The 144179-nt window shown below is 41.7% G+C and overlaps 7 protein-coding genes across 19 annotated transcripts in view; 6 read left to right on the top strand and 1 right to left on the bottom strand.

Annotated features, from left to right (window-relative positions):
• The window catches only part of vars2 (valyl-tRNA synthetase 2, mitochondrial), a 19928-nt gene extending 12639 nt beyond the window's left edge, over positions 1-7289 (top strand). For all 3 annotated transcript variants that reach the window (XM_017481442.3, XM_017481439.2, XM_017481440.3), the window contains 9 exons: positions 207-275; positions 356-434; positions 685-815; positions 2276-2428; positions 3172-3396; positions 3712-3823; positions 4516-4721; positions 6717-6866; positions 7034-7289. In XM_017481442.3, the coding sequence (XP_017336931.1) occupies positions 207-275; positions 356-434; positions 685-815; positions 2276-2428; positions 3172-3396; positions 3712-3823; positions 4516-4721; positions 6717-6866; positions 7034-7114 (1206 nt within the window). In that variant the 3' untranslated portion in view covers positions 7115-7289. The remainder of the gene's footprint in view (positions 1-206; positions 276-355; positions 435-684; positions 816-2275; positions 2429-3171; positions 3397-3711; positions 3824-4515; positions 4722-6716; positions 6867-7033) is intronic.
• Positions 7290-9144: 1855 nt separating this feature from the next.
• mgat1b (alpha-1,3-mannosyl-glycoprotein 2-beta-N-acetylglucosaminyltransferase b) lies at positions 9145-22018 on the top strand. Of its 5 annotated transcripts, none has more exons than XM_017481445.3 (3): positions 9145-9659; positions 16506-17401; positions 20055-22018. In XM_017481445.3, exons 1-3 carry the CDS (start codon positions 9650-9652, stop codon positions 20754-20756), a joined length of 1608 nt encoding a protein of 535 aa, XP_017336934.1. In that variant the 5' UTR covers positions 9145-9649; the 3' UTR covers positions 20757-22018. The 5 variants fall into 5 exon arrangements, with proteins under 5 accessions (XP_017336934.1, XP_017336935.1, XP_017336938.1 ...); XM_017481446.3 differs by lacking the exon at positions 9145-9659 and adding an exon at positions 10324-10447; XM_017481449.3 differs by lacking the exon at positions 9145-9659 and adding an exon at positions 10498-10747.
• A 7413-nt stretch (positions 22019-29431) lies between these two features.
• ddx39b (DEAD (Asp-Glu-Ala-Asp) box polypeptide 39B) lies at positions 29432-44829 on the bottom strand. 3 transcript variants are annotated; one of them, XR_006983305.2, is made up of 11 exons: positions 44715-44829; positions 43863-44098; positions 43606-43733; positions 43199-43291; positions 42490-42673; positions 42012-42130; positions 34406-34537; positions 33220-33329; positions 32982-33130; positions 32500-32647; positions 29432-29679 (listed from the first exon to the last, which is right to left on the bottom strand). XR_006983305.2 is itself a non-coding variant. In XM_017481686.3 (11 exons), the coding sequence occupies exons 1-11, from the start codon at positions 44792-44794 to the stop codon at positions 29663-29665; spliced, it is 1392 nt and encodes a 463-aa protein (XP_017337175.1). In that variant the 5' UTR covers positions 44795-44829; the 3' UTR covers positions 29432-29662. The 3 variants fall into 3 exon arrangements, 1 of the variants encoding a protein (XP_017337175.1); XM_017481686.3 differs by having other exon boundaries at positions 32986-33130; XR_006983306.2 differs by lacking the exon at positions 32982-33130.
• On the top strand, positions 44802-48000 carry polr1h (RNA polymerase I subunit H). 2 transcript variants are annotated; one of them, XM_053683892.1, is made up of 5 exons: positions 44802-44941; positions 45135-45256; positions 46801-46901; positions 47080-47189; positions 47777-48000. In XM_053683892.1, the coding sequence occupies exons 2-5, from the start codon at positions 45139-45141 to the stop codon at positions 47799-47801; spliced, it is 354 nt and encodes a 117-aa protein (XP_053539867.1). In that variant the 5' UTR covers positions 44802-44941; positions 45135-45138; the 3' UTR covers positions 47802-48000.
• Positions 48001-48982: 982 nt separating this feature from the next.
• Positions 48983-61741, top strand: gtf2h4 (general transcription factor IIH, polypeptide 4). Of its 2 annotated transcripts, XM_017481685.3 has the most exons (15): positions 49010-49140; positions 49804-49852; positions 49950-50079; positions 50274-50378; positions 50463-50594; positions 50777-50962; positions 51054-51162; positions 51258-51326; positions 51490-51573; positions 52604-52775; positions 52980-53110; positions 57384-57431; positions 57573-57651; positions 59649-59710; positions 61058-61741. In XM_017481685.3, the coding sequence occupies exons 3-15, from the start codon at positions 49964-49966 to the stop codon at positions 61166-61168; spliced, it is 1404 nt and encodes a 467-aa protein (XP_017337174.1). In that variant the 5' UTR covers positions 49010-49140; positions 49804-49852; positions 49950-49963; the 3' UTR covers positions 61169-61741. The 2 variants fall into 2 exon arrangements, with proteins under 2 accessions (XP_017337173.1, XP_017337174.1); XM_017481684.3 differs by lacking the exon at positions 49804-49852 and having other exon boundaries at positions 48983-49140.
• Positions 61742-67410: 5669 nt separating this feature from the next.
• On the top strand, positions 67411-77082 carry sh3bp5lb (SH3-binding domain protein 5-like, b). Of its 2 annotated transcripts, XM_047158805.2 has the most exons (7): positions 67411-67539; positions 67850-68093; positions 68339-68401; positions 70310-70438; positions 71747-71908; positions 74040-74213; positions 74892-77082. In XM_047158805.2, exons 2-7 carry the CDS (start codon positions 67857-67859, stop codon positions 75471-75473), a joined length of 1347 nt encoding a protein of 448 aa, XP_047014761.1. In that variant the 5' UTR covers positions 67411-67539; positions 67850-67856; the 3' UTR covers positions 75474-77082. The 2 variants fall into 2 exon arrangements, with proteins under 2 accessions (XP_047014761.1, XP_047014762.1); XM_047158806.2 differs by lacking the exon at positions 70310-70438.
• Positions 77083-122453: 45371 nt separating this feature from the next.
• The window catches only part of gabbr1b (gamma-aminobutyric acid (GABA) B receptor, 1b), a 99107-nt gene continuing 77381 nt past the window's right edge, over positions 122454-144179 (top strand). For both annotated transcript variants that reach the window (XM_017482470.3, XM_017482471.3), the window contains exons 1-5: positions 122454-122533; positions 127827-127891; positions 127975-128113; positions 135113-135298; positions 135407-135424. In XM_017482470.3, the coding sequence (XP_017337959.2) occupies positions 122458-122533; positions 127827-127891; positions 127975-128113; positions 135113-135298; positions 135407-135424 (484 nt within the window). In that variant the 5' untranslated portion in view covers positions 122454-122457. The remainder of the gene's footprint in view (positions 122534-127826; positions 127892-127974; positions 128114-135112; positions 135299-135406; positions 135425-144179) is intronic.

Below are 144179 nucleotides of genomic sequence, written 5' to 3' on the forward strand. Positions count from 1 at the left end.
TAACGCTTAAGCATTAACATGTAAATGTTGTTGCCATTCAGTCCCGTTAGTCTTTGTAAGCAATGAAGAAAAATTCAAGGTAACCGGACCTTCAATCTGCCTGTGCTTGATCTTTATAAAAGAGACGTGAAGTGAAATAAGGAGACGGATAATGTACGGGATAAACTGAGTTTTTATGGCATTCACGTATTCCTCTGTGTATTTAGAGACTTCAAGAAAAAGTAATGGGAGGAAACTTGGATGCGAGAGAGAGAGCAGTTGCGTTGGAAGCACAGGTCAGTAAAAGAACCACCATGTTCTCTCTCATCTCAGCCGGCTCATTATGTCCTTATGTCCTCCGTGTGTCTCTCTGCAGAGGAAAGATTTCCCAAAGGGTATCCCAGAATGTGGCACAGATGCGTTACGGTTTGCTCTCTGCTCCTACAAAGCCCAGGGTAAGTGACCTCCTGTCTCAAAGTGAAGGAGGTGTGGTGTCTGGCCAGATATTGGGGGGGGGTATCGAAATGTCTCATATGTGTGTGCTTTAAAGGCTTTGTGTTATCTGTTCTCATCAAGTGGAAATACCTTGAATATAGTCGAATATATCTAGTATTTCTTATTATAAGATTACAATGAACCAAATATAGGATAATTAGACATTTCAAGTAGATCGTCTCAACCTCTCCGTGTTTCTCTCTCTGTCAGGAGAGGACATCAGCATGTCCGTGTCTCAGGTCCTGAGCTGTAGACACTTCTGTAATAAGATGTGGCAGACGGTCCGCTTCACTCTGGGATCTCTGCCGGACACAGGAGCTCCTCCGACACCACTGGCCGAGGTCGAGCGCAAAGAGTTCTCTCCTGTGTTTGGTTTGAATGTGCAATGTCCTGTGTCTCGTATGATTGCGTCCCTAAGCGGAAACGTTTCTGTAGTCTAGCAGTCCAAATATTTTAGACCAGGCATATTCAGTTAAACGTCCAGTTACATAAAAACTTCTGCCTGGATGAAGCAACCGACATGACTGAACGGTCGTAATGCTTAACCATTAACGATGAGTTCATGGCTGTAAATAAGACGCGTACGTTCAGAGCGGGTTTGTTCGGCACTCTGCCGGCACTCTTTAGACTAGAGCCGTGGACGCTAAAGCCGAGAATAAACACGTACGCGTCTGTCCATTCTGTTTTCCGTCAACTTTTTTAATGATTTTTTTTTTTTTTTACAAGCCATAGTCATCATTTTATGCAATTCCTCCAGCATTGATCCATTTTACGATCGTAGAAACGAACGCAAAATCAAGGAACTTGCGAACGTGCATTTTTCGACGTCACCGCAGATTTTCCGCAGAGCCGGGGCGAGACGTGACACGGCCAAAGCCCTGTTCGATTCACGTGCGTCAAATATGAGTACAGCTAGAAGGGCTCATTTACCAACAAACAGCACTGTGAGCATTATCTCGTGCGATTGCAATTTCGCCAATTCAAGTTGTTTTCAACAAATAATAATAATTTAAAGAAAAAAAGCGCCAAAAACGCCACAAATTGAAACGCAGATTTTGAAAAATAAAAAAATCTGCAGCAAAATCGAGCGATTTTTGGACGCGACGTTCACACACACACACAAAAAAAAAAACTTCTACGGACTGGTCATTAATGACACCAAAGAGTACAAATGATTGTTTTTAACCAAATACTGTATGTAAAAACTCTTTTTTCCATGTAAATTAGCTTCATGTAAATAACTTGCGTAAATGCATAGGACTGCATAGGATGTGTTTAAAAATAAACCAAAAAAACGGTCCATAAATTACGGCCATTTTTTTTTTTCATTCGGTGATATAGGTTCTGCTGTTTATCGAGTGCTTTTAAATCCTTCTGGAACGCGGTCACGAGCTTGATCACGTTCAAAATCATTCACAGATAAAGCCTACAGTCTAAACACTGACGCATATTTAATACATACTTGTGCTTGGAGTAAAAATACGTGGGGTAGTGGAGTGAAGACTGAGATTTGAGAGATATGTGCAGTGTACGGCGATTAGAAAGGACACCCGTAATTCATGATGCAGTGAAATTTAAATTAGGTGGTTAACCTTGAGCAGGGGTAGCTCAGGGGTTACGGTTGTGTGGTTTTTGACCAGAAGGTTATGAGTTCAGATCCCAAGGGCGATAGACTGACGGCATCCCTGTGCTGAGATTATAAGGCACTTTGAATCGAAGCGGCTGCCAAATGAATCGACGTCGGCATGAAACTCGCCGCCTCTGTTATTGATTCTTTCTCCTTTTCTCACTCTTGTCTCAGACCTTTCCTGTGTCGAGGATAGACAGATGGATCTGTTCGAGACTTTACAGTACAGTAGTACAGTGTGATAAAGGCTTTGAGAGCTATGAGCTCCACACCGTCACCTCCGCTCTGCATTCCTTCTGGCTCCACAGCCTCTGTGACGTGTATCTGGTGAGTGCAGCACTTAAGAGCGGACTGTATTGTCATTTAGATAACGTATCTGAATTGATTACACTTCGTTTGTTTTATTTCTAAAGTTATGATGCTTTTAGTGTGTGGGGTTTTTTTTAAAAATTATAGTCAACCAGAATTATTGTCAATATTAATTAAAATGAACCCCAGAGAAATGAATAACTAGGGCAGTGGTGGGTCAACAGTTAAGGTTACAGATCAGAAGGTCGGGGGTCAAGCCCCAACACCACTAAGCTGCCAGTATCGGGACCTTGAGCGAGGCCCTTAACTCTCTCTAATCCAGTTGCGCCGTATCATGTCTGACCCTGCGCTCTGACACCAACTTTCTAACAATCTGGGATATGCGAAAAAAGAATTTCACTGTGCTGTAATGTATATGTGACAAATAAAGTCTTCTTCTTGTTCATACACTGAGTGCTGATTTGAACCTAAACATATTGGATGTATGTTTGAGGTCATTATCTTGTTGATCTGTCGTAACTTCTTGGCAGAGGCAACCTGGTTTTGAAAATTTTAAAATATCCCAGCATTTACATAAGAGCCTCTTAATTACCAACACCTTAACTTAGTCCTCTTCAATCCTGTATGTACTGTACATACGACCCCAATGCAGCCAATAACACATTTCTGTCATAGTGGAAATATGACTTTTGTAAAAAAATATATATATATCCTCCTAATCCTCCTTTTCATGATTTTTGTATCTATTCCTTTCATTCTAGGAATGCATTAAGCCAGTTTTGAAACAGGACGTGAATGAAAATGAAGAGAAGCGGATCGCCACTGCTGTGCTCTATCATTGCGTGTCCATTTCTCTCCGCCTACTTTCTCCTTTCATGCCTTTTCTCACGGAGGAGCTCTGGCAAAGATTGCAGCCCTATAGCCCAAACCCTACTCCAGCTCCATCCAGTGTGTGCGTGCAGCCATATCCAACAGCCTCTCAGCTGGTGAGCCGATGACAGCCACAGGATAAACAGATAAACGTTACAGCGTGTCTTTCCTTAAACATTGTAATTGCTGTGGTATAAGAGGAATGAAAGAATTTAGGGCATGCTGTGATTGGAAAATAAACAACTTCAGGGTGGTACCAGCCCTTAGTTTTGCATAGGGTTGCATCACAACAACCTGCCATTTATTATTTTCCCATAACTGCATGCCTCACCATGTTTTATTCCTTACATAACACAGATCAGCCTGACTGAATGTCAGAGCACTGTTTCCTGATTTTCTGCACTTATTGTTCTTGCACATGCTTTCCGCAGGGGCATTGGCACTTTCCTGAAGAGGAAACGGATTTTCCATTGGTACAGGAAGTGGTCAGGGTGGCCAGGTCACTCAGGGCCCAGTGTCACATGACGAAGGAACGACCCGACAGTGAGTTTTATGATTATGTCTGTTTTTCCCTTTTCATTGTTTGCACAATATTCATAATGTCAGCATTTTTTGACGGTGTAGTGTGGCGGTAAATGGTGGTACATCTTTCATATAAATGGAAGTAAACCAGTGGTGTAAACTGAGATAAACCATCGTTGTATATGGTGGTAAATCATTGATATATACGGTGGTAAACCATTATTATAAATAGATGTAAACCATTGTTATATATGGTGGTATATCATCGATATATACGGTGGTAAATCATTGGTAGAAATGGATTTAAACCATTCTTAGATACATTGGTAAATCTTTGGTATAAATGGATGGAAACCATCGTTAGATACGGTGGTAAATCATTGGTGTAAACAGAGATAAACCATCGGTATACATGGTGGCAACTCATTGGTATAAACTAAGGTAAACCATTGGAATAAAACAGTGTTAAACTACTTATGTAACCGGTTGTAAATTACTGGTAAAAATGGTGGTGAGCCATTGGTATAAACAGTAGAATCCCTTTGGGATAAGCGGTGGTAAAGTATTGGTTATAAATAGTGGTAAACTATAGAATTTTCTTTTAACACATGGTTCATTTTGTACGGATTAATGCACCGATGTCTTTATGTAAGGTTGCTTTAAGACAATTAAAGTGCTGTAAAAAGTAACATGTTTTCTTTTGCCTTGTCTAGTGTGGGCAGTGTGCACAGCAGACCAGGCACAAACACTCCACAGCTTCAGTCACGCTATCCGCATCCTGGGCCGGATCAGTAATCTATATCTGCACTGTCCTCAGGAGGGTACCAGCTCCCTGTCGTTCTCCCCTGCACCACCTCCACATGAAAGCAGTACCATTGGGGTGACTGACCATTCAGTCCAGTTACACCTTGATGTGCAGGTGATAGAGAGATACTCCATTGCTGCACCTTATTTCACAGTGGATATAGTGTCATATATAGGTACATCTCAAAAAATTTGAATATTGTGGAAAAGTGGAACTTTCATACATTCTAGATTCATTACACATAAAGTGAAATATTTCAAGGCTTTTTTTTTTGTTTTGTTTTGTTTTAATCTCGATGATTACGGCTTACAGCTCATGGAGATCAAAAATCCAGTACCTCGAAATAAAGAATTTATAATACAGAAATGTCGACCTCGTGAATAGTATGTTAAGTTATGCACTCAGTACTCGCCAGGGCTTTAATCCTTTTGCAGGAATTACTGCATCAGTGACTGCGTTTACACGGACAGCGGTAATCTAATTATTGAGCTTATTCTGAATAAGACAATATTGTGATTACGGTGTTTACATGAGTCGCTTTTAGAATACTCCTTTCATGTACCCGTTTTACGTTTTATAGAACATAGATGGATTAACGGCACACGTCATTATGTCACCGCGCCACGCCGTCCGACGTCCCTCCAGAATTTCACGTATCAACGTACAGTTTTGGGTGTTTTTATTTAAAAAAATTTTTACGAGCGCTTCAAGTGCGGTTAATTATTAGTCGTGCTGTACGTTCAAATAGACGACTGCTTGAAGCCGTGGGCTGCGTCCCAAACCACGTACTTACCGTCTATATAGTAGCCGAGATACATGCATTTCTCCTACTACAGGCCTATAGTAGGCAAGTATGCGGTTTGGGACGCAGCCGTGCTCTCTTGTTTGCCGTAAAACGGTTGAGCGCTGCCGTGTGTGTACGTGTCCTGTCGCAAAATGCAGTGGAAACTCCCACACGATGTTAATAGTGCGATTAAGGTGTGTACATGTCTTTACTAAACGTAGATAATGTGACTAAAACAGGAATACTCGACACGTCTTAATTCCATTTGTGTTTACTTCGAGTATGACTTTAATCGGAGTAAGGTAATTAAAAATTGCTGTTTACATGGTAGTTTCTTAATCAGAGTATCGTCTTAATCGGGTTAATAGTGGATTATTGTTGTCCATGTAAACGCACTGAATACGGCGTGGCGTGGAGGCGATCAGCCTGTGGCACTGCTGAGGTGTTCTGGAAGTCCAGGTTGCTTTGATAGCGGCCTTCAGATCGTCTGTATTGTTGGGTCTGGTGTCTCTCGTAGATTCTCTATGGGGTTCGGGTCAGGCGAGTCGCACAATCAAGCGCAGTAATACCACGGTCAGTAAACCGGTTACTAGAAGTTTTGGCACTGTGGGCAGGTGCAGAGTCCTGCTGGAAAAGGAAATCTGCATCTCCATAAAGCTCGTCAGCAGATGGAAGCATGAAATTTTCTAAAATCTCCTGGTAGACGCTGCATCGACTCTCGACATGAGAAAACACAGTGGACCAACACCAGCAGATGACCTGGCAACCCAAATCATCACTGACTGTGGAAACTTCACACTGGACTTCAAGCAGCTCGGATTCTGTTCCTCTCCACTCTTCCTCCAGACTCTGGAACCTTGATTTCCAAATGAAATGCAGCATTTACATTCATCTTCCCCGTGATTGTGATTGTGTACTGATCCAGACTGAGAGATTAAAGCCTCAGGAAACCTTTACAGGTGTTTTGAGTTAATTCGCTGATTAGAGTCGTCTCAGGTCATCAGGACATTTCTGTATTCCGAATATTTTGAGGATTTTTGATTTCCATGAGCTGTAAGCCGTAATCATGGAGATTAAAACAAAAAAAAGGCTTGAAATATTTCACTTTATGTGTAATAAATCTAGAATGTATGAAAGTTCCACTTTTTTAATTACATTACAGGAGAAAACTAACTTTTCCACGATATTCTAGTTTTTTGAGATGCACCTGTATACAGTGTATATAGTATACTGAGATGTTATATATGAATTAAATGCCTGTAATTTTACTGTCTATGTTTAAACATCTTTGCCGATATACTGTATTCTCTCTACTTCTGTCTTAGAGTTGCAGTAATAATAACAAACAGGCGATCGTACTTTCTGAGCGAAGAGAAAAGCTCCTCTTTAAACTTGAGCAATTCCTGTCTCGGACAAGAGTACCAAACTACACAGAGAAGGTTCCTGACCACGTTCGGCAGGAGACGGGGAATAAGGTGAACTTTTACTGTGTTGTATAATTTAAGCCTTGCGTAGAGAACCAAAAATGATTTAATCTAACATGTTTGTTTTCTGATTGTGTACTAAAAGCAGCACCTTTTTAAAGCAGTTCATCCGTGTTGAAATGTAACTTGGTTCTTTTCTTTTACCTTCAAATCTACAGATCGCTGCACTGGAGCAGGAACTAAAGAGCATCGAGAAACAACTCTTAGCTTTGGAGCCGGTCAAAAAAGACTCCAAGTAGTTAACAGTTTGGTACCGAATCCAAATAATGTACAATAAAATGAATTATAATTCAATGCTTAAGCAGGAAGAACTAAAACATTTTACTGGTCCAAGCTGAAATATAAGAAATGCTGTTGTACAAAGTATTTGTATGCTTCCAAAATATTGAAATAAATTATTCATCATGTACACAACACTATCTAGCATTTTTCCATTTACATTTAAATTGATAATTTCCAGTTTAATTTATTTATATTTTTAACCGTATAATTGTTTCCAGTTTAATTGAAGTGTTTCCTGTTAAATTGTTTCATTTATAATTGTTTCAAGAGAATATAACCCAGCATGCATTGCTGATGAAATTTAAGAGATTTATTTGGGATAAAAAAAAAAAATTATAATTTTTTTTTTTTTAAAGTTTCATCAACAATCTTTATTTATGTTTTGCATCATTTTAGTTCATAAATCAGGCCTGTAAAGTCAATTTTGATTGAACTGTATACAGAAACTGATATGTGACGGTTGATAACACAATATTATTCACCATGTGTGCAATATCTAGCTGAAGTGTGTTATTGGGGGGGGGGGGTTAGTTATCATCGCCATCTTAGTGCAGTCTAGTTGTGCAGATTTGGGGGGAAATTATTCAGTTGTGTTCAATAACAACCATCCATCCATCCATTTTCTGTAGTGTTTAAAGCTACACAGGACACAATCACGCACATCACCCATTCATATCATGTCTTTGAACGGGGGGAGGAAACCCCTAAAGCACAGGGAGAACATGCAAGCGCCGCACACTCAGGCAGGAGGCAGGATTCGAACCCCCAACCCCAGAGGTGCGCGGCAACCATGCTCCCTACAGTAATGTGGACGATCAGTGTAAATGGTTCTTATTTTGTCTTCTGGGAGACATGTAATAATCTTATTTAGCGTCTGAAGGGCGGTACTAAATAAATAAATAAATAAATAAATAAATAAATAAATATTTCATTAATAGGACATCTATTTTTTGAGGAAAACCATTCAATCCAGTACGGGTCATTCTGACCCCCTTCATGCCTTCGTGAAGGTTTTTTTGGTTCATGAATTGTAGGGTTAAATATCAGAAATCTAAGAGGTGTTTCTCATACCCGACACCTAGATGAACACTTTCCAGTTGGTTGTGTGACTGTAAGTCAGTCCCTTCAAATGCTATTGAAGTTAGAAATGTGTATAACAATCTCGTATGTAACTTTAGAGACGGTCCCTTAATTTCTGCATATCCGCGAATATCGAACGTCCAACATCACACCGACTTTATTCCAGTCGCGTTGCCTTCTTGAGCATCTTGTGAATCAGTGAACGTGTGCACCTTTCGTGATAGTCGTGTACGAGTCCCTCAGTCGTCCTCAGTGTGATTAGATGGATCTGAACATCATACAGTCGCTGTTGGAAAGGAGTTAAACATGCAGAAGATGCTGGAAAAGTAAAGAATGTGCAGGACCTGGAGGATTTGTCTGAAGAACAGTGGGGCGGTTTAACTGCTCAGGACAAACAAGGGACTCATGAAGAACTCTCACAAAACATAAACACAGTCTCTGATCATCCAGGTAACGACACACGGGATTAATAATCAAGCGTGTGTAAACGTTTGAACTGGCTCATTTGTGTAAATTCATTAATTATTGTGTGTAAATTCATTAATTATTCATTAATTATTTATAAATAAATAAACAAACAAACACGGGATTTGTATGATGATTCTTATTTTGTTAACAGTATTAAAGATTGAGCAGATTCTGCAAGGGGTGTGCAAACTTTTGGGCACAACTGTATTTATTTAAATCCACACATTGACTTGCTACAAATTGAAGCATTATTATTATTATTATTATTATTATTATTATTATTATTATTATTATTATTATTATTTCTACTGAAACCGAAGACATTAGAAATTGATACACGGGCAGTTGTTAAGGCAACATTGTTGCTAGGGGAAACTGAAGGAGGAGGAGGAGCCTCAGTAGGGGGCGGATCTTGCATAAAATAAGTCAACCCGGAAGTAGCCGGAAAGGCAGGCACTGCTATACACATAGCGGTATCGAATAGAAATTAACCGTCGGTGACTGTCACCTTTGGAAGAAAACAAACAAACAAAACAAACACACACACACACACACATATGAACAACCGTGAAATGGTCTTTTCAGACGCCAAAACATTACTTACTTCCCTGGGAAGGTGGAAGTAATGTGCGGAAATGTCATTTTCATCCAGCTGGACGGCGTTTGCACAGAATGCGTGAGGAGGATATAACCGGGAGGCACGGATGGAGAATGATGATGATCATCACCAGCACCATCATCACCACCATCATCACTATCACCACCACCACCACGCTGGCGTTCATCTGAATACTGACCATGTGTGGTGAAGGAGGAATGGTGAAGAGTCTGCTGTGACATTTATCTGTTTCATCTGGATACTACAGAGAGAGAGAGAGAGAGAGAGAGAGAGAGAGAGAGAGAGAGAGAGAAGCTTCCCCTACCTGCTTGTCTGCAGCCCTGAAATGAATAAAGGTGAGATAAACTGTACACACAGGTTACCTGAGAGCGAAACCTCTTATTATAATAGCAAGAAAACAATTAAGATGCTTAATTAATGAAAGGGTGTGACTTTCTTCATTCAACTCCTAATTAATGAATGAATGAATGAATGAATTAATAGATCTTTCTTCTTTCAACCCTGCAGCTTGGATTTGGTTTTAGTCTGGAAGCAATGAACAGGATTTCTGTCCTGTATAAAGGGTCTGATTTCTGTGTATACTATTTTTATTATTATTATTATTATTATTATTATTATTATTGCATCTAATATAAGAGAGAAAGCATGTAGATCTCCAGCCAGGATTTCCTTCCTTTAAGAAGAAGAATGCAAAAGAACCTTGTAATGCCTGCTATGTAAACATGCTTTAAAAAAAAAAAAAAAAAAAAGAGCCCATGTGCGAGCCATTACCCCAGACGAGCTCGTTTTGAAGGTATGTAGACGTTTCGGCACATGAATTGTCCTGTCTGAGGTGTAGTGTTTAATTGTACACGTATGAGCTTTGACCTTAGTGGTGCTGAGCAGCCTACCAGGCGAATCCACGTTTACAGGAGAGGAAAGTGAGAGGGGGGGGGAGGAAGAAAAAAAAGAGGGGGGGAGGGAGGGGGGGGGGTGGAAAGGGCTAACTTCCCTCCCCTTTCTTTCCTCCTCCCCTTCTCTCTCTCTCTCTCTCTCTCTCTCTCTGTCATGTTTCCAACTGATCTGCTTCCTCTTGAGAGCTGAGAGAGCGAACAGTGACGAGGAGCGAAGTTTGATATTACAGGTATTTTTACTTTTAACGATAGGAGCTTTTACTTTCCTTGTACCATCAGCACTTCAGACTGGTCACTCGGGTCCTTCCGTAGCAGATCTTCATCAGGACTTCTTCTGGTCACTCTGCTGCTTTTGCCGTAGCTCCACCAGCCTACAGTTTCCTGATAACCTTGCCTCTTTTGGTTATTATCTGTTTTTTTGGGGGGGGGTTTGTTCCCACTCCCCTCCCTCCGTCAAAGGCCGTGTCAGGTCTGCATGTGGTTTTAATTTCGAAAGGCTGTGTTCGGTTGTTGGCACGAGGCGAGTGTGGGTATGCGCTTGGTTTTTCTGTCTGCTCAGTGGGAAAAGAAAAGAAAAGAAGAAAAAAAAAAACCAGGAGGAAAAAACGGTGTTGTCTTAATGCTTTCACACGTGTAGGCTAGGAACTTTGCGTCCTCTTTCAGTAAGAACTGCACACACGTTAAAACCGTGACGATTAAATGATGAATCTCACTAATTAATGAAGAGTTAGCGGTCCGTTGGACAGTGTTTAGCGCGTGGAGAACACTGAGAAAAGCCTCCACAGACCTCTTGTTTAACAGGATGAAGTGGAGATTAGTTGCTCGGGTAGATCTGGGAGATTATCGGTGTTATTATTGTAACGGGTAATTAGTACTCGTGCCTCCTGTGTCCGTTCTTGTTCGCTGCATGGGAATTCATGACGTACACCTCTCAGTTTCTGTAGGTCCCTGCACGCGCGTTGTGTTTGCCCATCGTTAACGCGGTAGTGGACTTTGTGTTGCTGATATCGCAGTAGGTTATGGGGAGCGCGTGCTGACGTCGTCATCCTGAACAATATTTGAATGTTTTTATGATTGGAGTTTAGACACGCCAACAAACAAAGGTATTTTCTTCAAAACAATGTAGGGAGAAATGTGGTACGAGGTTGAGGCAAGCCTTAGTTATGAACCTTGTTCATTTATTTATCGTCTTTGCATTGTTTATGGCAGGTAGGTGTCACAGAATTGTATAATCTGTCTACATCCGTATGATCCAATCTCTGTGTCTACATGTCTACAATCCAATCTCCGTTTGTACGTCTCTATGATCCAATCTCTGTTTGTACGTCTCTACGATCCAATCTCTGTTTGTACATCTCTAAAATCCAATCTCTGTGTCTACATGTCTACGATCCAATCTCTGTTTGTACGTCTCTACGATCCAATCTCTGTTTGTACGTGTCTACGATCCAATCTCTGTTTGTACGTGTCTACGATCCAATCTCTGTTTGTACGTGTCTACGATCCAATCTCCGTGTCTACATCTCTCCAATCCAGTCTCCGTTTGTACGTCTCTACGATCCAATCTCCGTTTGTACATCTCTAAAATCCAATCTCCATGTCTACATCTCTCCAATCCAGTCTCCGTTTGTACGTCTCTACGATCCAATCTCTGCTTGTATATCTCTAAAATCCAATCTCCGTGTCTACTTCTCTATGATCCAGTCTCTGTTTGTACGTCTCTACAGTCAAATCTCTGTTTGTACGTCTCTACAGTCAAATCTCCATGTTTGTACGTCTCTACAGTCAAATCTCTGTTTGTACGTCTCTACAGTCAAATCTCTGTTTGTACGTCTCTACAGTCAAATCTCCGTGTCTACGTCTCTACGGTCCGGTCTCCGTCTCTGCGTCTCTACGATCCAATCTCCATATTTGTCTAGAGCCTTAACGAGTGTCCGTTTTCCTCCGGAATTTTCTTTTTAAATTCGCTTCTAATTTACGTCGTACGTTTAAAAGTTTTCCCCTCGCCTGATATTTTAATCTGTCTCATGCCACTGTTGAATCCTCTGTTCTGCTTGGTCAGAAGGTGTTGATTCATTTTCTATAACAGCGGCTCTGGCGAACGTTCCAGCTGCGAGGTTTACGGTAAAGCGCTTATTGTGATACGTTATCGTTTCCATAGTAACAGCTCGTTCACGTGACTTATACGACGTGCGTTTCGCATACGGATTAAAAAGCGCGTGTAACTGTTGAGTGAGCTGGTGAAAGTTTCCGTGAGGAGATGTTTGTTTATTTAGCGTTTCGGAAGGAGTCTCCAGTGTCGGCACTTTGGAACAGTCAGAAGTAAAGCTGCAAGGAAAATTCCTCAGGACTGATTTGCAGTTCTGGTTGTTTTTTTTGTTTTTGTTTTTTTGTGTGTGTGTGTGTGTGTGGGGGGGGGGGGGGGGGGGTTGGCTTCTTATCTTGAAGAGCGAAAGAAGAGGGTGGTGAGGGACAACAGGTTTATCGCTGCTATAACATGGCTACAGGAACTAATCACACGTGGACGTTTGATAACTTGAGACGTAACTCTAAACAGATAAAAAGTATTATTTCTTGAAGCATTGCTGTGGTGTAAGAGGAATAAAGCGCTGCTGGTAGCGGTAACTACGCGTAATGTGATACCAGCCTGTCCTGATTAAATTCTTCTAACCGCATACCCCCCAACACTTTCTGTCTGAACTTCCTGTGTCATGTTGCCACATTTTCCAGCTTCCTGGTAGGAAATAGCTGCTAATCTAATTCTGTTGTTTTTAAGTGAGAGATGTATATTTTTCAGGACGTTCTCTCGGGTGTAAAAAGCCGATGGGAGTTTAACCCGGTCAGCACGGCGGACTGAGCGATTAGCCGGCGCTCCTGTGAGTATTGACGTTCCTGTGCAGACTCGTGGCTGACACGGGGGATGAATGGACTTTGTCGTTCTGAAATACTTCACAGGCCGAGCGTTCGCTCTCTGGATTTTGAGTGAGCGGTGGATGTTGTGGGAAGCAAACCACTTCTGTCTGAGAATTCGGAATAATGCTCGTTTCATGAAGGTTGTGTTTTTGTAAAAAGGACCAAAAAAAAAAAAATGCTGTTGTCTTTTTATCTGCCGTTTTTTTTTTTTTAAGACGACTGAGAATTTTTACTACTAGAGTTTTTCCGTGCATTGATTAGACCACGTGACCGACACGAGTCGTGTTACCGTTTTCCGTTATTTGGACACGATGTGCATAAATTTCCCGCACGGGCTTTATGGCCGACGAAAAAGTGCCTCCTCGGAGAAGGTTTACGACCCCATAAATCCACGGGATCATGGGTAGAGACGTCATGTTTCTGTTGCAGGACGGGGGAGGGATTTCTGAGCACTTTAAAAGTCGACGTTGCCGTACTTCCCCCTGAAGTGCTGTGTAATGTAACTACAGTATAAATGTCCGGCATGCCGATCACACGGCGACCGTGACCAATCAAATCCGGAACGGAGCTTTGCTCTCCACCCAAAACTCGGAGCAATCCTTCCCTTCATGTCATACACTCCATCCTACAGAGAGTCAGGGATGGGATTCATGACTCCTCTCGAGTATTTGTACACTTCACGGTTCAATCCGAATCCTGCTGTGATTATTCACATTCCAACACTATCAGGATCATCAGCGTGGGTGCGTTTGAAACTACATTCCAGTCGATTGATGCGTCCACTTCTTTCGTTTCTCTTCTTTCTTTTTTTTTTTTTTAAACAGAACCCATACTAACCCAACAGATATTAGTATCTGAACCCTCTTGGTCAGCAGATGCAAAGAGAAACAGTTAACGCGCTCATTCCGATACGTCATCGATTCGATCGTCGGATTTCATTGAGGTTTTATTTATTTATTTTAATTGTTTCCTCTCTCTCTCTCTCTCTCTCTCTCTCTCTCTCTCTCTCTCTCTCTCAAAATTTGCTATGTAACTTGCTGGAGTTTTTTTTTTTTGCCCTTTTTTTTTTTTTTTTTTTTGCAGAAAACGACCAGAATTAGTGAAATCGCAGTCGCACGAAATTGTTTCGCGCGGCCTTTCACAGTGATGTTTGTTGGTACACGAGACCTTTTGAGCTGTACTCGTGTTCGACGCACGTCCCTGGTGCAGTTTATCCAGTCCTGTGCGTTTATGTAAGTTATTTACATGAAGCTCATAGATAAAGGAAAGAGTTTTTACATACAGTATTTAAAAAAACAACAACAACAACAACAATCATTTATACTCTTTACTCTTTGGTGTGATTAATGACCAGCCCATACAGGTTTCCGTGCAGTTTTTTTGTGATCGTTGCGTCCAAAATTGCGAGAGAAAAAAAAAAAAAAAAAATTGCTGCAGCTTTTTATATATATATATATATATATATATATATATATATATATATATATATATATATATATATATATATATATATATATATAAAAAATATATATTTTCGATGTAATTTCTGTTTTTTTTGCACTTTTTTTTTTTTTTTTTTTTGCTGAAAACTACTTGAATTGGCGAAATTGCACATAACGGTTTCCGCAGCGATGTTTGTTGGTAAACGAGACCTTGGCTGTACCCGTGTCCGGCGCACGTGAATAGAAGAGGGATTTGGCGGGATGCGTGTCGTGATGACGACGTCACGTGACGTGAGCCTGCGGAAAATCTGCTGCGATTTTTGAAAAATCCCACGCGCCTCCAAAGATTGCCGAGTGTGCTTGATTTTGCGTTCGTTTCTGCGAGCGCAAAGACGTGAAATCTTGAAATCCTGCAGGGACTGTACGATTACTTACACAGGGACATGTATGCCGGACACTTCGCATAATCTACAACGAATAATAATAATAAGAGGAAGAAAGATGGGGGAACAAAACCATATAATTGTTGATATAGTGAAGTTTCCTGTTAGGAGACGTTTATTTAACTAACCTTCATGGAAGGAGCCTCCAGTGTCAAACTGGAAAACTGTACGTTTTCCAACATGGGGAAGTTTTCACAGCGTTGCACTTTGCGCTTTCCTGGTAACAAGCTTTCTCTTTTTTTTTTTTAAAGAAAAGTGAGGGATTTACGGTTTACAGCTACGATAACGTAAGTGATTTCACGGACGATTTCCACAATATGTGATGTAACTGTAAACGGATAAAAAGTACAGTGTGTCGTTCTTTATTAAATAGAAATTCGTAATCGTTTGCACATTGCTTGTGGTATAAGAGGAATAAAACGCGCGCTGTTATCGGGAAACGAATCAGCTTCTGGGTGGTGACCGCGGTAACTCCTACGTTGTTGGGACGCATCACACCACCCTATAGTTGTTTTATTCCTTACATAAGCCACTGAGGTACACAGTTTTACATAGACATTACCTGATGCTATTCTCTGTCGGAATTGATGATCGTAGTCGATGGTCTTGGCTGTGTTATCACACCTAACGAAGCACACGACCTCGAATCGTGGTTGCTGTACAGTGAACAGGGTGTGTCGCTTCCTGATGTCATCATAGTCTCCAGCACCTCTGAGTTCATAAGAACACTGCTGACATTTTGGTTTTTATACAAGATTCATACTTCCTCTTTCAGCCTGAAAACTGTGGGTCTAAAGGAAATGTTGAGCAAGAACCAGACATATACCTGCCCTACTTACCGAGAAATAGGCTAAGATTAAACTCCACTCATAGAGATATTTATATTTGAAATGCCGTATACGATCCTCGTCTACAGTGCGGGTCAGGTGCCGATTTAAAAATGTTAGGAAAAGATATTGCGATATCTCAGAAAAGTAATATCAAGTGATGATGATGATAATAATAATAATAATAATAATAATAATAATAATAATAATAAAAGTCAGCGTCTGGTCAGAAGATTTATATCAGCTAAAGGTGGGGGGATCTTTTAGACCTGGAGATCTTTTTCACCTGTGTTTGGATATGGAGGGTTTGGGGTTTTAACTGTTGAAGATTCACTTTTACGGTTTTATTTAGTTTTTTACAGCAGAGGCAAGCAACTTCCCTATCCTTCAGTATTCGATACTAAATCCTCCATTTCTCACATTCAGCCCGAGCATCCGTTTTGTTTTGTTTTTTTTAACTTCTAGAAGAAAGTGTCAGGTGTATCTTTTGATACATGTATTCTCTAAGGGTAGACTGCTGGGAAGGCTTGCCGTAACCATTTACAAAAGACTTGACGTCACCTACCGTGAGAGGAAAACATGATATTTGAGTCACCTGTGATGTGGACTCGTGGTTTTGGACTTATTTTGTTTTTAACTGTTGACATTTTTGTCTTGCTCCAGCGTTCTCCTCCCTTCGGTCGCTCCTTTGGTGCCACTGGGCCATGGTTCGTAAGAAAGGCTCCCTTATCTTATGCGGAGCGGTTCTGTTCATCGCCTGGAATGCCTTGCTGCTTCTGTTTCTCTGGGGAAGGCCACCCATCGGTCGACTCGGAGACGGAGGCGGAGCCGAACCGGGCGCAGGAGAGGAATGGCAAGCTGGGAAAGGGAAGCGAGGTGGAGCCAGCGGGCTGGCGGGCGAAGTGATCCGATTGGCAGAAGAGGTGGAATCGGAATTGGAGACTCAAAAGAAACTCCTGAAACAGATACAGAGCCACAGGTCATTGTGGGAACAGAATAAAAACCTGAGGAAAAAAGAGGCGGAGGACTCGAGGGACAAAAAAGAAGGATTTAAAGAACCTCAGGAGTTGCCCCAGTTACCCACCTTAGTGGGAAATGAAATAATTGTCAAAAACAAGCAGGTTCCTGTTGTCACAAACCCTCCGCCAGACGCGAAGCAGGACAAGGAGACGAACAATGACAAACCGTTGGACAAAAATAACGTGGACCTTACAGATCCTAGTCCTCAAACTGTCATCCCGATCTTGGTCATCGCTTGTGACAGGGTTACAGTGAAAAGAAGTTTGGACAAGCTGATACAGTACCGGCCTTCAGTGGAGCTTTATCCAATCGTCGTGAGCCAGGACTGCGGTCACGGCGATACGGCCCGGGTCATCGGCTCCTATGGCAGTCAGGTGACCCACATCAGCCAACCAGATCTCTCCAACATTCCTGTGCGGCCCGATCACAGGAAGTTCCAGGGTTACTATAAGATCTCCAGACACTACCGTTGGGCCCTGAACCAAGTGTTTAACACGTTCGGTTACTCCACTGTGGTCATCGTAGAAGACGATTTGGAGGTAAGAACACGGGCCTGATCATAACACGTGCAGAGTGCGTATTCAAACCGGTACAAAGACTGTGATTGGCTCTGAACTTGCTCTGCCATTGGACTAATTTTATAGTCAGCAGCTGTGCATTGGACAAATCGAGCTACCTGAACAATAGCGTTATCCGGAATCGAAACGCTTTTTATCGACTTATTTATTTATTTGTTTGTTTATGTGTTTATTTAGAGTTTATGTGGAAGAAGGATGAGAGACTTGTCGGTGTTGCAGGATCTGCTTTTATCTGTTTCTCAAGTAGCTCTTTTGAAACTGTCTCAGCTCAGACTCGCTCATTATAAAGTCAAATTTGCACCTGAGAAGTAAATAAGGATCTTGTCATTGAACTTGAGTTCTCAAAAGGCCTGTACAAAGCGGCAGCAAACCTTATTGAGGGAATGAAAACATTTTTTTGATCGGATTAATTCAATTTATAATTCTGCACTGGGTAATAATGATAATAATAATAATAAGTAGAAGAAGAATGCTGTTCTTCGGGTATAATCAGTTTAAAAGTATAATCACTCCAAGTGGTTAGCTTTAGGCCAAAAATGAGTTGTAATGCTATACTTAATGAGTGTTCTTTCTCCATGTTTTGTTGTGACACTGGACAAACCGCATAAACCACCACACATAGTGTATAGTGAAGCATGACACAAAAGCAGGAAAAACTCATTTGTCTTGTGTAGGCCTTGGATATTTAACACCACTGCTGATTCGATTCATACCGAGATTGAATTCCAGTTTTTGGAGATTACGGGCCAGTGTTTGAGCTGGGTAATTTATCTCCAGCTCGCAGAATTGACCTTTTCAAAGCTACAGTTTAATGTGATAGTGCGTTTAGAAATTTGTACAAAATGCAACAAAACGTCCAAAAAGACTTGACGTGTGTGCATTTTGACTTAAGACTTAACTCTGTTCATTGTTTGCATTTACATTTATTCATTTGGCAGACGCTTTTATCCCAAGCGACTGACAAATGAGAACATACAAGTAAAATGAGAAAAAATACAAGTAACATGAGAGCTGTTTATATGAGAATAATTTAAGACTTGACTTTACGTAGGAGTGTAGTCTGTATTTATTTATGTAGGAAGGACTTAAGACGACTTTGTTTTTGTAGGAAATTGACTTGACATTATTAACCTAGGAACTTCGCTTGAGACCTGACATTATTAACCTAGGAACTTGACTTGAGACCTGACATTATTAACCTAGGAACTTGGTTTGAGACCTGACATTATTAACCTAGGAACTTGGTTTGAGACCTGACATTATTAACCTAGGAACTTGACTTGAGACCTGACATTATTAACCTAGGAATTTGGTTTGAGACCTGACATTATTAACCTAGGAATTTGGTTTGAGACCTGACATTATTAACCTAGGAACTTGGTTTGAGACCTGACATTATTTACCTAGGAATTTGGTTTGAGACCTGACATTATTTACCTAGGAATTTGACTTGAGACCTGACATTATTAACCTAGGAACTTGACTTGAGACCTGACATTATTAACCTAGGAACTTGGTTTGAGACCTGACATTATTTACCTAGGAATTTGACTTGAGACCTGACATTATTAACCTAGGAATTTGGATTGAGACCTGACATTATTTACCTAGGAATTTGACTTGAGACCTGACATTATTAACCTAGGAATTTGGTTTGAGACCTGACATTATTTACCTAGGAACTTGACTTGAGACCTGACATTATTTACCTAGGAACTTGACTTGAGACCTGACATTATTTACCTAGGAACTTGGTTTGAGACCTGACATTATTTACCTAGGAATTTGACTTAAGACCAGACCTTATTAACATAGGCATTTGGCTTGAGACCTGACATTATTAACCTAGGAATTAGACTCGAGAACTGAGATTATTAATGTAGGAATGTGACTTAACACTTGACTTTGTTTAAATCCAGGAATGTCTTAAGACTTCACCTGTATGCATCTGACTTAAGACTTAACTCTGTTCATGTATGCGTTTAAGACTTAAGACTCAAATTGAGACTCTTTGCAAATCTTTAATGTGCAAGATTTCTCAGTTGAGCCAGTCAGATCCCAGATGTCATCATTTGACTTAAATATGTGTTAACCTATCTTACTTAAATCAATAGATCCACAATAAGGCATGAGTGTTCTTTAATGCAACTGTAATGAATATAGTGGAAAAATCCAGCGTACGCACTTCACTGACCCAGCTCCTCGCACACCGCAGTGCTGCAAGGCCAGACGCAGTGAATTGAGGTTTTATACGTAATCAAATCGCAAGGTCTGCATAAGCACCTGCCTCAACGCAAGAGGCGACTTTTGACAAAGACGTGCAGAGTGGCTGAGAGTGCTATCTATCACAAAAGACTAGGTTTTAATCCATCTTTTCGAAATTCTGCTGACTGCTGGAATTCCAGTCTGTTCCCACAGATTAGCACAGTGAACCGATCGTTGAATTAAACAGCGAAGCCGGAAAAGCTCTGTACAGTCAGGTGTCCCGAAAGCGCCACCCGTTTACGTTCCAAACTCCAAGTATCATCATCTGAAATTGAACTAATTCAAATACCAAGTGAGTTTGAGAAATCTTGTCTTTCCAAATCTTAACAACACTTGTGCTGCTTTGTAGGTGGCGCCGGACTTTTTCGAGTATTTCCGCGCTCTCCACCCGATCCTGCTCTCCGACCCGACGCTGTGGTGCATCTCAGCCTGGAACGACAACGGCCGTGACGGCCTGGTGGACCCGGGCAAGCCTGACCTCCTCTATCGGACAGATTTCTTCCCGGGTCTAGGATGGATGCTGTTGAAGGAGGTGTGGGCAGAGCTGGAGCCCAAGTGGCCCAAGGCATTCTGGGACGACTGGATGCGTCACCCAGAGCAAAGGAAAGAGCGTTCCTGCATTCGCCCAGAGATCTCCAGAACTATGACTTTCGGCCGGAAAGGAGTCAGTCTGGGTCAATTTTTCGATCAGTATCTGCGCTACATTAAACTCAACGCTGAATTTGTGCCTTTCACTAAACGGGATTTGTCTTATTTGGTCAGGGGGCACTACGATGAAGACTTTAATAAAGAAGTGTACAGTGCGCCTTTGGTGAAAGTGGAGGAGCTGCAGCAGGGTGGCAGTTTGCAGGGTTCAGGACCGTTCAGGGTGCAGTACTCTAGCAGGGACAGTTTCAAGGTTTTAGCCAGGAATTTGGGCGTGATGGACGACTTAAAGTCTGGCGTTCCACGTGCCGGTTACAGGGGTGTGGTCAGCTTTCTCTCGCGCGGTCGAAGGGTTTATTTGGCACCCCCTGAGGGCTGGACAAAATATGACACAAGCTGGAGCTGAAGGATCTCGTACGGAACGTGAACTGAGTGTCAGAACCATGCAAGAGGAGATGATTGTCCTCTTAAACCAAAGAAAACATGCATGGTAGAGATGGGAATGCACGGTCAAAATGTGAGCGATTTTATGAAGGAAGGCAGCTTCGGTCTGTTCTGAAGATTCACCTGCCATTCACACTAGCAAGCGACAACACCTCGGTCACTTGTGGTGGCGTGTAGCGACTGCCACCGATATCACCTTTCGGGTGCGCACTGGCTGCGTTTTTATTATTTTTTTAACTACTGTTATAAGATGCGGTAGTCTTTCATTTTCTTCACTCTTTTAGCACCAAAGGCTATCGAAAGGGAACTGAGCACTGGTCCGAAACCTAGTGTGAGACCAGCGATTCTAGGGAAACTTCATTTGCGTTTCAGTGCACCATGGGTAATTTGGATAGAATCGAAAATTTCGAATTCAAATGTCACAGAGTGCGGCTCGACGTCACGCAGCTTTTCATAGAAAATCGATATCCGGCTGTCGCTTTCGTCACTTGCTAGTGTGGACACGTTTAGGGTTAAACACCCAGTTGTACTGGGAACAACAACAACAACAATCCCTCATGCACATACAGCAGTCGTATTCAGAAAAGACCCAAAGTGAAAAGTATTACCGTTTCCATGCCAACGAAGGCTTGACATCATCACTGCTAAATTGTATAGTTTCAGACTGACTATCATAAAAGATCTCTCACTCAATGAACCCAGTGAGAGTTGTTTTTTTTTTTTTTTATTATTATTATTATTATTTTTAAATGATTTACTGATATTGTTCGAATGAAGTAATGAATGAAGGTATAAATGTCGTTTAACCTGACTGATGCATTCAGACAAAAGCAGATTTGACCTACCTTTTAAAGGAGCACTACTTTTGGCAAAGTTCCCACATGTGAAGTACCAAAACGTCTGCTGAAGTACTTGAACGCTGCTTCGTTCTCGATAATTTGGGAGCACTTTCAATACGTTTAGTCCGAGATGTCCTAAATGTTGGGTTTGTTGCAGAACCGGTGACCACAGACAACTTGCTTTCCGTGTCGTGTCAAACGCAGTCGTTTCAGTGGATCCAAGTGGACTGGACAAGAGGACGGATCGAATCTAATTTAAAAAATATGCTGTATTCGTGGGAAGGTTTGAAATGTCCTAATGTCTGTGTGACAAAGTATAAAACCACTGCCTGATGTGTTGTTTATAAAAAATTTAATACATTGATAATAAATGACTATTTTGATATGTCGGTATGCGAGTGGAATTTATCAACCGTCGATGTGATGAGCGTCGGGGTACGATCACGTTTTGAAGTGCTACAGTTCCGAGCTGAACTTCTGAGCTGTAGTTTACACCACAGCTCTGTTTGACACTGTACATTTGTAAAACACCCACCTGAACACTGTACTTCCATATTCCTATAAAAATCTATTCACGCATACCCGCTGTACATCTGCACCAGTATGATAGATCTGGCTGGTTCTTCAAATCTGTCCCTCGAGAGCTACTGTCCTGCAGAGTTCACCTCCACCCGCAAACTCTCGGGTTTTTACAGAAGAATCCTACTGTAGAGGACTTATTTCTGTCAAAATTTCAGGTTCGTATCTGGTCCCCTACCAGAGATATTCAACCTGAAAGTGAGGAGTTTTTTTTTTTTTTTTTTTTTTAAATAATTCTTTCTCTCCCCATAAAAAGAGAAGTCTCAAACCTGAAATGTTCTGCATGCACACTATACTTACCCAGATACCCCCTGAAAAAATTAAGACTGAGACTCGAACCCTTCCCGTTAAACATTGACCCTAAATGTGGAACTGTGAGCAATCTCTTGAGCGTTACATTCAGACTTAAATTCTACGTCTAAGGAAACTGAACGTGCAAAATGTTTACATATGTACCTTGTAACGTGCTCTAGAGATCAGCTTTTGTTCCAAGGAACTCGGACCATCCTGATCCGAGATACTGAGGTTTCCGTAAACAGCCGTGTAGCCATGTATTGTGTGTCGTGACACAAAGATGGCTGTCGTAGTTAAACCAAGTCAAATTATAAAATCGTTTTTAAAAACCCTGGTGCTTTTACAATGCCGATACATACAGCTAATCACTCAGACATATTTATAAAAAAAAAAAAAAGAAAGAAAGAAAAACCACTCGAGATAGAACGACCCATTTACAAAAGAAATAAACTAAAACGAAACGGACCCTGTTTGGTTCACTTTGAGTCGATTCAGAGTCAAAACACTTTCTCAGTGCACTCGGGTGCACATTTCACTCTCGATGTGTGCTCATATTTATAACTGCTGTGAAAAGACTCAAAAAAGATAAAGCTGTTTGAAACTAGTTATTTATAGACTCACAGTGCCCTCCACTAATACTTACCAAGGGTGCCAATATTAATGAAGCGCTGTTTTTCTGCTTCATTTGAATGAGAGTTTCACATGTACATTTTCACCCCTCTACACGCCCCTCGACCAACTTTTCTCTTTTTTTTCCTGTGCTTTCCGGTTCCTTTATTCATGTGTAGTACGTGTAGAGATCAAACCAAACCAAACAGCAAATGAATCAAAAGCATCGATTTCGTTCTGATTCCGATTAAAAAGCCAATAATATATCGACTCCGGCGGTGAATCTTTTACACCCGTACTAATAGATATTCCCTTTTCTGCCATAGGTTTGGCTGCACCTCAGGAATTCTAATTCACAACAGCTGCACTTGGTTTAAGGAACATACTAGATATCAAAAGCAGCACAGAAACAACAATGCCTTTCTTGAAACAACCTAGACACACTTCGAGCTAATTAAGGACTTAAAGCCAAAAAATTTAAGCAAGTTGTGTTTATTAAAGCAATGAGAACGGTTCTCCAAGGTAGACTTACTTTTGTTTTCTATATGAGAGCCGACTTTAAGAATTTATCCCTTAATCTAAGATTAATAATTAACCAAATTACAAAAAAAGGTTACAATAAAAGACAATTTCTACCAAACAGCATAATAAAAATAAGTGACTTTGTCTTAAGTTAATATCTTAATATATCTAATCTCTTGGTATATCTTAATACTGGATATTTAAAAAAAATTAGTTCGTTTTAAATAGCGGTTTATTAGTATTTGGCGTTTTACGGTAACAGCAAAATAATTCAGTGTTCTTCACTGACGAACGTCTTTAAGAGCCTGTGATGATAATGCTGAAAAGTCAATAAACAGTTAAGGCGCTTGAAGCATTGATGATGCAACAGGGAAAAACTCTAGAAGGCGGCGCATGCGAGCACAGATTTTTATTGAATGAAGGGCGAAACTGTGAAGAACCACGAATGTAACGATGGACACGAGGCAAAAACAAGCATACGTGTTTGGACACGTGACAACGACGAAAGCGTGACCGTTAGGTGCTGAGGGACTAGAACTTCTATAGGGGTGCTTATTAGGGGTAACACGGAACAGGTGTGAGTGATCAGTGGGACATGTGACGTGCTGGCGCTGATGGGGAATGTAGTTCAGTGTGGATTTCAGCATAAGCGTGACGCATAGCTGCGTCGCTGAGACACTGAGGCGTGCGAGTGGTCTTGGTCTTAAAATAAGGGAAAGCATCTCGTTCCTCTGCTGGGATTTGATGCAAACCATTGCTGTAGCTTGTGACTGGTTAAATCTAGCTCAATGTTAGGTAGAATGTCTTATCTTAAGACAAAGTTAGATACGGTTTCTTAAAATGAGATTGCTTTTCTAATGCAAAACATGCATGAAGATTTTTTTTACACACACACACACACACACACACACACACACAAATAAGACTCATTTCCCCAGAAACAAGGCAGCTTGTGCCTAATAACTAGATTCAAATGTTTTAAAAGGCTAACTCAGACAAGGGTTTAAATTAGAGATGCACCGATAGTTTAAAAACATCCGACGATCAGGGCGGATTATATCCTGTCAATCAAAAGAGGGCGGGGAAACACGTGGATTTCGTGCTGTGTGTAAAGACGATGTCTCTTGCGTGGAATGACGACAAAACTACAGTTTGTAATCTCTGCACTCATCAAATATTACACCGGAAGTGAGCAGCAGTGAAGGGGGAGTTTCGCGCTTATCACGTTTTCATTTATTTATTCATTTTCATGTGTTGAGAAATGTACCATCTGTGCATCTGTAGTTTAAATGCAAACTTTTGTGCCATGTTTTTGTTTCTGACCCCCCCACCACCCCTCACCTCTCATCCATCATCATTTCTTCCTCCTGTGATTTCCGTTTTCACTTCTCTCTCATCCCGCTGACTTCCTGTTCTGTGCTGCTGACACTCCTGTACTTGTTTCCTGTTATATAAGCCATGAGCATTGTTTAAAAAGTAAAAAAAACAAGACAAAAAAAAGCAGGCAGGTCAGAACAGGACAAAGTACATGGACAAAGTACATGGACCTTCCTTTAGCTACTATTATCTTGAATGAAGGAGAAACAGAGTAAAAAACACACTGACTAGAGGAAAAGTACAGCTACTGTAGTAATAATTCACTCCAGTAAAAGTAAAGAGAAAGTAAAGTAAGAGTAAATAACAGTAAAAAGTGGTACTGACCATAGACCCCGATCCCATTTGATGTTCCAGGAGTGTCTGGCAAACTGAAGACGCTCGAGTTTGCTTTTGGATGAGAGTCGAGGCTTTTTTCTTGAAACCCTTCCATACTACTTGTGGTGACGTCGGTGACTTCGGATTGTAGTTCTGGAGACTTTCTGACCATAAGACGCAACTACCTTCTGAAATTCTCCAGCTGTGATCCTTGGAGATTTTCTTGGCCATTTGAAGCATCCTCTTCACACTGCTTTGAGACGATATAGACACTCGTCCAATTCCAGGTCGATTCATAACATTTCCAGTCGACTGAAATGTCTTAATTATTGCCCTGATGGTGGAAACGGGCGTTTTCAATGCTTGTGCTATTTTCTTATAGACACGTCCCATTGTCTGAAGCTCAACAACCTTTTGCCGCACATCATAGATATATTCCTCGCTCTTACCCATTGTTATGAATGACTAAGCGAATTTGACCTATGTGTTACCTCATATTTATACCCCTGTGAAACAGGAAGTCATGGCTGAACAATTTCCTGCACCTAGTCACCCAGGTGTACTGAACAAAATGTAAAATATCGATGGGAATATACTTCAAATTTATTTTTCTCATATGAATTCATAGCATTGCCGATCATTATCGTACACCTATATTTAAGAGATTTTTGTGGGGGTAAACTTCGTGTGTTTGCAATTGTTTGATATCCATGAACGCAGAGTATTTTTGTGGAAAGGTTAAACAATAACGACAAATTTTCCCACAGCCTTCGTTGACCAAGGGTGCCAATATTAGTGGTTCATGTTCATTCATACGTATTTCTACCTACCTAACAGAGATACTCTTATATTCACATTATCCTAGGTGTTACCTGTAAACTCTAGCAGCACGTAGACTCATTGAACACAGCAGGAAACTGCTACCAAACAGTAAAATAAACACAGAGCTTTTATTACTGTAAACATCAAACGATCCGGATAGTCGAGCTGCGAAACGTCGCTTTCTCCACGGGCTTCGGCTCGTGCAATTTACCGATCATTATCACGCCGTTTCCTCTGAAGCATTTCAAACTGAAGATAGCTGATAAACTGGGTCAGGGACGTTCATCCGTCTCCACTGTTTCAAACCTAGCTAGAGATTTAGCGCTAGAGTTCGATGTATTATTAATTCTTCACTCTGTAATAGTGATCAAAAATGAAATGCATTGATGCTGACTATTATATCTAGTACATATCGTCTGTTACTTCCCATCCCATTTAATGTTCTGGAACCTCTGGACGTCCTTTGGATGAAGAGACGTCCTGACAGTCAGGATTTTCAACCTTGAAAGTACTAAAATAAACATTACGCCAGGGTCGAGACGTATCTCTCCTTGAAAGATTAATTCACGCCAGCAATAAATTATGATTTAATACTGTGCCTCACTTCCTAAACTGTCGTAACAGACCCAAAATCTGAAGGGTATTTCAACACAAATACAAATATGTCGAATTCCCGATTCTGATTGGTCGGAAGGCGTCGATTCATTTTCTCCAACAGCAGCTTTGACACTAGTTACAGCTGCAAGGTAAATCACAGACTCGTATTGTAACGCGCTCGATCGAATACCTTTTTTTTTTTCCCATTCCTGAAGTAACAGCTAATAACGAGGCTCCACAATATTAACAATTCGAATGATTACAAAAAAACTGCTATTGATTAACAAGTAAGAAACCTGTGTAATTGTTGATATGGGAACGGTTTCTGTGAGGAGATGTTTGTCTGGAAGGAGTGTCCCGGGTCGGTGCTTTGTAACGGTCAGTAAGTTCTCTGCCGCAGGAAAGACTTCAGGACGGACGGGTTTGCGCATTCGGGGCTTCTGTGTAACGCGACAAGCCGCGTTATATTTGTCTTCCTGACTTGGAGAGGAAAAGGAAAAGGACAGGCTGGTGAGGGAACGACTGTTTATAGCTGCTATAACATAACTAAGTGATAAGTAACTTGTTTCGCAAACATTTCAATGGATCAAAGCTATGATGTGTTGTCCTTTAATAAATAAAAAAAATACTGTGGTGTAAGAGGAGTTAAACACTTTTTAATGTCGTTATTGGAAAATAATCAACTACCGGGTGGTAACGTTCAGTGCGCTTACACGGACAACGATAATCCGATATGAACCCGATATTAAGACGATACTCTGATTAAGAAACAGGCATGTGAACAGAGATTATTGATGACCTTAATCCGATTAAAGTCATACTCGAAGTAAACACGAATGGAATTAAGACGTGTGGAGTATTCCTGTTTATTCGCATTATGGACGTGCGTTACAGACACGTACACACCTTTAATCACGCTATTAACGTCGTGTGGGAGTTTTCACCGCATTCTGCGACAGGACACGATCACACACGGCAGCGCTCTACCGTTTGACGGCAAACAAGAGAGCACGGCTGCGTCCCAAACCGCGTACTTACCTGCTATATAACAGGTGAGATACATGTATTTCAGCTACTATATAGCAGGTTAAATACATGTATTTTATATTATATAGACGGTAAGTACGCGGTTTGGGACGCAGCCCACGGCTTCAAGCAGTCGTCTATCAGCACGTACAGCACGACAAATAATTAACCGCACTTCAAGCTTTTGTAAAATTAAAAATAAAACACCCAAAACTGTATACAATATCATAACGAAGACCAACTGTACGTCGATACGTGAAATTCCGGAGGGACGTCGGACGGCGTGGCGCGGTGACGTAATGACGTGTGCTGTTAATCACTCTATGTTCTATAACACGTAAAACAGGAGCATGAAAGGAGTATTCTAAAAGCGGCTTAATCACAATATTGTCTTATTCAGAATAAGCTCGATGATTAGATTACTGCTGCGCGTGTAAACGTAGTCATCGACTATGTTTATATGCACACCAAATTCCGTTTACGGTCTATATCCGGGTTGCAGCCGTATTGCGTACACGCGTGGGAATATTCCTGTATACGTGGTCGGTGTAAATACGCCCGAGCTGCCGTTCCTAAACACCTAGCCTACAGCTGAGCGTCTGTTATCTCCCACGATTCCTTGCGGACTGAGCGTGCGCATAGATCTCCTTTCAGTGGAGTTTCTGAATAAGTTGTTCACATGCAATAAATTTCCGATTCATGCAGACATTTATATATTCCAGCGTTGGGAATCAGAGTATCGTATTAACCTGAATCAGGCAATCGGACTGCGGCGTTAACCTGCCTCGATACTGATTCCAATACTAACACTGCCAAATTCCGATTAATATCGCACTACGTGCACGTACGCGTAATCAGTAACTCCACCACAACACCGCTGATTATTTTCCTACAACACCATAAAGTGTTTTATTCCTTACTTAAGACATTAAAGGGCAACAGAACCAGAAGAATCGTCACGGATACAACAGCAGTTTGTATTTTGTATTTAATTATGAAATTCAGAATACTGGTAAGCACTATGAGACGTACCAAAAAGTCCTAAAGGTGCATTATGTAGGAAAAACAGTGCGCTCTTTCTCTTAACTGTCAAAAAGAAAAGCTAGAATTCGGAATACTTTGCTGTACCGTAGACTTGTAACGACTAACGATCGCAACCGCAACCAGATCCGGAATATAAAAAGGAAAACTCGTACCTAATGCACCTTTTACTGTACAGCATCTCAATACTAATGTTAATCCAATACAATATTACACATCTTTTAGATTATTAAGACAAAAGTAGCTGTAAATGAACAAACATAGTGTGTGTGTGTTTTTTTTTCTTTTCTTTTCTGACAGGCATTAAACACAGAACACAGATTAGTGTATCAGGCACATCGACACTCTTTTACAACTCCATATCCGTCATGCCTTCATTAATAACTACTGGCACAGCGTACTGTTCCACTATTTTACGACTGATGCTTCATCAAAATAAACATAGCTCGATCCAACACGCGGACAAAAAAAAACTCGATTTAAAAAAAAAATAAAAATAAAAAATGTCAGTGACACAACCAGGAAATAAATGAAACCTTTGAAACGGTAAATAAAATCGTATTTTATCGTCTTGGTTCTATAGCTTAAAATAAACAAAGCTGCTTTTATTCACACACACACACACACACACATATATATATATATATATATATATATATAAAAGCATCAGAGACGTTTCAGAGGCATTTAAGAACCCGTGTAAGTGTTCTTAATTATAGATCTACAGATTTTTCTTTGTTCAGGTTTACATTCTCACTAACAGTCTGTGTGAAACGCAGGCTACTGAGTGCTGCTCCTCCCAGGCGTCCTCTCCACACGCGCCGCCTCTTCTCCACGACGTCACGCTTTACCGCGTCTGCTCGACTGTCACACAGGGGGAAAAAAATTCGTTTTGTATGTTAAGTAAATGATCACATCGATGAATACAAGGGCACAAGCAGGACTCGGTAAATCCGTTTGGATTTGCATTGAATGACAGCTGTGCTCGTAAGTTTACACACCCCTTGCAGAATCTGCGACGTGTTAATAATTTAAAAAATTTTTTTTAAAAACCCTAACCCTGAATGATCTATTTCACATAACAGATGTTTACATATATTCCACCAGACACAATAATAACTCAATTTACACAAATGAACCAGTTCAAACGTTTACACACGCTTGATTATTAATCCCGTGTGTCGTTACCTGGATGATCAGAGACTGTGTTTATGTTTTGTGAGAGTTCTTCATGAGTCCCTTGTTTGTCCTGAGCAGTTAAACCGCCCCACTGTTCTTCAGAAAAATCCTCCAGGTCCTGCACATTCTTTACTTTTCCAGCATCTTCTGCATATTTAACTCCTTTCCAACGGCGAATATATGATGTCGAGATCCGTCTTCTCACCCCGAGGACGACTGAGAGACTCGTACACGACTATCACGAAAGGTGCACACGTTCACCGACGCTCAAGAAGGGAACGCGATACAGTAAGATCCAGGGAGGGGGGTGTAAACTTTTGAACAGGATGATCGGTGTAAAATGTTATTATTTTGTCTTCTGTAGCTTCCGAAGTGCAGTACTAAATAAAAAAAAATTCAATATATAAACAGAATAATAACAATTTACACTGATCATCCTGTTCAAAAGTTTACACCCCCTTATTCAGGGTAGTTTTAAATAATAAAAACCAAAATGCAATTTTAAGGATCCTTTTTTTTTATTATTATTATTAACATTTTGCAGATTCTGCAAGGGGTATGTAAACTTCTGAGCACAACTCTATCTCTTTAGAGGATTGTTTACCGAAGAGGCGGGAAAACATCACAATCTGATGACTGCCTTTAATTATTAAAAGTATAAAAGTTTATCTAAAAGTTTTCTGTCCGGTCGTGTATTCAGTTTGAGGGCTGTACATGGTGCGCATGCTGTATTTGAGTTATTCCTTGTGTTTTGGTATGGTGCGCCTCTGTGACGGAACACACCGAGGCCAGAGGTGATAACATTCGCTGTTCTCTTATCTCTCCAGGCCTGCTTCACTCTTATCTCTCCCCCACTCCCTTCTTCTCTTTACATAAACTTCAGAAGCTGGTGAGAGCTTTCTGAAGTCCTGTTGATGAAAACACTGATCTCGAGAGACGCCGAGTGCACAAATAAACACGGAGGACCCGACGCTCCAAACCAGCCTGCTGTCTATTCTCTCGTCTTCGCTGGATCTCCAGTCCGAACCGGATTTCTGCGGAGTTTATTTGTGATTGTTGCGGTCAAAAAGGCTCGATTTTCCTGCGGCTTTTTTTTCTAAATTTGCATTTTTTTTTTTTAAAGAAAACTACTCGAATCGGTGAAATCGCACTTGTACGTAATTGTCTTCCACAGTGATGTTTGCTGGTTCCTTGCACGTGAATCGAAATACGTGTTGTGATAACATCACATGACACGCCTTGGCCCAAACCTACGGAAAATACGCGCTTATTGTGAAAAATCGCAAGCTCCCTGATTTTGCGTTGATTTCTGTGATCGCAAAATCCTGCAGGGACTGGATTTATAACCCTGAGCAAGTGAGTGTTTAAGGGCTCGACGTTCGGGCTTTATATTTCATTTACACATTTAAACAAGGGCGTCTGTTTGAACGACAAACATAAGACTGTATACAATACGACACGATTCAGTACAGTTCCATTCGAACTGAAATAAAAGTGTCGTCAATCATACGGCACAATACACCGATGAGGACTGCGTCTGTTTCACTACAACAACTCGATCAAAGCGTGACGTTTACTATTACTATTTAAACGACACTTCGACATATAAAGGCAAATAGAATGTTTTAACCACTGCGTTTGTCATTTTGGGTAAATATACACTCCTGGGCAAACAAACAAAAAAAAATCATTCAAAAAAATGGAGCAAACTATGAAGCTTTAAAGGGGTAGTCCACTCGAAAATGAAAATTCTGTCATCAGTTACTCATCCTCGTCTCGTTCCAAACCCGTAAGATTTCCGTTCATCTTCGGAACACAAGCGAAGATATTTTTAATGAAACCTCGGAGACTTCCGTCCCTCCATTAACAGTCCATGTAACCAAAACGTTCAAGCTCCAAAACGGTATCATGAACGTAACCCATGTGACCCCAGTAGTTTAATCCCGGTTTTATGAAGCGATGCGAATGCTTTCCGTGTGTTAAAAGCTTAACATTGTGCCATTTTGGGCTTGGCGCTTGTTTTTTTAAAAATTATTTTCCAGGAGTGTATTTACGGTTTCTTAGGTGAGGTAGCAAAGTACGGTATGTTAGAGATGAAAAAATTATTTTGGTTAAAACGTGGTTTTTCAGCAAGTTTTCCCGGACTGACACGTAACAGGACACCGCAGCTTCTTAAATCAATCTGTTGTGGGCGAAACGGTTCAATTAGTATCTTTAAACATAAATTAAATCAATATTTCACCCCAAATAAATTTGATTAGCATAAGACGTTGCTTGTTTAAATACACCGCCCTTGAGCTATGAGGCTAATGTTGCACACAAGTAATTAAAAATCATTATTATTATTATTATTTTTTTTAATCTTACAGTTTAGCCTAGTTTAGTCTCGAGAGTACGTCCCTTCAGTTTGAATCAATGATACTATTCGAGTCTTGTTACTAAACTTCCCTTCACAGTCACAGTCCTCACGGCTCTCCGGAAAGGAGCGGGTGGTGCAGCGCTTACTGTAAGACGAGATGTCGATCTCCTCTGGAAGTTCGCTGATGTTCACCTCGAACCTGTCCTGAACGTCGTTCAGCGTTCGGGCATCGCCTTCATCCGACACGAACGTGATGGCTAGACCTTTTGTGCCGAACCTGCCCGCCCTGGCCACCTGAGGAAATATATTAGCGTGTTCCACGTTAATAATGTCTTCGAATTATTCGATATCATGATACAAGTTCTGTTCTTAAACCTTAAATAAATTAACAGTAGAGTAAATAAGTAGCGTAAATAAATCACAATGTCTTCCATGACACTAAAGATGACATGCTGGAGTGTATCGTAGTTTGTTTGTTTTTTAAATACAGAAAACACAGGGGTGACATTGTGACATGTCTGTATCTATTACAATATAATATATCACAATACTTGGCATAAATAATTACTGGTACCTGCTTATATCGAAATTAAATGATCTTATCGCTAATTACTAAGCCAGTGCTGACCAACCCTGTGCAGGTACGTGTCTGAATCCTCGGGCATGTCGTAGTTAAAGGCGATGTTGACCCTTTCGATGTCCATTCCTCTGCCGAACAGGTTAGTGGCCACGAGGATGCGTCTCTGAAAGTCTTTAAACTGCTGATATCGAGCGAGCCTGCGGTAACGATTCGAAACGTCAAACCGCTGCAGGGGAAGCACAGAGTGTGTGCGTGCGTGTGCGTGTGCGTGTGTGTGTGTACACACCTCTCCTCCTGAGGCATTGCTCTGTGGATGGCGATGGCGGGGAAGTTCTGCTCCACCAGCAGCTGCGCCAGAGCGATGCAGCGCTGCACTGACTTCACAAAGATTACCACCTACAACAGCCAGAACACACAAGCCGGCGTTATTTATAACAACGTATAATCATTCATTCTGAGCCAATAATAAAATCCCAAAGCGACAGCAGCGCATTGTGGAGACATCGAATTATATCAACTAGAATTCCGGCAGTTTCCCAACACTGGCCCTTATTAAGCTTATTAACGAACTGAGCTTATTAAGGGTGCACTCTGTAACGTTTAAAAGTATTTACATCCGGGAATAATCATATAACTTCAGACACGTTCGAAGAAAAATCGACATTCTTTCTATAGAAAAGAAAGCTAAGAATTATGATTACATAGGGAATGTCATCGTGTTGCAGAGTAAAAGCTTTTAAAGCTGCCGTTTGTAATCTTAAAAAGTCATTCTCACTCTGTAATAATCATATAAAATTAGAGAACAAAACTTATTTAAAAAAAAAAGAAAAAAGAAAAGAATTGTAACACTGGCATAGAAATAGATTTTACTAGCTTCTTTATTTCAAGCATTGTATTTAAAAAAATTTCTGGCCCAGAAATTGTTTCTGACCCCCCCCAAAAAAAAACAGAATACAGCCAGGTTTACAGAACAATAGCTAGGTTTTTATTTATTTAAGAACTCAAACAGGTCAGATTTATTTAAATCAATACTTTTTATTTACTCGTATAATAGTACGAGTTTCTCGCACGAGGAATCGTGACTATTAACGTTGTTTGCGATTTTTATTGTAATTACTTCTACTACTCTACTTACAAAACTCTAATTATTAAAGATGTTCAGGTCGTTAATACGTTATGAAGAAATCTACACGTACGCCCACCGGGCGTGAACACGACTGTACAGCAACGCCAAAGATGACTTTGATGAACAGGGAAATTCTTGGTGGGACTGGCCAATCAGAATTGACCAAACAAACTTTGATGGATATACTATATGAAGTTTCAGCAGAGCGGGTTGGGGTTAGTTGAGGAGAGACTTCGTACTGCTGTAAAATTCATCCAGCGGCGTGGACCAAAACGTGCAGACTAAAAGGCTCAGGATTGCGAAACGCCGCTTTAAAAGACCGGCTGTTGAGTGTACACTGAGATACCTGGTTGAACTCGAGCACGTCCAGCAGATCAAACAGTTTCCTGTTCTTCTCGTTGTCCTTCAGCTTGACGTAGTACTGCTGCAGGCCGTGCAGGGTCAGCTTGGTCTCGTCGTCCACAAATATCTCCATGGGCTGAGATGACCGGTGGACCAGGTGGCGTTGAGGTACAGGACGGGATCGGGGGGAAAGGGGGAAGGAGCGGGTACAGGGTGTAAGGACGCAGGCAGGAAGTGGAATTTTACAAGGCGAGGCAGGGATGTTTGAGGGTTTCAGAAAGAAATGGGGGTGATGAGTGAGTGAAACAGGAAGAGGAGAAGCAGAAACAAAAGGGACGGGGGTTAGACACACCCTCCCCTCCCCCTCCCTGACAGAAATAAATGCAGACTACACTTATGCACAATTTACTTATGCCAGGGCCACACTAGAGGATAATCGGGCTGATTCGCCTCTTCCAATAACCTCGAACGTTGTTCTGATTTCAGACCCGCCTTCCCAGATTTATCCTGTGGAACGCTGTTTAAAATCCAATCTCAACCCGTCTGATCTACACCCAGTCCAGTCGCAGCAACCCTGGTTTAAAACTGCAAACGAACAATATTTACATTGCAGAACCCTGTAGAGTGGAGGAGACGCCAGGAACGCAATCCTGACATCACGTCTGCAATAAGACTCGAGCTGAAGGGTTGTTAGATCTGAAGTCACGTTTGCTCACGTGAACTTCTGCTAAAGATGCCAAACGTGAGAACAAGGCAATCTCTTGTGGTGCTTCTGGGTAATGTACGTGATACGTGTACGTGATGACTGAAGTACTAAGAAAAAGGAGCAAAACACAGTAATCTGGGATGTTTGTCAAAACACAAGTTTGAATTGTATAAATCTAGTAGTGAAGCCCAGGCATTTACTCAGATAACATCTAACACACACAGCCAGTAAAACAGCTTTTTTTCCTCTCGCATTTTTGGGTTAATAAGTAACATTTAAATACTCTAAAATCTTCTAACATGCTACATATCAGTCCGTACAGGATTTCGCAGGGGTTTTTTTTTTTTTTTTGCAGCCAAAAATGCTCGATTTTCCACGCGCATGTTTTTTTCTCCTTCGATGTTTGCGATGCGATTTGCGGAAAACTACTCGGACTGGCAAAACTGTTTCGCGTGCTCCTTCGCGGTGATGTTTGTTGGGAAATGAGACCTTTCGCTTGCACTCGTGTTCGAGGCACGAGGGCTTTGATTGAATGGACTTTGCGGTGACGTCACATGACGCGTCTCGACCCGAATCCGCCGCGATTGTGAAAAACGTTCTTTTTTGCGGAGTTTGCGTAATTGTGAAATCCCGGTGGGACGAACATATTCGCCTTACGACTGACACGGGACGGTCGATGGCTTTTTATCCACGGGCTTAAACCTATGAAGTTTTACACTTTGCAATGTCAGCGGTCTTATAAGATCACGGTACGAGATCATACAGTTTTGATTGCTTGCGTTTTAACGCCGTGCCGGCTTCGATGGCTATTTTCATGGCGAGAAATGTCAAAGGGTATCTATCCAAGGGATTTAAAATCAATTTTCCTTAAAAACCCCAAAAAAAGCATTAGGTTTAGATCCCCGGCCGAATTCTATAACACAACGTTTTCCTCTATGAAAATGACTTTGCCTGGCATAATCCCCTGCCGTCCTGCTATTGGTGGCTTTTATTCCAGCAATCATTTTAAGAGCCAAACAGTTTTTTACACTGCCAAAACTTTGGTCGCGCTAAATCACGTGGTGAGCATGTTCCGCCGTAAGACCGCCGATCCCGACACGCGCCCGGAGACTTCCCATCGGGATCCCAGAGCGATTCCTCACTCTCAACTCCGTACAGTATGCATTTCATACGCATAGTGTGTCCTACTAATTAACCTATAAGTAAATGCAGAAGAAAACGTGGGGGTTTTTTGGCTGGCGGTGTATATTTGCTGCTCAAGAGTGTAACTTTTGACGACGCGTAAACAGCGATTCACGTGATGCGGAAAACCTGACAGCGGAGACACTCCTCGTACAACCGGTCTGCAGACGACACTGTTCACTATGTCGCTGGATGTTCCACACTCCACTTACCTGCAGACAGCTTAATCATCACGATCACTGCGCCTTAAACGATCCATCTGACCCCGACACGACTGCAGCTGTTCTGTCTATGGCCTCGTCTCAATCTCATATCTCGGCGCGTTAATCTCAGTTCAGGATTAGTTAAAAATACATGCCTGACCCGTCTCTTCTCTCTGCAGCCTGATATAGCTTCTGCTCTCTTCCCTGACCCTGTATTTGTGTGGTGTATTTGGTTATATGCAAATTATACAGTGGGGAAAATAAGGATCGGACGCGTCAACATTTTTTTCAGTAAATATATTTCCTATGGGACTATTCAGATGAAATTTTCACCAGACATCAGTATTAACTCAATAAATCTGGACATAGGAAGAATTCACACCAGTGAAGTCCATAAATAAAGTAGTGTGTAATAAAGAGGAATGACACGGGGGGGGGACTATTGAACACGCTAACTGAAATGTACAGGATTTACTATTTAGTGGAGAAGCCTTTGTTTGTAACGACAGCTTCAAGACGCTTCCTGTATGGAGAAATGAATGTGTATTCAGGTGTGATTTTGGTCCGTTCTTCTAAACATACTGTCTTTAAATCTTGTTCAATTAGACTGAAGTCAGGTGATTGACTGGGACATTCTAACGCCTTGATTTTTTTTCTCTGAAACCAAGTGAGAGTTTCCTTTGCTGTATGCTTTGGATGGTTGTCCTGCTGGAAGCTCCACCCACGTCTCATCTTCATCATCCTGGTGGATGCAGCAGATTCTTCTCAAGAATCTCCCGGTAAAGGCCTCCATTCATCATTCCTTCAATTATATGAAGTCTGCCTGTACCGTGCGATGAAAAACCGCCCCACACCATGATGCTTCACCTCCACACTTCACTGTTCTTATAGTGTTTTAAGGGTGATGTGCAGTGCCATTTCTTCTCCAAACATGGTGTGTAGTATGACAGCCAAAAAGTTCAATTTTGCTCTCGTCTGACCAGACTACACTCTCCCAGTATCTCATAGGCTTGTCCAAATGAGTTGTAGCGAACTTTAAATGAGCTTCGACATGCCTTTTCTTCAGTAATGGAGTCTTTCGTGGTGAGCGTGAGCAGTGGAGTGCACTGCCTATTGTTTTCTCTGTGACGATGATACCTGCTGCCTCCAAGTGTTTCTGGAGCTCTTTCCGAGTGGTCCTTGGCTCTTGGGCTACTCTTCTGACTGTTCTTCTGACTCCCTGGTCAGAAATCATATGAGGAGCTCCTGTGTGTGGCCAGTTGATGACGGAGTGAAGTTTAAATTTACATTTACTCATTTAGCAGACGCTTTAGTCCAAAGCGAATTACAAATGAGAAAACACACGTGTTGCTTCCACTTGTGGATAACGGCCACGGTGGTGCTTACTGGAAGATTCAGAAGTTTTGTAATACGTCTGTATCCGATTCCCTCAGTATGTTTCGCAACAATAAGGTAGTGAAGGTCTTGGGAGAGCTCTTTTGCTTTTACCCATCATGAGATGTTTCTTGTGTGACACCTTGGTAACGAAAAGCCTTTTTATAGACCATCAATTTACTCACCCAGCTGATATTAATTTGCACAGATAGGGGGTATAATTACTTACGGATTTCGGCTGGTCCCTTGCCTAAGAGAAGTGTTTTTTTCTTAGTGTGTTCGATACTTTTTTCCTGTGCTATTCCACTTCATTACACATAACTTCATTTATGGACTTCTTGAGTTAATACCAAAGTCTTCATGTGAATAGCCTCATTGGAAATATATATGCTGAAAATTTTTTTGACGCGTCCAATACTTATTCCCCCCACTGCATATGCAAATTAACATCCAGGAAGATTTGTGAGAAGCTCTAAGCCGCCCTTATTCAATGAACAGTTCAGTACGGAAACTCTAATTCACACAATTTCCCCGAAAACGTAGTCGATCGGCCAAGACGGGCTTGCTGTCCAACGTCCGCGTTTTTCAGCTTTTGCGGGCTAATGTAGCTAACAAGTAATGGAAAACCGTCACGCAGATGTGCTTTAGTGCACCGGCGCCGTCCCAAATGGTGCCCTAAGCCCTGCGGCCCCCCTCCAATTTCACACTTGAAGTGCAAATCTGTGGCGCGCGAGTGATCGAGGGGTTCCAGGGTGTAAACGCGAGCACTTGGGAAAGTTCTCAAGACTTCATTACATTCCGGACGTGTTCGGCATGCTGCTTTAACGACGTGGCTCGTCATTTGCCGATGCCCGAGTCGTGAAACCGCGCTCGTTATTCACTCAAGCGCTTGTTCTGATAGAACGAGAAATAAAAGTAACGGTTGTGATGAGACGGCCAGAACCATTTTAAAGGTAGTTTTCCATTCAGAGGAGAATGAAGGATTACACGCAGCAGCTCCACAGGACACGATGCAGGCTATGAATGGAACGTTTCTATAAAGATATCCGATCACACTCGGCGTGACGGATATAACGAGGCTGTTACTCTCCTGCTGCTTGATAAGTTCAATTAATAACGAAGGGCACTTTAGGACTTTATTTCGATAAGATTTTTTTTTTTGTGCTGTGGCTTTGAAAATGAAAACATTGAGGCCACGGTGCCACGTAGTAAAATCTAAAACCACGACGAAAGCTTCACTGAACAATCTGGTACCATGTCATACGCGGTGGTAAGATGAGAGGATGTTTGGATTCCGTCCCAGGTGCCCTACTGCTAAGTCTGTCCTGGAAATATGGGCGATATACTGACGATTATAATCTAATTATTAACTACGTGGTCATCGGTAGAGTTTCGAATTAGATTATATTTAGATCATACAAACTAAGGAGGTTTTTTGCGATTGCTGCAGCCAAAAAATGCTCGATTTTGCTGCGGCTTTTAATTTTTTTGCTATAAAACGACTCGAATCGGCGAATTCGTAATTGTACGGAATTCTTTCTCAGTGATGCTTGCTGGTAAATGAGACCTCTTAGCTGTATTCGTGTTCGACGCACGTGAATCGAAGAGCGCTTCGGCTGAACGGGTCACGTGACGCGTCTCAGTCGGTTTGAAAAATTGCGAGCTCCTCCGAATACTGCGGAGTTTGCTCGATTTTTGCATTCGTTTCTTGACGGCGCGACAGAAAAGCCTCCGCCCTGTGGCCAGGAGGTCACGAGTTTGAATTCTGACGATGCCACAGCCATCCGTGTACGCTCTCTCTCTCCTGTCAATCAGAGTGACCCTAGCCAATCGTGCGTGTGTGTCTGTCAGCCCATGTATGCGGAAGAGGGCAGATAGCGCTTTCGTCCGAGTGTGTCACAGTGCCCTGCGCAGGACGAAAAAAAAAAGATGCGTCTGGCTGGCTTCACCTGTCTCAGAGGAAGCACGTGTTAGCCTGCACCATCTCTTGGTAGTTGGTGTGGGATTGGGAAAATCAGCTGGTGGGGTGATTTGGGAATTAAAAAAAGGACGTAGAGGCTATTTGCCTAATTACCTCATTGATCCATTGCACATTCCCACCTTGTAGTTAGGTCTCCCTTTTAACACTCGCTAACATGGCAAATACACAATCTAATAGCCTCATGTTGGCTAACTTGCTAGCGTACTCATTTACGCTTTTAATTCAACAATAGTTTGCAGACTATCCAGGTTCCTCTGAAACCTTTCCACACTATAATAACTAGCTTGGTTGTGATTAGACTAACACCAACAAGCCTAAACACTTGAGGGCAAATTCACGGAGCCTATGACAGCCTTATGTTAGCTAACTCGCTTGAGAACCTAGGCTAATGCCTTTACAAGTTAGCACAAGCAGCTTGCTATCAAACTTTGCTCCTGGTTTACACGATACGATAACTAGCTTGGCCGTGCTTGGATTTAATTACACGATACAGCACTAAGACTAGCTAGCAGGTTAGGAAACTTAGCCAGCTATTAAACTCAGATAACTAATGTTACCTCTCCAGCAGTCGCTAAGTACTTAGTTGCAGATTATGTTGCTAAATAATCATGTAATATTTGACTTTATTGGTGAAAGTAGACCTTTTCTTAGCGAGAAGGCGCAACTACTTGTTAGCTACATTTTAGCCGTGTAGCTCCGATGCAAACAGACGAAAAAGTGAGAAATTTCACCAGAGTATTTTTTTTGTCTTTAATATTTAAATTTTTAAAGCGATTCTCTTTTTTTTTCTTCAATAGAGTATGGAATGATGTGAAATCAGACGTGTTCCTCTAAGTGTTCTCGACTCGCTCACCTCAGCTTTCGTCTTAATCTGCACGTCACAGTTTGTTTTGTCTGTTTGTTACTACCTTAATTTCTCCAGACTAAATAAATTACTCTTGGGAGAGACTCTGTGTGTGTGTGTGTGTGTGTGTGTGTGTTCCTGATGGCTGGATATCGTGGTGCGTGACGACTCTTTGCATGACGTGATGGGCGTGGCTTCACACGTGGCTGTCGTCGGTTCTTCATGGAGAATATTCCACAGCTTTCCTCGCTTCGTCACTTATTACAAAAGTCTGTGCCGAGTTTCCTCCCTCCTGCTCCGCCTCCACCTCTCACACACTTTCCCTTCTTCTCTTCTTCAAGCCGGGGCACTTCTTCGAGGCAGCCATGACGAAGCGGTCCGTCTTCAGGCAGGAAAAGGCGCGGGCCGCTTTTAATACTCGGCTGACGACGGGTGACTTAATTACAAAGTCGTTTTTCTTCAAAAGCGGAGAATTGACCACGAGGTCCCTGGAGCTCTGTTTGTTTTGGATGTATTTCCCCGGTTTTATGTAATTAGCAGTCATGCAGGTCCGCTGAGGGCCTCGTTTTAATGAAAGAGCGAGAGGATTTGCGAGCACTAAGCCCCGGGCTGACAAACGGGCCAGCGTTAAACATAGCTGCCTTCGTAAATGGGAAAGAATAAAGAAAGGGAATGATGTAGAAAACTGTCCCTGTACCTACCCCCCCCACCCCCCCCCCCCCCCATCTTTCTCTCACTCTGATTGAAAATCACATCGCACACTGCTTGGGCTCTTTTGTTCACCTTGAATTACACCTATTTCTTCGAACTGCATAAACAGACGGCCCTGAAGTGCTTTGAAGTGCTCAATAATTGCAGCTCCTCTGCACTTCTCATTCAAAGCAGCGCCACATGCTACTTGAAAATATTGGTCTAATCCGAGATGTTTTGAAAAAGAAATGGCGTGTCGCCTAAACCGTGTGGTTTTTCCCGAGTAGCCGCGCAAATGACGGCTTTCTAGACGAGAACCGCGGCAGAACGGACTGGACGTGACGGCGTACTAACGCTAAGCTGCACTAACGCTGCCAGGTGACGTCTTTCCCACTGGGAAATGTAGCACTGGCTGCCAGATAAGGAATTAAATCTGCTGGATGTCGCCTGTTTTAGAGAGCTAGTGAGAGATGAACAGGCCGTTATGCTCTATAGAGCCTCTCTCTAACTTTACTATATGGCTGCAAAATGGCTCCTGTTCTAACTTCAGCCGTTTAGTAGTGCTAGGGCGGGGTCTGTTGCTAACGGGAGGAGTGGTTGCCGTGGTAGAGCGAGAGGAGGTGTAATTACATCTTGCATGAACTTTCGGCAGACGGGCCGGATTTCTTTGCTCAAGGTGGCGCTGAACATCATGACCTGCTTCTCGTGCGGGGTCATGCGGAAAATCTCCTGAACGTCACGACGCATGTCTAAAAAACCAACAGAGAGAAAATAAATCAATTCTTTTCATTCAGGTCCTGAATTTAACATGAAGAGTTTTCACTGGGACCTTTTACTGTTTAAAAGGTACAAACAACAGTACTGTGTGAATGTGTGGATAAACAAACTGATCGCCTCCTCCCCCTGAACGCCTCCTCCCCCTGATCGCCTCCTCCCCCTGAACACTACATCTCTTGGAAGAATGTCATCCCTTTAAACACTGTAATTTCTTTGAAAACTGTAATTCCTTTAAAAGCTGTCATTTCTTTCAACACTGTGAAGATACTATATAATGAACTCTATATAGTCCATTTTGGAACAGGGCTTTCATTTCTGAGAAGCCTCTCACCAAGCTGTTCCAGCATCTTGTCACACTCGTCCAGGATGAAGTGTTTGATGTGGCGCAGGTTGAGACTCTTGTTGCGTGAAAGAGCCAGGATGCGGCCAGGCGTTCCCACCACTATGTGAGGACTCTCTCTCTTCAGCGTCTCCTCATCCTTCTTTATAGGCAAACCGCCAAAGAACACCGCCACCTGAGGGAGAGAGATATATATAAATATATATATAGAGAGACAGAGTGTACCACAGAAAAACAAAAATAGCATTAAGCCAAGTGCACTGAGAAGAATAATGGCTTTTCTTTGAAGAACACTGTTTTCTCCCCTAAGCATTCTTCATAAGGAAGCGATACATACAGCTATGCTAGATATATGAAAAACGAATAAGCCATGTATAGTATTTGATTTGACAAACAGAAGGAGGTGGACTAGTTTGGGATAAAATATAGACGTTACAGCATCACTCTCCAGTCACAGCCGTATGCCACATGTAGGGGTCTTTATGAATGACGTTTATGTTATTGTTTCTTCATTTCTACTTCACCGAACCCTTAATCGGCGTATATATCTCGGCTGGTCGACTAATTTATACTATTGTGTGAATTTAATTCTTTACTTTTGATTCGAACTCATCTTTATAAGGAAGTGGACAATGTACTGAGCGAGGGGAGTGAAGCAGCTCCTTTAACACTCAGAATACACCTCAAGATATTTTCAAACCTTGACAGTAGGCATGTACTTGGAGAAGCGCTCGTACTCTTTGCTGATCTGGAATGCCAGCTCTCGGGTATGGCACATCACCAGCACTGAAACCTGGGAATGAGAAAGTATGCATCTCGTAGTTATTATTAGGAATCCTATATTGCTTGCAAAAGTATTTACATATAATAAAAAAATGTAAAGGTTGTTTGTTAACCCTTGTTACCATTAGAATTCACATAATTATTTGAATGGAGTTCACCTGTGCGCAATTTAAGTGTCCTATGGTCTCAGAATAAAGCATGGTGGTGGTAGTATCACGTTGAGAGTTACCCTTCTATGACTAATGTACTCCTTACCCAGTCACTGACTTTAGGCCACATTCTTTAATAATGGATTTAATGGTGATGGAGTTTTCAGCATGTTACCTGTCCAGTCACTGGTTCCAGCTGCTGGAGTGTCGCCAAGACAAAGACGGCCGTCTTCCCCATACCCGACTTGGCCTGGCACAACACATCCATGCCCAAGATGGCTTGTGGAATGCACTCATGCTGAACTGAAAGAGAACGCACAAAGAAAGTCCAATTACACACTTCTGGCACGTCTTGATTCTAGGTGAAGCAACATATCTCAAAAAAAAAAAAAAAAAACGTTGATTTATTACATTACTCCTCACGCTACTCACCTTCGGACGGATGCTCGAAACCGCAGTCCACGATGGCCCTGAGGAGCTCAGGCTTTAACAGGAAGTCCCTGAACCCTGAGGAGTGGATGGAAACGTAGGAGCCTTTCAGTCCTTCTTTCCTCAAGGCCACGGTGCTGCCGTCTCCAGCGAGCCCTCCGTCCCCGACACCTCCTGTCGCATCCACCTCATCCTCCTCGTAGTCTAAGAGCTCGTTGTCCACGTCGTTCTCAGTCATTCTGGGTGGGGAACAAAAATAAACAAATAAGCACAGAACAGAACCAGGTTGTTCCAGGTATCCCCTTGTCCTAAACACCTGTGATTTAGTCAGATCTCCTGAGATGATTTTTTACTCCTGTTGCCTGACAAGTTTTTTTTTTTTTTTATATGTATATATTATTCATTAATAACACCATATAAATGTATTATAATATTTGTACAATCCCTATAATATTAATTTCTAAGGCTGTGATGGATTAAATGGCAGGATGGCAACAGACACGTGATCACATGATAAAACAGGCACAGTATAACAACATAATAATAATAATAATAATAATAATAATCCTGAAAACACAGGAGCTATGAGTATTAATTTAATGAAAACCACTAATTCAAACATTAGTGTTTTTATTTTCACAGCAGATTATAATAATAACAATAATAATAATGATGATGATGATGATGATGATGATGAGCATATAACGGTCCCAGTACCGCTACACACCTGATTAGCATTGCTAGCTCGCGTTACTGTTTCGCGTTACCGACCCCTAACAACCAACTGTCATATTTATTTACACGTCACTTCTTTTGTTTTTATTTCGCAGACATTAAAATAAACCACACACTTACGTCGAATTCACTCTGTGCAACAATTTATTTCGTGAATTTCGCTTCACCTGCTCGCGCGTATTTACCATCGGCATTAGCATGCGACAAACGTCTCGAAGGCCCCGAAGTAACGGTGTCCTGTGTTTTGCCTGAATAAAATTCAAGCTCCTGATCAGCGTTCCGGACTCTTGCGTGTTTCTTCTTATGTTTCTATCTGTTTCAACAACATTACGAGCCGTCAACGAATAGTAAGTGAAGTATTAACATGATTAAATGAACTCAATAACGGCTGGAATGCGGGAATGGATTTACTCGCACCCACGCGTATATGTTACTGTCGTGCATGGCGTCTCACTCATTTGTCACGTGGAATGTTTTACAGAATATTTCCACAGATTTTCCCCCCGTTTAAATTTGCATTTGTTTACCTCCTATTTTTAGAGGAATGTCGTGTTTCAAGGGGGATATAAACTTTTGCCCGGAGTGTGGGAATATCCTTCCTATCCCAGAATTACATGATTTCATTACCTGCCCTCGGTGCGCCTTCAGCATCCCTGTCCAAGGTGAGTCCATGGGTTTAATGGTTATAATGGGAATTGTATTGGTTTTAATGGTCCTTGTAGGTCCCTAATGGTAATGTGTAGGGTTCTGTTTATGACTAGTGGACACCAATACAAACCATTAAACCCTAACAATGCGACCCAAAGCACACTACATTTGTTAATGGTTTTTAATGGTATTTATAGTGGAAACCTTTAGAATTTCTGTAATGGTTTCTATTGTTTGCAAGGCACTTAACCATTAAAAGTGTAGCATTGTAACTGTTGATCCAAATAAACATTAGACCGTACTTCTGTACCCTCTGATCTCTGGCTACTTCAGATTTTTTTTTTTTTTTAAATAAAGAATGGCATTTATTAAAGGTTTGACGGACATGTCTAAACACTACATGCTAACATTACTGAGATGTTTAATTATTATTATTATTATTATTATTATTATTATTATTATTATTATTTTGTGTCTGGGGGGTGTAATATACATGGAATAATATAGAGTAAATATGTGCGATTACTATCTCAACACTAGATGGCGCAATGTAGTAAAACCGTGTCAGAAATTATACTATACTTATGACGCTCTGTTTCTGTCTTTTCTAAAAGTTGTGTTTATTAATAAGTGTATTAAAATGGCATGAGCAGAGGAACTGTTTCCAAATGCAACTCTCTCTGTATAATTTAGGGATCAGCTGTGTGTAGTTACTACAGAATAACAGTGGCATTCATCTTTAGTAAGCGCTGTATCCTGGTCAGGGTCTTGGTGATTCTGGAGTCTATCCCAGGAAAACTAGACGCGAGCTGGACAAAGAAAGATCATGTTCACTGACTTGAACGTGAACTATGCAGTTACAGCGTTCATTTACTCATCCTTAGTAACTGCTTGGTCGGGGTCATGCTGGTTATATTTTATGTATATTTTGGGAAATAGAGCCACCTAAATTTGTCATGTGATTAAAAAAAACAGACCCTTGCACATCTCTATTTGAAAAAAGAAAGAGAGAATTTTGCTACAATTTTTTTTTAACCTGAATGGGCACACGGTGGTTTAGTGGTTAGAACGTTTGCCTCACTCCTCCAGGGTCGGGAGTTCGATTCCGGCTGCTGCCCTGTGTATGTGGAGTTCGCATGTTCTCCCCGTGCTGCGGGGGTTTCCTCCGGGTTCTCCGGTTTCCTCCCCAGTCCAAAGACATGCATGGTAGGCTGATTGGCGTGTCCAAAGTGCTCGTAGTGTATGAATGGGTGTGTGAGTGTGTATGTGATCGTGCCCTGCGATGGATTGGCACCCTGTCCAGGGTGTACCCCGCCTTGTGCCCGATGCTCCCTGGGATAGGCTCCAGATTCCTCAACGGCCTCGCAAAGGATAAGCGCTATAGAAAATGGATGGATTTTAACCTAAATGATTTTAATTTGAGCTGGTGCTGCTGTCAAAGTTGCTGTTAGAGAAAATGAATCACCACCTTCTGACCAACAGCACTATGTATAATATTAATGATAACATCCCTAATGTATGTGCATGGCATGTGTTGAAACCTTTCTTCTCTCTTCAGAATTTTCAGGGTACATGATCAAGTCATCGGTGGTGTTTAATTCGTTAGAGAAGAGTTCATCTGCTGTAGAGAGTGAAGACTCTGAGCTAAAAGGCCCAATTGTGAGTTAGTTTTGTTGAACGGGTAGATTAGAACTTCCAGAAAGCCAATGTCAGGGCTCTTAAACGAGGCCCTGAACCCTTGGATTCTGAATTGTGTTCTGTTGCTTAAAATAAATGTCAATATTAACACTCTTAGTAATGCACATGACGCATTAATTGTCCTCAAATTGTTTAACAGATTGACAGGAAGTGTTCACGCTGCAATAAAGAAGGAATGGTTTACCACACGAGACAAATGAGATCTGCTGATGAAGGCCAGACAGTGTTTTTCACATGCATACACTGCAGGTAATGTTTCACAGGACTCATAATAACCCTAAGTGCATTCGTTTATTCGTTTAAGTGCAGGATGGAGCCGGTCACTGAGATTTTAAATAAAAGCCCAAAATTAGACGTCGACCGAGATATTTATTGATTTGTTCGTGGGTGCACTGTGCACGGAGTTAAACTGCGCCTTTAGAGACTCCGTGCTGAACATTCGTTTATATATGGATAAGTTCCACAGAGAACACAATCACGATCGGTTGATATTATTACTACTAAATAGTATATGATTAATAAACTCATTACAGTATCTGGAGTTCATCAGTATCCTCAGAAACATCAGGATCTAATGCACGTCCTGTAAAAACCTAACTTGCCCATGAGGTCTAATCATCAGTCATTTTGTTAAGTGAAATAATGGCAGAAAATTTTTTTTTGACAAAATATAAATCTGATCATATGAGAGAAGCGTAAAATACAAAAGCAGGACGTAATAACAATTGTGAGTTGATTAATTAATGTAATTTGAGTAAGTATATCTGTATACTTGCAACAGATGTATATGCAACAGAAATTGAATTACTTCTCACTTGATTTTGTGTTTTTAACAGATACCAAGAAAAGGAGGACTCATGAGAGGAGAGGCTCTCTTTTTTTCTTTTTTTTCTTTCTCTTCTTGGATAACAAAATTTTCACTTCATCTACACCAAAGTGTAATATTTTCTCTCTCTCTCTCTCCCACTCTCTCTCGTTTTACATCTGACTGTCTTTACAGTATGCTCACACTCTTTGAATTTAGGATTTGTATTCAAATAATAAAAAAATAATGACATAACACGAGCGTGCCGCTTTAACTTCTGGGAACGTGCTGTCAAATGTTTGATACTGATCGGTCAGAGCAGCTGCGAGAGTAGTTCATCTGCCAATCACAGACTTACAGTACATTAACACACTCATTCTAATGTTATCATTTCTGTAGTAGTTCATTCACAGGGACTTGTATGGTTGATATAATAGCATATATTACATATAGATCATTTATAATAATGAATGAAGAAAAGTACTAATCCTTGGTATGGTGTAGCTTTCTGGAAGGAAACATTATGGAACGTTTAAGAAGGAGTCTCCAGTGTCAGAGGAGTTTGTGCTTTGTGATATTGGAGTAACATGACAAGCTGTATTATTATCATTATTATTATTATTATTATTCACTTCAGGAGACAAAAAAGAGAGGCTGGTGAAGGAAGGACTGGTTCTAGCCTACGTGAACTAACTTGTTTTGCGCATGTTCTATAACGTCAAATGTAATAAGAACAAATGGCATGTTTGTCATTATTTTAAAAAAATAAAATAAATAATAATTGGCAGATTTCTGAGGAATAAAACACTTCAGGTCGTGCTGTTATTGGAAAATATTCAACTTTGGCATGGTATCTGTAACTCTACTTCATCACACCACCCTGTCACTGATTATTTTCTTTTAACAGCAGGACATTAAGGACTTTATTTCTTACATTACACATTAATGCTAAAATTCTCTGAATATAGGTCAAATCTAAGCTTTATAATTACAATTATCATCATCATAATACTGTTATATGGCCGTTTTTGGACTCTGAAACATTTGAAAGAATAAAATGCTGTTTGTATTGTGTATAGATCACCCAATAAGTGGTTAAATAACATCTTATATATGTCAAGTGATTTTTAACAGGAATAAAAAGGTCCATTTTGTGGTTTCTAAAGTTGTTACTTTCCCGTTTGTATTATACAACGACGTTTAGCACTGTTTCCATGGTCACGCCCACTGTCGAGCGCCACAGCCAATCAGAAGAGCCCGTTCTGGCTCGTATGCCTCACGTGATCATTCCAACATGGCTGCCTGCTCCACTCGTTCTAAAGCTGCACAATAGCAACATGTCAATATTTCATTATATGGACTTTATTTTTTATTTTTGATGATTGGTGAAATAAGGTAAGGCTTACGAAAGAAGGGTTTTGTATAGCAGAATTAAAGCTCCACGCGGTAGGGTTTTATTTTTCCGTTATTTTTGGTTGTTAAGTCTGCATGCAGGTTTAGTGTTAAAAGGAAGCGTTCAAGTGCTTGTGGATATAGAGTGTTTACAAGTATTCGAATCTGAGTCCAGAGTGAAGTTGACATGGTTGAATTGTCTTGACAACCCCGTTAGTTTTTGTAGTAATCATACTAATAAATGTCATCGTTGTAAATCAGTAGCATTCTCTACGTTAAGGCTGGACGATATATCAAATAATGTATCATGATGGTTAAAGGCATTCAAATACATGGAACATATCACGGTGTTTACTTTGACTAACAAGCTCGAGGTAATATAAGATACAAGCCAAAACAATAAGCTACTTCTAGATTAATAATTATACATTTAACTATATATACTTGTTATTAAACATTTACAAATGCCTTTACAAACACAAGATTCTTTGTATAAGGTAAATGTCCTGAATAACATTTTTAAAATTCTATAATAATCATAATAATAATATGTATATGTATATATAGTTATTGTTATAAAAGTGTGTTTTGTTGTATTTTATGCTATCCTATGGTAATATCTTGTGACACTGTCCCCTCAGAACAGCTCTTTTTTTTCCCATGCAGATGTGTTCACGTGCAAAATCCAGATGTTAATGCCGTGAAGGCTAGACAGGTTGCCTTGCTGTGACTGAAATTCTGAAATATGTTTAAGAACAAATGATATGAGAGCCGTTTAACCCCGGTTCGATTCTATGCATTTTCCCGTCTAGGCAAACACTCAAAGATGAAGCTCCGAGTACAACTGCAGTGCAAGAACCTTCATGAATACCTGAAGGAACTGAGTCCAGACATCCTGGACAGACTGTACAACCACCCAGCTACATGTCTCGCCGTTTACAGGTTCATTTGTGATTACAAAATGATGATGTGCTTGTTTTGAGATCATTCCTATTAAACAGGAGCTGACGTGAATTGAATAATAAAACTTTACTTTGTAATTAAGTGTTGTTTTTTTGTTTTTGTTTTTTTTAAATGCTGTAACGTCTGCTAGAGTTGTTGCATATTTGACCACCGCTCGTTTAATTTCTCCTCAGGGAGCTCCCGTCTCTGGCGAAGAACTATGTGATGCGAATGCTGTTCCTAGATCACCCTCTCCCGCAGGCAGCCGTGGCATTGTGGGTTAAAATAGACAGCCAAAAGTGAGTTCATATCCGTTTTCCATTCAATCCAAGATGAAGGTCAAAATGAAAACTTTTTATTTCTAAGCTCCAGCTGTGTTGCAGGGATCATGACCAGTGTGTGTCTGTGCTGACTGGACTGAGACTGTGGCACAGCCAGCAGCTGCAGGGAGGCCTTCAGGGCATCGTGCTCAACCCTGTGTTTAAGGATAACCTGAGGATTGCACTGCTCGGAGGGTGAGCTGACTGAACTTGTACTTTTTCCAAAGTAACAAATAGTTTTTAGTTTGTAATAAAAAAAAAAATTCTAAAAATTGGGTCTAATTTTTTTTGTTCAGCATATGATGAGGTCATTTCAGACATCTACTACTAAATAATGTGATTATCTATGTCCTGCACTTTTCTTTCCTGTCCTTCAGTGGTAAGCCATGGGCAGACGAGGGCAACAGTCTCGGCCCTGATCGGCACGCGCGGGACGTAGAGAGCCTGGACCGTTATGCCATGGAGCGCTGGGAGGTTATCCTTCACTTCATGGTGGGCTCCCCGAGCGCCGCGGTCAGCCAGGACCTCGCTCAGCTCCTCATCCAGGCCGGCCTCATGAAGACGTAAACATCTGTGTAGGAATTCAAGGGTTTTGATTTAACTGCAGAAAACAGGAAAGATTATAATTAGTCTTTGCTTTGCTCTCTCTGCCAGTGAGGCCGGTGAAGCGCCATGCATCACTTCAGCTGGGTTTCAGTTTCTGCTACTCGACACCGCCTCTCAGCTGTGGTACTTCACCCTGCAGTACCTCAAAACAGTGCAGGTCTGTGCTCCACATATTTCACGTGTGTGTGTAAAGTGAGACAAAGCAAGAGGGGTCATTCTGAATTTTTTGGGGGGGAATGTTGCCTCTCACAGTCTAGAGGGATGGACCTCGTGGAGATTCTTTCCTTCCTGTTCCAGCTGAGTTTCTCCACCCTCGGCAGGGTCAGTATTCGCTCCAACTATCCAAATTCACAAATACAGAGACAGTGATTGACTACAGTTATGCGTTAAGGCTGACAACATTTGTTTGCATTACAAACTTAATCTCATAAAGGAATTGTCTTTGCAATTATTGTGATTATTTATTCCTATTGTGTTATCATAGGACTATTCTGTCGAGGGCATGAGCGAGTCTCTACTGATGTTCCTGCAGCACTTACGAGAGTTCGGCCTGGTTTTCCAGAGAAAGGTTGGTCATCGTCTGGGGGGGGGGGGAAATGGAAGCAGTACATATTATAAGGTTTATTTGAAAGGTAATAAGCCTTCAGGAGACCGTTAGAATGTTCTGGGAAAGTTCATTATTGCTTATAGGGCATTTTAAAACCCCACTATACAAGTGTGGAGTAAAAACGCCTGGTATAGTAACACAAATCAAATCGCAGCACTGTTGAATTCTCCAGACCGATCGTCGATCGTTGATTTCTGTCCGATAACATCATCTCTGACGGTACATCTGGCTGCAGGATGGGTTTATTCAAAGGTTCAAAGGTGGATAATAGTAATACATTATGGTTTCTATAGTAACCACTGAGCTGCAGCAAGTTGTGTGGAATACGCTCCAAATAATCTAAGACTAAACGTCTTAAAAACGTGTAATTTAACAGACAAAATGGCATGAGTGTTGTTATGGTTAAGTTTTCTGTGCGGATATTTTTGGAAGGAGTCTCCAGTGTCAGAGCTTTGGAACAATCTCATAAGTTTTTGGACATGGTAAAAGGTATTAGTGGTGTTCTCAGTAACATGACACCGCATTAAAAAAAAAAAAAATATATATATATATATATATATATATATATATATATATATATATATATATATATATATATAATTAACCTTCAAGAGAAAGTAAGAGCGCGACTTATAGCTGTTTTAACGTAAGTGATAGCAGGAACTAATCAGTTTTGTGGACCTTCTATAATAAGTGTAGGTATAAATGGATAAATGGGTTGTTCTTTAATAAATACAGTATTGTTGCTGTGGTTGAAGAGGAATAAAACACTTCGGAACATGCTACTATAGGGAAAATGATTAACTTCAGGGTTGTTGACAGTAACTTCACTCTTCACTTCACTCCAGCCCTTTTATACAGCTTTTCTTTCTTATTATTCCTTACTTTATGAATGCAATGGGATGTACTGGTAGATATTTTTCTGCAGAGTGACGAACACGGTGTGTTGATGTGCGTGTACGACTCTTTCGTGTTTCTCTCACTGGTGCAGAGGAAGTCGAGGAGATACTACCCCACTAGACTCGCCATAAGTCTGGCTGCAGGAGTCACTGCCAACCCTTCATCCTCCTCCTCCTCCTCTACTGCTTTGAATCCTTCCCCAGGAACAGGAGACTGTGGTTTCATTGTGGTAGAAACCAACTATCGCGTGTACGCGTATACAAGTGCGTATGAGGTGACGGTAGGGAAGAAAATTACCATCATTGATCTCAGATTTTCATTGGTTTCCTGATGGTTTGCAGGCAAACCTATATATCATGGTTCCAGATTAATATTGTAGAAATGTTTTAAAGTATAGTGAGATGATATTTTTTTCTCATATCGTGCACCCCGATGATCCTGAAAAGCGCCTGTGTTGTTTCTCACAGACTCGGAGCTGCAGATCGCTCTGGTTGCGCTCTTCAGCGAGATGCTGTATCGGTTTCCTAACGTGGTTGTGGCGCAGGTCACTAGAGAGTCTGTACAGCAGGCTATTGCTAACGGCATCACAGCACAACAGGTTCGGTATATTTCTTCTTTTTTTTTTGTCTTACACACAGCAGACTGGACTAGAAGGGGGTTTTATTGTTAACCGATTGAGTGACTGACTAAATGACTGACCTCAGAAATACACTTAAAGAGCAGTCATCTCTTTCATGAGCAAACCGACACATGAATCAGGAATGATTGACACTTCGGTGTTTTGAACTTGCCGATGTTAAGTGACCACCTGGAAGCCCCGCCCCCTTTCCCCCTATCTCATACCTTTCAGTTGGTGCTTTTGTCTCAACTCATTTCGCCCGCCCCCCCCCCCCCCCCCCCCCCCCCCATTTAAAAGATGTGACCTCATTTATTGTCAAGGCAAATGGAGAATGTTTTCATTCATGAGAAATAAAATCACATTTTATTAGGCCAGCATTCAATGTAGTTAGCATCAGTTAGCTACGTTTATTGGGATGCCGCTGAAAATTTTCAGCAGCCAATGGTCAAAACGGCGAAAATAATTTTGGATGGAAGGAAGATTAAAAAGGCCTACAATGACGTGCAGAATATAACACTTTACAAATAGTGATAATTAGAAAGTGGTTAAAAATGCTGCTTGATCTCCTGCACCAGTCAGACATGTTGAAGCAGTGTACATGTGAGTGTATCTACAGGGTGAGTCTGTATATACGGGGAAAGTCTGTATGTACAGGGCGAGTGTATATGCAGGGCGAGTGTATGTGTATATACAGGGCGGGTGTATATGCGGGGGGGTCTGTATACTGGTGAGTGTATATACTGGGCGAGTGTATATACAGGGCGGATCTTTATACAGGTGATTGTAAATACGGGGTGAGTGTATATACTGGGCGAGTGTATATACAGGGCGGGTCTGTATACAGGTGAGTGTAAATACGGGGCGAGAGTATATACCGGGCGAGAGTATATACCGGATGAGTGTATATGCAGGGCGAGTGTATATACCAGATGAGTGTATATGCAGGTGAGTGTATGTACAGGGTGAGTGTATATGCAGGGCGAGTCTGTATACAGGCGAGTGTATATACAGGGCGGATCTGTATACAGGTGAGTGTAAATACGGGGCGAGTGTATATGCAGGGCGAGTGTATATACAGGGCGAGTCTGTATACAGGTGAGTGTAAATACGGGGCGAGTGTATATGCAGGGCGAGTCTGTACACAGGTGAGTGTAAATACGGGGTGAGTGTAAATACGGGGCGGGTGTATATGCAGGGCGGATCTGTATACAGGTGAGTGTAAATACGGGGCGAGTGTATATGCAGGGCGAGTGTATATACAGGGCGAGTCTGTATACAGGTGAGTGTAAATACGGGGCGAGTGTATATGCAGGGCGAGTCTGTACACAGGTGAGTGTAAATACGGGGTGAGTGTATATGCAGGGCGGGTCTGTACACAGGTGAGTGTAAATACGGGGCGAGTGTATATACAGGGCGAGTCTGTATACAGGTGAGTGTAAATACGGGGCGAGTGTATATGCAGGGCGAGTCTGTATACAGGTGAGTGTAAATACGGGGTGAGTGTATATACAGGGTGGATCTGTATACAGGCGAGTGTAAATACGGGGCGAGTGTATATACAGGGCGGGTCTGTATACGGGTGAGTGTAAATACGGGGCGAGTGTATATACAGGGCGAGTCTGTATACAGGTGAGTGTAAATACGGGGCGAGTGTATATGCAGGGCGAGTCTGTATACAGGCGAGTGTAAATACGGGGCGAGTGTAAATACGGGGCGAGTGTATATGCAGGGCGAGTGTATATACAGGGCGAGTCTGTATACAGGTGAGTGTATATACCGGGCGAGTGTAAATACGGGACGAGTGTATATGCAGGGCGAGTGTATATGCAGGGCGAGTGTATATACAGGGCGAGTCTGTATACAGGTGAGTGTATATACCGGGCGAGTGTAAATACGGGACGAGTGTATATGCAGGGCGAGTGTATATGCAGGGCGAGTCTGTACACAGGTGAGTGTAAATACGGGGCGAGTGTATATGCAGGGCGAGTCTGTATACAGGCGAGTGTAAATACGGGGCGAGTGTATATGCAGGGCGAGTGTATATGCAGGGCGAGTGTATATACAGGTGAGTGTGAATACGGGGTGAGTGTATATACAGGGCTCGCCTGTATACAGGTGAGTGTAAATACGGGGCGAGTGTATATACAGGGCGAGTGTATATACAGGGCGGGTCTGTATACAGGTGAGTGTAAATACGGGGCGAGTGTATATGCATGGCGAGTCTGTATACAGGCGAGTGTAAATACGGGGTGAGTGTATATACAGGGTGGATCTGTATACAGGCGAGTGTAAATACGGGGCGAATGTATATGCAGGGCGAGTCTGTATACAGGTGAGTGTGAATACGGGGCGAGTGTATATGCAGGGCGAGTCTGTATACAGGCGAGTGTAAATACAGGGTGGATCTGTATACAGGCGAGTGTAAATACGGGGCGAATGTATATACCGGGCGAGAGTATATACCAGACGAGTGTATATGCAGGGCGGATCTGTATACAGGTGAGTGTGAATACGGGGCGAGTGTATATGCAGGGCGAGTCTGTATACAGGCGAGTGTAAATACGGGGCGGGTGTATATACAGGGCGGATCTGTACACAGGTGAGTGTAAATACGGGCGGGAGTATATGCAGGGCGAGTCTGTATAGAGGTGAGTGTATATACCGGGCAAGTGTAAATACGGGGCGAGTGTATATACAGGGCGGGTCTGTATACAGGTGAGTGTAAGTACGGGGTGAGTGTATATACAGGGCGGATCTGTACACAGGTGAGTGTAAATACGGGGCGGGTGTATATGCAGGGCGGGTCTGTATACAGGTGAGTGTAAATACGGGGCGAGTGTATATGCAGGGCGAGTGTATATGCAGGGCGAGTCTGTATACAGGTGAGTGTAAATACGGGGCGAGTGTATATGCAGGGCGAGTCTGTATACAGGTGAGTGTATATACAGGGCGGGTCTGTATACAGGTGAGTGTATATACAGGGCGGGTCTGTATACAGGTGAGTGTAAATACGGGGCGAGTGTATATGCAGGGCGGGTCTGTACACAGGTGAGTGTATATACAGGGCGGGTCTGTATACAGGTGAGTGTAAATACGGGGCGAGTGTATATACAGGCCGGGTCTGTATAGAGGTGAGTGTAAATACGGGGCGAGTGTATATACAGGCCGGGTCTGTATAGAGGTGAGTGTAAATACCGGGCGAGTGTATATACAGGGCGAGTCTGTATACAGGTGAGTGTGAATACGGGGCGAGTGTATATACAGGGCAGGTCTGTATACGGGTGAGTGTAAATACGGGGCGAGTGTATATGCAGGGCGGGTCTGTATACGGGTGAGTGTAAATACGGGGCGAGTGTATATACAGGGCGAGTCTGTATACAGGTGAGTGTAAATACGGGGCGAGTGTATATGCAGGGCGAGTCTGTATACAGGTGAGTGTAAATACGGAGTGAGGGTATGTACAGGTGAGTGTATACACAGGGTTGTACAGTAAACACAAGTTACTTGTCAATGTAGTTTAGATACAGAAACTAGAAAAATACATCCACATGATTCATGTCGGCCACACTGATAAGATCTGAACAAAAAAAAGAAGAAAAAAATCAGATTTGAGCAGTAAGTCAGAACTGAGCTCTGAGGATTGTAGTGTCAATATCCACAGAGTAACAAAGAATATATTCCAACAAATCCCAGCTCCTGCACGGTGTTTGAATTGGCCAGCAGACAGACAACCAGACAGACACGTAATTGTAGGGATAATAAAAGCCATTTTTTTCAAGTGCTTGTTTTTCCTCTAGTTTATTACTTTTCATAAAGTGCAACTCCTTATCAGTGCACTACAGGGCTCTACAAGTGACTTGCTGTTGTGATGCTTTAGACGATCAGCGATGTGATCTATTGTGTTCATATTTCCTTCTCCCACGGTATAAAAGACTGTGCAAATCCTTTTAGCACTACATCAGTACTGCTGCTGCTATAACACGGCATTTTACTTACATGGCAGCTATATAATAATAATAATAATAATAATAATAATAATTCACGTTCAAGTGCGAAGAGCTGCTAGACTTTCAGCAAGCTTCGTTCCATATCCGCTGTAAAACATGCACAATACCTCACTGTAAATTATACCCAAAGTGTATTGCGTAGATATTCATTCATGATTTAATGAACTTTCACGGATGCTGGTTAATGTAACTTTCCCAATTTCTGGATCCCATCCATTTTGTCTCCTTTTATCTCCTATGTTCAGATCATCCACTTCCTGAGGACCAGGGCACATCCTGTTATGCTTAAACAGGTAGCTTCAGAATCTTTTTCCATTTGCTCCACTTATATGTTTTATCTTACCTGCTCGGACACCTTTTTCTTTATTTCTTTCCTCTTCTTTTTTTTTAATCAAATGATAACATCTTTTATTTCCTTTTGCTCGTTCTTTCAGACTCCAGCACTTCCTCCGACCATCACAGACCAGATCAGACTGTGGGAGCTTGAAAGAGATCGGCTGCAGTTTACAGAAGGTAAGCTGCCTCATTTCGATCATGATAAGCGGGCTAGAGGAGGGATTTTTTTTTTTTTTTTTTTTTTTTTTTGGTCCGAAGGATTTCAAACCTGACAAATAAGTAGTGGTAAAAGTACAATTGTGAGTGTTGTATAATAGTAAGCTATGAGATGGAATATAATGTGATGCAGCTCGTTTATATTCGTCTGCAAGTATAACGCGTATTAAGTAGTGAATAGTATTTATTAAGCGAAGCTATTTCATTAGTTTACATTTTAGCAATAAATAAATAAATAAACATGGACTAGCTTTTGATAATGATATTTAAGGAATAAAATACTTAGGCATGTTCCGTTACAGGAAAGTAATGAAAAGCCGTGTGCTGTGATCCGCCTGATGTGAAACGGGGATACTGTTACCGCCCTCACGTCGGATATTTTGCACTAACCGGACACTCTGACGTGTTTTATTCTTCTTACATTTGCCAGCGCGAACTGTTTTCCATTTATTAAAGAATGACACGTCATACTTGATCGATTTATAGCTAGGTTTAACACTGTGGAACGTCCACAAAACGAGTTAGTTCTTGTTGCATTCGTTAAAGGAGCTATAAACAGTCACTCCGTCACCATCCACGCTTTTTTTCTCGATTGACCTTAATAAGACAAAAAACATGCAGCTTTTAATGTTACAAAGCTCCGACACTGGAGACTCCTTCCGTAGATATTACACAAACGTCACCTTATCAGTGATTATAGATTATAGGCGCTGGGTTACTGATCAGAAGGTCGGGGGTTCAAACCCCAGCACTGCCGCGCTGCCACTATTGGGCCCTTGAGCAAGGCCCTTAACCGTCTCTGCTCCAGGGGGCGCTGTATCATACCTGACCCTGTGCTCTGACCCCAACCTCCTGACATGCTGGGGTATGCGAAGAAAAGACTTTCACTGTGCTGTAATGTATACGTGATTTAATAAAGGTTCCTTATCATTATACCCTTTCCTTCGTTTAATAAAATGTTTGAGTCTCAGATTACGCGGTGCTTCCGCCATACACGTGCACTTCTGACCAATCAGATTTGAGAATTCGACAGCGTAGTGGATGTTAAAAATCCTCCTCCTGATCCATATTAAATATTGTAAATATTTTTAGTTTTCAAATGTTAAAAAAAAATCATTTTTATCGCGGTACTTGTGGGTTTTTTTTTCTTTCTGTATTGTGAAAATATCACCATATACAGATATATATCAACATATATTTGTGCCCCGTCACCCACCATGCGCTTTTTATGTGCTTTCCCTGCTCTAACACACCTGACTCAACTCGTGTACGGATTGAAGAGTATCCGGTGAGTCATATGTGGAGGAAAAACGCAACTAAATGATGTGGGTTTGACAAGCTCTCATCTAGATATCAGTGCAAATCAGACTGCTGTTTGTTTTGACCTGCCTTTATTTTGAACAGCACAGTTAATCAGTGCGTTTTGGTCCGAGGTGTAATAATACGGTGACATGATCGGTGCCGCTGAACCGAATGGATGACTCATTATTAGTTATATTTATCGAAGCGACGTGTGATCAAACAAACGACGGCCGCTGTCTTAAAATGTCACCTCTGGACGTTTCCGCTTTGGTCCCGAATGCTTTATTGACCCCTTAGTTATACGGGGTCGATGTCATTATGATTGGATGACTTGCCGCAGTCTTCCTTTATATGAAGTGGCGAGCGCTATATCGCATACGAGGAAGCAATTTGGGGACGAATCTTCTACAAGCGTGACAAATCACGTCCACAAGAACTCCTGAGGAGAATGAAGTCTCTATTACACTCTTTCCCCCACCCGTGACCTTTGAATGTCAATGGCACTCAGGCGGAGTTAAGCAGTAATAGGCATTCTCACAATATAATTCCCTTAAATAGGAATGCTGGCACTGAATACTGCTGAAAGCTACACCATTCTCCTCACCCTCCTCCGTTCCTCCGTTCACACACTCTTTTGTTTCCGCTCTTTGTTCCAGGCGTATTGTACAACCAGTTCCTGTCACAGGCTGATTTTGAGGTGCTGCGCGATAGAGCTCAGGTTGGTAACTAAATTTATCCATCTTTTCTCTATGTGTAATCATAACCATCACCCTCATGACCCACTGTAGCACTATGCAGTATAATGAACCATCCATAAGTTATATAATCTGTAATAATAATAATAATAATCCATGAGGGGCCTTGCTGTTATTGGAAAATAATCAAGGTCAGTTTATTATTATTATTATGATGAGTCATGGTTTTTCCTCGCCACCGTCACCTCTGGCTTGCTCATTTAAATTTGATATACTGAATTGATATGTTTCTGTAAAGCTGCTTTGTGACAACGTCCATTGTTAAAAGCGCTATACAAATAAAAATCGAATTGACCGTGAAGGCGATTATTTAACAATATCTGCTCTTCCCAAAGTGTCTTAACTCTTCTCACACGAGAGAAATCTGCCAACACGAACAATTTCCTAGTCTTTGAAGAAGGACACATCGTACTTTTGTATCCGTTTGCATTTCCATTTAATGTCGTACAGTCCTCAGTTTAGTATACTTCCCTCGGTCCCTTACCAGCCTCTCTCTCTTTTCCCCTCTAATTCTTCGTTTAAAAAAAATAATAAATCTAATAAGACAAAATGGCAGCTTGTCACATGAAGGTGAAAACCGTAAAGCATCGATCATGAAGATTTGTCCGCGGGGAGAGAAAAAAAAAAGAAGAAAAGTTACAGCTTTACAATTTACTGTTAGAAAGCGCTGACACTGGAGACTCTTTCTGAAAATGTTACCTAAATGTCTCCTTACAGAAAACTTCCTGTCACGGTGACACGTATTTAAAAAGGAATGAATAAATAAATAAATAAATTTATGTGGAACGTCCTTGTGGAAATTGTTATTACAGAAATGGTAACCTATCAGAACGAGCTCATTAATACGTGTAAGACTTGGAGCCAGATCTGTTGTCAAAGTTGAGAATGGCTCAATCCAAATTATGTGTGTGTGTGTGTGTGTGTGTGATTTGTGGGTTAATGTACGTTCGCAGACTTTGTAAAGCACTTTGGTCAACGGACTTTGTTTTATGTGCTCTATGAATAAAATTGACTTACTAAAGCTACTGTTATAGAAAATTAATCGACACCTTCTGACCAGTCGGATTTGAGAATTCAACAGAACGGTGGTTTACAGTTTATTTATTTGTTCGGTACTTACAGGTGAGATGAAATATGATCCAATCGCAGAGCTGAGCAGTTGAGGTGTACGAATTTTTACGCTTTTTCTCGCTAAGCAGCGCAGTGTGTTTTGAGCTAATTGAGTACAGTGTACTGAGCATGCCCTGTGTGTTTATGTTTGTGTGTGTGTTTATTTATTCACACACATTAAACTGCGTATCTTTCCACAGGGTTTGGGAGTGCTGGTGTGGCAGAACCCACAGCACAGGGTCATGGTGGTGACCCCACATGGACACAGCGAGGTTAAGAGGTTCTGGAAGAGACAGAAGAGTCACACGTAGGACGGAGTCCACAGACTCCACAGGGGTCAGACGCTGCCATCGTGGCAAGGGAGGCCTTAACTGAACTGAAATATTATACATATGCATTTAACACGTTTCCTTTTTCCTTAAGGAAACCGATGGTTTGTATGGTTTGTATAGTCGGAGTGAAAGGATAAGATAATGGGAAATATTTGTACTAGAATAAAAAGTGTCAGATCATTTATTCATTCTCTTGTCATTACTGCTTCGCTTGTGGTTTTTTATGTGAGAAGCCAGTTTGTACAGATACCAGAAAACTCAACAGGCAAATACGTCTATTAGAAACGATGATTTCATGGCCAGTGGTTGTTCAGGTGTTAAGGCTCTGGGTTTCTGATCAGAAGGTCGTGGGTTCAAACCCGAACACCATCAAGCTGCCACTTTTAGGCACTTGAGGCTCTCATTGCCCTTAACCCTATCACCTCTAGGGGTGCTGTATCATGGCTGACCCTGTGCTCAGACCCTAACTTCCAAACAGGCTGGGATATGTAAAGAAAATAATTTAGCTTTACTGTAACGTATATGTGACAAATAAAGGCTTTATTCTTCTTCCATGATTCGTCAATGGTTCTTTGGATAATTAAGGGTTTTACACGTAACCATCTCTTATTGGGAAACACTGGTGTACAAAATGAATTCCCAGTAAATATTCAAGGAGTACAATGTTTTCCATTTTGAGATATATAGGGATAAATGTTTTGTCGGTTTTTCCCTCAGTGGAAATGAATAAAAGTGGGGTACCTCAGATGTTAAGGGAGATTTCGCCTGGGAAGGTAGACATTACATTCCCAGGGATGGTTGGTCATGATATTGAATGAGACCGCTAAAAATACTAAATATACTATCTATCAGTAACTATGTGTTACTATTATGAAACCATTATGGTTGAGCTTTATAGGGGTCTCCATCCATCCATCCATCCTCTATAGCGCTTATCCTTTTCAGGGTCACGGGGAACCTGGAGCCTATCCCAGGGAGCATCGGGCCCAAGGTGGGGTACACCCTGGACAGGGTGCCAATTATACGGGTCTCGTTGTAGGTAATAAGTCTATGACACATACACACAGAACATACCTGTTTAGACAGATAGGCAACATCACTTGTGATTGCTGTTTTTTTTTTTTTTTTTAACGTTTCAAGTCATGCTCTTTCAAGTAGTAAGCATTTGAATCTACAGGATGTCCGAAAAAGTCAGGAACCAATGGGAATATGTTGCGCAAAGTCATGACACCGTGGCTTGTTAAAATGGCAGGAAAAGCCACGGGCTGCAAAGAGCTTACGAAGCAGGTACGCGAGGGTTACAATAACATTTCCAAGGCATTGAATATACCCTAGAACACTGTAAAGACAATAATCAACAAGTGGAGAAAATATGGCACGATAGTGACACTACTAAGAACAGGGCATCGCTCTAAACTTGATATGAAGATCAGGAGAAAACTGTTCAGGGAGACTGCCAAGACGACTACAGCAACATGAAAAGAATTGCAGAAATTTCTGGCAAGTACTGGTTGCTCCCTACATGTGACAGTAATCTTCAAAATTCTTCATGTCTTTGGACTATGGGGTAGGGTGGCAAGAAGCCTTTTTAACTGAAAGAAATCCAATCTCCCAAAACCATGTGGAATAATGTGTAATGAGACCCAAGTTGAACTTTTTGCCATAAAACATAAAAAGATATGCTTGGCACACAAATAAAACACCATGCCCATGGGGAAGCATGGTGGTGGCAGCATCATACTTTGGGGCTGTTTTTCTTTACCTGGAACTGGGGCTTTAATCAGGATGGAGGGAATAACGAACAGCTCGAAATACCAGTCAATTTTAGCACAAAACCTTCTGCTAAAACACTTAAGATGAAGCACAGGGGTGGGTAGTAACGTGCTAGATTTAATTCGTTACATTTACTTGAGTAACTTTACTTTTAAGAGTAGGTTTAACTGGCCGTACTTATACACCTACTCAGGTTCATTTTTAATCACAGAAATGTACTTTTACTCCGTTACATTCGGTGGCGTTCATCGGTTACGGTTAAATGTTAATGAATATATGTAGTTTTAATAATTAGTTTATATCACGTATTATGAGGTCGCTGTAGTGGTCTGAATGCGGACGCGACAACCACTCGTTTAACAAGTGGTTCAGTCAGAAGAAGCGAGCGTGTCGAGGGAAGCAGGACACACACAAACACTCTCTCTCTCTCTCTCTCTCTCTCTACACACACTTTTCTCTTCTATTCTGTTCCATAGTCTGTTCTTTTGTTCTCTGTTGTTTTGTTTAAATGCAGATGCTGACAAGTTTGCGTTCTTAACATGTTAAGACAGTCAACTGTTGGGGTGTGTGTGTGTGTGTGTGTGTGTGTGTGTGTATGAGATTTTATTTTGAAAATGACAGGTTTTGTGTTATTGTACCCATCACAGGACTGGGATATGCTGCTTCATCTTGAACAGACAGACTTTCAAGCAGAGGTGTGACTTACTTACAGTTCTCCATGTAGTCTGAGATTCAGGGTTTAGTATTCAGGATAGTGATTTGCTACTTGAGTAGTCTTCTCATTGGATACCTTATTACTCTTACTCAAGTAATTATTAACATGATTACTTTCACTGTTACTTGAGTAATTATTTTTATAAGTAGTTTTACTTGTACTCGAGCTACATTTTTTGGAATTTCATATTTCAGCATGACAACGACCCAAAGCAAACCTCAACAAATCAACAAAGGAACGGCTTCACCAAAACAAGTTCAAGGTTTTGGAATGGCCCAGACAGAGTCCAGACCTAATTTCAATCAAATATCTGTGAGGTGACCTGAAGAGGGCTGTGTACAGGAGATGGCCAGCCAATCTGACAGTTAGAATGCTTTTGCAAGGACGAATGGCAAAATATTGCTAAGTCAAGACGTGCCAAACTGATTGAATGCTGTGATAGAATCTAAAGGTGCTTCAAATAAGTATTAGTTTAAGGGTGTGCACACTTGTGCAACCAGGTTATTGTACTTTTAATATATATATATATATATATATATATATATATATATATATATATATATATATATATATATATATATATATATATATATATTATTCTTTCCCCCTAAAACGATTGTTATTGTTTTTCACTTTAATTAATATGTTAAAATTTCACAATAAAGGTAGAAAAGGTTCTGACATAATTTATCTTGGTTTCTTTCTTCTTCTTTTTTTTACATCACAAAAACTATCCATTTTAACAGGGGTGTGTACTGTAAGGCATATGTTGTAAACAATATGTACATAAATAATTCACTCTCATTGGTTTCTGACTTTTTGGACACCATGTGCAGACTAAAAGGAAATCAGCCCCAGCTTCTCCTCCATACCATTCTGTATAGTTTAAGTTATGACTGTTGATACTGCTGTTGTTCTTGGTGACACAAAAATAAATAATGACCTGGATGCTGAAAATGGACCCTTATTTGTTTTAGTTAAAAGAGATAGTGGGCTGGGGAATGGTGGCTTAGTGGTTAGCATGCTTGCCTCACAGCTCCATGCTTGGGGGTTTGAATCCTGCTTCTGCCCTGTGTGTACAAAGTTAGCATGTTCTCCTTGTACTTTTGGGGTTTCCTCCCCATGTCCAAAGACATGTGTATCATTTCCAAATTGTCCATAGTGTGTGGGTGTGTGTGCATGTGCATTGTACCCTGCGATGGGTCGGCTCCCCTGGGATATGGTTCCCCACGAGCCTGTGTAGGATAAGCAGTACAGAAAATGGCGGGATGGAGATGGAGGGCTTAGCCCTGCTAGCCCATTTATACAAACATTGCTAGTTAACATTTTGTGTGCTAGTGCCTGGAAGGTTATCACTTCACCCCAGGACAGTAGTGAACCTATTTTGGGTTCTTGAGCAAAGTTGTTAATTGCTTACCAAGCAAACACGGAACATTTCCCTAACGTTAACATTTGGTTCCCAAAGGAATGATTTCCTAACATTCTGGGAACAAAGTTGGCACTGTTGCTGAAACATTCTGGGAATTTTTTTCTAGATGAATGGTCTGGTCTGCACTTATATAGCAATTTTTTTTAACCTTAGCAGACAAAGCGCTTTCTTTCATACACTCACACACACCAATAGCTGCAGGGCTGCCATGCAAGGGTTGGGTTGCCATGGGTTGCCAGGGCTGCTATGCAAGACACTTGGGGTTCAGTCTCTTGCCCAAGGAAGAATGTGAGCCAGGAATCAAACCTCCAAGCCTATGATTAGTGGACAACCCGTTCTACCACCTTTAAATATGACAACTGACAAAAAACATTTGGTATAATTTTTGCTACTTCAAACTAACGTTCCAGGAACATTCCTGTAACCTTTCCTTCATGGTCTCATAACAGGAGGTTTGTCTAATAGATTTTTTTTTTTTATACTACAAACTAACATTCTAGGAATGTTACCATAATGTTCTCTTACAGGAAGTTCTCAAAGTTTACCAAAATATTTAGTTTTTTGTTAATTTGTTGTTTTTGTTTTATATAAACATTATAAAAGTTATTTATCAAATTATTTCATTTTAATTTTAAATGATATATTCATTATAAAATTAATTTTCTGGGTACAGACAGACCATTTAGATAAAACATTTAAAGGAATGTTTTTTGGGTTTTTTTTTTTTGTTGTTGTTGTTGGTTTTTGCTGATGGTGGTTTAATAGTAATTTGGAATATATGTTATTATATTAGTGTACATTAAATTAATATTTCATTGAGATTTAATTTCTTTATTGTGATCATTAGTATGGCACAGTTAGCAGTGTTCTAGATAGAGCCATATAATAAGAAAGTTACTAGCATAGAAATTTAGTAATTATTTATTAAGTTATTAATTCAGAGAATGCTCCGATAATGTTAAGGGAACGTTCTCTGAATAATCCCGGATTGCAAGGTTCCTAAGAGGTTCAGCCCTGCTGAAGAAAAAAAACCCAATAGAAACCATTACAGAAATTCTAATGGTTTCCACAACAAAAACCATTACAAACCATCAGCTAACCTTTAAAACCATTACCATTGAAATTATTGGTCCTTAATGGTATCCATTAGACATACCATGCCACCAATAGGAGGCAACAAATTACCAGTAGAGACCCACAGGGACCATTAAAATTTCCGTTAAAACCAATACAATTCCCATTATAACCATTTAAGTCAAAACAAATTCTATGAGGTAGATAATTTAAAGGTTACCAGAACATTAGAGGAACATTCTCCAAATCAGTGCAAACTAGATAGCCCCATATAGCTCATAAAAAAAAACTTTGTAGCATAGAAAGTTAGTAACCATTTAATAAGTTATTAATTCAGACAATGTCCCGTTAACATTAGGGGAACATTCTCTGAATCAGCCCAGGTTAGTGCGAGGTTCCTGAGACGCAAAAATAATTTAAAGATTACTAGAAACATTCTTGCAAGGTTACTGCAAGGTTCCTAAATGGTTCATATAATTTAAAGATTACCAGAAATCCATCCCTCCATCCATCTTCTACCACACTTATCTTTCACGGTCACGAGGAACCTATCCCAGGGAGCATCGGAGCAGTGGGGTACACCCTGGACAGAGTGCCAATCCATCGCAAGACACAATCACATACACATTCACACACCCATTCATACACTATGGACACTTTGGACATGCCAATCAACCTACCATGCATGTCTTTGGACCAGGGGTGGAAACCGGAGTACCCGGAGGAAACCCTTGCAACACAGGAAGAACATGCAAACTCCGCACATGCAGGGCAGCAGCAGGAATCGACCCCCCAACCCTGGAGGTGTGAGGCGACTGTGCTAACCACGCTCGATTACCAGAAATGTTACCAGAAATATTAGAGGGATGTCTCCAAACCATGGTGGGTCACAACAAGATTATTTAAATGTTATGGGGACGTTAAGGGAATGTTCTCGGAATCATAATGTGCATAGGAAGCTGTGCATTTCTGTAAAGAAAACGTACATGGAACACCAAACAGGAGTTTTTAAAAAAAAAGCTGTGTTGTCAGAACGTTTCGAGAACCAAAAACAAACGTTGCTAGAACGTTGTGGGAACGTTGCTTAATTTGGAGACCAGTTAATTGGGATAAAAGAGTCTCTACAATAAATAGATACACTGTAATATAATGGATGCCCTGGGTTATTAAAGACTCCAGAATGGTCAGGAGTTTGATTAGACATGTTAATATGTGCATGAGTGAGAATGTGCCATTTGGAAAGTAGAGGGTTGTGCCAGTGGAGCTTCCAAGATGAGGGGGCGAAAATCCCTGACACACACTGTTACTGCGGGCAGGGAAAGCAGGGGATGAGAGGAGTCTTAACATACTCAAATAAAGGTAGTAAACATTTCATAAAAATTATTATTATTAATTCATTAGTCTTTGAATTGCTTGCGTTTTTTTTATATATGAAAACATGAACATATTGTAACGGCACTTGGCTAACTGTCTGGTCTGGAATTTCTGCTGTCAATAGCAACCAGCTAGCTAGCATGCTAACATTTCCCTTGCAAATTAACTAAGAATTGCACTCTTTAAAAAGCACAACCACCAAATATCTACCTAAAATTCTATCATTTGCATTGTATTTCCCACTTCGTATACATTTCGCGTGTAATTGTTATAACTGGGCCGTCTGGTCTTGTAGGCCGCTTATGGAGCCGGGGAGGTTGCGTGAGAATCCCCCCGGTTCTGGTGAGTCCGAGGCCGGGGACTGGAGAGGAGAGACTCCCGGTGTAGAGGCAGAGGAGGAGCGGAAACACAGCGCTGTGGTCAGCAGCAATGGCCCAGCATCCGAGGCTGGGTGTGTCGAGACCGGTGGGATCACAGTGCGGGACGATGAAGAGGATGAGGATCAGTACAAAGACGAAGAACTGGACCCCAGAATACAGGTAGACGTTTTAATGACTAAAGTCAAACCTCTTTTTATTATTATTTTTTTTTTAAAAAAACAAAAAACAAATAATGACTTTGTTTATCCAATGTATTGCTTTGAATGACAAAACAATTTGACTGCAAGGAGAAAAGAACAACCCCACCAACCCTGTGCTCTCAGGGGGCTGTTTCTGTATTACACCAGTCTGTTGCATTTTTATTTCGTTTAACTTTATAATGGTTCTGCACCGTCCCATAATAGGAGGAACTGGAGCATCTCAACCAGGCGAGCGAGGAAATAAACAGACTGGAGCTTCAACTGGATGTGAGTTACACTTTGGGGGTCGGATCTGAACAGGCCGTGACGGTCATTCATGATGGGTAGATTTTATGAGTAAACAGATATGTAAATGCCAAGATTTTTATCATGGGGAAATTCAGTATCTCTCCGAACTATGTATGTGTAATACCAGGGACGGTGACGAGGGTGATGGCGCTAGCCTCGTCCTTATTTAGCTCTTCTGTTCTTCAATCCACTTTAGTAGGAACGCTTGTACTCCTGCTCATTCATGTGGCAGCAGTGCAGTGCATAATATCGTGTCGATACAGGTCAGGTAATGTTCACGTCAAGCATCAGAAGGAAAAGATGTGATCTCGTTGACTTTGACCATAGCATGATTGTTGATACCAGGTAAGGTGGTTAGAGAATTTCAGAAACTAAATCTGCTGAGAGAAAAAAAGCCCAGTCGAATATTTTTTCCAGTCTTCATCAATCCAGTTTGTGCCCACCGTAGCTTCAGGTTCCCGTTCTTGACTGGAGAACAGGAGTGGACCCCAGTGTGGTCTTCTGCTTTTGGAGCCTATACACTTAAACACCTAAAGGTTCAAGGTGTTTGCATTCTGACATGCTTTTCTGCTCGACATCGGCACACAACTGCTGCTCCCTGGAATTGTTGTTATTATTATTATTATTATTATTATTATTATTATTATTATTATTGTATTTGTTCTGTGTAAACTCTCGAGACTGATTTGTGTGAAAATCAGAGATCATCAGTTTCTGAAACACACTACTACCGGTCAAATGTTTAGACACACTCATTCTTTATATTTATTTTTTTCCACCACATTTTATAATAATAATAATAAAGTCATCAAAACTCTGGAATAACACAAATTGAACTATGGGAATTATGTAGTGATACTAAATTATTTTGATTTATTTTTATTTTATCGTCTTCAAAGTCGACGCCCTTTTTTGCCTAGAATATTCCAGAAATGTATTCTTGGCGTTTTCTCGAGCGATTTCTTGAGGAATTTCCCTGAGATGCTTTTTAAACAGTATTAAAGGAGTTCACACCGACTCCGGACTCTTATCGGCTGCTTTTCGGAATATTTCCCTCCGAGTCGTCCGTTTAAATGAAGATTTTTTTGTAAATAAAATGTTAGTTTTCTAATGAAAGAAACGAATATGGTGGAACCATTTCTATTTTTGCCTACAACACCGATTTCAGACATTTTTCGAACAGATTTCTAAGATCACGAGAAACATTTCAGTCGAGAGTCCACAAACTTGTACTCAAACTGGCACCAACAGCCACGCCATGATTAAAGCCACTGAACCATTCTGATGTTTGACGTGAAGATTAACTGAAGCTCTTGACCCGGTATCTGCATGATGTTCTGCACTGTGCTGCTGCCACATGATTGGCTGATTGAGCAGGTGTACAGATCTTCCTAATAAAGTGTCCGGTGAGTGTATAAAATACAAGTGAACATACGTGGTAAATACAGGAGGGAGGAAAGAAAAATGCCACGAAGGCGGATCCCCCAGAAAACGATATCATATCCTGTTTCCATCTATATTGTTTGGATTGTGTATATTGCATGTAATAGTGCTGAAATAAAATGAGTACTTTTAAATAAATCTAAAACCCTTAAGGGTACTTTTGTTGTTCCTCAGTTGTTCTTTATAGCACCTTATACCAGAGTATTACCCTATCAGAAAGGATTCCATGTTTCCAACCCAATTAAAGAAGCTATACAAAGGAACCCTGGAAGAAGAGTGTAGTGAAGAGAGCATGACGCTTATACCCGATCATTGTGATTGCATTGTGACGTTTCATGCTAATCAAGCAAAGCTAAGAATTGAATTGTAGATGTATTTATTTATTTGTTGTTTTTTTTTTACATGCCAGTCCTATTAATTCATCTTCTAATCTCTTGTTTTAAGGAGGCCCGGTCGAGCTACAGGAAAATCCTGACCGAGTCGGCACGCAAACTTAACGCTCAGGGCTCCCAGCTCGGTGCGTGCATAGAAAAAGCCCGGCCGTACTACGAAGCCCGTAGACTAGCGAAAGAGGTGCGTGCAAGCGTCTTGTCTTTCCCAAAGCACGTACCATTTCCTCCTCGATGCAGAAATCCCCGTTCCGATTATTCGTCGCCGCACTGCTCGGGAATGATAATAATGTTTTCCACTGAACGAGCGTGGAGAAAGCGATCCAGAAAATATCCCTCGGCTTGACGATCATTACAGGGCAAGACGATCCGTGCGTTCCTTAATCTGATTAACCCCTTGGCGAACGCAAGATATGATTTTCAGATCCCGTTTCATTAGCATTGTTAGCATCCAATCACGGACATGAAATTGGGCTGGTGGAAAACACTCAGCCGAGGCCACGGGGTGTAATTGAAAACAATTGAAACAGAATTGGTTTGTTTGATTGAAACAGAATTGGATTGAAGTTCGACCCGGTTAGCCTCTTGCCGAGTGCGCTCTATCCAGGATATAAACCGACGATTCCTGAGGCCTAATAAGAGTTTATTAAGATGTAGTGTTTTTACTCTATGCTAATTCTCCATCACAGGAGCATCCAACAGACCATCAACCGAGCATCTAACAACCCGAAACATTTCGTTTCCTCTTCTAATCTCATGCACCTGCCTCTGCTGTTCAGATACCCCCCCCCCCCCCCCCGAAGACCTCGACTGAGATTTGACTTGGAAGTAAATTCTGTAGGAGTGAGGATCTTTAAACGCAATATTGGCTACCGCTGATGTATAATCTACTCAGAATTGGTATTCAGGGCACAGAACGGTTTAGGGCCTGCTCCTGCCCGGGACAACTGAAGCTTATCGTGACAAAAAATTATGCCCATGCTCTAACAGGAGCCGCCATCAATCTCTTTGTCGTGACCTTAAACTGGGAGCAATCCTGTGCATCCGTGGAGGATTTCTGTGTGCTTTCGCTTGGGTTTTTTTTTCTTTCAACCCATAACTCTGAATCGATCTCCATTTAGGAACGTTTTGTCCAAAACTGAGTTAGACATCATGCTCGGTGGCAGTGACATTTTTTCACTAAGTTAGCCATCTGAAATATGGCCTGCTGTTACAAGTTCCCTCCATTTATTGATTGTTTAGAGGCTTTTCCACTCCAGCACAGCAATTTCTTCTTCCTTCTTCTGACGAGTCAGCGCTTTTTTTTTTTTGAAACGTTTCAATCTAAACGTTTTTGGCTTACATCTTTGCGTAGCATAGAATCATGTGCATGGGTGTATATGGGTATAGGATTCATCATGCCAGGTACAATTCTCAGTGAAAGGTTTAAGTTAATGACTAACGGATGGCCATGTGGTTGATGCATGATTGACGGGTCGGTTTTTACCAACAGGCCCAACAGGAGACGCAGAAGGCAGCACTGCGCTACGAGCGGGCCGTCTCCATGCACACGGCCGCGAGGGAAATGGTGTACGTGGCTGAGCAGGGTCTCCTGGCTGACAGGAACACGCTGGATCCGACCTGGCAGGAGATGCTCAATCACGCAACATCCAAGGTACAATAGGCAATAAAAGCAATAGGGTAAGTAATAAAAGAAAGCAATGAACGCTTAACTATAACAAGAACTGCGCTGCATTAAGCACGTACAGTCTTATTTAAACCCTTCTGACTAGGTAAAATACCTTCCGAAATGTCAAGGTTATACATGGGTAATGCATTTTAAAGAGGCTTTGATCTGTCTTCACAGAAGCCAGAACAGTGAAGTAGCCTTTTTAAGCTTTTACGAAAGTTTAAAATGCCATAATCCAGCACGACAATCCGGGCTTTTTCCTTATGCACGGCTCATACCTGGTTAGATGAAAGTGAGTCATTAAGAAGTGATGAAATATTAAACCTTAGGAAAGCATAATTACTTAACACACACACACAGACACATATAAAGCAGTTTCACAGAGAGGGCAGGGAATAAACACGGTCCTTCACAGCTAAGTGTTCTTACCTCATTAACGCGTTCCCATGGATTCTGTCAACCCCCTTGCTGCTTAAACACTTGCTCTCAGGGACCAATCAATGATGGTGATTAATGCGTACCTGCACTTACTGATCAAGGTTAAATGTCTTTATTTGGATTCCACACAAGTCTGCTTGTGCTTTAGCAGTACTAACGTGTAAAAGCAGCATTTTTGTAGCTTACATTGTAGGACATGTTCTCTGAGGATTTGTTCACTGATCAACAGTGCCCTATTTTTGTATGATAACCACAGCGCTTTATACCCTATTGCCGTCGAATTCTCAAAGCTGATTGGTCAGAAAGGGTTGAGGAATTTTCTATAACAGCAGCTCAGACAGTTAGGCAAATATTAATGCATTTGATAGCAACAAGTCACGACGCGGCATGAAATTTAAACCACGATAATAAACAGGTTAAGCAAGGGTTTTTTTTTATTGTCATGGGCAAAAAAAAATGCTAGATCCTTGCTGCGGATTTTTAAAAATTTGCGATGCAACTCGTAGAGATTTTGGTGCTTTTTTTTTTCTTTTTTTTTGGCAGAAAATTACTCGAATTGGCGAGATCGTTCAGCGCACTCTTGCGCAGTGACGTTTGTTGGTAAATGAGACCTTTTATCGACGCACTTGAGTCGAAGAGGGCTTTATCTGAATGCGCGTCGTGATGACGTCACATGGCGTTTCCAAAATCTGCGGTCATTTTGAAAAATTGCAAGCTCCTCTGAGTGTTGCGAAGTTCGTTTGATTCTGCGTTCGCAACATTGCGAAATCCTGGAGGGACTGATTTAAAAAAAAAAAAATTAAAAAAATATTAAATGCTATTTAACAAAGAAAATCTTACACTACCGGTCAAAAGTTTGCGGACACTCGACTGAAACGTTTCTCATGATGTTAAAAACCTTTCGATCCGAAGGTGTGTGATTAAATGTGTGAAGTCGGTGTCGTAGACAAAAATATAATCGTGCCGACGTATTCGTTTCTTCCATTAGAAAACTAACCGTTTTATTTACGAATAAATATTTATTTTAAACGGACGACTCGGAGGGAAATATTCCGAAAAGCAGCGGATGAGAGTCCGGCGTCGGTGTGAACTCCTTTAATACTGTTTAAAAAGCATCTCAGGGAAATTCCTCAAGAAATCGCTCGAGAAAACGCCAAGAATACATTTCTGGAATATTCTAGGTGAAAATGGCGTCGACTTTGAAGATGATAAAATACTAAATTATTTGGATTTATTTTGGATTTTTAATCACGACATAATTCCCATAGATACATTTGTGTTACTCCAGAGTCTTGATGACTTTATTATTATTATTCTAAAATGTGGAAAAATAAATAAAAATAAAGAATGAGTGTGTGTAAACGTTTGACCGGTAGTGTATAATCATTGCCGAATTGGGTGCCGCTTTCTTTACACCGCTTTGCAGTTTCTCAATATAATGACGTAAAACGTATTACTGTCGGAAAGTGCTGCGGTATAAGAGGAATAAAACGCTTCAGGGTAAGCAACCTCAGGGTGCAGGCAGTAAAGAGGACAACATTAAATGCGTAATCTAACAGTAGAGTGAAAATGATAACCCGGTGACGGTATACGGTTGTAAACGACGCACGGAGATTAAAAAGCTTATGAGCCGAGCAGCGACCGTGACCGCTGACGTGTGTGATGTGGCCGTTGGCAGGTGAACGAGGCCGAGGAGGAGCGTCTGCGGAGCGAACGGGAACACCAGCGGGTCACGCAGCTGTGTCAGGAGGCCGAGGCGCGAGTACAGACTCTACAGAAAGCTCTCAAGAGGGTCATCATCAAGTCTAAACCATACTTTGAACTCAAGGCCCAGTTTAACCACATCCTGGAGGTAGATAGCTCACACTCTTATAATGAGAATTTTTTTTTCTCCCCCCCCTTCTTCGCCGCACAAATAGAGCTCATGCTGCTTTGATAGACATATTGATTTATAGTCCCTTCCAGGGTCCTCACAATAACCTTAAAATATGCAAACTGTTTGCAGAGACTCTTTTGAAGCTCTTTGGTATGAGATGAGAGAGTTGTCTATAAAGTGTATACTGAAGTGGAGCAGAAAAAAAGCTTTAGCTGTAAAGATAATGACAGGACGTAAAGACATAAAGGCAACTCCATAGAGTTAACAGAATACAACCGAGTTCCTGAGGGAGACTGGGAACAAATTAAAAATAAGTGTTTTTTTTTTTCTTTCTTTCAAGAATCGGCATTTGTTTGCATGTATTATTTACAAGTGTCAGTTTGAGGACCCCCCCCCCCCCCCCCCCCCCCCCCCCCGCCACCGCCTTTTTTAAAGTTCTATTGAGAATGGTTTAATAATCGTGTTTAATATTTAATTCATGCAATGATTTTTGCTCCTTTTCACGTGTACCAGTAATTCTGGAGGGCTGTGTATGTTTTGGTTTTCGTTATACCAACCGTGTGTATAAGTTTGTATGTTTATAGGTTTTCTGTGTGAATCAAGTCAAGGTTTATAAAGTACTGATTCCTAATTTTAGCTACAAATCCGTTACAGGAGCACAAGGCCAAGGTGGTCCTGCTGGAGGAGCGGGTGGCGAAGGTGAAGACGCGCTACTCCGTCGCGCTCCGCAACCTCGAACAGATCAGCGAGCAGATCCACGCCCAGAGGGGGCGTGCTCGAGAAGCCAGGCAACGGAACCGAGCCCGCGGTGGGCGGAGCTCTCCGGTAGGGGCGGAGGCCGAGGGCGTCATACAGGCAGGGGCTTATGGGGGAGTAGGGGTGAGTCTGATGGATAACGATTGGGCAGATCAGGAGAAAACAAGGCAGTGGGTGGAGAAGCACAGGGAGGAAGGGTGGGGCCAAAAGGCTGAGAGGGCAGGGTCAGACTCGCTGTCCGTCATCAGCCTGCAGACCATCGCCTCGGACCTGGAGAAGTGCGACTCGGTGGAGCACCTGGGCGACTTGAGCGACGTCAGTAGTGTGATCGGAGAGGAGAGGGAGGGGGAGCGGGAGAAAGAGCGAGCGAGTGTGTTTAAGCAGGGAAAAGAGAACGAAACAGGGGCCTCAGGGACCGAACGACCTCAGAGGGACCGAGAAAACTTCGTGAAGCAACACCACAGAAGTGTGAGCTTGTAAGAAGTACCGATATTTTTATATATATATATATATATATATATATATATATATATATAAAAACGACCTTAAACCTCGAAGTCCGTGCCATTGCTTCAGCCTTTCATGCTATTCTCTGTACGCTCTCGGAGGCAGTGTTACGCTTCTCACCGTCTCCTAAAACGGCTTCACTCGCAGACAGAGATGTAATAGACAGAACGCAGCGTGAGTGAGAGGAAAGCGCGGAAGGCTGCGACGGAAGGCATCGAAACGCTCTATCAACTCCGAGACGCCCGCTCGGCAGCAGTGGCTGAGAGGTAGAAGTCATTTTTAGCCGATAATGAAGACAGGGAAGAAGAAACCCCCCCCCCCCACCGAATAATATAAAAAGGGAAAGATGTAATGACTACTTGGCATGGCGTCGTTTCTGTAACGCTGCATATAGAGCAGAGCATAATGTTACGTTTTTGTTTTTTTTATCTTCTCCATATTAATGAATAACAATAAGGGAAGAAACAGATGGGGGGGGGCGCCTCGGCGTGTCCTCTGGGGTTTGTAGTTCTCGTGCGCTGATCCTCACTCTCTTTACAGTTATAGCGAGAAGGAAAGAGAGAGAGAGAGACAGGGCGATAAAAGAAAGACAGGGTGTAACTACAGTCTAACACAGATTGTAAATAGATCCCAGCACACATGATGGATCAGGGGCTAAGAATAGTATCAGGTTGTTTGCTGTGTGAGCGAGAGAGAGAGAGAGTTCAGTGATTTATCGCTTTGAGTTATGCAGCTTTGGTGTCAAGCATATGCTGTAATATCCATGCAGTCACTGGAATCAGTCTGAGCTGTAAAAAAAAGAAAAAGAAAGAAAGCTGAAACCCATGAAAATGGAATGATGCGCTCGGGTTTGACTGTGAAATGGTACGTCGCTGTTTAAGCCACATCTCGAAAGTGGATTCGTGAGCATTTTGGAAGAAAGGGAGCTGTTCTGGAGTGCCTTTCTTCCACGTCTAGGCTGGTTCTCACTGAATGAGTGTTTCATTCGAATATGTCAGTATGCTGTCCTGAAGTACCGCCTTTGTATTTCTAGAATATCGTGGCATATCTTACTGAGCATATTAGTCTTGGCTTATTTATTTTTATTTACTCGCGTGTTACGTATTCGGTGCCACATTAGTGCTAGATTTAAATAAATAAATACGTGTAATAAATACATGTTTACAAGTATGTTTCTTTTTTTTGTTTTGGGGGGGGGGGATAACTGGATCGCCGGGAAGAACCGACGTGAAAATAAGCACCCGTTCGTGACGTCTGTATCGGGATTGAAAGGAAAGGTCAGTACTGTATCGCTCGTCCGTATGCGTTCATCGAAACGTTCCTCTTCGCATCCCTCCGAATCCCGGTGTGAATCCCTTTCTCCTCTCGCTTTTTCCTGACTTACTCTGTCGTAGTTCACACACTGGGGAACGACCCGATCGGGTACGGCTCGTCATTTCTCACAAGCTCCCTGTACCTGAAATGAAAAGCCTGCTAATTAAAGAGGAATCCTGCTACTTATCACCTGTTCAAAACGTGTTCATTCTGTAAATGTTAATTTATTGAACTGCTGAGGAATATTAAAACTTGAATTTAACATCTACTTCTGTACTCGTGTTTTTTTTGTTTTTTTTTTCCTGTCTGGACGTTTTCCGAGTTGCGTGAAATAACCTCATCTGACCTGTGATATGAAGAATTAGGTGGCAGGACGTACGGTTTAGTCGTAGCGGTTCCGAGGAAAACTCACCAGATGGGAAAACCCATTCCCTGAAGGGACGTGACGAGACACGTTTGGTTTCGGACGTCCTTCATTTCGCTTTGCGCCAACGTTTTGGAGGAGAACTTTGACCTGTGAGTCAAACCAATAAGAAAACAAGTCTGATCTCTTTAGTCCTCAAAAGCGCAGACTATCCAGAAGTCATCATATCCACAAATATCTGTAATTCTGTTAGGATTTTCTGCAATACCTTCTTGTTTCAAAGCAAGAACTTTCCCAGGCAATTTCCTGATGCTCTGTCCAACGGAGAATCGCCTAAATCCATTAGTGCATCTTTGATACAATGTAACAGTGAATCATTTTGGTCTTTTTTAGCCTTTTAATTGTATTCCACCGCGACACGCTCCATTACCCGGTCTACCATGGCCTACAAATCTGAATAAAAAATGGGCGTGTTGGATGCTTTCCATGGTGCTTTTAATGTCTGGTTTGGATGTACGAGGGCGTGTGCTGGGATGTTCCTGCTGTCTGATTTATCCGATCATGCACTACGGAGGTGCGAAACCCATAGTTACGGAAAGGAGTAAAAGAAAAGAGATCACCTTCCGTGTCCAGGCTTCAATTATTCGACAGGAAGGAGTGCACTTAGAACGTAGGCACGGGCTGATAAGGAAGAGGAGGGTTAGAGTTATGGAGAGGAGGCTGGATTAATCTTAAGGGTGAAACGGAACGGGAAACCATAGATGGCCATGGAGCGGCTAGGAAAGACAGCGAACTATCGTATTTTGACGCGCTGCTCTCGGAGAGAGTGAAGGGGAAATTAGGTGTGGGAGTTTGTCACAGGGGGAAACAATGGCGCTTCAAGAGAAGAGCCTTTGTCGAGTTATGAGTCTCAATCTTCCTTTCATTATGTCGAAATTTCTCGTTCAGGTGTTCATTATGGGGAAATTGCACACTAAGGATTTTCCGCCTGAGCGGAGAATCTAATGTCGGGACGCCTGGGGAAGAAACGAAAAAACGAGTTGGTGTCGAAGCGAAAGAGTTTATCCTCTTTGTATACGTGTTAGATTTTGATCTAACACTCATCAGAAAAAAAAAACACATGCCTTTTTTTTTATTATTATTATTATTCCCTTTGTACTATTTTATTATTTTTTTTCTTTTTAATGACCTTGAAACAGGCGAGCCAAAAGCTTCGTTTCTAGTGCAAGAGAGGGAGAACGTGTGAGGAGGTGCGAGATGATCCGAGAGGTTGCAAATAGAGATGGAGAGCAGCGATACAGGAAACGGCAGACATGTGACGTCTGGCTCGACAGACCGAGCCGTATTGGAAGGGATTCATCAGAACCAGTGGAATGTGAGTCACTGGAAGTGGGTTGGAAAGTTTATGAAGTTTACAGATGGAGAAACGTTCTGTTAGAATAACTGCCTCGGTTATTTTAGGATCTCATCCGGTAAACATACTGACTGTAGCAATGGGACAGGCACAACAATGGGATCACCGCTGACTAGCTATTATTTCAGTAGTGGACTATTTTCAGTGCAGCGCTGACGTTGATGTATTAAGTGTGTGTTGTGCTGGTACCTGTGTGTCCTTTTTATTTATTTATTTATTTATTTATTTATCCATCTATTTATTTATTTGAAACGTTCTAAATGCCGGATTGAGAAACAGTCCTCCAAACGAAAAAAAAAAAGTCCAACCATATGTGCTATAATACGGTCCAGTAGGAACGCATATGTCGTTATACTGGATTTTGTGGTAGCATTCTTTTCATACTTTAAAAGTCTTCAGGACAGAGGAGTTTTTTTTTTGTCTCATCTTTACAACTTCTGTTTATATCTGCTATAACGTAAGTAATTGCAGGAACTTGTTTTGCCACAGATGTTCCACATCATTAAATGTGACTATAAACGGATTTGTCGTTCTCTAATCAATCAATAACACTGGTAACTGTTGGCAAGTTGCTGTGGTTTCAAAGTGAATAAAAGACGTGCTATTATTGGAAAAGGATCAATTTAGAGACGGTTGCAGTGGCTCTTTGCGTCAGGTTGAATATGTGTTTCGTTCCTCATACACCTGTTACGATGCTATGTGCTCCGAATGTAGAAGTACAGTTGAGAACTTGAGTCTCTCGTATTCTGTCCCCAGATCCTTCATCTCCAGCCGCATAGATCATCGCAGTTCTCTTCTCACTGGTATCAGGCCCTGATCTCTCCGCGAGCTTCAAGCTCGTGAGAGCTGAGCCGTGTGAAATCTTGTATCCGGTTCAAAAACCTCCGTCTCACTTATAAAGACCTCGGTCGTGTCCGTCATCCTGTCTGAAATCTTAAAAGTTCTCAGCCTTGTCGAATCTCTGTTGTCTAGGACATAAGGAGCGACTTGGAGTTCAGTGTCTTGCCCAAGGACGCTTCGTCACGTGGAGGGACATGGGCCGGGAATCGAACCTCCAACCCTAGGATTAGCAGACAACCTGCTCTACCACCTGATCCACAGCCACACAGATTAACACACACACACAAACACACACACACACACACTTTCCTTATAACCTGTACAGCGCTTCTAACAATGCTCCGAAAATCCAGATATAGCTTTAGATTTATCCATCCATTGCATTTAGTATCTCTGCATACTTGTGACTAAATGATCGTTTATCGTAAGCGTCTCACACATACATTATATAGTATAACATCTGGCCTGATGATGAGGTCCTGAACCCATCTGTATTCGTATCCGTTTAGACCACGTTATTCGGAATAATCTGATTAATGTGTCTGTATTCGGATGCTTCCCTATTGCTTCGTAGAGGTCATTATCATTTATTGTCACATCAAAGCTGGTGGGAGCGATCTTTCCATACAGGCTCACTTTGGTGTGGAAATTGATGTTGGAGTGCAGGGTCACTTTTATGAAGAAGTCGAGGGTTAAAGATCATGGTCGTGCTACTATCCCTGGGTCCCGTCATCGAACATCTGGATTAGTGAGGTGTGTGACTGGCTTTTCGAGCACCGTGTTAAAAGTTAATGTTTTTATCTGCTGAAATGAATTTAACGTCATGTTTTCATGGGAAAAGCGACAACACGGTTTGGCCCGAAAACATTATTCGGTGTCTGGAAGTCTGCTGCTCATACGCACGACTGATGAGTCCTTCCAGGATTTTTTTTTTTTTTTTTTTTTACGATCGCAGAAATGAACGCAAAATCGAGCAAATTCCGCAGTATTCGGGAGGAGCTTGCGATCCTTCAGAATTACCGCAGGTTTCCCAAAGGTTCGGGCCGAGACGCGTCATGTGACATCATCCCAACGCCCTCTTCGATTCGTGTGCATGGAACACGAGTACGGCTAAAAAGTCAAACATCACCGCGAAAGACGATTCAGTTGCGTCACAAATTTTGGAGAGGAAAAAAAAACTCGTGAGAAATCCTGTACAGACTGAATAATGAGTACGTTGTTTGCTAATGATTTAAAGTAAAATATCATATAAATACGCAATGGTTAGATTTTGCCTAGCCAATTTTTATTAGCTACTGGAAGCAGTTCTAGTCTAATCTGGTATTAGGAAAGAAAACATGCTAGCTTCGTTAAATATAACCAGTTAGCATTAGCAAATTGGTTAAATTTACCACACCATGCTTTTTCATATTATAGAGTTCATATATAGAGTCCGTGCCTTCTAACGAGGTAAAGGAGACGCCTCCTTTTATCTTCGTTCGCTCCAGCATATCGAGACGTTTTACTGAGGTAGGGCCAAAAACCCGATCGTGTTTTTCCAAATCGATTAACTAGATTGGATTCTAAACAGAACCCGTTCGATTCTGGTCGAGAGAAGAAGAGATGTCCGATCTTGAGATTTGTAACAGGTACGTTGATGGTCTAAAACAGGGGTGTCCGATCTTATCCGCAAAGGGCCGGTGTGGGTGCAGGTTTTCAGTCCAACCAATCAGGAGCTACACTTGATTCCACCTGTTTAATCAGCTGATCTTGGCTTTCAATAGACTCAGGTGTGGCTTCTGATTGGTCGGAATGAAAACCTGCATCCACACCGGCCCTTTCCGGATTAGATTGGACACACCCGATCTAAATTTTTTTAAAAACGCTTTAACTAAAACGCTTTCTCGGAAATGTAATTAAGAAATACACGTTTTCGGTTTCGATAACACTCGCGTAAAGTATAAATACGGCAGAATTAATACGCAAGTATAGCAAGAAAGTACCGTTACTCGAGTATTTTCCACTCCTGCACCAGTCTGATGAACAGAGTAGAAAGGAGAGCCAGCGTTCTCACCAAGAGCGCAGTTATGCTCTTTCAAGTCCCAGAATTGTCCTCTTGATTATTTCGGGGTCAACGAGCACCACTCCTAGCGGTGACAGAAGCAAGACAGAAAATTGCACTTAAGTGGCTTATCTGAAATCAGCCAGAGGTGAGTACTGTTTGACATTCCTGCTCTCATTGTAGCGTTTATTTGCTGTCCTTAATCTCAGTATCGCTAACAAAGAAAGGATCAAATGTTAGTAGTAGCAGTGCATTGGTCTGACCTTTTTTTGTTTGTTTGTTTGTTTTTTTTACTTCGCCTAACCTGTGGCCTTTTGTGAGATTATTCAGGTCACACGGGCGCCGTCATTTGGACCGATCACGATCAGGAAATTGTGTTAGACAGCACTGATGAAAAGCTGCCGCAGATCTTTAGCACACATGGGCTGCTTGAGAAGGCGCGGACGTGAGCGTCACTCGCATTCGCAGCTCCAAATATGGAAGTGAGACAGCTTTATTTATTTAGCTCTCTCGCCCTGCAGGGAGGATGTGCAAAAGACTGTGATGCTGGGGATTCAGTAATTGATTATCCACACCTGCCATGTGTTCATGGTTCTATAGGCATCATGGCTGCGAGCTACGCAGGCCCATGATGTTTGCGGAAAGTGCCGAAATCCATAAGGATGTCGCTATGATATTGATGCAGCTGTTAAAAATGCCTTTTATAACCAGAAGCAAACAGCACGTCTTGTCTGTAGGGCGTCATTATGGAAAGAACGCTTGTTCTGGGCTCATAAATAGAGCTGAGATGAATCAGTATATTGTATAGGTAATTACTGTGTAAAAGTCAAACATTGAGGGTAGTAATTTTTTCCTCCCTTGGGCCAAATGTAACATGAAATGCCACCGTAACATTTAGGAAATGAATAGCGGCTTCTACAAACAGATCGTATTTGCTCTCTTTTTAGTCCAGTAGTGCCAATGATTTGATAAAATGCCTCAGGAACGTATTTGGACACATTAACACGGTAAAATGTGTCATCGTGTCATCTTTTTAACACACGGATCCAACGGGATAATTGTTCAGTGCAAATGATGCATATGCTGCTGGAATTCTGAGCAGTCTGGGTTTTCGTATTGCATTAGAAGGCGGTTTTAAACGGTGTGTTTATACGTATGGTGTACATCTCCATTCACAGTCCATTTACTGTTAAGTAAGGAATAAAACCTGATGCTGTTCTAGGAAAATAATCAATCAGAGGGTGGGGGGGATGCAGAACAAGTTACCGTTACCATGCTGGAGTTGATTATCTTCCTGTGACAGTACATCTTGTGTCCAGGATGTGATCCTGAACTTGGGTTACACGTGATCCTCGTGTCCACTTGGGCTTCCTTCAGGTTCTCCAAAAATGTCCATTGGTGTATTGGCTACGCTAAATTGCCCCTAGGTGTAAATGACTATGTGAATTTGTGTATGTGAATGGTGCTCTACAATGGACTGGTGTCCCATCCATGGTTCTTTCTTTTTGTGGGACACTTTTTGTCTGACTGTTTGAACTTCTTGTAATCGTATTGCGTTGTGTTGTGTTGTATTACAGTCCCCTCTGAAACTACCGGAACGGCAAGGGCAGTTCATTTGTTTGTGCAGTAGACTGAAGACATTTGGGTTTGAGGTCAAAAGGTGAGTATGAGAAGAGGGTTTCGAATTTCAGATTTCATTTCCTGGTAGGTATATGTGGACGTGTTAACTGAATTGGAACACGTGATTGACTGGTGTTTATTGTTACCCAGGTGTGTCCTGTTAGATCGATTGTTTAAAGAATTAATAGCTCTAAACGTCTACTCTTGGTCTTAGTCTTCCGTTTGACCTGTGAAGACTGCATTTGTTGTTAAAAAGGATAAACCAACGCGAAGATCAGAGAGCTGTCTATGGGAGGAAAGCGAGCCATTTTGAAGCTGAGAAAAGAAGGGGAAAATCGATCCGAGGCATTGCGATAACACTGGGTAAAGCCAATACAACAATTTGGAATGTCTTGAAAAAGATAGAAACCACTGGTGTACTGAGGAACAGACACCGAATAGGTCGGCTGACGACGGAAACATTGTGAGAGCTGTGAAGAAAACCCCAAAAACAACAGTCAGTGACATCAGCAACCTCCACAGGGCAGGGGTGAAGGGCTCACAACACAGAAACATACAGGCCATACCGCAAGATGCAAACCACTCAGCAGCAGTAAGAATCAGAAAGCCAGATTGGAATTCACAATGAAATACAGAGATGAGTCACAAAAGTTCTGGAACGAAGATGAACCTCTACCAAAGTGTGGAGAAAGAAAGGATCTGCTCGTGATCCAACACATACGAGTTCACGTGTGAAACATGGTGGAGGTAGTGTCATGGCTTGGGCTCGCATGGCCGCTTCTGGAACATTCTCACTAATCTTTATTGATGATGGAACTCATGATGGGAGCGGCAGAACGAATTCAGAAGTTTACAGGAACGTTTTGTCTGATAATTTACAGAGAAACGCATCCGAATTAATCAGGAGGAACTTCATCATGCAGCACGACAACGATCCAAAAAACACACTGACAACTCAACAAAGGACTTCCTCACCAGGACGTAACCCGGTGGAGCAACATTTCACCTCCTGAATGGAGAAACCCCCGAGAAACAAACAACAACTGAAAGAAGCTGCGGTAAAAGCCTGGAAAAGCATCACAAAAGAAGAACCCAACAGTTTGCTGATGTCACTGAGTCGCAGGTTTGACACAGTTATTGAAAGCAAGGGTTATGCAACCAAATTATAACTGTTATTTACTTCCATTTGTCTGTTCCTATACGTTTGCTTGCCTAAAAATCGGCCGGTCTGATACAAAAGGTTCCGTTTTATGTTGTTTAACACATCTAGATGTAAATACCAGGAAATAAAAGCTGAAATCCTAAACTCTGGTCTCATATCCGTCTTTTGATCTCTTTGGTTTCCAGCACAAGGAAGCACAGGAAGGGAATGTATATTGTATCATATTGTATCACGTAATATCATATTGTATTAGATGTTAATGTACTGGAGCTCTGTATCATAATCTATCGTATTGTTTCGTCACGTATTGTGTTGTTTTGTAATCTCGTATTGTATTGTGTTGTAACTGTATCGTACTTTATCATCTTGTATCCTAGTGTATTGTAATCGTATTGTATTGTATGGAACTGTATGTAATCGTAACGTATTGTATTGCAATGCATCGTATCGCAGTGCATTATATAATATTGCATGGTAATGTATTGCATTGTGTAAAATTTTGTCCCACACTGTAAGTGTGCATGGGGCATATTTTTAAAATATGGTTATCCAAATACATGTTTTCTAAACTAGTCATCTGAATGCATCCCCCGAGCCGTGTAATTGGTTGGTGTTACATGCTTGCATCAAAGTACAATACACAACCGGGCTGAGGATTAACTAGTCTGTGATATTTAAGTATGCTTTGCCTCATTATACATCACCAGCTGAGAAGCGGATGCGGTATGCAAGCAAGCCGTAAACATGCACAGCATGATGACAGAACGAGACAGACTGTTGACCATTAAAAGCTGCCTGCTGTAGTGAAGAGTTATAGTATAGACCTGCTATAGTATTATTTATATATATATATATGCATATTGAGTGCAAGTGCATAGCTAACCAGAGTGAAATCACAGAACCGAACTGTTTTACGCCACGGTTTGCCTCTGTATATGCAAATGGAAAATCCTTTTCGGAGAGAAAAAAAAACCAGCAGACGTTCGCAAGCGTGACTCTATATCTATGAGGGGATTATGCAAGGGATGCAACATAACGAGGCATGCAGTTCTAGGAAAATAATAAACGGCACGGGTGGGGTGATTTCAAGTTTCCTTACAGAAAACCTCGGCGTATTTCGTTGTTAAATGACAACACAGTTTTGAATCCATTCGTCCTTAGCCTTACGTTCTACCTGTCACATCCCTCTGAATGAGATGTTACCATAGGAAAAATAAGAACTGCTGTCATGGTTGTATTGTACAAGACGCGCAGCTCAGAGATGCAGTATAACGCGTACACCCTGTATGCATGTTCGAGACCTAAATAGGCGACAGTGCAGAGGATGCACTACTGAAGCCACCACATCAGTGGTGCAGGGATTATCTCCAATTATTAACCCCTTTAAACCCAGAGACTCTACCGGTGAGTCCTGACTTGCATGCCTTTGCTTCTTATTTCTACCAAGGGGTTAAAGTATCTAATGCATTTTCTCTAATCATATCCAAGATGTACCTGGTTTTAAGGATTTTGGATTTGCCCCGTTTGTGTGGTTTGCTCATCGCATGATTATTGCCTGTTTTTTTTGACTATGCCTTTGTCTTACAATTTGGCTTTGTCTGCCTGTTTCTACAATAAACTCTACTGCAACCGCACCCACTTCCGCCCACCTTACATGACGGCTACAGAAGAGAAAACTTCAATCTAGAACCCTGAAGCGTTATTTCGTTGTGCCTCAGGGGAACACTAGGGAAGTTTACAACCCTACCGTCCGACGAGTGTGTGGTATAAGCTCGTGCGAAACTTTCCGTGGACAGATACAGCCAGTATACAGTACATGCGCACAGAGAAATGAGACATGTGACAGTGATTAGTCTGGAGGTTGTGAGTTCGAATCCCGGTGGTGTCAGAGCAGAGATAGTCCTCGCAGAACCAGTGACTGAACCTGATCCAACAGTACAACCTTAACCCATGAGACTCTCTACAACATCTTACGACATACTGTGTCGTCTCCACCCCATGGACGCTTTTTTTAAGACTCCGCCCAGACTGGAAGAGTGAGATCCGATCTGACTCCACCCCCTGGGCTTTTCTAGGGATATTAACTTGAGCAAGGCCTTCGACTTTTCACAAGCATCTGTTCAAAAATGAATAAACAGGTGAGGACAGTGATCAGTGGGCGTGGTCAGAGCTGGAGAAAGAATCCGATAAACAGTAAGCGAACATAAGTGTTCAGTGAGCATGTACAGCGAGTGTTTTTGTAACCTTTATACGTAAGTTTCCCCAGCTAGTCCGATGCCGCCGATTGATCGGTTGCTGCACGGGCTGATGGACCGAGTCGATGCTGGAACATTTTCATGCAGTCTCAGCACCACTTGATGAATGTTCGCCTCACCGAAAACTCAGATATCCTTTTTAGCTTTCATGACTCATCTTCCTTTTTGCTGCCAAGCACCGAGCCGCAGGATCTCGAGCCGAGCTCTCGCTGTGCATGGCTTTAAACCAAACGAGACACATAACAAATCATAAAACTGCCTAATCCCAGCAGTGACAAAAGGGCTCTGCAACAGTGCTTCCTTGGAATATAATCACACAGAGAAGCTTCAGGAGCACCATGTTGACACCGAATAAGTTTATTACGCTCATAAATGACTTCATACATCAGCATGACACCACAGAACGGAAGAGAAGTGGAGCAGGAGGACATCCATGAGCTTGTGTCAGTAAGCCATCAGTACTGAGTAGTGGAGGGGGGGCAGGGAGGCGGGGTGCTTTATTTATCTAAAGATGTAAAAGTATCATCCAATGAGAGCTTTAATTCACCACTATCCTAAGAGCGTTGTCATCATGTAGTATGTGTCATATGGGCTTTGAAGTGCACACTGCAGAAGGGTGAAAGAGGCTAAGTATGGAATGCTAGCAGTGGCAAAACTTCTAAAAAATCAATTGGGCCGTGTTAAGGATGGGCAGATCGATGCTTTTGATTCTGACTGTTTTTCTTTTTTTTTTTGGAAAATCAATACTGTGTGCTTAATTTGTTTATCAAACAGAATTCATCCATCTTCTATACCGCTTATCCTACAGGGTCGAGGGGAACCTATCTTAGGGAGTATTGGGCACAAGGTGGGGGACACCCTGGACCGGGTGCCAGTCCATCGCAGGGTACACCCACATACACGTTCATACACTACGGACACTTTGGACACGCCAATCAGACTACCGTGCATGTGTTTGGACTGGGGGAGGAAACCGGAGTACCCGGAGGGAACCCCCGCAGCACGGGGAGAGCATGCGAACTCCACACACACAGGGCAGCGGCGGGAATCGAACCCCCGACCCTGGAGGTGTGAGGCGAACGTGCTAAACACTAACCCACAGTACGCAGGGACAGAACTGAGGGGTGAACTGGGGTAGTCGTGGCCAGCCCTGAAATATGTCGTATCTAATTTACGAATCAAGATGTGCAGTTTTCACAAAATTTGCACACCTGCACAACACCTGAATATCTTCCTTCGGATATTTCCGATCATGGTAATTCTTTGCTAATCACGCCGTACGTGATTTCACAGAGTTTATCAGCGATTGTCGCGGCCCAAAAATACTTGATTTTGCTGCTGATTTTTTGCAAAATTTGTGACGTGTTAGCGTTCTCGGGCTGTGAAAGCTCAGTGGTAATAGATTGACACCCACGGCACGGAGATTGTGTTCGCAAGCCTCTTAGCTGCCAGTCTTCAGTGTGAATGAGCCTGTAATTAAAGGTCTGTAGGGTTGTTGGTTTTTTTTTTTTTTTTTTGGTAAACTGTTTTGTTTTTTTTTTGGTACATTTTTGTAGCGTCTGAATAATTGGAGAACACTTGTGATTCGCCTCTGAATTGAAACCAAATACAAAACCACACTTTACCATTGCTAGGAAACGGAAACAACAATGCTTCAATAATTGCAGCACAGCTTTTTACTTAGTCAGTGTGTGTGTGTGTGTGATAATTATTCATATTCTTGTGGTACAGGCGCCCGTGGCGCTGGCGCTGCGAAACTTTTTGCCACAAACACCAATTGCACTCTTTTCATTTCCTTACTGTATTTCCTCCCACACACACACACACACACACATACCCACGGATGGAGTCCGTTCACATTCGGGAGTCGGATCGTAAAGATTCGTTTGATTTACCTCAACTTGCTCCAACTGGTGTGATATTCAAGCACTAGGGGGAAAATTGGATTCTGTGCCCCTTGAACACCACTCGAGTTTCTGTGCCAGCCGTCAAGTCTGACTGCCTTTATCATCTACCGAGTACAACAGCCTAGTACAGACCGAACAGGATTGTGAATCAAGACTGTAATTCAAGTGAAAATTGTGCAGTGCAACCCCAACATAACCCCAGCATAACCTCAACACTCTGCCTTGTCTGTTTATCACTCCCCAGTGTTATTAGTAGTGAATCGCCAGCACCATGCTTCAGCCTTCCAGAACAAATAACACGTCTCTAAAAGGAAAAATTCCACCCCGAATGACTCGCATATGAATCTTTATCATTAAGATGTTTTCATCGTCGGCGTCTGAGAACGATTTTGGACGTTTCTTTTATCGACGTGGTCTATTTTTTACTTTGGTTAACGGTTTCCTACGTTACACAGAATGCTATTCTCCTCCCTGCTGCCAGTCGTCAATTAGCCCTCGCTTCATTAATTCAGCTCAATTTGAAAACGCATCCTCTTCTCTACGTTTTGGGCTTTCTGTCCACGCTGAGACGGCGGTGCAAACGAAAACGCTGTCCCAAGTGCAAAATTGTGCAAACGCTGTTTTTTGCTTTATAGTGTGGACTGAGAAAACTGAGATATTTTTTTTAAAAAACCCCCAAAAAAACAAACAAACAATGACTTTTTTTTTTTTGTCATTTTGTTTGTTTTGAGTCAAACGGGTCTCATGTCAGTCATGTGACCCATTTAATTCGAAACGAACAAGATGGTGGGTGACGTGCTGCGCGTGTTGTGTCTGCTATCCGGTTTGATAGCGTTGTTAAAGATTAATGCCACTTTACACAACCTTTTACACAACGTTTTTTTCAAAAATGTGATCCACCACTTCGTCTGTCCGTTTAAAAAAAAAACAAAACGTTGGTACTTTTCCGATTCAGAGAGACGGAAAGTAAATAAACGCCTGACGGATACGACGCAGGCCAGAGCTTCTTAGGTTTGTATGCGCGCGCAGTATAGGGATGTGGACGAGTAATTTTCGGAAAAACTTTTTGAAAACGCCAGTGTAGACGGAGAGTGTCTCTCTTTAGTCCTTTAGTCTGTCCAGCTTCCAAAGCTTTAACTTTCACGCTAATTCCACCATTAATGCCATCACGCTCGTCATCTTGTAGATCACTGATAGAAAGAAAAGCACTAAGCAAAGCTCTTTTGGTTTTTGCGATGAAACTGTTATCCCTGTTACATTTTTTCCCTCATATTTATCAACATTCGACGTAACTGCGGTAGAAATAACAACACGGAAAACACAGTACTGGAGCTCTAACGACAGTGGACTAGTTCAACAAACAGACTTCATATAAAACCATCATGATCTTTCTTTTACTCTCACTCTATCCGTCGTTACCCAGATGAGGACGGGTTCCCTTCTGAGTCTGCTTCCTCTCAAGGTTTCTTCCTCGTATCGTCTTAGGGAGATTTTCCTCACCACCGTCACCACCGGCTCGCTCAATAGGGATAAATTCACACACTTAAAATCCGTATGTGTTTATATGTTTCTATAAAAGCTGGTTTGAGACGACGTCCATCGTTAAAAGCGCTACACAAATAAAACTGAATTGAATTGAATAGAACCGTGTACTAATAAGGAACAAACAGGACCAACCAGCAAATCACTAAACACCTCACAACAGATCCCCAAGAGGCCATGCGTTATTATTATTTTCTTTCTCGTGATCACGACTTTAGTGTCCAGCACTTGAGAAGGGGACACCCATCTCTCTTAATCTGGAGATGAAGTCCATCTCTGACGGCTGAGACTCATGGCGCTGGCGGTGACGAAGACACCGACACGCATGCAACACCAGCCCTTATCCACGAGGCTTGAGATTTCCTCGTGATGAAATTACGCCGTGAGAAAACTATTTTTGTTATCTCGAGATCACGAGAAAACGACTTTTTTTTTACGTGGAGATTACGAGAAAATTGAGCCATGATCGTTAGAAAACAAGAAAGAAAAAAAAACACGCGTCATGCCTGGCCTCTTAAGGCTTCCGTACATCACAGATATTTCACTGTAAACATATTCAGGGGTGGAGTTGTCCCCATGAAGTGCCTTTAACATGCAGCGTCGTTCGATGTACCGACGTGCAGTCATTTCCACTGAAACAGGAAGTCAGGGGCGGGACATATCGAGCGCCTCCTCCCTCTTTTTAAAATCGCCAACGGCGTTAACAGTCCCGCACTGCGTCGACGCCGCACTCGACAGTGAGTATTTATAAAAATCTACGGGCGGGACATTTCAGATTCGAGAGAGCATTCGATTGGACGGAAAATCTGACGAGAGGCTGAAGTGCAGAGTGATGTCATCGGAATTGTTGATCCGTATCGGTGCCCGAGAGAGAGAAATAGAGAGCGAGAGAGACGTTTTGAATGCGTACATCGTCTAAATTTTGTCATTGTTTTGGAGCGCACTAGCTTATAGATAAGCTTAAGGCTATAACCCCAAATTTATTTATTTATTTATTTATTTCATGTGGACTTGAAGAGGCGTTAAATGTGTGTAAAGAATCATATTGGGTTGAGTTTGGACCCTTTTGGCTTTTCATAGCATATAGGAAGAACCACGTTACGTCTTTCTCACGGTGACGTCGAGAGAGAGAGAGAGAGAGAGACAGGGAGAGAGAAAGGGGGAGAGAGAGAGACAGGGAGAGAGAGAGAGAGAGAGAGAGAGAGAAAGGGAGAGAGGGGGAGAGAGAGAGAGAGACAGGGAGAGAGAGAGAGAGAGAGAGAGAGAGAGAAAGGGAGAGAGAGAGAGAGAGAGAGAGAGAGAGGCAGGTACCGTGGTGTGAGCTCTCCGTCGTCGTCCGTGTGTGTAGCTCTTTCCGTTTTCCTCCAGATGAGCACTGTTATATTTATTTACACTAGGCTAGTATATGCGCGTGTCTCCTATCACAGATCGAACCGCAGTCGCATTTCTGCATATGAGATCTTTACTTTGATTTCTGGCAACATTATAAATTGCTCGACATTTGGTGGGTAATACCCCCTCCCCTCCCCTCCCCTTTCAAGTCCTAGGCGACGGAAACATGGCAATATAAACACAGGCGTATGGTATTTGTGAGTATCTCCTTGTTTTTGGATACATCTCATTTTTGTGATGAAATAATAATATCCGATCTGATCTGATCTGATCTAAGTTGTCAGGGTTTATTATTATTATTTTTTAAAATCGAGCAATACGTTGAAGGGAAACACTGTTATTATTATTATTATTATTATTATTATTATTATTATTATTATTATTATTATTCTCTTGCACCTTATGTCATTTTTATCCCACCAAATGATCTGACTGTTAATAACCGAGATATTTAGATATACTTATGATCATAAACACCATGTTGAAATGATCTCGCAATATTATTAATATTAATCGTATAAGAAAGCAATTTTTTTTTTTTTTGGAGGAAATAAAAATCACAGTGCCAGCTTTGAAGCTGAGAAGTTTTTATTATTTTTTTCCCCCCTCTTAATCATATATTAAAAAAAAAAAAAAAAAAAAAATCTTTTAACGCAAGAACAAGAATTTTTCCCGGCTTTATATAGACACACTGGATGTATAGATAGATATAGCCTATAACAAGCTCTTCTCTGGGATCTTCTCTATATACGTCAAATCCTAATACAAGGCAAGTGCAATGTGTGGTTGTTGTTATTGTTGTTTATTGTTTTGTTTTTTTGCATTCATGTTTCTGTAGATTTTAAACGTTATGTGGATTTTGCAATAGTTCATGATATGAATACAGTTGATGTGTTGAGACTTCATATATGCTCTGTAGGTGTGGTGTGATTGCTGGAGCTGTCGCTTTTTTTTGGGGGGGGGGGGACTGGACTGCAGTGCCTCCACTGTAAATGTGCCTCTGGGGGTGTCTTTTATATCTCTGTGATGTGTGTGTGTGTGTGTGTGTTTTTTTTTTCCTGTGGTCTTACAGTGATGCACTGATAGGTGTGCTGAACACCATCTAGCATCTCCGGGCACAGCAGAATCCACATCCCACTCTAACATTACTTTTGATCTCCACTGCAGGGCGACTCTGTTATAGAGATTGATCGTGGTTGGTGAGAGATGTCGACCTGAAGCAAAAAAAAAAAAAAAAAAATTGTATGAATTTCTATGAAGTTTTTTTTCTTCTCCCCGTGCCTTGCTGACTGAAATGAAATTGCGTTTGATATTTGTCCGTTATTAGTATTCGCACATTCGCAGTTGGCTGTGGGTGATGTGACTTTCAGGCAGACGCTGTTGGAATACATTCCTATGTACGTTTTCCTTCCTTCATCGATTCAAATGCAGTGCAAATCCACAGACAGGAATTTGTGTAAAATTTCACAGACACGTTTTACACCCCTGGGTGACACTCCTGTAGGCACCTGTGGCGTCCAGCCGTGTCCCTGTCCATGGTCCTGAAATGAACAGTATAGGCATTTGAAGCAGGTGAAAATGCAGTGATAAAGTACCAGAGAGGGGCTGTGAAACACTTGAAAAGCGGCACATCGTGCGTGTGCCAGCTGCCGATGGCACGTACCCATAAAACTGTGGCTATGTGTGTGAATGTGCTCGAGGCAGCAAATGCAAATCCGGCTTTTTTTCCCCCCTTCACATCAAAAAGGAAGAATTGCTTGTGTTTGTGTTTCTTCCAAGTATTCATCATTTAGCTACATGCCCATGAGAGGTAACCATTATGGGCGTAAAATGTATTCATTTGAATCACTGCACCTGTTTCAGTATTTACTGTACACCTGCACTGTTTCAAAACAACAAGGAATGCATTATTCAGAAATATTACGTGAATTTTCTTGGTATTGTCAGTCCTAATGAAGGAGGCGTGGTCTCTGTGCCAGTCAGCAGTGTTTAAGGAGGAGTGCTATGTGTGCTTCTGTCCCAATTAAGGAGTTGTGGTATCTGTTTCCAATGACAGAGGCATGCCTCTACCTCAGTCCCAATGAAGGAGACATGGCCTCTGTGTCTCATTCTCGGTGAAATAGGTACGGCCTCTACCTCAGTCCCAGTGAAGGAAACATGGCCTCTGTGTCTCAGTCTCAGTGAAGGAGGTACAGCCTCTACCTCAGTCCCAGTGAAGGAAACATGGCCTCTGTGTCTCAGTCTCAGTGAAGGAGGTACAGCCTCTACCTCAGTCCCAGTGAAGGAAACATGGCCTCTGTGTCTCAGTCTCAGTGAAGGAGGTACAGCCTCTACCTCAGTCCCAGTGAAGGAAACATGGCCTCTGTGTCTCATTCTCAGTGAAGGAGGTACGGCGTCTACCTCAGTCCCAGTGAAGGAAACATGGCCTCTGTGTCTCAGTCTCAGTGAAGGAGGTACGGCCTCTACCTCAGTCCCAGTGAAGGAGACATGGCCTCTGTGTCTCATTCTCAGTGAAGGAGGTACAGCCTCTACCTCAGTCCCAGTGAAGGAAACATGGCCTCAGTGTCTCAGTCTCAGTGAAGGAGGTACAGCCTCTGTTTCTCAGTCTGAATGGTGGAAGCTTGATCTTTCTCTATCAGTCCCAATGAAAGAGATTTGTGCCTTGATCCCAGTGAAGGAGGCTTGGTCTCTGTGCCTCAATGCCAGTTAAAGGTTTTTGTGCCTCAATATCGATGACAGAGGCTTGACCAGTGAAGTAGATGTAGTCTCGGTGCCTCGATCCCTGTGAAGGAGGTGTGGCCTCTGTGCCTCAATCACAGTGAAGGAGGTGTGGCCTGTGTGCCTCAATCACAGTGAAGGAGGTGTGGCCTGTGTGCCTTGATTCCAGAAAAGGATATGTGGCCTGTGTGCCTCGATCCCAGTGAGGACATATGGCCTATGTGTCTTAATGCCTGAGGTGTTTCATAAAACTCCTCAAAGCGAATCTTTTTTACATTTTTGCACAATGCTGCATCATATCGTATTGCAATGTATTTCACTGCGTGGCATCATACGGATCTCTAAACTGTACTAACATTGCAGGTCATGTCTCAACATGGATAAATATACACCCTTACAAAATGCATAGCACTGCTGCTATGTGCGCACGTTCAAACATAAGGTTAAATGTTGGCGCGTGGGCTTGGCTGAGACGACGGACATTCTTAGTAGTGTGCTTTGTTACCTGCTGTTGCTCTGGAAGGTGCATGCACTTGGCTACATGCACGTCTATTAAGCGATGTCTGTTACAGTCTTCAGATATTCCCGCTACAATGTTTTTAAGAGCACGCTCCGAGTGTCTCGGAGTGTAAACGGAGTTAATTAGCATTCGTGCGCAGAATGTGTTTACTCATAAGCAAGGCAAACCTCCTGGGACAAAGCGGCGAGCTAACAATGTGTCTTAATTAGGGGATTAAGGAAAAACGTGTGTCCACTGTTTCTGTGAGGGGGTGCTGACAGGGCACCACGGATTTGATCAAGAGACTCAAACTGAAAATGATTCAGATCGTATACTCACACCCACCAAAGAGAGAGAGAGAGAGGGAAAGCTAGAGAGAGAGAGAGAGAGAGAGAGAGAGAGAGACACACACACACATAAGAGTGACGCTATTTACATTTGCATTTATTCATTTGGCAGATGCTTTTATCCCAAGCGACTTACAATGAGGCAGAGCATAGAGGTGTTAAAGAGCCGACAGTGATACCGGGGCTGCGAGGTTAAATTTCAACCAAGTGACCAGAAAAAAAGAGTCAGATAGATGCATGAAAAACAGAAAGCGCTCTAATTAAATACTAAAAAAAAAAAAATAAATAAACAAGAGGGTTGGAGTAAGCATGAGCAGTCAGGAGTGTTACAGACACTCACAAAGCACATTAAAGATGATAGAGTTTTAATCGAGAGGAATATCCTGTGGAATATCCCAAAGTAATCATCCGATAGTACCTAAGTACTCTTGCTGTAATCATAAAGACTGTCCTGCTCGACACGTCCAGGACTCTTTTTCACCATATACTCGTTCGGAACATCATTTCAGCACTCTGTTGTACTGTTTGAGTTTATAGTAGAAGAGTAATGATGCATAATCGCACTATTCAGTGTCACCCAGAACAGGATGATTCTGCTTCCTATCACTTCGAATCAGGGAGTTTTTCTTTAGCACTGTTGCCTCAGGCTTGCTCGTGAGGGATTTCAATATAAATCTACATCTGGATTTGTATCTATTGTTAAAAATCCCACCATAAAAATAGATCATATTGAAGCCGGTTTTGACACTGCACGGTCTTGTAAGATTATTACTTGATGCACATTACTTGCCGAATTCTATAACGTATTTTGTGATAATGCGTGTTCTCCAAGTAGAACCGCAAACGACACGACCCGCGTCCTGTTTACGTCATCAATCAGTGCGATTCGGTAACAAGGATGTTTTTTTTTTGTTGTTTTTTTTTTTCTGAACGTTAGTGTTTTTTGCTATTCATCACTCCCTCCAGGATCGCGAGAAATGAACACAAAATCAAGCAAACGCCTCGATAATTTCGCACATTTTCAAAATGTCCGCAGATTTTCAACAGATCTGGGCCAAGACGCGCCATGTCACGTCATCACCACGCACATTCCGCCAGAGCCCTCTTCGAGTCACGTGTGTCGAAAATGAGTACAGCGCAAAGCGAGCCTGTGTACGAAGCGAGCTCCGTGAAGACACGGTGTGTTAAGGTTGGAGTAGAAAAGCCCTGACCTACCTCAACCCCACTGAACACCATTGGGATGAACCGACTGCACCCCAGACCTCCTCACCCAACATCATTGCCTGACCTCACTAACGCTCTTGTAGCTGAACGAACACAAATCCCCACAGCCACGCTCCGAAATCTAGTGGAAAGCCTTCCCAGAAGAGTGCAGCGCGTTATAACAGCAAAGTGGGAATAAATCTAGAATGGGATGTTCAACAAGAACATATGGGCGTATGATGGTCAGGTGTCCACATACTTTTGGTACACATACATACATACATACATGGTGTTTCTGCATCAGTGGAATCTGCAGAATGAATAAAGTGGGTTCATTCCACCGTCGTAGACCCAGAAGCACAGTCCGGGTATCATCAGGCACTGTTTAGACTGTAGTGATCTGGAGTGACTCGATCCAGTAAATGAATTCGGTTAGACTTCTTTGACCTGTGGATAATGAACCAAGACGGATAGTCTAGACAATAGTCTGATTACTAAGCATAATACAGCTGGCCTTCAGTAGGAAACCATCTTTAGAACTGCAACCAAAGCTAATAGACCTTGTAAAAACGTAAAGTCATTTGAATACTATAATCTTATTCAGTTCAGACACGTACAGCTACACACGTCGCATGCCGTGAAGTCCCCGATTTTATTCTTTCCTTCTCTGGCAACATGCAATCCATCCACGTCGGTCAAAAAGACACGCGCTATACGAGGAATGACATAGTGTTTAACGGAGTCGTCTTTTCTGAACGATTGGTCACTGGAGGAGGTCTGAGTGCGGGTAATAAACTAGCCGGCTAACTCGGGCCTGTACGCTTACACAGGAGCTGGAAATCCCCTCTGAAGGACAGGCTAATCGACTCATTCCTCACCTCTCTGGTTTGAGTAAGTAAAGGCTATAGAGTCGTCACACCTTTACAAATTGCTCCTGATTGGTAGCCAGAAGGTAAATAGAGTCTCTGAAAGACACCCAGGTCCAAGAGGAACGGACACGGACACGGACGAGCTCAGCGCTCCTCCTCGATTCTCGTCCTTCTGTTCTATCTCTCTGGCAAAGGCGCTCATAAAGGATAGCAGCGATTGCTCGTAATGATCTTGCTTTCTCACTAGCTCTCCTTTCCTTTCACGGAGTTTCTAGCTGCGGCATAAATCATAAAATATCCCACTGACTCGAAGCATATTCGTAATATCCCACTGACTTCATGTTCCATGACTATAATGTGAAAATGATTCCAAACAGCATAATAGCGGAGATGTAATCGCGTTTACAAGTCACACTGACCTCCTGTCTGGAGCTATTTGTGAGATTATGTAAGTAAACAGTGAAACTCAGACAGTTCAACAACAGTGCATTTTATCTCGGTGAAATATTCGAGCGAAGAAACGTCTTCCGAAGTGGCGGTTTATGTCTAGGGACGAATGCGATCGTCTTCTTCTGATGAAAATGCAATACAGTGCTTTTTCTGTTGCGTAATCGTTCAGTGGACTCTATGTATACAAGCAGGACATGTGAAAGAAAAAAAAATCCAGTGGTTATGATTTCAAGCCCCGCTGCACGCCGGAGACACCGCTGATTTCTTGAGTAAGACCCTTAAACCTCATCAGCTTAACTGTAAACTCTTAAAAGTAAAGGTTCGGTCTAGAAGTCTTAACGGTTCTTTAGTCAGTCCCTCTGGGAGAAAGGTATACGTCGGAACTTACAGCACAGTGTTTCCCTGTCTGCGAGGCTTCCAAGTAGCTAAATAAGAAATAAAAGATGACGAAGAAACACGAAGCAGAGTTACGATTATCACGCGGAACGTTCTGTGTCCCAAAGTGTTTTATTCCTCTTATACCGCAGCGGTTTGCGTACGATTACAATAGTGTGTCGATGGATGAATGTCACATTGTACTTTTTATCCCTTTATAGTTACGTTACTGTTGTGGAACATCGGTGGCACATCTGAGTGGTAAAGATTTGAGTTTCCGTAGTCTTCCTGTTAGCTCGGTCAAGTCCGGGTATTCTCCTCTGACCTTTTTCTGCATACTCCAACCAGCCCATCTAGCACAAACAACCATGCTACGGTTAAAGTCACAGAGATCACATTTTCCCCCAGTCTTGATGTTTGATGTGAACGTTAACTGAAGCTCTTGAACTGTATCTGCATGATTTCTGCATTGTGCCTCTACCACATTATTGGCTGATTGGATAATTACATGCATGAACAGGTGTACAGTTGTTCCTTTAGACGTGAACAGTGAGCGCAGATTTACTGTACTGCTTTCTTAAGGAAAACGTGGAAGGTTCATTATCATGCATGCTCCATTAAATACGAAAGCTTTCCCAGTGAAGCTAAGCAGGGTTGAGCCTGGCCAGTACCTGGATGGGAGACCTCGTTTCTGCTGGAAGTGGTATTAGTGAGGCCAGCTGGGGGCGCACACCCTGTGGGGTCTGTGTGGGGGTCTAATGCCCCAGTATAGTGATAGGGACACAATACTGTAAAAGCAGCACTGTCTTTCGCATGAGACATTAAACCGAGGTCCTGATTCTCTGTGGTCATCACTCTCCTTTCCGCTAATATCTGGTGTGTGCTGGTCGTTCTGGCGCAATATGGCTGCCGTCACATCATCCAGGTGGATGCTACACACTAGTGCTGGTTGAGGAGACACCCCCCCCCCCCCCCCTTTGAGTGTCTAGAAAAGCGCTATGTAAATGTAACTATAACTAACTGTAACTTAAAAATGAAATAACCTGTGGTGGGGTCGCTTTCTTGCAGCGACCGTCATCCCATTCGGCTCCTTTCTGTTTTTAAGAAAGGCCTCATAATCTTTTAAACAATGCGTTTTCATCCGGTATTAAATGTATCTAATGCTAACATGATTTCCATTAATGTTTTATCTAGTGTCATTCTCTCTCTCTCTCTCGCGCGCTCTCAGATATGCATTCTCTCTACCCCCCCCCCGCCACTCACACACACTCATACACTCAGAGTGCCTCTTTTTTCTCTGACTCCAAATTGAAAGAAGAAATTGCTTTCAGAATGAAAAGAAAATATATATATTTCCATTCTGAGCAGTGAATATTGTCTGAGTGTGTCTTTGTGTTTGAACAGAGGCCGCCTTCTCTCATCAGCAACTGCAACTCCGCTACGTGCTTCTATGGCTGAATGATTATATTCTCGTTTTGCGGAGAAGACCAAAAAAAAAAAAAAAAAAATGGAAGGTGGTGGAAAATACGAAATTCAAAAGTCAATGGCGAGGAACAGCTGTAGTAGCAGAGTTGTTTGAAGTCCATCAGCTGTGTTTGGAGTGCTAGGCCTGGAGCGAACCTTATTCAGCCCATCTCTATCTCTGAAAGAGGTTGTGATTTTAGTGAAAGTCGGTGCTATAAATGATTTTTTTTTAGGCACGTGTCACAACAATAGCATGTGCATGTGAACAAGGCCTGGAATACATCATATATGTCAGAATGGCCACAGTTTGCAGTATGTTACAGCACGTGGCAGTAAGATTTGTGTGGATGTTATACTTGGAATAGAAATGGTTCAGAGGTGGACAAATTATAAATTAATTACTTAGACCACCAGGCACGTGAAAGCTGCCCAGTCTCATGTTTTGGTTGCCTGGAAACGGTCTAATAGTAAATGGTCTTCACTTTTATCCAAAGCCCTTTACACTGGTTCTCATTCACCCATTCACACCAATGGTAGCAGAGCTGCCATACAAAGTGCTAGCTTGCCATTGAGAGCAACTTGTTCAGGGTTCTGCCCAAGGACCCATTGGTATGTGGAGTCACGTGGGCCGGGAATGGAATCGCCAACCCTATGATTAGTGGACAACCCGCTCTACCACCTGAGCCACAGCCGCCCTAGCCGGTCTATCGGTATTATAACATATGACGTAATACGCTAGTTACATTTTCCTTAACAAGGACAATAAACAAGGATATGATTGTGTTTGCTACCTTGACAAAAAACGTATCAGTCGTTGGCCAATGTCCTCGCATTACGTAAAAATATATTATTCGCGTCTTGGAAGTGTTGTAATTGTCTATGGATATGTTTAACCTTGAGGTAGCAGGAGAGTGACAGCTTTGTGTTGGATATTATTTATTTATTTCTGACATTAATTGCTTAGTTAGATTTAAAAAAGGGGCGGGGGCACGATGGATTAGTAGTTAGCACACTTTCCTCGCATCTTCGAATGGGGTTTTTGGGGATTCAAATCCCGCCTCCGCTCTGTGTGCGTGGAGTTTGCATGTTCTCCCCGTGCTTTCGGGGTTTCCTCCGTGTACTCCGGTTTCCTCCCCTAGTCCAAAGCCATGCGCTGTAGGTTGACTGGCATTTCTAAATTGTCCGTAGTGTGTGAATGGGTGTGTGAGTGTGTGTGCGTTTGTGCCCTGCAATGGGATGGCACCAGGGTGTCGCCCGCCTTGTGCCCCGAGCTCCCTGGGATAGGCTCCAGGCTCCCTGCGACCCTGTGTAGGATAAGTGGTGCAGAAAATTGATGGATGGATGGATCTATTTAAAAATACCCAGTGCTGTGTGTTCGTGTGAGACAGATCATTTTCCAAAGCTTTGAAGTCGTCTGCCGAACAATACGTAAAGCACATGCTCCATGACATGAGTTGTCTTTTGAAGTGAGAAAACATTTGTCTTGTAGACTAGTCACTCATTTGAGACCATCTTTAATCATTTTCACGCCATCAGCTACAGACATTTTGGCCAAAGTAGCATGAGATAATGTTTTCTGACAGGGCAGGAACGGCTGATTTAATATGACCATCAATGTGCGATAAAAAAATATTTTTTTGTTAAAATAAATAAAATTCTCCGGGTGTTAGATCTACATATCTGGTGTACTGTGAATAAAAGACTAATAGTCCAAACATGAAATCCACTTGGCCCGGACACCATATGTCCATCCCCTGTGATTAATTATATAATTATTCCAGGTTTGTTTATCCTCCTAATAGAATACTAATACTAAATTAGTATTTGTCTCAATCCTTATGTTAAATATTACCAAACATCACTCTACATTAACGATTTAGTGATTTCATTGATAATTTCGCCCCAAAAAAACTGTGAATTCAGAAAGAAAAGAAAAAAACCTACTTGGCTTTATACTCATGCTTTGTTCAATATGTGCCTTTCATTAGTATTCCTGGTCAGCGAGCCATGCTTGCCAGAGATGTGGTCTCTTATCAGAGCCTACACAAAGCCGCCAAGGTTTGTTCAGCATTATGCCTTCAAAATGGCAGATAATAGGTTTTATAACTCTGCAGTCGTGATTTATGACTGGCTGTTGTGTAATACATTGGTGCCACTGTGTCTCCGTCTTTTGGGTGGGAAAAAAAAATGAAAAAAAAAAAAATACCGACCTCCAGTCCCAGTTTTATGCCTTTGAAATGCTGGATTTGGGGTTTTAAAGAATTTGACGTGGGTCAGGTAAGCTCGAACGACGTATACATCCTGAGCCGAATATGTACGCGGAAGCTGGTGGTGGAAAGTAAAAAAAAAAATGAAGGAACAGATGGAGATCAGCAGAGAGAGAGAGAGAGAGAGAGAGAGAGAGAGAGAGAGAGATGAGGAAGGTGGGGAGAGAGACTTAAAGAATGACAGAGCGTGTGAGCGAGAGAATTAAGGAGATTCTCAGGATTCAATCAGGCTTAGAGAGAGCAATAGCATTTCCGGACCCACTGGTCGGATGAATAGCGTCCTCCATTGTAATAAATTGTTAATGGCCGTGCGAAGACCAGCATAAAGTGTGAGAATCACACTCATCACTTAGTTAAGCTACATTAGTCACACTGGTTTATTTAAATGGGCAAGAACAGCATTTTAAGAGGTGTTTAGTTCCTCCAGAGATGACGTTCTTAGTATTGACGGGTATAGATCAAAGCGACATGGTTTATATGGTATTAAAGAACTGCAATGTTTATACGCTTTTATTTATATGCTTTCTGCACTACTAATTGTGACACTTACATTCACTCATCCAGCAGACACTTTTATTATTCATGTGAGTTGTGGGCATCGCTCAAGGTCTCAACAGGGGGAGCTTTTTCAGTGCCAGGATTTGAGCTCACAAGTAGCCTGCTACTACTCATTAGGGGTGTGTAGACCTAGTTCTGAGATGCAAAGCAAATGAAATCTCGACACAGGATCAAAATGTACCAATTAAAGCCCACTGGATTCATTTAAAGCCTCTATGGCCTTGGATATAACCTGTATTTATTTATTTATTTATTTTAGCAACATACAGTACACTGGCAGCGAAAATCTTTTAAACACAATAGTACAGTTTAGCCACTATTGTCAATTAACAGGTAACCCCCCCACCCCCCCCACCCCCACAAAAAAAAACAAGTCTTCCATGGCTTGCTAAATCTTTGCATTTAAGGACTTCATCTACTCTTAAATTGTAATGAGACTCTAAATGAGCGCTTTATTAAAGACAAGCGCGCTTGTGTGGGGAAGCACAGACCGGAAGTTATTTTAAGCCGAGATTTGTCATGATTTTCGGAGCGTTTGTGGAAGCTACAAGCTAAACACGTCAAGCTACAGCTACTTAGGATTTGATAAAGTAGCTAGCGAGAATACAAGCTACTAAGAAAAATAGCTAACAACATTGAAGCTAGTTTTTAAAAACAAATCAAAGCAACTAAGACTAAGAACTCAGCAGTTAGCATTACTTAGCTGTAAAACAACATCATCATTAGTATATATATATATATATATATGAGCAGCAGATACAGAGGAGGCTCACTCAGTTTGTTTCGGGAAATATCTAGCTAGCTAGTTAACATTAATGGGCATATGGTCATCAATCAGACATTGAATTATATATATTTTTTGCAATATGAATGTTAAAACTTGTCATCATTTCTTGTTATCTAACATTGGCTGATGCTAGCGATTAGGCTAAATGACACTAGTTAGAAGTATGAAGCCTGGACATATACAGCTTGCACAGGATTTAAAAAATAATGTTGTGTGAAAAAGGTCACCGTGTAGCATTTTGTCGCGGTTGAAAAATAGATTGTGACAATATTTTGAAGATAGCTCAGCTACTGCCATGCTATTAAAAATGTAGCTAAGCTAGTAGCATCACTACGCATCCCACTAACACTGGATATTAGACGGTATTAGTATCAGCTGCAAGACAAATATATGTCATGTGCTATAACGGCCTAATTAGCATGATTAGCATGATCCAGATCATGATTACATAATTACAATTCTACAGTATTTAAGATGAACCCATTTCTTCATCGAATATGTTAACGCACAGTGTTTTGACTGGCAGTGTGCTTTGATTTTGATCAATCAGGTTTGTTAATGAGAAGACATGATAACCAGGTTTACTTTTTAAAGCAGCTAACACATGAATACAGTATGAATTGGAGCTGCAGCGATGCTGTATGATATGATACAATGTGAAGCAGTACTGGGCAGTAGCGACGTGTCGTTCATGAACGAGTCGACTCTTTGAACCGACTCTTTTAGCTGGACGCTGGAAGCCGACTCGCCTTTCTAAAGAGCTGTATTGTATGCGTATGCTGAAAATTCATCTGTATTCATGATTCCACCTTTAATCACATACAGTTCTAGTGAATCTTATCAACATCTGAGTTGACTGGTATGGCATAGCAATTTAGAGTGTGTGTGTGTGTGTGTGTGTGTGTCAAGAGGCAAGAGGATCTGTCTGCATTGCAGCTTGTTATAGTGATCTATTGTAGTGGGGAGATACTGTAAATATCAGCATAAATAAGCACGAATCTTTGAATTTTAATTTTAATGGAAGTTAAGTGCAGAAACAGCAGCACAATAATAATAATAATAATAATAATAATAATAATAATAATAATAATAATAATAATGTAGGGTTGTTTGCTGCATTTGAGAATGCCAATATGTAGATTTGACATTAGATTTTATCTCTATTAAACTGTTAGCAAATATATTTTCTAGCAATTTACGTGATAGACATGCAAAGACTTTGTCAAGGAGCCATTTGGGAGTCGAAAGAGTCAATTTAACTTAATCAGCTTAAATGAATTGCTTTCCCACCACTGTTGTGCAGGAATAACAACTTTTCTTTTTTTCTTTTTTCTTTTAATTAAATAAAAAAATTGCAGAGCGTACATTACACCTCTTCTTTCTGAAACAGACAGGCACCAAGGCCACGCCTCCTTCCTGATCGGTTCAGCCGTATTTGCAAATAGTAAGTCTACAATAGTTGACTCTAGCTACTCCCCTAACTAATTATTCTTTACAGTTGGGTTATTTTGGATGAGTGGCCTGTTTCTCACACAAAAGAGGTTTCTCACACAGAGAATTAGTTTCATCATCCTGAAATGCGAAGATTCTCTGTTCTCCTCCGTTTACTTGCACGGTCTAGTAGTGTGTGTTTATTAGGGTTATAGTGCCTCCTCAGCCTTTGGTCCGTTGACACACGTGTCAGCTGTTAGTGTGTGAGTGCAGACACGATGCCTTGGAGGGATTTCAAATCGCGGCCTATTCAAGGGGACATCGCTTGAGATGCGACCACACTAAGGGCTCGTTATCAATAGCTGCTGGTGTAATTTTATATCAGATTTCTTGGCTTGAGTTTGCAGCGTGTTCTCAGTGGGTAGTTGTGCCATGTTTTGTATGTGCGTGAATGCTTTAAATTGCAGTTCCTGTAAAGCCAGGCTACTCATCATGTTCCCTGCAAGCCGTTTTTGTGGCCCTCTGCCAGCATCCTTATTGCAGCAGTTAATCATACACATAGTGGTAATAAATCTTGACCTATTTGTGATCTGTTCAAATAATTTTGGGGATATTTTATGAATAATGCTTATGCATCTCTTTTGCCAGCACTATATCCTGGTCTTGTACTCTATATACAGCCACTGGGAATTCATTTCCCTTGAGATGAGAGGACCTCTACATAGAAGCCTGTTCGCTATCTAAAGTCCTGCCGTAGAGCCCCAGCTTTTGTTTGCTCCGTGTTTTCTTCAGCATAATAGCACTGATGGCAGTGCTGGAGTGTGTAATACAGGCTGTAAATGCCACACTTATTCCTTTGTGTAGACTCTCAGACGCTCGCTTTCCTCCTGCACTAAGTGCATTGACATTGAGTGTGTATAGACACACTGTAATAATATGATCATTATCAGGTTTTGACCACATTATTCAAGTGGTCGTGCAGCCAGTATAGTTGCGATGCCGTAAATCAGATTAAAGGCCTTATCAGATTTCATGAAATCCATTTAGGATGCATAGATTGTAACCCAGCAATTGCGTTACTCAGCATGATCACTGTTAATCTGATATTGTTCGCTCTTCAGCATCTGTGTAAACGTACACATGTAGGGAAGATTGGGAGATCCGTATTGGGGAAGTGAATTCATGAATGGCGTGACGATCTGCGGGGTCCAAGCACCCTTCGGAAATAACTCCCCCATTGGCCAGTTACCTAAAATGACCCAAAACACCGAAGAGACCATAGACGAACATACTATTCATGTTTTGTATCCCTGCGGAATGCATGCTGAAAGCCGCTTGGATGATGGTAGCCATGTTTTTTTTTTAAAAGTCACTCAGACATCAATACATTGAATTTTTTTTAAATTTTTTTTTTTACATGTATTAATTTGACAGATGCTTACCTGAGCCACCAGACCCAGTTACTGATTAGCACAAGTGACCAATGCAGAAGTGAACTTAAAGAAAAATAGTAATAGCTAGAAGGAGAAGAAAAAGAAGAAAATCCTTACAAAAAGTGTATGCTTCCACCACATTTGGTGCTTGGACCCCTACAAACACGGCAGGGAGAATTTTGTCTCACATCCCTTCTTATGAATTGGGTTTATTGCTTCGTGAGCTTTTACAAAGAACTCTGATTGAATTACTCCCTGTACTATTACATTCAATATGTGCACATAAACATGTTGAAGTACTACTTTGCGAAACTGTTACCACATATTATTTTGTACGTGGAAACATCCTGAGTGCTTATGTGTGTGTGTGTGTGTGTGTGTGTGTGTGTGTGTGTGTGTGTGCCTTGTCGAGGCCTCTTCCCTCGGGGATTTGGATGGAGGTAGATTACACTCCACAGGTCTTTTTAAACTCTATCTGCGGAGGAGATTAAGTCTTCAATTCACACCTGGCCCGCAGGCTTTTCATTCCTTTGCCAAGGGGCTTTGAAGGGTTGCAAAGGCCCTACAAACGATCGCCCGCAGAAAAACGAGTGTGTGTACTGGAGAGCTCTTCGTTCCCTCTCACTCACACGCACGTTGACTCAGCAGGAGCAGGTAGAGCTAGAGGAGCCGAATTCCTCTACACAGCAGCTCCACAGATCCGGCATCATTGGTCATTTTATTCCCCGAGTGAAGCACACTCATGGATGGTGACTGAAACATGAGACGGATATAACCGGCGTGAGTGAAAAGCGAGGCGAAGATTTAAATGGAGATCAGTCCTACTGTATAGACACCTGAATTGAAGACACACAACCGAAAGCCATCTATGCTATTGCTATTCACACCAGCAATTTACGGCACAATAATAGCTCTCTATCTTCCTATCTTCTTTATATTCTTATATGCTGCTGCTCTCTCATATGTCTTTTATGAGGGGTAATTTGCATAGCCATTTGGCTCGGATTTGCACAATTATACTGTCTAGCCCGTCCTGATGCTGTTCTAATTATGTAGTTATCCGTACTGCCCCGTATAATTTCACTGTATTGTGCTGCTCTTGTACTTTCGCGCTCTGATCTTGTCCTACACTATTCCTACTTCATGTAGTCTTGTGTGTGGAGTCTCGACCTTCTGTTTTTTAAAGACGAATCTTGTTTTCTCCTAATGCGAGGTCTGTTTGACGTAAAATTACATGAATACGTAAATAAGCTTGGTAATATTATATTTCCCGTATCATAATCTCATGAAGAAAATCATTCATTCATATCGGTAAAGCACTTCATCATGGTCAGGGCTGCTGTGGAGCTGAAGGGTATCCCGGGAACGCTGGGCATGAGGCGGGAAAACACCCTGGTTGGAATGCCAGTCCATCACACACACACACACACACACATTCTCACACTCATTCACACCTAGGAGACAATATAGAATCGCCAGTCTATACCTACAGCCATGTTTTTGGACAGTGGGGACTCTGGTCACAATTATTCATATAAATTTGCCTACTTTTCAAGATATTTTCACTTATTTAAAAAAAAAAAAAGAAGAAGAAGAAGAAAAAACGGAAATCAGGTTTCCTGCTCCTCCAGCCCTGCTCAGTTCTTCAGTGTAGTCTGCTTAGTATAGCAATATCAGCGTCCTCGTGTGTGTCTGTCTTACACTCTTTTGCTCTTTAGGCTTGGTTTGGTTTTAGACTCGGATATGATTGGTAACAATCTTGGTCTTGTCTAAGACAGACCTGACTACAATAGTGATTACATATATATTCACTTTATTAGGAACACCTGTATCCCTGCTCATTCAAGTTGAAGGTCAAGATTATGAAAAAAAAACAAACAAAACAACAACGACTGATCACATTGTTCCCCATTCTGATGTTGGATGTGAACGTTAACTGACCTGTATCTACATAGATTCGTGCATTGCGCTGCTGCCACGTGACTGGCTGATTGCATGAATGAATACGCAGGTGTACAGGTGTTCCCAGTATAGTATAGTACTAAATAGGCTAGATAATATGACACTATAATATGATATTGTGATAAAATTGTAAAAAAAAATAAAATAATAATAAAAATTTTAAAAAAGTAACATTTTTCAATTTTATTTTCCTGTTCAGTGTTATATAATTTAATTTTGTACATGAATTAAAGTGTCATCTAACTCAGTTTTTTTCCCACAGTACCCTGCTGTATAATTATAATACATATCACATCAAGTATCGTAACTTTAAATAAAAGTAACTTTAAATAATGCCCAATTAATTATCTTTAAGAATAATAACCACGTTACAGTTCTAGCATGAAATGTTTAAAAAAAATAACATAAAAAGGCACTGTAAAAGTACAAATTAATCTCTTTTTTTTTTCAATAGGCACTATTTTTATAACCTGATTTATACTGTATAATACTATTTTAATTGACATATTTATTTATTTACGTATTTATTTTAAACCTTTTTTTTTTTTTTTTTTTAATAAATCTTCGACTCATTCTATATTTCCATTCAGAATAACTTTCTGCATTACAGTTCCAGTCTCAATTGTTTATTGAAATAACAAAGGCACAATGAAAGTGCTAACTAAATTCAGGAAGGTTGCTGTTGAGCTCTCTTTTTAAATATCGTTTCTCCTACGTCCCATTTATATTCGGTGATGGAATGACAATTAAAATTGAATTGACTCAACTCATGTGCATTCAGTAAACACTTCTGAAGCTGAGCCAAGAGAGAGGATTTTATTTCCCCATAACCAGATGTCCTCATGAAATTCAAAATGCTACTGATTGAGGAGTGTGAATATAGTGAATGATCAGACATAGCAGACTCACAGCTTAACAGGAGAAAAGAAATGTCAGGGTATGCGGCAACGATGCATGAGGAAGACAGGCTGTGTTACTGTAGGTTTGTGTGCATGTGTGCGTATGGTGTGTGGATGATGTAAGGGCTGCACGAAAAAATTTCCCCTTCCATGTCTTTCACAAACACACACTCTCACTGGGCTTTCAGTGGGTTTTCTGTTTAATGTTTCTGAATATTTAGCTCAGCAGGTATGTGTGTGTGTGTGTGTGTGTGTGTGTGTGTACCACAGCATGTGTTATTTGTGTGTGTCTGACTGAGCCCCTGTGCATATTACTAATATACTGTTATTTAGAATCGTTATGATATTAACCTCACAGCTCCTGGGGTTGATCCTGTGCTCGGGTTACTGTTTCTATAGAGTTTTACATGTTCTTCATGTGGGTTTCCTCTGGGTTCTTTGGGCTCTCTGTTTCCATCCACTTCCCAGAAACATACTCATATGTAAACTGACAAGGCTAAATTGTGAATGGTTGTGTGAATATGGTGTCTGTTTCTGTGAAGGAGGTGTGGCCATAGTTCATGTGGCCTATGTGCCTGTCGGACAGTGAAGGAGGTGTGGTCTATGTGCCTGTCGGACAGTGAAGGAGCTGAGGTCTATGTGCCTGTCGGACAGTGAAGGAGGTGTGGCCTGTGTGCCTGTCGGACAGTGAAGGAGGTGTGGTCTATGTGCCTGTCGGACAGTGAAGGAGCTGAGGTCTATGTGCCTGTCGGACAGTGAAGGAGGTGTGGCCTGTGTGCCTGTCGGACAGTGAAGGAGGTGAGGTCTATGTGCCTGTCGGACAGTGAAGGAGGTGTGGTCTGTGTGCTTGTTGGACAGTGAAGGAGGTGTGGCCTATGTACCTGTCGGACAGTGAAGGAGGTGAGGTCTATGTGCCTGTCGGACAGTGAAGGAGGTGTGGTCTGTGTGCTTGTTGGACAGTGAAGGAGGTGTGGCCTATGTACCTGTTGGACAGTGAAGGAGGTGTGGCCTATGTACCTGTTGGACAGTGAAGGAGGTGTGGCCTATGTGCCTGTCGGACAGTGAAGGAGGTGTGGCCTATGTGCCTGTCGGACAGTGAAGGAGGTGTGGTCTATGTGCCTGTCGGACAGTGAAGGAGGTGTGGCCTATGTGCCTGTCGGACAGTGAAGGAGGTGTGGTCTATGTGCCTGTCGGACAGTGAAGGAGGTGAGGTCTATGTGCCTGTCGGACAGTGAAGGAGGTGTGGTCTATGTGCTTGTCAGACAGTGAAGGAGGTGTGGCCTATGTGCCTGTCGGACAGTGAAGGAGGTGTGGCCTATGTACCTGTTGGACAGTGAAGGAGGTGTGGCCTATGTACCTGTCGGACAGTGAAGGAGGTGTGGTCTGTGTGCTTGTTGGACAGTGAAGGAGGTGTGGCCTATGTACCTGTGGGACAGTGAAGGAGGTGTGGCCTATGTACCTGTTGGACAGTGAAGGAGGTGTGGCCTATGTGCCTGTCGGACAGTGAAGGAGGTGTGGCCTATGTACCTGTCGGACAGTGAAGGAGGTGTGGCCTATGTGCCTGTCGGACAGTGAAGGAGGTGTGGCCTATGTGCCTGTCGGACAGTGAAGGAGGTGTGGTCTATGTGCTTGTTGGACAGTGAAGGAGGTGTGGCCTATGTGCCTGTCGGACAGTGAAGGAGGTGTGGTCTATGTGCCTCTCGGACAGTGAAGGAGGTAGAGGTCTATGTGCTTGTTGGACAGTGAAGGAGGTGTGGCCTATGTGCCTGTCGGACAGTGAAAGAGGTGTGGCCTATGTGCCTGTTGGACAGTGAAGGAGTCCAATTAAAGGAGTGCCTGCCAGTCCCATTAAAGGAGGCATGACTCTAGTGACTGTCATCTCCCAAAACGAGACATACTTCCTGTCTATGTAAATGAAGAAGGTGTGGCCTCCTTGCATGTTAGTCACTGAAAAAAAGTGCTACCTCCTGCTCCTTATAGCACTGATTGCACTTTACTGAACTGCATTATATCGTGTCATTTCACATTAACCCACCTCCAAATTCCTTTATATTAAATCGCTGCCTGCTTTGGATGTATCCTTCATACTTTGGATCATTGAGCACATCAAGATCTGCAACTAATCATCTCAGAAGAAGAAACACACACCTCTATTATTCAGAGCTGATGTTATGTTGAATAGCTAATGAATCACTATTATGTTTCTATGCATCTGACAAGTGCAGCCAATAAAGTTGCAAGTGGTCCTAAAATGTTTTAATGTGATAATTTAATATTCTAGACATTGTTTATATTCTCGGTAGAGTTCTTCCTGAATCACTATCTGCATTGTTTTCATCTCAGTAGTGATGAGTCTTTTCTTTCATATCAGCTCTTGCTCTGACTTTGTGCATCCTTCCCTTTTTTTCCTCCTTGATCTTTATCATATCAGACTGAAAAGAGAAACGGTGCTCTTTTTTTGGGGGTGGGGGGTGGGGGGATGTCTGTCAGCAGCCCAGGAATTCTTGGTGCTAAATGTCAGTCACTCATGAGGATTTTGACCCTTTTAAAATGTAGAATAGAGCACTGGGAGGATTCGACACTAACCTTTCGTGCTGCAAAGCGTGGACATATTGATTAATGCAAGTCTGTGATACATCTTTGCCTCTCGTGTTTGTACAGGTGTGTGCACACTTTCCTGCGTGCGAGCTTTTAATGAATTACCAGCATTCGTTTGTATAATTTAACACCCTGTCTTTGTGCATTTGTGTGTGAAGAGCACAAGCGCAGACAAGGCCAGTGTAAAGGAGCGTGAGAAGGTGAGGGCCGTAGACGTGAGTGAGATCTCTCCCCCTCTCTCTCTCTCTCTCTCTCTCTGATTACTGACTGCCTGATGTGAGGCTTATTGGATTCACGTTCCACTGCCTTACGCTACATCTCTTGACGTCTGGTCACGTACTGAACCGGCCCGCTGCCTCCAAACCCAGACATCTCTTGCGATTTTGGAGGAATTAGGATTGGCGCTTCGGAGTTCCACTTTGATTCTGCAGACTTAGCAGCATTAACAGAGTAGAAAAGCAGCAGTTGATGGGGGAAATAATGCAGCTTGTGTGAGGACGTTCGTTTCAACCTTTTTGATGCCTTAGTGTACATGCTCACAGAAGGGTATGTGTCCTTGGTTAGGAAATACTGTCTCTCTCATTCTCTCTCTCTCTCTCTCTCACACACACACACACACACACACACAAGTTTCAGTGCTTGTCCTCATGAATCAGAGATTTACATCTGCCAGTCTGTCATGTTTTCGATCCGTCTTCCTTATCAGGATGCGGACAAGCCAATCAGAGTCAAGAGACCGTGGACTATCACTTAGTATGCTTTAGGCATGAAATGAGAGTGAGACAGGACACGTGTGAAACACGTCTGTCTGGTGAAAATGGCAGCGCTCCTGTCAGTGTGTGCTGTTGGGCCATGACCCCCGCCCTCTCCACTCACATCTCTCTTTGTGTGTGTTGACCTCATGGGAGAACAATGAGCACTGTGATGGACTGATGCTGAGAGAGTGAAGCGAGTTAGAAAGACAGAGGAAGAGAAGGGAAGGAGGGTTAGATGAATGGTTGCCTGGCAACAGAATGAGGCAGTCAAAGGGAGCTTTTGGTTCGCCTTCTGTTAAATGTCCTGAGCAGGACTGTCACATGTCAAAAGAGGGGATTATGGGATAGCTGCCGCATGTTTTTTTTTTTCTTTTTCTGGAGATAGAATTTGTAAAAATGAGCTAAGAGCGTGGTGTAAGTAAACGAGGCACGCTCTGGAGGAGAACTACGGATTCAGAGCGACACGTTCATTGTTCTAAAAATACAAAAGAACGTGTAGAGTTAAGTAAGGGAAGAGGAGGATGAGAGCAAAGGAGAAGCAGTGAGAGTAACAGCAAGTTTCAGTGAATGAGAGCGAGAGAGAGAAGTGTTACACCTCAGGTGTAGGACTTTGCAAATTTTCATGCTTCTTTGCCCACATTATCGTCTGTGGATTTGTGTGGGTTTGTGTTGATGAGACATGCTAATCCTTCAGCGCACCAAAGCAACCCCACCAACACACTCATCTATCTATCTATCTATCTATCTATCTATCTATCTATATATATATCCACTGTCTGTCATCCATTCATCCATGGATATATCAGTTTATTGAACCATCATTTCTCTATTCCTTTTATATTTTTATTGCTTTTGTAGACCACCCATCCATATATACTTCAATCCACATCTCCATCCATCTATCCATCCATCCATCTACTTTCCCTTTATCCATCCACCTAACCATCCAACATTACCATCTACCCAATTATCCAACATCTAACATCCACCTAACCATCCAACATTATCATTTACCCGATTATCCACTATCCACCTAACCATCCAACATCTACCGTCCACTTAATCATCCAACATCTACCATATACCTAACCATCCAACATTACCATCTACCCAATTATCCACCTAACCATCCAATATCTACCATCCACTTAATAATCCAACATCTACCATCCGCCTAACCATCCAACATTATCATCTACTCAATCATCCAATATCTACCATCTACCGAATTATCCAACAGCCACCATCCACCTAACCATCCAACATTTACCATCCACTTAATCATCCAGCATCTACGATCCGCTAACCATCCAACATCATCTACCCAATTATCCAACCATCCAACATTATTAACCACCTAACCATCCAACATCTACCATCCACTTAATCATCCAACATCTACCATCCACTAACCATCCAACATTACCATCTACCCAATAATCCACCATCCACCTAACCATCCAACATTTACCATCCACTTAATCATCCAGCATCTACGATCCGCTAACCATCCAACATCATCTACCCAATTATCCAACCATCCAACATTATTAACCACCTAACCATCCAACATCTACCATCCACTTAATAATCCAACATCTACCATCCGCTAACCATCCAACATTACCATCAACCCAATTATCCACCATCTACCATCCACCTAACCATCCAACATCTACTATCCACCTAACCATCCAACATTACCACCTACTCAATTATCCAACATCTACCATCCATGTAACCATCCAACATCTACCACCCACTTAACATCCAACATCTATCATCTACCGAATTATCCAACAGCCACCATCCACCTAAGCATCCAACATTTACCATCCACCTAACCATCCAACATTACCATCAACTCAATTATCCATCATCTATCATTCACCTAACCATTCAACATTTACCATACAACTAACCATTGAACATTACCATCTACCCAATTATCCATCATCTAGCATCCACCTAACCATCCAATATCTACCATCTACCGAATTATCCAACAGCCACTATCCACCTAACCATCCAACATCTACCATCCACCCAAGTATCTAACATCTACCATTCACCTAGCCATTCAACATCTACCATCTACCCAATTATCCAAGATCTACCATCTACCTAACCATCCAAAATTATCATCTACACAGTTATCCACCATCCACACAATTATTCAACATCTACCATCCAATTAATCACCCAACATCTACCATCCACTTAACCATCCAACATCTAACATCCACCTAACCATCCAACATCTACCACCTACCTAACATCCAATATCTACCATCTACCGGATTATCCAACAGCCACCATCCACCTAACCATCCAACATTTACCATCCACTTAATCATCCAACGTCTACCATCCGCCTATCCATCCAACATTACCATCAACTCAATTATCCACCATCCACCTAACCATCCAACATTACCATTAACGCAATTATCCACCATCCACCTAACCATCCAACATTACCATCAACTCAATTATCCACCATCCATCTAACCATCCAACAACTACCATCCACTTAATCATCCAACATATGCCATCCGCTAACCATCCAACATCTACCCAATTATCCACTATCCACCTAACCATCCAACATCTACCATACACTTAATCCTCCAACATCTACCATATACCTAACCATCCAACATTACCATCTACCCAATTATCCACCTAACCATCCAATATCTACCATCCACTTAATAATCTAACATCTACCATCCGCCTAACCATCCAACATTATCATCTAGCCGATTATCCACCATCCACTTAACCATCCAACATCTACCATCCACCTAACCCGTCAAACATCTACCATACACCTAACCATTGAACATTACCATGTACCCAATTATCCATCATCTACCATCCACCTAACCATCCAACATTACCATCTACCCAATTATCCAACATCTACTGTCTACCTAACAACCCAACATCTACCATCTACCCAATTATCCAATATCTACCATCCACCTAATCATCCAACATTTACCATCAACCTAACCATCCACCATCTAACATCTACCTAATTATCCAATAATTACCATCCACCTAACCATCCAATATTACCATCCACCCGTGTATTCAACATCTACCATTCACCTAACCACCCAACATCTACCATCTACCCAATTATCCAACATCCACCTAACCATCCAACATTACCATCTACCAAATTATCCAACATCTACCATCTACCTAACCATCCAACATTATCATCTACCCAATTATCCAACATCCACACAATTATTCAACATCTACCAACCAATTAAACACCCAACATCTACCATCCACCCAATTATCCAACATCTACCATTTACCTAACCCCCCAACATCTACCATCCATCCATCCATCCATCAATCCACTGCCACCCATTCCTTTATCCACCCATCTTTAAACCCATCTATATAAATGTATACCATGTACCAGTACACCCACCCTTCCAACCATCCACTGTCTATGCTCCCTTTTTATCCATCCACCTAACCATCCAACACCTATCATCCACCTAATCATCCAACATCTACTGTCCATTCATCCATCCATCAATCCATCCATCCACCCATTCATCTATCCATCCATCCACCTATCTTCCACCCATTCCTTTTTCCAGCCATCCTTCAACCCATCTATCTATATTTATACCATGTACCAGTACATCCAGCAATCCATCATACTCTGTCAATCCCTTCATCCCTCCATCCATCAACCTACAATCTCTTTGCATGTCTCTCTCTCTTTAAGAGTTCTCTTGTGAAATATGTGCTGACATGCAAAAAATGTATTCATCCATCCATTCACCATTCAATCCATTCATGCATACACCCAGAAGCAGCTGAAAACAGTGTAGCTCTCTCAGAATCACTCCACCATAGTGGAATTATTGCCCTGCTTTAGCCGTTAACGTTCTGCTTTCTGCTGTGAAAAAATGAAAAAAGCCTCACATCAGGCAGTCAGCTTGAAAAAATGCGCCTGCTTTCATTGTGTTGCATGAAACACATTGCGGCACATGTATTCATTTGTGCCCCTCAGAGAGCGCTTCAACTCTGTGCACAAGCTGCAGAAATTGCTTTCTATTGTGAGCAGTGCACCGAGTCTATCATGCCTGGAGTGGCACGCTCCCTCTCTCAACCTTCCCACCTGCATATCAGATTAGTTCAGGAATTGGGCAAGTCTATTGAATTTATTCACATTGCTCTGGGTGGAAGTTGAGTGTGTAATTTGAGTGTGTGTGTGTGTGTGTGGTTGAAAGAAGGAGTGTGGGCTTTGTAGGATGTGCACACACCCTTACTCAATCACTGAGTGGCGCCGGTCGCGTCCTAGATTCCCCACTCTCTGTGCTGTCTCTGTGCTCCTCTGGAGCTCAGGCTCTCATCGTGTATAAGTGCCTCGCTGCAGCCGCATCATCTCGCACTTGCCTGTTTTTATTGTCCCTCATCGTAGCACACACAGTTTAATCAAAAAAAGATACACATGAGATGAGAAAACAATGGTCTGTGGAAATCATTCATCTAGTCCAGTGCGTCCGTCTCACTGGGAACGGCATGTGCCGAAACACTTCTGAGTCACGGCACAGCTGGGAGATGGAATATGGATGAGCGGGTGTCACCGAGCTCTGTTCCACGCAAGGGAAGACACCTAGTGGAGGGTGACTCATTCAGAGGGTAGCGAGAACGACGATGAGGAGCTGGAAGTAGGACGGGAGAATTTGGGGAGATCAAAGCAGGTGTACTCCAGTGTCTTCTCCTTTCTCATTCCTCTCTTATATCTTGCGCTCTGTGTCTCTTCTCTGTTGGTGATATTTTAAATTGTTGCCTTACTCGTGTCTTCCACTCAAAATCATACTTTTTCCCTTTCAGCTCTTCTTTCTTTTCCTGTCTGTCTTGTCTTATGCTCTCTCAGGTCAGTTCAAACTTTGATTTAGCATAATTTTTTTCAGCATTTCTTTACCACTGTAAGGAATGACTGAATGTAGTCGTTTGCACGATTGCCACGCACCTCCGGGGTTGGGGGTTCGAATCTCACCTCCGCCCTGTGTGTGCAGAGTTTGTATGTTCTCTCCGTGCTTCGGGGGTTTCCTCTGGTACTCTGGTTTTCCCAGTCCAAAGACATGCATTATACGTTGATAGGCATTTCCAAATTGTCTGTAGTGTGTGACTGTGTGTGCAGTTATGCCCTGTGATGGGTTGTCACCCCGTCCAGGGTGTCCCCAATCTTGTGTCCCGAGTTCCCTGGGATAGCGGTATGGAAAATAGATAGACGGATGGATTGAAGGACACTTCGGGATGTGATCTTATAGGAAAATAATCAACGACAAAGTTCCAGTAACACCCAAAGTGTTTTATTCCTCTTTTTATACCACAGCAATTTGCCAGCAATAATATATTTTTTTTTATTAAAGAATGAAACGCTTTGCTTTTTGTAATATGAATTATATTTTGGATGTAACTGTGGAATGCTTTCAAATCTTTATTGCTCTGATCATTTGTTTTATTATGACATTTCTGGTCTAAGGCTGCCATCTTCATTAATGTCAGGTCATTAGATAACACACTGACCTTTTTATGACCTTTAAAATCTTTGGACATTGTCAGTCACTCACTGTTGAAAAGGTTGTCAGGCAGTGGAATGGCATAACGTAAATGTTTTGAGTTGTGGCTAGCGGCTCAGTTGTAAGATAGAATCAAAGGAGAATGACAGGGCTCAGTTTGAGCTTTTGTGTCATTATTTTAACATATAAATAACATTCACAGTAAGGTAAAGGACTGCAAACTACATTTCTGTATTGATTGCCTTATTCATGATTACAGAATGTTGTCAGGAAATGGAGACGAAGGCGGATGCAAGTGCAGATACAATTTAATACAAATTAAAACAAAAACACATAACAGGATCGCTAGAACGCGTGGCAAAAACACTAGGAAAGACTCGGAAACGAAAACATAGAACAATGAGCAGAGCGCAGCAACAGAAACAACGGCAGCATAAGAAAAACGTGTGCAGTGCAGAACGTGACTTATATAAAAGTGATCGTTAACTCCAAACGTGAATCAGGTGTAACTAGTCATGTGACATGATCAGGTGAGGTGCAGCGGCTGATGGGAATCGTCGTCTGTAGTATTTTCCGGTATTTAGATAACAGAACCCCATCTTTAACGCACGGCTGTCAAAGCGCATAATAAGTTTAGGCGGGGTTATGGATACCTAGTCCAGATGTCCCTAAGCATTTCCAAGTTCAATCGAGGGTCATCCCTCGCAGGGCCAGAAAGGACGCTTGACGTGGGGGGAACGAAGCTCAAGGCGGAGCCTGAGGGTGGAGTGATGTTAACCTTGGAGCTAGAGGGGTAGATCGAAGCTCTACGCAAGGTCAGAGGGGGAGCGAAGTTCTCCATGAGGCCAGAGGGGGGAGCGATGCTCTCCACGTAGCATGAGGGTGGAATGAACGATGTCCTCCATGGTGCAAGAAGGGGGAGCAACATGCGGCGCGAAGCAGAGAAACGGAGTGACGTCTTTAGTGGAACATGGAGGCAGAACGACATCCTTAGTGAGGCAGGAAGGCGGAGTGACGTCCTCAGCCGGGCAGGAAGGCGGAGTGATGTCCTCAGCTGGGCAGGAAGGCAGAGTGATGTCCTCAGTGGAGTAGGAAAGCGGAGCGACGTCCTCAGCTGGGCAGGAAGGCAGAGCGATGTCCTCAGTGGAGTAGGAAAGCGGAGCGATGTCCGAAGAGAAGCCTGACATAGTGACGTCTAGGCAGAGCAGGGAGGCGAAGTGGCGCTATTGGCTGAACTGGGAGACGGAGCAACGTCCTCACCTGAACAGGGAGGCTGAATGGCGTCTTCAGTCGAGCAGGGAGGATGAGTGACATCCTCCGTTGACTTGACCAGCTGAGCGAGATCCACAGGATGGATGGATGGAGGGGAGGGGGTGGCGAAAGAGCTTATGCATGTCTTTCAGTCATGCTTCTGAGGCTTTGATCCAAGATTCCTTCCCCACTGGTTCCAACCTCAGGGACCTCAAGATGTTCTCTTGGGTGGAGAAAAAAATCTGCTGCACCCATTTTGACTGTCTTTCGTTCTGTTAGGAAATGGAGACGAAGGCGGATGCAAGTGCAGATACAATTTAATACGAATTAAAACAAAACACAAAACAAGATCTCTAGAAAACATAAAGAATAGGAAACAAAAACATAGAACAGAACGCAGCAACAGAAACAATGGCAAAGTAAGACAACGAAAGACAACGTGTGCAGACTTATGTACAAGTGATAATTAACTCCAAACGTGAATCGGGTGCAGAGAGTCATGTGACATGATCAGGTGAGTGGCAGTGGCTGATGGGAATCGTAGTCTCTAGTCCTTTTCCAGTATTTACATAACATATATATTCAAAATATTTGAGATCATCCAATTCCTTGCTTTCTGCGTCTCCTCCATTGAAGAGTGAGAATAAGTATTACACTCATATTAATACACTGGACTGGAGCTTACGTTGATTGTGCTATTCTCTGGTTGGATGCGTTTAATGTTTAACCAATAAGTAGATGAATTAATTTAAATAAATGGACAGACTGAGTGGTCATCATTGACTAAGGTCTTGATTTAAAAAAAAATGGAGTATTTTAGTCAGTTCCTGACTATCGAGATATGATTTACATTAATGCACTTCTCATCATCCTTAAAATGTGATTTTGTGTATCACACCATGATTATGTTTCTGAGTGTTTACTCAGCATTACCCTTATAACTATGTGTAGGGGGATGTGATAGAAAGCAAGAGGGAGCAGAATAGCAGAGAGCTGACACTTTAGAAATTCCACACAGTCATTTAAGGTAGGAACAAAAAAAAATTGCAACGGGAGAAGAACAACACGGCTAGTTTAACAATAACAAACAGAGACAACAAATCACCAGAGAACTCCGAGAAAGAAATACTTGGGGGCTTGGTTTTAAAAATGGGCACAGCACACAGTAAAGCTTGGGTTTTAATAGCCTTACGAATGAGGAACAGATGCATGTCATATCCTTTCACTGCAGTGATCAGCCGTGGCATCATTATAGAAATCTTTTGCGCTACCTTTTTTCCCGACTCCCTAGATTGTTCCCCAGTGGGCATGCGGCATGAGACAATACTTCCCCCTCAACTGTCTACTCTAACACTGCTGGTGAAACATTATTATGAACTCTGGGATCAGAAGTGGATATCTAGTTGCTCTGCATTCATTCATTCATGCATTCACTGCGACTTTTCCTAGTAGTGTTTGTTGTGGCAACAGGCTGAGAAGGTTGGTCCAGACTTCTCTATCCCCAGCCACAAATTTCAGCTCCTTTGGTTGAATATTCAGACATTCTCAAGCCAACCTGAGGATATAATCTCTCTCCAGCAGGTCCTGGGTCTGCCCTGGGGACTCTGCCCAGTGAGATGTGCCTGATACAGCTCTACGAGCAGGCCACCAGGGGGCAGCCTTGTAAGATGGCCAGACCACCTCAGCTGGCTCCTCTCTGTTCGGGCTCTACTCTAAGGCTCTCCCAAATTCTTGAACTCCTCATGAGGAACGTCATTTCCGCTACCTGTACTCATGACCTTATCCTTTTGGTCACAGCTCATGGCTATAGGTGAGGGATGTAGATTGACCAATGAACAGACAGACTTGCCCGCAAACTGAGCCCCTGCTTCAATGGTGTTGCTCTATGTTGTCAATTTGACTACTGCCGCTTCAGTTCTGAAGCTCATCTGAGCATGACAAGGGCTCGGTTCCACATCCATTTGCTTCTCACTACTGCAGTCTCCACTGCTATTTTTGGCTACTGATCGAAGAAGAAGGGTTGAATCCCTCTGCACATTGCAGTCTGCAGTGACGTGGTGCAGTGACACAGTTTCTTCTTGTTTTACTATGATGGTATGGCCAGTGTGGGGGAAGAAAGTCGATGTATAGATGTATTAAATGGTGTTAAATAGATGTATTAAATGGTGCCCTAAAGGCCTTCCAGAATCAGACCCTGATCCAAGACGATTTCCTAGTGACTATGATGGCCTGCAGAGAACTTCAATGCAACCTTCTCCTACAGCTCAGGCAAGTGCCCTTCCCCACTGCACTAGAGGCGTCTGCACAGTTGCAGTCTTTCTTATCTTTCCACTTGCATCACCTTGTCATCCCACAGGGTGACCACTAATGCAGTGGTTGAGCATGTGCTGGGGGTAGATGGTAGAGTGGGTAGTCTGTGGGTTCTCCGACATGCTTTCAGTGTCTCTAGCCATCGTGGCTGTCTGTTCCTCTGCGACCTGATCATGCTTGATGCTTTCTTTAAGTCTGGTATAAAAGGCCGTCAGCAAGACCTCCTGATTTTTGTGGGTCTCCCATGCCAAGATCTGAAACTCTCCCATGTATTCTGACACAGGCTGGGTTCCTAGTCTTAAATCAGTCCTCACTCAGCCTCCCTTTCACTGACTGGATTATCAAAAACGTAACACAACAGGAGGTTGAAAGTTGCCACACCCTGGATCTTGCTGATCCCATAGTGCTGCAATCCATGGCAGTGCTTGATATGAAAGCAGCAATATGATAATAATAATTGGCTTCAAAACAACAATAGTCATATGAATGAGAAACAGTTGAACTTCACATTGACATATTTGGAGGTCACTGTTATCCCTTTCTAAACCCTATCCACATCCAGGGTATATTCCCATTTCAAGCCCCGTCTTTCCAGGATAGGCTCTAGCACCACAAAGACCCTGTCCGAATGAATGAAAAGGTTCTCCAATACAATGGATACCCTGTGGGGCAGCTTCAGTGCCAGGATTTAAACAATCAATTGTCCAATCAGTATCCTGGAGCCTAAACCATTGTTCCCCCACTGCAGTCAATCTATCAATCAATCAATCACCAGCTCAGTTATCTTCTAATTGAGTAACAGAATCATTCCCTCTTTCTCTCATTTAATTGCATGGTAAGCTAGTAGATAAATCATTTACATATGTTCATTTGGTAGACACCTTTATCCAAAGGGACTTACATTTTGAGCTGAGCATTTGAAGGTTACGGGCCCAGCAGTGGCTCTCTAGCGGTTCTGGTATTTTAAACTCAAACACTGAGCGATTACTAGCTCAGAACATTAAACGCTGAGCCACAAATGACACCAATGGAAGCAATGTGTTCTTTCTTCTCACTGCCATGATAGCCATGCTGGTCTGATTTTCTTGTTGTGTGCCTGATGATTCTATTGTGTACATTTTAGCTGTTTATATTACATTCTCCTGATGTGTCTTTATTTTGTACAAGGCTTTCCTTACAGTAAGACTTATTAATGAATACTGAACCAGCCTGACAGAGTCGACTGATATGATCTGTCAGGTTTTAGGGCCTTCACACCGCAGTGCACTTTAATTACTGGAGTTCAGATGCGTCCAAAAGATAATAATCTTAATTCTCCCCTCTATCGCTCTCTTCTTCTGTATCTTTGTCTGCAGGTGGAGGCATGAAGCTATTATTTTTTCATGTGATAATATTCATGTTCGACTCCTTCACTGAGGCGTCACACAATATCACCGCAGGTATGAACATATGTGTGTGTGTGTGTGTGTATGTATATATATATATATATATATATATATATATATATATATATATATATATATATATATATATATATGCATGCTTTGTTTGTGCAAATTCCATCCCTGTTTCTTTGTTTTCCCTAGATGTCTAAGCCCTAATTCAGCAGTCAAATTAGTGTGTATCTGGAAAAGGAATTTCGATCACGTCCTTTCAGGCACCCGCTAATTGGCTGCTTCCTATCTCAAACACTGCAGGCCTGGCTAGGCTGTTTCGTCCATTTAGCCCAGCTAATGAATCACAGTATCAACAGTATTAAGCCGCTGAAAGCCGTAATACACAAATACATCAGCGAGTGTGTAAATCATTTATTGCATAATATTTGTACAAAATGCCAAGGGCACTATATTCATGTAAATCTGTCCAAGTTCTTGTCAATTCTTATACTAGATTTGCTACCTTACTGGCATCTATAGCAGTGACATTAATATAAACAAGATCATTTAGATGCCTTTATAATGTACTTGGGTACAAAATACTTGAAAAAAATTAAAATAAATAAATACAAAACTGCTTTATATTCCTGCACACATAAGCACTTATACTTACAAACATGCGCACACCTCCACACACTTACTAGCCTCTCCTGGCCACTGGTGCTGGACTAGATGATTACTGTAATTAGTTGGTGACACAGAAGGTGATCGAGGCTGTAATAACAGACTAAAGCAGCTATTACTTGCTCACTCTTAGCTTGATGGAAATCTCAGAGCCTCGGGGGAACGGTGGCATTTATACGAGATTCGATGCCAAGTACAAAAAAGCATGGTAAAGAGCATGATATTTTGATGTCCATACATGCTCTGTTATTATGTACAGCTCTCTTACCCGGAATCAATTTTCCTATCTGATTTAGTAATCTGGTTTCAGTGGTTTAGTACGTTCCCATGTAATGCTGGATGAAACATAGCCTTCTCATTCAATTACAGGAGAGCCATGGGCATAGCAGTCCTTACTCATTTGGCTTTATGGCTTTGGTAAAATCCAGTGCCTCCACACACAGCTGTCATTTTTCACTCTGGTACTAGCTTGGATTGTAAAGGAAAGTGCTCCACCTGCTGTTCAATAGACATGCTATACAGTCTTTGCATGGAGCCCGGGTAAACCAGGAGACTGAGACTGGTTGATTTTTCAGTACAGCCTTTGGGGAAGGCACACATGTTTTGTTGTATTTCTGTTCGTAACATGTCTGAACCCAGCAATACTAAACACTGAATAGCCGTAACCATAACCATAACTAGCTATAAGGACACTGAGGTCTAGTGACGGTACTGCTTTTTTTTTGTGCTAGGAGGAAAAAAACTGCTGCTAGTTTGTTTTTGTAAACACTAAGAAAGTCTACATGCACGCTTCCTTATTAATTACTGTACATAACTTTTTTCTCTAGAATAGATTGTTTGTTTTGTAGCAGTCCATTTATATGTACATATCAATTGTATTATATGTCATGTGAAAAAACCAAGTAAACCACGTGGAAATTGTAGGCTTATTTATTTATTTATTTATACATATTTGGACAAGCAGACATTTGATCCTCTTTGAAACAGGGCCTAGTAATAAAGGTGATGCACGCTATCAAATGACGCACAAAATCAACATTTTGTAGTGATTTTTTACAATTTAAATAAAAATGATAATAATTTAAAAAAAAAGATCGGTCACATGGAGAAAGTAAGCACACCTCTACATTTATCACACCTTCAAATCCATAAAATTAAAAAAGATTGTGCGCCAGTGATTAGAAGCTGCTCAGGGAGTGCAGGTGGAGCCTGTCTTATTTATACCCCTCTCATATCTAGTGTCTGGTGTTCCCTTTGTTATTGAGGTGTGTGGTGTCATCATGCCAAGATCTAAAGAGTTCTGTAAGGCCTTCAGAAAATGGTTGTGAAAGTGCTTATGAGTCTGGCAAGAGATTAAAAGATCTCCAAATTATTTGAAATAGATCATTCCACTGTGAGGAAAACCATCTACAAATAGTGCAGATTTCAAACGACTACCAGTTTACCCAGGACTGGCCGTCCCAGTGAATTCAGCCCAAGAGCAGACCGTCTGATGCAAAAAGAAGTCTCCAAGAACCCCAAAATTTCATCACAGGATCTGCTAGTAAGTCTTGCAGCTGTTGGTGTCAAAGTGCATGCTTCTACAATCAGAAAGAGCTTGCACAGATTTGACCTGCATGGGAGGCGTGCCAGGAAAAAGCCTTTGCAAGTCAACAGTTTGCCAATGAACATATAGGCAAAGACTAGGCCTTTTGGAATAATGTGCTCTGGACAGACGAATCAAAGAGAGAGTTGTTTGGCCAGAGTAACAGCAGACATGTTTGGCGCTGACCAATGACAGCTGTCCAGGAGAAGCACCTCATACCAACTATGAAGCGCGGTGGTGGAAATGTTATATTTGGGGTTGCTTCGCTGCCTCAGGGACTGGACAGCTTGCATTCATTGATTCGACTATGAATTCTGCATCGTATCAAAGAGTGCTTGAAGATAATGTGCTTGAAGGCCATCTGTCTGAATGTTGAAGTGGAACCCGAAAGTGGACCTTTCAACAGGATAATGATCCTAAGCCCACTAGAAAATCTACTAAGGAATGACTCAAAAAGAAGAAACGAAGGGTTATGGATTGGCCTAGTTAAAGCCTGGATTTGAATTCCATTGACATGTTGTGGGGGGGTATTTGAAACGGTCAGTACATGCAAGAAAACCCTCAAACATCTTGCAATTGAAAGAATATTGCATGGAAGAGGGGTCAAAAATTCCAGCAAGGCTGATGGACAATTATGCAAAATGCCTACAAGACATTATTTCTGCTAAATGAGGCAATACTAGCTTCTGAGGCCAATGGTGTACTTACTTTTTCCACAGAAGAATCACACAACTATTGGTTTTTCTGTTGAATAAATAATTGAAAAAGCTTTTTTTTCTTGTGGTTTTGTTCAAGTACACCAACTTAATCACTGTTTCAAAGATGACCAAATGTTTGCTTGTCCAAATATGTCAAAAATAAAACCCTCAAAAAAAAAAAAAAAAAAATTCCATGGGATGTAGTTGTTTTTTCACATGACTGTAAATAGGCAGTAATATACACAATAATGAACGTTTCAGCTCCGTCATTTACAATATCTAGATAAAATAGACAATTTATTACTAGTAGGGTTTCCACGCTGGCGTTCTTTAATATGGAATCAGTTCACTGTGACAAAATATGAAAAGGAAAAAGAAATAGTGATATGTCTTCAGTTCTGAAGCTGATAAAAAGCTATGTTTCAATAAGTAGTCAAACTAAAAATGGTATGTTCTTGAAAATGACCTCTTATAGCATGTGTACCTTTAATATTAAATCAATTCACTGTTCCGTTTAATAAATAAATAAATAAATAAAGTATCTCTCTCTCTCTCTCTCTCTCTCTATATATATATATATATATATATATATATAAAAGCAAACTTCAGAAAAACGCTCTACGATATTGTGAAATTTCCTGCTTCTGAAACTGGAATCAGAGCAGTTTATGGAAGAATAAAAGAAGAACATAACAGCGTTTAGACATTAACAGTCTAATGCATTAACGCATTTCTTCAATGTGGATCTCACTTAAATTGTGATCCAGATTCCGCCGCTGCCTGTAACGGGATGCTGAAATTGAGATAATTAACACACACAAGCGTTAACGAGGGTTTACACTAATTAAGCATTATTTCAGATCCTGTATGCAATACGGTGTCCCACAAGGTTTTATTTTAGACCTCCTATTATTCTCTGTTTATATCCTGCCTCTTGGACATACATATGCAAACCTAAGGTTGGCTTTCACTTCTATGCTGATGACGTTTAATTATACTTATAATTTTGGCTAGATTCAGGAACCCAATTATGCAAAATGGAAGACTGTGTAAGAGACATAAAAGCTCAGATGAATAGAAATGTCCCCTTATTCTGAAAAATTCTGAAAAATTGGAACGACAGTATGCAGTACAGGTGCTGGTTTCTCCCTAGAGCTTGATTGTTATTCTGTGAAAAGTACAGCTATGGTTAAGAAACCTAGATTCTGGTTTATTATTCAATTTCCGTGTAAGTAACATCTCTGAAATGGCATATTATTATTTGAGAAATGTATATAATAAAATAAAAAATTGCTATCTCTGGATGATTATAAGACACAGAGGCATAATGCCTACATGATGATAAGACATATAGAGATAACATAATCCTACATGATGATAAGACATATAGAGATAAGATAATCCTACATGATGATAAGACATATAGAGATAAGATAATCCTACATGATGATAAGACATATAGAGATAAGATAATCCTACATGATGATAAGACATATAGAGATAAGATAATCCTACATGATGATAAGACATATAGAGATAAGATAATCATACATGATGATAATATATACAAACATAAACTAATCCTACATGATGATAAGACATATACATAAACTAATCCTAAAGGCATAAACTAATCCTATAGACATAAGCTAATCCTACATGACGATAAGACATAGAGATATGTTATGCTAACCCTGCAACGTGTTCCTGGCTCGCTGCACTGTCGTCTCTTTACATAAGCTTCAGAATGTGGCCTCATGATTTTATACCAGGGAAGAAGTCTGAGCATTTTCATTCCCAGTCTTACTCAAGCTAACCTGGGTGCCTATTAAGTTGTGAATTGACTCAGAAGTCTTGCTTATGCTGCTCAAAGCTTTGACCGGTTTAGCTTTAGTGTATCTCGCTGATCTCCTGGGCAAAGTGCGTGCCCCGAGTACTTTGTGTTTTTTCTTACAGCCCCTGAAACCCTCGAATGGTGTTCCAGAGAACATTAGCACAGATTCAATGAATATTTTCTGGGTTATTTTAAACATAGTTTTATTAAACATAGTTTTCATGAATCGTAGTAATCCTCATAGTGAATTCATCAGTGATTGTAATTTATTTCCTTAGAGTTTTAACCTTCTAATGATGTATATGTAATGCGCCGTACGATTTCGTGCACGGAATGATCATAATTTATATTATGATGTATAGTATATTACACTGTATATCATTAGCATTATGATTAATATATGTGGATCGTCTTTCCTCTATCCTCTTGCTAATAAATATAATATATATAAAGCGTTTAAATATAATCGAGTGAACATAATGACTGTCTCAGGATCCATTAGATCCTAAGAGCTCTAATACACCATTACCACAATCACTCGGTCTTTTCCCTCAGGCTGTGCTATCATTCGTCCGCCCAGAGATGGAGGGATACGATACAGAGGCCTGACTCAAGAACAGGTAGCAGGTTATTCATAAATGTTTGTGAGTACCTCATGAGTGTGTTTAGATGTAGTGTATCATCACTGTTTGTTGTGTTTCAGATCCACAGTGTTCAGGTCTTACCAGTGGACTATGAGATTGAGTACATCTGCAGGGGGAACAGGGTCATCGTGGGGCCTAAGGTCAGGAAATGCCTTCCTGACGGCACCTGGACTGATCTCAGCCAGCGCAGCAAGTGCTGTAAGCTCAGCTTCGTTTCTCTTTTTCTGCTCCTACTAATGACTGGCTGCTTAGTTTCTGTGGGGAATGATAAGAATTCCATCCAGTGAAATATGCCACCAATTTTGGTACTATAACTGAGTTCTGAGTTCATCCATAAATACTAGTGTGCCAGACATTTTTATTTATAGGGTAGCTAGAGCGCAGCCAAGTGGCATCAGGCGTATACTTTCACCTACGCAGCTGTTGTGAGCTGGGTTAAAAATGAAGGCTTCCGTTTGGTCATTTCAGCTCGTGTTTTCATTTGCATGCATGATAATTATTGAAGCATGTGATTTGCCAACAAAAACTGATAGACCCATAATTCATTTAGAGATGTCAAGCTCGTAACTGTACACAGCTCTGGGCTGGAATCTGTTTTGGGTGCTCCATCATGGCAACTCACCAACGTTAGAAATACCACAGAGGGAACTGACGAGGAGATAATTAGATGGTTAGCAGAAGTATGACAGCTATTCACAGAGATGATTGCGTGTTATTGGACATTGCTGAGACACGTTGGTTAGTGCTGCCGCTTGACAGCTCTACGGCTTTACGGTGATCATGAGCTCGGGTTAGTGTGTGTTAGTTCTCCACACTTCCGCTGGGTTCTGTCCGGTTTCCTCCCACCTCCCGAAAACAAACCAATAGGTGAATTAGCAGCTCTAAATGGCCCCTAGGTGTGAATATATATGTGTTTGTGCGTGGTTCCCATCCAATCTGCAATCCCACCTCGTACCCAGTGTTCCTGTGATAGGCCACCATGTCCCTTACCAGGGATTGCTGAAGGTGATGAAGATGGTGATGATGATGATGATGATGATGAGGAGGAGGAGATGTTCCTCTGATTCATTTAGTGAAATGTGCAGGTGTGTCTGTCTCACTATCACTCGTCCCACCACACAGTAACATCAAACCGTCCTGTCATACCATCCCAAACCATGTGTCATACAGTGGATATAAAAAGTCTACACACCCCCGTTAAAATGCCAGGCTTTTGTGATGTAAAAAAATGAAACCAAGATAAACTATGTCAGAAAGTTTTCCACCCTCAGTGTGAAATTATAACACATAAAAATTAAGTGAACAATAATCTTAATAATGAATTTTACAATTACAGTAACCTAGTTACACTTATTCATTTAGCAGACACTTTTATCCAAGGGGGGGGGGGGGGGGGGGGAGTTAGGGGTTAGTTAAGTGTTCATGGAAGAGGTGGGTCTTTAGCTGTTTTTTGAAGATAGTGACAGATTCTGTGGTCCTGATTGAGGTTGGAAGTTCATTCCACCACTGAGGAGAAGTCAGTTTGAAGGGTCTGGAAAAAGACCTCGTGCCTCGCTGAGTAGTAACTACAAGGCGTCGGTCGTTAACTGATCACAGGTTGCATGAGGGAACATAAACCTCAAAGAGAGTGTTGAGGTAGGGAGGTACTGTTCCAGACAAGGTCTTATATGTGAGCATCAGGGCCTTGAATTTGATGCGGGCAGCTGCAGGAAGCCAGCGAAGAGAGATGAAGACGGGTGCGACATGGGTTCTTTTGGTCTGGTTGAAGCCAAGGTGTGCTGCTGCATTCTGAATCATCTGAGGGGGTTTGATGGAGCTGGCTGTGAGGCCCGAGAGTAGTGCATTGCAGTAGTCCAGTTTTGAGATAACAAGTAGCTGTGTAGCCTGTTCGGTGAGATATGGTCTGATTTTTTTTTGATGTTGTACAGAATGAACCTACAGGATCGTGCGATTGTTGAAATGTGGCCTGTGAAGGTCAAGCTGTCATCGAAAGTCACCCCAAGGTTTCTGGCTGTCCTGGTTGGCTTGCGTGTGATTGAGCCGAGCTGTACGGTGAGGTTCTGGTTGATTGAGGGGCAGGCTGGGATGATGAGAAGCTCAGTTTTTGCCAAGTTGAGCTTAAGGTGGCGTTTCCTCATCCAGTTTGAGATGTCAGACAGGCAGGCGGAGATACGTCCTGAGATGGATGGATCATCAGGCTGGAAGGACAAATAGAGCTGGGTGTCATCAGCATAGCAGTGGTATGAGAAGACATGAGACTCAATCATAGGCTCCAGAAATGTAGTATAAATAAAAAAGAGCAATGGACCCAGAACTGACCCTTGGAGAACCCCAGTTCTGAGTTGCTGAGTTTCAGAAGTCTGTCCCCCGATTCTTACAATATCAAAACCATTGGTGCTTGGGTGGAGGAATTGGGCCTGGAGCTTGAGGATGATTACTGGGGCAGAGCATTAGATAATATACGTACTGCCACGTCTTGTGCTAGACTTAGTTTCATACAGTTTAAAGTGGTCCATAGAGCTCACCTCTCTAGGAGTAAACTGTCTAAAATATATCCCAATGTTCCCGACATGTGTGAAAAATGCAAACTTTCGCCCTGTAACCTCAGTCATATGTTTGCACTCTGTCCACTCTTCCCACTTTTGTGTCCAGGAGGTTGTTCTGTGTGAGAAAAGTGGAAATTTGTTTAAAAATAATTCTTTCAAGGGTTTTGAAAAGAAAAGAGAGGAGGGAGACAGGTCTGTAGTTGTCAACTGCAGCAGGGTTAAGTGATGGTTTTTTAAGCGGTGGGGTAATCTGGGCCTGCTTAAGTGAGGTAGGGAACGTGGCGGTGGAGAGGGATGTGTCAAAGATGTGTGTTAGCGCAGGTAGTAGCATTGGTGAGATGGAAAGAAGGCGGCGAGACGGGATAGGGTCAAGAGGACAGGTTGTTGGATGGCTAGAGAGGAGGAGTTTTGAGACATCAGTCTCTGAGAGGGGAGAGAAGGAGGACAGTTAAAAGTTATATGGAGGAGGAGCCTGTCTCTGGGTGTCTGGGGTGGAGAATTGGTTTCTGATTGATGTAACTTCGTTGGAAAAGAAAGTGGCGAAGTTGTCTGCAGTGAGAGAGGTAGGGGAAGGGGGAGGAGGGCGACAGAGAAGAGAAGAAAAGGTTGTGAAGAGAGTATGGGTGTTGGGAGAGCTGCTGCTCTTCTCCTGGTAGTATGTGGCTTTAGCAGTGGAGATGGAAAAAGTGGAGAGAAGTGTTTGCTAATTGCTTAGGTAAGTCGGATTGTTTGTTTGATTTACGCCAATTCCTTTCAGCTGCCCTTAACTTGGTCTGGTTGTTACGAAGAGCTTCCAAGAGCCAAGGGCTAAGGGGTGACGAACGAGCTGATCTGGAGGTTTGGGGGCAGATGCTGTCAAGTGAAAATGTTAGAGTGGAACATAGCATATCTGTTGCTGTGTTTAAGTCCAGTGAGAAGAGGTGGCTATCAGAGGTAAGTGAGCTTGTGGCAATGGAGGAGACGCGTGAGGGGGATAAGGGAGCGAAGATTGCGACGAAAGGAGATTGAAGGTGGAGACAGTGGGGGTTGGGGGAGGAGGAAACTGGATAAAGAAATGGTCAGTGGTGTGTAAAGGAGTAATAAGAAAATGAAGTTGCGTAAGTGTGCACACGCTGAAACACATATTTTGTTGAAGAACCTTTAGATTTTATTTCACCACTCAGTCTTTTTTGGGTAAGAGTCTATCAGCACACCTTGATTTGATATATTCCCACTGTTCCTTGCAAAAATATTCTAGATACATCACATTGTGCGGGCATCGCCTGTGCACAGCCCGCTTCAGGTCACCCCACATTTTTAGTTGGATTCTCGGGCTAGGTCATTCTAAAACATTGATCTTCTTTTGGTTAAGCTATTCCTTTGTTGATTTGGATGTATGCTTTGGGTCATAGTCATGCTGAAAGGTGAAATTCCTGAAGGTTTTGCACTAAAATCGGCTGTTATTTGTAGCTATTCGTGATTCCCTCCAACTTGATGAAAGTTCTGGGAGTTCTGGGAGAATAAACACAGTCCTAAAGCATAATGCTACCACCACCATGCTTCAACATAGGTATGGTGTTCTTTTGGTGATGTACCTTTTTTTGCATCAGTCATACCTTTTGGAATGGTGGAATTATTATACCTTTTGGAATTGGTCTCATCAGACCATAACACACTTTGCCAAATTGTTTGGGGTGATTTAATTGTTCATGGATGTTTGTTTTTGTGAGAAAGGGCTTCCGTCTAGCCTCCCTATTCCAAACCCCAGACATGTGAAGAATACCAGCGATTGTTGGGGAGAGATACTTTCACATGCAGAAAGTAATCAATACAGTCAGATATTCCTGTAGCTCCTTTAATGTTGCCGTAGGTCTCCTGGCAGCCTCCCTGGTAAGCTTTTGTCTTGTCCATTTCTTGGTGACGTCACTGTTGTTTTACATTTTCTCTATTTGTTGATGATATCCTTTACAGTGTTCAATAGTACATTTAATGTTTTGGAAATTCTTTTATACCCCTCTCCTGATTCCAAGTGAGAGACCATGCATGCTTTGTAAGCTCTTTGAGGACCATAGCTGCAGCAATTTGGATGAAACCAAAAAGATGTGAAGAAAAATCCCACAGAAACAGTTTGTCTTTATTTGGGGTTTATCAGGATCATTTCATTGATGACAGCTGTATGACGGTATTATGTCCCACAACCCTATATTCCCCATAGAAACAGCACGCCAACCCTGAGTTCCCAGGCCAAAATTGGCCCCAAAATCAACATTTTAATTTGAACATTTTTAGACCTTGAAACAACGTATAATAATGTATTTTTGTAATATTACTTTGAAAATGAAGCAGTTCAGTGTTTTTACTCCACTTAGAGCACAATTCTTAACTAGAGAAATTATGAAAAATGCTCGCTAAAATCCTTATACTCATTTAGAGGTACCATACGAGCATCAGCGTGGTCAATGCCTTTGAATAAATGTATTTTAGCGCCAAAAGTCAACTTTCTGGTGATAATCAGACCTGCAGGTACCGTTTTCAAGAATGCACAGAAGTTGGTCGCATTCCCGACAACGAAAAACAGTTTTTGATTCCTTGTGGGGGTTGTTCTTCTTTTCAACGGAAGGATTTTTCTTGGCGAAGTGTCTAGCCTTCTCACGACACACAATGCATCTGGAGCCAGTGCCTCCAGCAGTGCGCTCTGGTGTATGTTGGCCGACATTGAGCAGGTGTGCAAGACTTGATGAAGTTGCTGAACGGCGCCTGATGAGAGTCGGCGAACGGTAGTCACCGATCAGACCAAGGACAAGTTCATCAATGAAATCGTAGAACATGTAAAGTCATCTTCATCGTAATGATGTGGTAATGATGTAATAACGTCATGATGTCATCGAACTTCCGGGTCAAAAAAATGATAATTAAATAAGTAAGGAATCATAGCAGAGTAATGCCGGTATACCGGCCTTTCTGGGATAACGTTTACACTGTAAAGCCGCTATATCGGCCTTACGGGTATTTGGCATAGACGACCAAGCCGGTATATCGTCCTTACGGGAATAGGTCAAAGATGGGCAAACGGTTTTTTTTTTTCTGCCTTACGGGGTTAGTGGGTTAAATGAGGATTGGTTCATTCTGAACACAGCCACAATGATGTAAGTACAATGATGCAGAGAATTTAATTACACTTGTTTGCTTACAGGAGTTGGCTTCCAGACTACTTATTAGTTTACAAAATTCATTTATCGGCCCGATAACAATTTCGTTCCAGAAGATGTGATGAAGCTAGATATGAAATGGGTGATCTTAAACGTAGAAATTTGTTTGAAATTCCTCGGCTTTACAGATTTAATATGCAAATAGATCACGTTTGATAATGAATTTCTGTATATGTTAGCGCTCATTTTAATATCTGCTAAACACATGAACACAATTTAAAACAATACATTTTACCGGTATTATTAATAGCATTTGCGTAATGCTATTTTTAGTTACACAGTGTCAAATACCACTCGGTTTAACCGTACAGATGACTTATGACTTCCACCAATTCAGCCAAATAGATTTTTCATCCCTGAGACAAACTATCATTCCTGTATTGTTTACTATAGTTGTTACTAATATTGTTTACTATGTTAAAGGATAAAAAAATAACTAAAAGTAACAATTCTACTATTTATCAATACCTTTAGTTGGTTTTTGACCATCTGTATCTACTTCTATGTCAGGGGTGTCCAGTCTTATCCGGAAAGGGCCGGTGTGGGTGCAGGTGTTCATTCCAAACAAGCAGAAGCCACACCTGAATCAATTGAAATCCAACATCAGTTGATTAAACAATTTTAATCAACTGATTAAACTAGGGCGGCTGTGGGTAAAGCGGGTTTTCCACTAATCGTAGGGTTGGCGGTTCGATTCCCGGCCCGGGTGACTCCACATGTCGAAGTGTCCTTGGGTAAGACACTGAACCCCAAGTTGCTCCCGATGGTTAGCTAGCGCCTTGCATGGCAGCTCCTGCTACCAGTGGTGTGTGAGTGTGTGTGTGAATGGGTGAATGAGACACAGTGTAAAGCGCTTTGGATAAAAGCGCTATATAAGTGCACCATTTTAAACCGATGGAATCAGGTGTGGCTCCTGCTCGGTTGGAATGAAAACCTGCACCCACACCGGCCCTTTCCGGATAAGATTAGACACCCCTGCTCTATGTAGACATTGATATTTGTCTTTATGTATACTATACTCATGTGATGTGTGTAACTCTTTCACTGCCAAATATACAGTGCATCTTGAATCAGTTTAAACAAAAGAATCCAATTCAAATGTGTTTATTAAAGCAGTTATTTCATTCCAGTTCAAATAAAACACAAGCATAATAAATAATAATGACACGGAAATGTGGATATGGCGTCCACCCGTATGTGTTTGTTGAACATCCCATTCCAGATTTATTCCCACTTTGCTGTTATAATAACCTCCACTGTTCTGGGAAGGCTTTCCACTGGATTTTGGTGCGTGGCTGTGGGGTTTTGTGATCTTTCAGATACACGAGCGTTAGTGAGGTCAGATACTGATGCTGGGGTGATGAAGAGGCTCCAGATCAAGTTCTTCCCAAAGGTGTTCAGTGGGGTTGAGGTCAGCGCTCTGTGCAGGACTCACAAAATGTGTGTGTGTGTGTGTGTTTCAGTGCTGCCATGTGAGCAGGTGTGGACGTCTCTGGAGAACGGCCGTGTAGTGGTGTCTCCTCCCGGGCCGGCAGTGGAGGGCACCGTGCTGAGATACAGCTGCCTGAGCAGCTTCATACTTGAGGGCAGGAACACGACGCAGTGCACCAAACAGGGCACGTGGGACTCGCCCAAACCCACCTGCCGCTGTGAGTTTCAGCCTCCACGTTCTGTGTGTGTGTGTGTGTTTCAGCTTCAGAATTGATCTGCTTTCAATTTATAATATCTTTTTCATTTCTTCCACTCTTTTAATATAGACAACAGACACCACACAGGTAAGAGCTCCCACTGTTTATTACATCCTCTTTAACTTACAGCCAGACAACTGAGAGCAATACATTTACATTTACATTCAAATTTACATCTACTAAATGTAATGCAATTTACTATGATGTATGATGTAGAATTCAATCCAGTAGAGCTCTTAAAGGAGCAGGCATCGATACACACGCTAGACTCCACCACCTGTCCAGAAACAAGTGTAAGGAGAGACTGCTTCAACCACGCACACACACACACACACACACACACACACACTCAGATTGAGTGATTGTACAGTTTCAAAAGTGAGATCAATCAAAAAAAAGGACATAATTCAAGTCACATCTGTCTACAATAATATCACCACCAAATATGAAAAGAGGAAAACTACAGGAAGTAAGGTTTTGTCAGTAAATGATGAGATTACATGATGAGTCTAAGAGAGCTACATAATAATCCCGCAAACAGAGTGAGAGGGCAGCAGGCGGTGAGTTAATGCTTTTGGAGGAGCTGAATTTTCAGACGTTTCACCAGTGAAAGGAATGTGACTTTTATTTATTTTATTTTATTTTATTTATTCGTTTAGCGAAATAACAGTAGGAGAATACAACGTCGTGAAAAATCACTCATATATCTAATACATAAAGCTTTGCGTTTGGTTAAGTCTCGAATTCCCCTAACGCTGAGTGAAAAACAAGTCAGTCTAATTGACATACAACAACAAACGAACACGTATAACCCAAATCTATTTTTAAGTACGTAAAACTAGAACTTTCTTTACGGATTAAGGTAAAGAGAGAGAGAGAGAGAGAGAGAGAGAGAGAGAGAAGTAAGTGCAACACTTGTCCAGACCTCCTCACTGTAATATGAACCAGCTTTACATTTGAGTGATGGTATCTGGGGTGTCGAAACATGCTAACAGATGAACTGCTCTTAAACTGGAAATAGCAGGTGCTGGTAGCTCTTTCTGCCAAAAGAGGGCAGTGTTGAGTTTTAATCTGGACGTCTCCTCCATGTTCGGTGGCAGTATGACCACAGAAACGTTTTATTCTTAACCTGAGCGCTGGCATACAAAGCAAATATGCTCTGATCATTTTTAATGCTATAATTTAATACACATTTATATTTATTGATGGTCACATACAAGCAAAGTGCAGTCAGACAGAATTCAATCCAGTCGAGCTTTTCAAGGCGCTGACGGTAATACACAAACTATATACTGTACGTAATAAATATTAACCCTTTTAAATTGCCAGGAACTTAAGTAATTTAGTCATGTTACGCTGAAATACTAGCTGTCGTATCATGGGTGCGAGCTGAAACTAAGAAATCTGACGTTTTCTCTCATGTCTCAGCAGATCCATGGGGTTATTATTCATTTTATTTCCATTCTGACACAGCAGTAAAAGTTCTGGCAGATTATCACCAGGGTAATCACTCTCTGTAGCTAGCAAACTGAATGACCCTACAAGAAAAGACTTGTTGTTAGGCCAATGCTTTGGATCTGCTTTTGAGGGGCATTAAAAAGAGCACTTAATGCTCTTTCTCCTCCCCAACACAATGACACAATTAAAGCTGATAAATAAATCAATAACTCGTTCAAATCAAGCAGAGAATATAGGCTTCATTATCTGCACATGTTCTTTGTACACACTGGGGCTTCTTTCAATATTGCATCCTTTAAATAGCAGATTTAATCTGTATTTCAAATGCGTAATCGTTACAGATATATCGTCTCGTTTGCGGCATGCAATGAAACTTACTTTTCTTATACCGACAGCTCGTGTAGCCAAATTACACCTTATAAGATGTATCGGCCAAAACCAGCCACACGTACTGTAGCAATCACACAATCGTGCAAAAAAAAAAAAAAAAAAACAGTTAAATTTGGGAATTAGGAGGTGTGAGAGCCAGCAATGTAGAAACAATACCATCCAATGTATGAGTTATAAACAGTTCTCATTAAATAAAAAAGTGTTTAAAACTCTTTTAATGGAGTAATTTAACTAAGTACAATTGTATGGCCAGATCTTAAGTCTTTATTTGTTAGTTTTGGCATCAAAATGATTTAAAAAAAAAAAAAAAAAGTTCTTATTTTTTTTAAAAAACAATCTTTCTAGCAAAGATGCATGATACAGTAAAGCTAGCAAGATGAATACATCTTGGTTCAATGGCTAAATATATAGTGTATACACAGCAGTTAACAGGCTTTAACATTATGCACATTTAAATGAAAGAGGTCTGAAAGTGTATTACAACGTCATTACTATTTTTTTTTTTTACCTTTAGACCATAGACGATTATACGGCTCTGTCTGATAAGTCAGATTTTAGTTTATTGAGTCATGACGTTTGTCACATAGAACAAAGTCTAAGCAAATACAACCTTCCAAACGTTTTTATTATTTTTATTTTTTTTAGGTTTATGCTTTAAAGCAATACTTTTGGCATGAAAGGTCTCCCATATATTCAATAGCACGTAAAACCATATTTATAATTGGTAACATTGCAGGTGTTGTGCACGGCTATAACGAACACATATATAGAACATGACTGTGCTAAAGACTTCAAAGAAATGCTGTACTGTAAAGTAAAGATGTTTTTATATAAAATAGAGCAGTAAACAGTAACAAACTAGACAAAGTCATTATTTGGCGTGGCAAACCTCGGCTTTTTTTTTTTAGTAGTATTTTTTTAAATATTTGTCTCTGGTACAGTTTGTGCAAGTTTATAAGGAAATGAGCTGGTACGTTTTGGGGAATCATCTAGAGAATTTTGACCGTCACAAACCCAGCAGTCTTCAGTATGGTTTTTTTTTTTTTTGGGGGGGGGGGGGGGGGGGGGGGTTGTCTGAAATGTGGTCTGTTATGTAATGCATTGCTTTCAGACATTTTTCTGTAACGTTACATTTTTTGTTTGGACATCTAAACTGTTTTTGTTCTGACCCAGTAATGCAGAAATCTGTAGCAAAATGTGTACTAAAATAATAGGGGGCCTAAAACTTTTGCACAGTACTGTGCAACCCCACATTATCCTTTAAAAAATATAAACTTACTCTGGCACTTACACCTCGACTCTGCACACTTTGCTTTTCTAGAACGCAATTAAAGATCTTGTATAGTAGCACGACTTGCATTGTTCTCCGCTTGATATTTATCGCTTTGTTTGCATTTCCTCATTTGTAAGAATCAAAGCGTCTGCTAAATGAATAAATGAATAAATGTACTGTATGTGGACATGTCTGTAGTCAGACCTTCATTTTATATTTGACTAGAAACACCTGTGTGTTGTGGAAGACGAGTTGGAAGCAGAAAATTATTATTTTTCTTTTTTTAGATGAACAATTGCAAGAATATAATAGTTGATACAAATACTGGAGATTTAAAAAAAAAAAAAAAAAAAAAGAGAGAGAGAGAGAAAAAAAAAAGACCAGTATCTGTAACAGTAACCAATCCGGTACGCCCAACCCAAACTTCAAATCTCTTAGGATGCCTAAATGCACACAGCAACAATTCTTCAAATATTTATGTGTCTCTACTAAGACTGTGAAAATCCTCCACGACATTAAAGCATGGTGTAGAAAAGACATATTATCTCTATGCATGAAAAAAAACCTTTTGCACGTATCAGCGGTGATTATTATAGACACGATAAATATAATGCTACTACAGCAAATATGTCAAATAATACAGCTCACCTGGAAGTCAAATGAACTACCTCTGAAGGCACTGTTGTCCAGTTCACTGATTATCAGTGTGTAAACTCACACCCAAGGTGACTGTATTATGGAATCCATCGAGTGCAGTACCACTGTTGTGTCTGAAGGTGGTGCTGTTGAGCTGGTAAATTTTTAGGTTGGTGAAAATGCAGTCCTGTAACAGAGGGTGTCAGTAGAGCACCACGAGGGAGCGTTTGTGCCGTTAAAGTAAGAAATCTAAAATGTTTTTAATTAATACTTACCGTTCAATAATAGACCCGTTTTCAGAAAACCAAAACATGAGAGAGTAATTTATCCAAATGTCCTGTTCAGATTTGCGCATCATTTGCATGTTATCTTCAGCAGCGTTTCTGGTTAGGCCTGTTACGATAACTCATTTTGTTGGACGATATATCGTCCCGGAAATAATCGCGATAAACCGTTACTGTATTTTTGTCATTATCAGACCATTTTGCTCCAGTGAAATAATGATAATATAATAGCATAGTTTTTGTCTTCTGAGAAAAATATCCTTTAAAATTTAGTCAGTATTTCCTCGTCATATTTATTAACATTAGTCAGTTTTACTCATACTAAAATGGTATTGGATATCAGTGAACAGCATTTCAGTTGGCGAGAAAATTCAAAAATTCAACCAAATATCCGCGCATTTTATATATTGACTTAAACATGTATCAACAAAATCGTCCCTTGTTGTGAAATCCTGATCTCCCGAAATAATTGACATTACAATCAGAACAATATTGTAATACAAGATTAGCTTTAGTTCTTCCGTATTTTAGTGCGTTGTTACGGAAACAGCGTATTCACAACGTGGCTTACCGTTCTACTTAGCGCCTTACTTAAGCTCAAGGTCACTTGTACATTTGCATCATTTCGTGCAGAACTAAGTTGTACTATTAGGTTTATGTTGTGTGTGAATGTCTGATTAATCTCATACGTGTATACGATGCATTTGGGTGAGTTCATTAACCCGCTAGTAAAGCGCTTCAGTTTACCGCTGTTCGTTCACTGTTCAGCTTCAGCTCACGCAGCTTAAGCGGCTCAGTCCCCGACATTATTATTGAATATGACTGGATTATTTGAAACACTAGGCTTAGGGTTAGGGTTTGAAACAAATTTTTTCTAGATTCTTGAAAAACATTGCATTGTTAATATATTGCGTGTTGTTGTTTTTTTTCAAAACTAGTGCTGGTGCTTGCTACGCATCTTAAATTTGAACACGTTTTTATCTTAAATTCGACGAATATTCGAAGTTTGGATTTTAATTTGACAGCCCTAGAGCAGACGAGAGGACAGAAGCGGCACGAATGGCTAAAATGGGGCAGTGGTGGCTTGGTGGTTATGACTCTGGGTTACTGATCGGAAGGTTTGGGGGTTCAAGCCCCAGCACTGCCAAGCTGCCACTGTTGGGCCCTTGAGCAAGACCCTTAACCCTCTCTGCTCCAGGGGGCGCTGTATCATGGCTGACCCTGCACTCTGACCTCAACTTCCTGACGTGCTGGGGTATGTGAAGAAAAGAATTTCACTATGTATATGTGATCAATAAAGACTCCTTATTATTATCATTAACTTGTTGGTGTGTCAGGAATCTCCCCCTGGCCCCGAGCCGCCTGACTTGCCGGAGCCTTTTGTTTCATGTTCTTATTTTCCAAGTTATTGATCTAGTTCCGTTTTCTTGTTTGTGTATTTTGGATTATCCCTGGTTTTGCTGTTTGCTGAACGCCGGACAGGTTCCTATATTCTGTTTACTGATTTGATTGAACGCTTAAACTGCGTTTGCATCCGTCCGTACTCGCCAAACATGACTCGGTGACATTCGTTCTTATGTAAACAAACACGCATGTGAACACAACGGGCAATAACGAGCTCAGCAAAAATGATCACGGTCATGTCCATATATCGTACGATAAGTCAATAACATAATTATCGTGACAGGCGTATTTCTGGTACACAATATAAAAAACTAGTTTACATTCTGAGAAATACTGAAATACTACACAGCATGTTCACATTTACAGTCCAGTAATCATTCTGCCCAATTGACCCTTCATGATTCAGTACACACCACCATTGTGGTTTCTGAACAATGCCCATTATTCACCAACATTCAAAGTGTTACCTTTGTCAACTGATGTGCTACTACTGAACCTCACATATATGAATTGAGGTCATTTCAAAACAGGAAATTGAATTTTGAAGCCAGACAGGAGGACGCAGCTGCAGGTTTATGGCTTTTATTAAAAACCACTCAGACACGCAAACAAAACGAGTAGGCTATACTCAAAACGAGAGACGGGCTAAGTGTCAGGCTATGTGTAAACAGGACTAAACTAGACAAAGAGAATGGGATAATGACAAGCAGGAAAAACTGTCAAAGCAAAGTGGCAAACAGACAGAGAACAAAGGCGTAGAATTGTCACACGCTCAATGCCGGAGTGAGACTTCACAAACTCTGGTAGGGTTGTCCGGGATATTTATGGGAGCGTGGGTTTGGTGCTGTTTGTTTGGTGACTGATAATCATATGACAGAAGCTGTAGGACTTGTAGTGACACAGCCGTGACAGAACCACCCCCTCTAACCTTTATTCTGGGGCAGTTCCTGGGTCACTGAGCTGGCCAGTCAGAACAGCATGCGTCACTGACTGCAGATGCATCTGATGAGATCCAGGGAAAGAGGGTTTGCTGGTAGCACCTGGGGGTTAATATAACCCAGGGGAAATATAAGCCCAAGGGACTAAGGGATCATAACGGTGTCACCAAGACCCACCAACTACTTACCAGAAAAATCCTTTTGGGAAACCATGCTACAGGATGTGCAACAAATCATGCTCCATTTTCACCCAGGCTAAGGTTCCACATATTCTCTCACTTATCAATCCCTGCTTGCACCACTGACTCTCTAGCATGCCTTGACTTGACACATCTTCCCACAAGGTACAAGACATGCTTTAAGACATTTCTCTGTACTGGTACGTAGGTGATGGAATGAACTTCCCCTGGCTGTCCAAACAGAAGAGATGCTACCTGTCTTCAATAACAATTAAAAAAAAGACTGAAGACCTACAACTTCACTAAGCATTTAAATCCTGGCTTGTTTGTTTTCTTGTTGTACTAACTACTTACTCTCTTACGAGGTTTTAGATTGAGAGCATTCTCAGACCCTGGTGTATTTGTTGTAGCATGTGGATATAATTTTTAAAGGAGACTACAAAGCACTTCTGAAAGTCACTCTGGATAAGGATGTCTGCCAAATGCTGTAAATGTATGATTTAAAGGAACATAACTTTTGTCTAGAGGGCACTGGGTAGGTGCAGGGTGAGCTTGAAGTATGAGATTTGACAGTCGATGTCCATAATGGCATTGATGAAACATGACTGGTTAAATGCTGTCAGTGGGTTTGGGAGTTGGTGGGTAGATGCATGATGGGGCATCGGCTTTGACATTCTTAGAGTCAGGTCGATGGGAGATTGTAAAATTGAACCAGAAGAAGAAAAAGCGAGCCCTCCAGCCAGTGCCTCCATTCTTCCAGTGCAAGTTTCTTTGCAAAGAATCCTGATGGTACATTCTGGTTGGAGTGCACTGGTGTTGGCATTGGATGGCTCCCTTCCCCTCTTCATTGGCGTCTACGCGTACTATGAATGATAGACTCAGATCTAGGTGCTTTAAGACAGGGATCTTGTTTTAGGGTGGTAAAATGATCATTTGCTTTGGGCTTCCACAATTCCACAAGAGTTTCCTTGATCTGGAATTTAGGAGTAAAGTGAGAAGTGTTGCACGTGGTGCTGAAATTGCAGATGAAGCGTTGTAGGTTGAAACTGGCAAACCCTAGGGCTCTTTGCAGTTTTTCCTAATATTTGGAGAAGTGGGCCAATCTGCTACTACTTGGACTGTCCGCGAACACATCCTCTTGACTTAACACAGAAATGTGACCTGGGACTTACGCAATTGACGCTTTTCTGAAGAGGTAGTTGTGCAAGACACTCCAGAAAAGGCCATTCTGATATGCTGAACGTGTTCGGCTAGAGAGTTTGAGTGCATTGAGAAGTCATTTTCGTGAACTTTCCCACCATATCACTGAAAGCACTACTGACGAATGCTTGAAAAACTGAAGGGGGCACTGACCAGTCCAAATGGCATTTCCAAGTATTCGTGGTGTCCTGAGGTTGTATTCAGTGCCGTCTTCTTTGAAATCTCTAAAGAACGAAGTATTTTGAATGATATATTCTGACAAAATCGTATTCGTTTTTTTTGTAACTGATGGAATGAAAATGATTGTGCTGTACCTTTCAGCAAACTTGATTAGAAAATGCTTAGAGGCAGCGGTAGAGGTCGTTGTTAAACAGACTATATGGCTGTATAACACTACTGTGGGCAGCAGTCTGATATCAGGAACAGTGCTGGGGTGTATTTCACATATGGCAGCTCCTGATAACCAGCTGAATTAACACCAGTGCTGGAATGTGGATGCATCATGACCTTGACAGTGCTGGTTGTGCATCAGGCGAGGTGAATGAATTGCAGATGCCTGTATTCCACGCTATAGTGTGTGTGTTTGTGTGTGTGTGTGTATGTGTGTGTGTGTGTGTGTGCTTCATCCCCCCCAACAGTGTTTTTCTGGGCTGATTAATGAGCATGTCAATGTCAGAGTGTGACTGTGACATTCGCGCACACGTGAATGCTTATGAGACCAGGAGAGAGTGGCAGAGGATGTCAGAGAGGAGGGAGGAAGCCGAAGACAGGGGGAAAAAAAAGTGGATTAAGGGAACGGGTGACACAGAAGAGATGAAGAATAGGGCCCTGGGTGAAGTGGATGAATGAGAAATGAAAAGATGATGGAAGGAATCAAAGCAGGGGCTGAAGAGATGAGGTGAAAGAAGTCTTCGGGATGCAAGGAGAAAAAGAGAGAGAGAGAGAGAGAGAGAGAGAGAGATCAGGGAATAGAAAAGGAAAGAGAGAGAGAGAGATTTATGTCCTCTATCTATTTAGTAAATGATGCATTCTGGGTGTTTTGACTTGCTGGAAATTGTTTCCCAGGTTCTTATTACATTC

Source organism: Ictalurus punctatus, chromosome 12 (genome assembly GCF_001660625.3).
Source record: "Ictalurus punctatus breed USDA103 chromosome 12, Coco_2.0, whole genome shotgun sequence".
Classification (NCBI taxonomy): Eukaryota; Metazoa; Chordata; class Actinopteri; order Siluriformes; family Ictaluridae; genus Ictalurus; species Ictalurus punctatus.

Coding starts and splice junctions, on each gene's coding strand:
- mgat1b (XM_017481445.3), top strand. Junction 17,402..20,054: donor TCGTAGAAGACGATTTGGAG/GTAAGAACACGG, acceptor GCTGCTTTGTAG/GTGGCGCCGGACTTTTTCGA.
- gtf2h4 (XM_017481684.3), top strand. CDS start 49,964: ATGAAGCTCCGAGTACAACTGCAGTGCAAGAACCTTCATGAATACCTG. Junction 50,963..51,053: donor CAGGCCGGCCTCATGAAGAC/GTAAACATCTGT, acceptor TCTCTCTGCCAG/TGAGGCCGGTGAAGCGCCAT. Junction 57,652..59,648: donor TCGGCTGCAGTTTACAGAAG/GTAAGCTGCCTC, acceptor TCTTTGTTCCAG/GCGTATTGTACAACCAGTTC.
- polr1h (XM_053683892.1), top strand. CDS start 45,139: ATGTCGTGTTTCAAGGGGGATATAAACTTTTGCCCGGAGTGTGGGAAT. Junction 46,902..47,079: donor CTGAGCTAAAAGGCCCAATT/GTGAGTTAGTTT, acceptor ATTGTTTAACAG/ATTGACAGGAAGTGTTCACG. Junction 47,190..47,776: donor TTCACATGCATACACTGCAG/GTAATGTTTCAC, acceptor TGTTTTTAACAG/ATACCAAGAAAAGGAGGACT.
- sh3bp5lb (XM_047158805.2), top strand. CDS start 67,857: ATGGAGCCGGGGAGGTTGCGTGAGAATCCCCCCGGTTCTGGTGAGTCC. Junction 68,094..68,338: donor AACTGGACCCCAGAATACAG/GTAGACGTTTTA, acceptor GTCCCATAATAG/GAGGAACTGGAGCATCTCAA. Junction 68,402..70,309: donor GACTGGAGCTTCAACTGGAT/GTGAGTTACACT, acceptor TCTTGTTTTAAG/GAGGCCCGGTCGAGCTACAG.
- ddx39b (XM_017481686.3), bottom strand. CDS start 44,794: ATGCTAATGCCGATGGTAAATACGCGCGAGCAGGTGAAGCGAAATTCA. Junction 42,131..42,489: donor CAAGATGCTGGAACAGCTTG/GTGAGAGGCTTC, acceptor TTGGTTTTTTAG/ACATGCGTCGTGACGTTCAG. Junction 32,648..32,985: donor CAGACACGTACCTGCACAGG/GTTGGTCAGCAC, acceptor ATATTTCCTCAG/GTGGCCAGGGCGGGCAGGTT.